This window comes from Canis lupus, chromosome 16 (genome assembly GCF_011100685.1).
Source record: "Canis lupus familiaris isolate Mischka breed German Shepherd chromosome 16, alternate assembly UU_Cfam_GSD_1.0, whole genome shotgun sequence".
Classification (NCBI taxonomy): Eukaryota; Metazoa; Chordata; class Mammalia; order Carnivora; family Canidae; genus Canis; species Canis lupus.
The window spans coordinates 53,405,340-53,549,518 of NC_049237.1; the positions used below are offsets into that span (position 1 = coordinate 53,405,340).

General features: G+C 41.6%; 1 protein-coding gene and 1 long non-coding RNA gene across 23 annotated transcripts; both read right to left on the reverse strand.

Annotated features, from left to right (window-relative positions):
* Positions 1-15,659: 15,659 nt before the first annotated feature.
* On the reverse strand, positions 15,660-100,148 carry NEIL3 (nei like DNA glycosylase 3). Of its 22 annotated transcripts, XM_038560489.1 has the most exons (14): positions 100,066-100,129; positions 96,372-96,525; positions 89,210-89,304; positions 71,579-71,654; positions 70,418-70,682; positions 55,108-55,235; positions 46,148-46,282; positions 45,525-45,738; positions 43,235-43,309; positions 41,485-41,651; positions 32,200-32,357; positions 29,904-30,327; positions 24,101-24,275; positions 21,812-22,281 (listed from the first exon to the last, which is right to left on the reverse strand). In XM_038560489.1, the coding sequence occupies exons 5-14, from the start codon at positions 70,475-70,477 to the stop codon at positions 22,099-22,101; spliced, it is 1,719 nt and encodes a 572-aa protein (XP_038416417.1). In that variant the 5' UTR covers positions 70,478-70,682; positions 71,579-71,654; positions 89,210-89,304; positions 96,372-96,525; positions 100,066-100,129; the 3' UTR covers positions 21,812-22,098. The 22 variants fall into 22 exon arrangements, 19 of the variants coding, with proteins under 19 accessions (XP_038416417.1, XP_038416414.1, XP_038416411.1 ...); XR_005371672.1 differs by lacking the exons at positions 21,812-22,281; positions 70,418-70,682; positions 71,579-71,654; ... (1 more) ...; positions 96,372-96,525; positions 100,066-100,129 and adding exons at positions 15,660-16,628; positions 17,573-17,613; positions 19,485-19,966; positions 20,226-20,367; positions 68,887-69,123; XM_038560486.1 differs by lacking the exon at positions 96,372-96,525 and having other exon boundaries at positions 100,066-100,148.
* An 8,532-nt stretch (positions 100,149-108,680) lies between these two features.
* Positions 108,681-109,656, reverse strand: LOC119869585. The gene is made up of 2 exons (XR_005371674.1): positions 109,444-109,656; positions 108,681-108,814 (listed from the first exon to the last, which is right to left on the reverse strand). It is a non-coding gene; the product is annotated as an uncharacterized LOC119869585 (long non-coding RNA).
* Between the last annotated feature and the right edge of the window lie 34,523 nt (positions 109,657-144,179).

Genomic DNA, 144,179 nt, shown 5'->3' on the forward strand with positions numbered 1-144,179 from the left:
TATTAGGGTTGACCATGCACTTCAATTGGCAAAGAAGAACAGTATGGGGACAGGTGGTGATCGAGAGTGCTGAGATAGTAGGTTCATTTCATTTTAGGTCTTGCTTGGCTAGAAATATTGTTGGGATCGAGGAACTAAAAGGACCCATCTGGACAGACACACAGTCTTAGAATTTTTCTCAATGTGCCATTGGTCTTCGCTGACTTAAGATAGACTTGGATAAAGACTAGATACGTGCTATGTGAATTGAATCCTTCTTTTTCTTTGTCTTAATTATTTATGATGATTAGAAAGATCTTTATTTCTCTATATTGGAAACCTTTGCTCCGTCTGGAATTTGATTTGGCTTGAGGAGTAAAAAAGGGGTTCAGTGTTTTTATCCAAGTGAATAATTCCTCCTCTAGTTCTCTAGCTCTCTCTCTCTTTTTCCATTCAAAGACATCCTGCTTTTACATGAGAATAGAATGGCATATATTTTGAGAAAAGGAGGAAAGTGCCTGGACCTTTTATTATATGGTCAAAAGCATCCAAAGTTAATGTGGCAAATTTTATAACAGAGTGCTTATGAATAAAACTGTAAAATGCAACTGAAGAAAAAACCCATACATTTGATCAGAGAGACATAACAAATACCAGGTTCTTTGGAAATCTCCACATTGTAAAAGTGTTAATTATTTCTAAATGAACCTAGGATGTCAATGTGACATAGTCAAAATTCTAAAGGCTTTTTGAAGAAAAAAAACTAATAAAATAATTCCATTAATTTCTGGAAGAACCAAAATGTAATAACGTTAAGAGATTTAGATTTTTCAATAGGAAATATTTAATAGACTTTCTATAAAAACAAGATATTTTTTAGAACTAAGAAATTGAATCCAAAGTTTTATTGGAAGAATAAAAATGTGTCAATGTTAAAATAATTAACATTTTTTATATCAAAGCATTGGATAAACATTGACATCATAGGAATAAGATAAAAACTCTAGAATAGGCCAGAATATATAGAAATGTATTATGTGGTAACAGTGGCATTTCCATTAGGGAAAAGAAGAATAATGAATAAATGATAACCATTAAAGATCATCATACCAATTGAGCTACATATGAATTGATTCCAAATTGATAAGCTAGTGATATAAGTAATAAAAAAATTGGTATAAATAATCTAAAAGGTCAAAGCTTTTTAAAATATGACATAAAAACAAAGGCCATAAAATTAAAAAGTGTTACATTTAAATATATTAAAGCTGAAAATTCCTGCATGTGCAAAAGTATTATATACAATGACAAAAGACACTTTAAAAATTGGACAAGTTTTTTCCAAACCTATAATAGCACCACTAACTAGAAATTTATCTTACATTTATTATCCCTTTTGCTGATGTAAAAGGTGATTAACTGCTGTCTTCATATATATTAATAAGAAATGGACTATATAAATCCATATCATGGAATATCATATAGTTGCATAAAAGTGAGGGAGCAGAATAATATATGTACGTTTACCTAAATATTTACCACAAACCTTTAAAGGATATACACATAAGACATACACGTGCCCAGTATACACTAATTGTCTTGAAGAGAAAATGATTTTCTGGAAACCAACAAGTGAAGACTTTGAACTCTACATTCTTTTGTATTCTGGAATTTTGAACGGTATGAATATATTATTTATTTCCTTATTTTTAAGGATTTATTTATTTATTGAGATAGAGCACATGAGTGGGGGGGGGGCAGAGAGAGAATCTCAGACTACCTGCTGAGCACAGAGCTCTACACGGGGCTTGATCCCATGACTCATGAGAACATGACCTGAGCCAATGTCAAGAAAGATGCTTAACCCACTGAGCCACCCAAGCACCCCTCCCTCTATTTTTAAAAATATGTATATTTGGGGCGACTGGTCATAGGAGTCGGTTAAGCATCTGACTCTTGATTTTGGCTCAGGTCATGATCTTAGGGTTGTGAGGTCAAGCCCCACATTGGGCTCTGTGCTCAGTGCAGAGTCTGCTAGAGATTCTCTCTCTCCCTCTCCTTTTGTCCCTCCCTCCCACTCCTGGCTCTCTCTCTCTCTCTCTCTCTCTCTCAATAAAAATACAAATAAAATCAGAGGAGGAGATAAGAGAAGAAATCCCTTTGATGAAGATGTGTGTTGAATACCTCTCTCAGATTTTATCTGAAAATGTCTCGAATTCTGCCCTCATTCTTGAAAGTTAATTTTATCAGGCACCCAATTGCTAATTGACAGTTACTTTCTGTCAGAACTTAGAGGAGTTATTTACACTGCCTTCTGGCTTCAGTGGGTGCTGTCGAGGGTCAGCCCTGCAAATAAGGTTCCAGGTTTTGTTGAGAGTCTGTTTTGTCTGAATACTTTCCACATCTCTTTATCTTTGATGTCATTAATTATCCAAATAACATGTGTATATATGGGTTTATTTTTATTCATTTATTCTGCTTGGAATTCCCTGTGCTTCTAAATCTAATGGCCCATATCTTTCAACCTATATTTGAAATTCTCACCATTTTTCACAATATTTCTTCTCTGCCATTCTCTCTCTCATATAATTGCTTTATTTTGCCAACTGACAAAACACTGAGTTTAACTGTTTTCTATCTAAATATTTCTAAATGGGATTGCAAATTATCATCAACATGCAGTAGTTTATATGGCAATGTCTTTCATGTTTCACCTACCTTAAATGTCTCAAACTCTACTTGTGTGGGATATGTGTGGGATAATGTATGTCTGTGCTGCACTCTGAGTGATTTCTTTTGATGCGTTTTCCAGTTTATCAGCCTCCCTCCAGCCCTATCTGTCACGCTGTTGAGTTTATACATCACATTTTACATTTTCTCATATCTTCACTTCTACAAATTCTCTCTCTTGCTCAGGCTTTGAGTCTAATTATCCAGGTTATAAAAATTCTCAAAGATTTCTCAAGGTTTTGGGATCTGCTTAATCTCTTTGCCTTCTCTACTCATTCTGAGTTTGGTGTGAAATCTCCCTGGGTTTTTGTGAACACAGCAAACTTCTAAAAAGACGTATCTTACATTATCCAGCATTCTTGGTTCCAGGGGTATATCCAGCATTTCTAGGCTGTTTCTTTTTTTTTTAATAATTTTTTAAAAAGATTTAATTTATTTATTCATGAGACACACACAGAGAGAGAGAGAGAGAGAGAGAGAGAGAGAGAGAGATTGAGGTAGAGACACAGGCAGAGGGAGAAGCAGGCTCCATGCAGGGAGCCCAACGTGGGACTCGATCCTGCGTCTCCAGGATCATGCCCTGGGCTGAAGGCTGTGCTAAACTGTTGAGCCACCCGGGCTGCCCATCTAGGCTATTTCGAGCATCTCATCTGCAAGTTTTGGCAATTAAACCAGAAAGGAGATCTCCATGACTTAGGGGGAGCGAAGGTGTCTCTGCCTCTCTCTCTCTCTCTCTCTCTCTCTCTGTGTCTCTCATGAATGAATGAATAAAATCTTAAAAAAAAAGGTCTTCATTTAAAAGGGCTTCAAAAAAACAGTGTTTCATGTTTCATTGAAGCTGTGGCTACGATGAAAGGGAAATGAAATATTTAGAGCAGAAGCTGGAGATAGAGCAGGGTTGTGAGAGTCCATATGTTCTGGGGCGGGAGGGAGGGAGCAGGGGACAAGACAGACAAGTGATGGAGGCAGCTTAGGGAACGAGAGTGGGGAGGGAATCTCCAGGTAGGAGGGTGCCTGCCTTGCCCTCTTAGAGACAACTCCTCTGTTTCAGGCACAGTGATGGTACATTTCCGAACGAAAAACGCAAGGTGTCACCAAGCTCCACAGGAGGTCATCCTTGCCATGGACCAGACAGGGAATGCAGACACCAAGTGGCAATGGGAGCTGAGGCCAGCAGCAGCCACCGGCAGATCCTACTGAGATTTGGTCCCTCTCCAGAGCGACGTGCAAGAAGAAACGCCTGTCTCATCAAAGCAGGGGCCGACCCAGCACACTGCTCCCAGCTATGTGCTTGTTTGGAGTGGTCCTGCTTGTAAAATAAATATTAGGGAAAACTCCCACAGGCGATGTGACTGCTGCTTTCATACACTTCTAGAGGGAGGCAGGGAAGCAGCTGTGTGGCCAGACCGTGGGCCATTTGTTCCAAGGACTGGGGCTGTGGTGACTCCAAGGGCACTTGTGCAGGAGCCGTGAGCCATGCTAGTGAGAGTTTGTTCTGGACTTAAGAGTCAGTGTGTGTGTGGCGGGAGAGAAGTAAGTGATAGAACAGTTAGTTGGAGAGCAATTGTCCGTGAGCGGGAGAGAGGAAGCGAAGGAGGAGAGACACAGAGAGAAGTTAAAGAAGAAGGAAGAGGAAGGAGAGAGAAAAAAGGCACAAAAGAACCAACCAACATTCAGGTTGAGCGTGCAAGCCAAAATTGCAAAGGTGAGGACAAAAATAAAGCTTGGAAAGGCAACTAGTAAGCTAAGAAAACAAATCAGGAGATTAATTCACACACAAAAAAAAGAAAGAAAGAAAGAAAGAAAGAAAGAAAGAAAGAAAGAAAGAAAGAAAGAAAGAAAGAAAGAAAGAAAGAAAGAAATGAAAATAACAGAACACTTTGAACATTACACTAAAATGAGTATGTTTAGGACACTCGATGAAGGCTAAGAAAGAACAAGAAATCATGAAATGGTGCACACGGACATTCCATGACAAATGGTTAGGGAAAAGCAACGCTTCATGTTTTGGGGAAGAAAAGCGTAGACTTTGGAACAAAATCTAAATATATGTGGTAACCCTGCATGAGCCAAATTAAAGACGGAGTGAACAAGATCAAGATCCAAGAGGAGCCCATCGCTCATGCAGAACATAGAGATATTAAATATAGGGAACACACTCACTGAGAAGCAGCTGACGCCAAGAGGTCCACCCCCGAGACACCGCAGAGGAAGGACAGACCGTGGAGGGCAGAGAAGAGTCTGAGGCCAGCCAAGCACTAGGGATGGTGTCTGGGGAGATAATGGATGAAGGGATTAGCCCTCCAGGCATTCCGGGGGGACCTCACACCCACATGTGTGGCCCTGCAGGTGAGTTAGTAGGATGTGTAAGGATAATCTGTGCTCTCAGTGTCCCAGGCGGTAGGGGTGAGGCCGGGACAAATGCAAGCAAGCACCTGACGGGGAGAGGCCGTCCACGTGGGAATGTGGATCCATCCTTATGAGATACAGTCTTAAAAGAGAAACCAGGAGTCTGGACTTTGAGGTCACAACTTCCAATTTTCAGTGTTGGCAAACCCTGTACAATACGGAGTCACCCCAAACCGGGCAGGCCACAAAGCACCTGCTTGCAGGCCCAGATTTGCACTGCTCACCTCGGGGAAAGGTGAGCGATCCGCAGAGGCTTATAGTCCTGAATAGGCTTGGTGGGACTCCACGGGGTTCTCTGACCTGTCTCCTCTTTCGTCAAAACCATGCTATTTAAATCAATATCACAACATCCGCAAAACGCACTTTGTATCATGTCCCTAAAGGGCTTCCTTCTGGCCCATGGGGAGAGGCAGGGTTTTACCTTTCCCCCGGAGTCCAGAACTGTGCCTGGTATTTTGTTAGGTTGGCCAAAATGACATCTCTACATTCCAGAATACTCAGATGATAGCTCCCCACAAAATTGTGTTTGGCTTCGTCATTTTCTTGTAACTGAGGAGAATTACTGGATCAGCCCCATCTCCCGTCGACAATAAAGACAAAATATAGATGAATTTTGAAATGGTCTGTGCTTCCTTGTGCCACAATCCTTTTCTGTAACTTCCAATGCAGTTAAATGGACACTGTAAAGATATTAATGTATTGGAAGATACTTATAATTTATGATCTTTTTGGAGGAAAAAAAGTCATATTTTATCTTAAGATTTTATTTTTAATTAATCTCTACACCCCACATGGGGCTCGAACTTACAGCCCGAGGTCAAGAGTCACGTGCTTTACCAACTGGGCCAGCCAGGCACCCAGGAAGTCATATTTTTAAGATGTTCATCTTACTACTGTAATTTGCTCATTTTTGTTTCTTAGAACAATATTCCACACAAATGCATCATCATCTAATTACAAACTTAGGCATCATAAAATATCAGAGTTATGATGATAGAATATACTACATCTATGTTGCTTGTAATGACGAGAAATAATCCAGTGAGTGAGCATTTAAGTGCTTATTTTTCCTCCTCACGCCATACACAGCATTATACCAAGTTGTGTTACTTATATAATGAAATAGAATCAAGGGTTATTTTGATGCTATTTGTGTGAGAAAGAGAAGGAGAAGGAGCTACCCTTTTCAATTGTGTCTTGATTTTATTTTGTCTAAAGACATCTTTTCTTTGAATATTTTACTTAAAAATATTTCAAGTTCTCAGTTAATAGGAATGTCTCAAGGATTATGCTGCTGCAGTAAATCACTTAAATTGCCAGGTTCTATTTTACAGCTTTCGTTGCTTGAAGATTTATCGTAAAGCACCAAGTACAATGATTTCCATTTTTATAATTAAGATCTGGAAAAATAATTCTAATTGCTAAGGCAAGAGTGATAGCGATGTCGTCTCAGAATCTTGTCAAAGTCTGTGCGTATCATTCCCTTTCATGAAGATATTTTAATTAGAAGATCAGAGGAAGGATAATTATTAGAAGCTGAGTCCCAGACACTGCAATGGGGGGTGAGCTTGGGTCCCATGATGCGTGTCCTTCTTGTTGACACACAACCATTTGTGTTGGTGCATTTTTCCAGAATTTTTTAAATAGTTCTCATTCCTAACCTACAACATACTTCCTTCCTGGGGGTGGGCAATGAAGCCTGAATTTGAATCTCCCCGTGTAATCCTGGTTGCAGTATTTAACAAGTGTCCTGGTCCCAAACCTAGTCCATCTACCTCTTGTTTTCTTTAGTTTGACTCTGTTCCCTTCTGGAGTTTTTATGTCCATCCATTCTTCATTCTTGAAAGAATGCAGTCAGTCTACCTTCTAGTTATGCTAGACAGTAATTTGAATTTGCTCTTTTCTCCTCCAAATTTTCTCATTTTGTATTGTTCCCAAGACCCCAAATAGTTAAGTCATCCTTGACGTGAACTCTCCATTTTCTCCTCTGCCTTCCTATCTGTCATCCACTCCGGAGCATTTCCAAAATACGCCCTCACCAGACACATGCCTACGTTGGGACTCTTATTTATATTTTAATCATTTTCTCTATCAAATACTACCTCTCCCTCATTGATAGCCTTCTTAAATCTTTAATCTGTGAGTTTCAGAAGATCCAGGATTCTGCTGCTACACTGCGTTACCTCTGCATTTTTCAAAGCTCTATATTCTTGACCTTTTCCTATAATCTTCAATGGCTTCTTCATCCATTTTTTTTAAACTCTGTTACCAGCTCACTTGCTTTATTCTTGATATCTTTTTAACTTTCTCATACCCTTTTGTTGAAATAGTCTCATAAAAAAAAAGTCACACTACAATGTACCTAATTTCATTGTGTTTCTGTGAAGTTTATCTCACCGCATCACCCAACGTAAAGCAACTGAACTCCTGAGTCTGTGCCAGAAAATATATTGGAAACTGCATATAAACACGGTATACTGTGTAAAGGGCATCTGCCATTAAATGTTTACTGAGTTGGCAACTCAAGGCTAATCTTATGAACAGAAATTACTATTCTATGCTGTAACAAAGGCCTGATTTTAACACCAAAGGAGGTTGGAAACCCCCTTACATTTTGAATTCTTTTTTTTAAGAATTTATTTATTTATTTATTTATTTATTTATTTATTTATTTATTTATTTATTTGAGAGAGAGCAAGAGAGCACAAGTGGCGGTGGGCAGCAGAGGGAGAGGGAGAAGCAGGCTCCCCACTGAGCAGGGAGCCCGGTTGTGGGGCTGGATCGTAGGACCCCGGGATCATGACCTGAGCCCCAAGGCGGATGCTTAACTAACTGAGCCACCTTGGTGTCCCTACATTTTGAATTCTTGATCTTTGCTTTTTGTAGTTTCTGGCATTTGTATGTGTTTTCTTGCTTTTATCAATAAGTGTGGATACCAACAAGCAACCTCCTTTCCTACCTCTCATTTCTGCTTTTGTCTCCTGAGGTCTGGAATACCAGGCAACCAATCTTATGAAAATAATGTACAAAAGTAAACTGGCTCAGAATCTGATCCTCATCTTTAGGGTGGTAGGAGTTCATCCCAAAAGTACCTTGTAGAAGCTTACTGGACTGGGGGACCTGTGTTTTACCTCCTCAAAAGCACGTTTTGTGCCCCCAGTGTTCCGTCGACTGTTAGACACATGGGTTCAGAATGCAGAGGTTACTAAATCTGTCAGCGAGGTATGGGGAGGTATGCTGAAACTTTATTCAACCTCTGAGATGCACGGCCACCGATTCTGATCAAGAGAAGAACTTGAAGCCTTTGAGGAATGACGATCCTCTATAACCAAAAAAGTCATTTTTGAAATTCCAAAAAATAGAGTTATCTGTACTTTTCGTTTTTCCCTTTCGAGTACTTTGGGCTGTGTCAAGAGATCACATTTTCTGTAGGTTAGGGATATTCAAAGAAATAAAACAAAAATGCGTTTTGTGTACATTTGACTTTGTAAACCCGCACCTCTCATCTTCTTGAAAGCAATCAGAAGTAGGCCTGAAGACAGAACATGGTGGGTGTGTGGGTGGGGGACCCTGACTGCACAAATGGAAGGCACCAGAAATCCTGGAAAACTAGGACTTCCAAGTATCAAAGTAATTCGACAGTATACAAGGACTATGGAGCCAATGCACTCATTATTCACAGTCACTGATTTTTACCATGGGATCCTTCACACTCTATTGAATCATTTGGGGGAAAAATTGCTTAGACAATGGCTGGCTACACTCTAATGTTTCTGGAGGAGCCATTGGGAAGCCTCTGATATTTGGTTTCCACGAAAACCAAGAAGTTTTTGCAATGCTCCTCCAGAGGAGAAATTTCTGTACAAATATATAAATGAGTGCAGCCTATTCCATTTTTCTGTCGCCCTTCTATGAGAACAAAGAGCCAAACAGCTCCCACCTGTGGTGCTGCTGGGCGCTGGTGTCTCGCACCTGCCCCCCCCCCACCGGCTCCCCGCCAGGAAAGCTGCAGGGCCCTGTGGCTGGGCGTTCACCTGACCCCACCGCACCTTGCAAAAACGTCTCTGCGTGTCAGTGGTGGGACATAAACCAGGCTGTGTGTTTCAAGGACATGCAACACGGAGCAATCAGAAACTTTTTATTATTATTATTTTTGACAAACTGCTCCTGCCTGGTCCGCTCCCCTAGTGTCTGGAAGACAATGAGATAGACTTCCACCCCAGGCTCCCAATGAGACACTCACGCAAAGCTCCCCAACTCTGTGTGAGGCCTTGCAGAGGAGCAAGTGTCTGTCCCCCCTCCTCGGAGACACGAGACAGACAGTAGGAAAGGAAAACGCAGCGGGGCCCCGGGGTGTCGCCTCCACAAGCCCGGGGTGTTATCAGCCAGGCACATGGTTAGTCCCCGCGACAGGACAGGGAAAGTCACCCCGGGAGTTTGCGATAAAGGTGCCCTCCAAGAGTAAAATCAGGAAGATTCGGCACATAATGGATGAGATTAGTTATCTGCAGAAATGACAGGCCCCAAGGAACAGCCAAAAAGATTATGTGGAGACATTCAGAACCACCCTGAGGAATCTGACAATAGCAGAAGCTTGATTGTAGCCCTATATTTCCAGCAACAATCTAATCACAGTAAATGGATGAAGCTGTAACACAATCAAGCAGTAACTTAATCAGTTAGAGTGAATAGATTAAGTACTCTAATCACAATCAATTGTATTGTAGCCCACCTGAAGGAAGGGCAGCTGGAAGTGGGGAGCGCGGGGAGCCCGAATCTGTCTGGGCCTCCAGCTCCCTCCAGTGTGGGAAGGGTGGCCTCAGCCACCCAAGCAAACAGGTAGGACCAGAGGCTGTTTCCATGGTAATTTGGATTCCAAGGCTTAGTCACCACCCATCAGCCTCCAAGGAGGCGGGCACCTGTCAGCACAGTGGCAGACCTTACCAGGTTCGAGGCCAAAGGAGTGCATTTTCGGAATTTACAGTAATAGCCGAAGAACAGTCCGTAAAATTAATAAGGTAATTGGATACTCTTAGCTCAACAACCCTTTATGGAACGGCTGCTGGCCTCAAGCCACTGGCCTCGAGCTGGGGAGCTGGTGTTAAGGACCTCGCTGCCCGCAAGGAACATTCATCGTAAGAAGGAAGAAAGACTATTAAACACCTAATTATTCGATAAATTATTTTGGTTATAATTGTGACTATCTAGGAAGGAAAAAAAAAAACCCTACAGAATTTACTAGAACGGAAAAGAGTTCCAGAGGCCCCAGAACTCAGGGGAGGGGTAGAGAGAGCTGCGGGAGCATCCCTCTGGTCGAGGTAGGCCCGTTTTCTAAAGGGGAAAGCGATGAAAAGCCCAGAATAAATCCAAGCCCGGGAGTCAAATTCGACTAACCCTGTGACTCAATCGGGTGACAGTAAGTAGCTCAGAAATGATCTGCGACAGATCAATCACCCAGGCAGGGACCAGGGCGACGGGTGCTCATGTTCCCTTGAGCGCAGCACCCGGAGCCCTACCTGGGAGCCCACGTTCCCAGAGAGCAGCTCTGCTCTGGGAAGGAGCTACCTGGACGTTGGGAGAGGTTGGGAGAGCTGGGAAGATGTTACACCCCTGGCGCTGACCGCGGATCCAAGTGATCTATCTTGGCTCCGAGACAAGATGAGACCGCTGGCAGGGTGTTAGGGTGTTAGGGTGGCCGCAGACGGCGAAGCACCGCACTAAGGGTGACGTTTGGGGGTGCGAGGTCCCAAGGCCCGAAGAGCAGTGATCGATCGCAAGGAGAGGCTGAAATGAGGTCCCCTGGCATTTCCTATCGGAGGCGGGGAAGGGTTAGTGGTTTCAGAGCGACCACGCACAGGCTGTGAGGGGACCTCAAGGGGACCCCACAGAGGCTGCGGCACCGGGAGGTGTGCGGAGCGGGCGCCCGACTGAAACGTGGGTGCTGACACGCTGCCCTGTGTGTGTAAGACAGAGGGAGGTGCGGGCCTGTGTTAGCTCCCCAGTCCCGGGGTGGGTGGGGGGGCAGATGAAGCAGCAGGCGGGCCAACCAAACACTGTACCTTCTTGCAAAAATGCAGGTAAAATATTCTGGAAAGAAGCTCCCTGATTGTAAAGAAAACCAACTTACAGACCGTGGCCAAGAGCATAGGGCAGCAGGGGCTGATTCTTTGTTGTATTCCCTAAGGTTTTATTGAGCGATCACTTGTTTAAGGTGTTAACACTAAATGTCAGGGAAGGTGGGTTTTTTTTTTTTTTTTTTAACCAAATCTTGCTTTTGGGAGGTTTATGGTTTAATATATGCAAGAAAAAAGAGAAAACTCTGCAGAAAAATATTTTTAAAAGTGAGAAGGTGGGAGAGTGGGAGGGGCGAGGAAGGGAGGGAGGAAGGAAGAGAGGGAAGAAGGAAGGAAGGAAGGAAGGAAGGAAGGAAGGAAGGAAGGGAGGAAGGAAGGAAGGGAGGAAGGAAGGGAGGGAAGAAGGAAGGAAGGGAGAGAAGAAGCAAGGGAAGAAGAAAGGAAGGGAAAGAGGAAGGAAGGAAGGATGGATGGAAGGGAGGAAGGAAGGAAGGGAGGGAGGGAGGATGGATGGAAGGGAGGAAGGAAGGGAGGGAAGAAGGAAGGAAGGAAGGAAGGAAGGAAGGAAGGAAGGAAGGGAGGGAGGGAGGGAGGGAGGGAGGGAGGGAGGGCGGGCAGAAGGGAACTTCTTAGGCCCTGTGCACCAACAGAACAGTTCAATTCTTTTCCCCGGGTCTCTAGCTTCTGTGATCTAATAACTTCCATGAGAATGTTCCTTTTCTTCTTCATTCCCGTCACCTGTGAAATGTCCAGTTGTCATTCCAGGAGATTCCACACCGAGACGAGTGCTATTTGTTTCGTTTTCATCTAAAAGTCTCCCGGGCGTTTGAATCAAGGAGCCTTGGCGGGGTTACCAGGCATGAAAGTAGGAGTACCTGATGTAAGTGAAGCGCCCGCCCACCGAGGAGGGAAGGCAGAAGGAAGAGCATGTCTAGGGCGATGGGGGGACAGCGGAGGGCAGGGCCCGGGGGCTTGAACAAGACACGAGAAGCAAAAACAAACAGGGCCGGGCCATCGGCAAAGAGGCCGGTGGGCTCACGTTACTTAATTATGCACACACTTGACTTGGAACCCATCCAGAGCCACAGCGTTGGAGACTTGGAAGGGGGTTTCAGGGTCCTTCCGACACAACCTCCTTGTTTTATGTCCCAAGACTCTGAGGTCCAAGAGAAGCTCCATCTCTTGGCAGGGTCGCACATTATTCAGCAGCAATTATTATTTTCACGTGGTGCAGGACCAGCTGCAGGAGCCAGGTCGCCGGACCATCCATCGCTCCTTCCTCAACCTCTCATTCCCGTTCCATTTCCAAACAAGTTATTATTACAGCACATTAAAAAAAAAAAAAGAAGCATTACATGTTGATTTTATTTTATTTTTTAAAAGATTTTATTTATTAATCTATTCTCTCTACGCAGAGACAGAGAGGCAGAGGCAGAGGCAGAGGGAGAAGCAGGCTCCCTGTAGGGAGCCCGATGCGGGACTCGATCCTGGGACCCCCGGGATTACGGCCTGAGCCGAAGGCAGACGCTCAACCGCTGAGCCACCCGGGTGCCCCTTACATATTGAGTTTACTATAGTAGATTAAAATGTTTTTTAAAACCTACGTGAATATTCCATTCCAGAACAGTGGTTCATAGACTGGAACTCGCACAAGACTTACCTGAGGGCTTCTCCCAGCAAACTCTCTGACCTTCATGCTGGGAAGTCTTCCAAGCCTTAGGGTGATGCTATGTGGTTGGCCCACATTTTTATTAGTTTTCCTAGCAGGGCTCCTGGAAATGGCCGGTATTGATAGCGGACCCACTCTGGGAAATTTGGGTGAGAGTGACCAACAATTTGCAATGAACGAATGACATGAAAATAGTGACCACAACCCAAGGTGGCTGACTTGGGCTCTAGGTATCTTCCATAGGTCAAGTACAATAAATAGCCCCCTCCATGCCTAACACCTTGTATAGACTCTTCTGTTTGTAGCAGGCAAACACCTATCCCTCCAGTGTTTCCTCCTACGGGAAGCCTTCCTGGCATCCCTCAGGTTGCCATGGGAGCTCATTTTCCTCATTTCTCCTTATCCTCTCTGTCTCTCCACGACAGCTCTTGTCACACTGGACTCAATGCCACTGTTGCTTTGAATGCTTCCTTCCCCTCAAGACTTTAAACAATTTGGTCTAGCACAGCAATAGCCCCCTAAATATTTGTTAAAATATTACAGAAATGAGGATACCCAGAGCAAACAAATATAAAATACATATAATGGAGGGAATTCTCTACGAGTGAAATTCATGGTTTTAAATTCTGTGTTTTGCCCTCTAGCTATCTATGGGTCATCTGTCTTATCCTTAGTAGCCTTATAAATTATATGAAAACTAACTTCTGTCAAGAAACAACGAGACAACATACAGAACCTCAATGCAAATATTCAGAAAGTGGCACCCAAAAGTGTAGCACCATCAATGACTCCTTTATTGCCAAACCATTTCCTTTAGAGGTTTAATTCCTAGGATTTTACAACGGGAAGGAGCCCTGATGGCACCTGAGGCCCTTTCTAGCACATCTGCCCTTGGTGGAGGTCGGTCACTGGCTTTATTTGATGACATCTGGACAGGACCTAAACATCTCACTCTGTACCCAGTTCAGTTTTAAGAAGTCTAATGTTGGGGATATCGTCCTTTCTATTAAACCCATATCCCCACATCTCTGAGTTCTGTTTTTCTGGACTGGTATGAAAAAACATAATTCTTTCTTTGTCATATCGATCCCTCAGATTTCTAAAGATAGTTATCATGTTCTGGCTTCAGCATGTTTTCTTTAGTAAAAAAAAAGAAGACAAGAAAGAATACTCATTTTTTAAGAAAGATATACTTATTCAGTTATATTTATTAATTCAAATGCAACTATTTATGATATATATTTATGAGATACATAATAGTCATATATATATATTTGAATATCCTCTCATTCAGAAGGGATATATGTGAATATGCAAATCGAAGTTGAACTAACAATACAAAAAAATACTCATTAATGAGAATTTTACTAATGGATTTCCCTATTACCTTTATTTCATAAGTGCTTTTTGGTCACTGGAAATATTCTTTGCTTCCATGTTTTGCACTTATGGAACTTTACTCATGTGAACATAAGGAGTCCTATCAAAAGAAAATTTAAAATGGCCATATGCCATCAAACGTTAGCATCCCGTCGCTAATTTTGTTTCATGGTGTCACTCCCACCCAGTTCAGGACAGAGCTGATAAACCTCCCTTCCCCTTGAAGTCTCCATGTCTGATAAAAAATGGAATACTTGAGTTTATGCAGCTGTTCATGAGCTAATTATCTGCAATCATTTCTGATTACTTAATAGGCCATGGTAGGATGTGTGTTTGCTGCTATGTTGAGTTTAGACATTAGGCTTTAATGCGCTGATATGGTTAATTGTTGTGCTCACTGCTGCCTGCTAATAGACCATTCCTGAAAATGAGACCATATCTCAATGGAATTTGCTTGTTTATTTTAAATAAGTAATAACTACAAACTCAGATCCTAGATCCAGTGTTTACCATGTCAAGAATGCACTTTTTAATGCTGTATCATTTCTAATGAATTTAAATTATTCAAGTTTGGAGAACACACGTTATTAAACTAATGAGTCAATAACCGACTCAAATAACTGAGATTTCACATTCTTCTGGCTCGGTTCCGCTCCCTAAATTGTTTTCTGCCACTGGTAGCAAAATAGATTCTTTCGAAATGCGGCCCAACACGCTGAATGTAGTAACACAGTAATGAGAAAGATATATGCGTATTAAAAGCAGACAAGTATTTATTAACGTGTGAAGCAAGGGGCCGATGCTGGAGGCCGGAGCGACGCGGAGGCTTTAACACACAAGGTGGACGAGGAGCTGTTGCGACGACACAGCTAATTTGCTCTGCAGTTCTGCATTTTATGATCGTGTTTAGTCCAAAAAGCTACTTTTAAAAATTTAGAAGGCTGTTCTTTGGTTGACTCTCCATCTATTTGCATCTCTGACTGCCAACACGGATGCAACATGTCCATACTGATGTTTTTGGCGGCTCTTCCTCTTTCCCTTGCTGTTTCACAAGCCCTATTTTTTTTTTCTTTCTATCATCACGTTTGCATTTCTTCGACTCCTTCAAATGTCCTGTCTTCTTCCTCTCTTGCTGCTCTTCCCGGAGAGGAGCCCACAGGATCCAAATAATAAGTAGAAAGTGTTCCAACCCCCAAACTCTGGGCTTTCCTTCTGCAACTTCCAAGAACAGGATCTTTCCATCCTGTCTGCTCCGTGCCTTGCTTAGCACTCGGCTGACCCCTTTCAAAGTAGATTTCAATGAACGGGACCCGGTGGGCTGTTTGGGTCCATGGCTCTGGGTGACACAGTACAATCCTATGGCCTGCTTTCCACAAACACTATGTGCGTAGTGCTTCCATGACCTTAAAGTCATGTCCTTTTTTTTTTTTTTTTCTATTTACTTCAGAGAGAGAGAGAGAGCATGAGCAGGGGGAGGGGCAGAGGAGAAGCAGTCTCCTTGCTGATCAAGGGGGACAGGACGCAGGGCTCCACCCAGAACCTGAGATCATGACCTGAGCAGAAGGCAGACACTTAACAGAGACCCACGGAGGCACCCTTAAAGCTGAGTCTCTTCTGCCGTCAAAGAAACAGGCCTAAAATTGTATTGACAGTGATTTACATTCCTTATTGGGTTTATAGGATTTCCATCTAGAATGTAATACATGCCTGGATTTCTCTGAAACCTTGGATTTCCTTCGTGAATTAACATTCTTCTTGAGCTATCACGGGAAGCATAAAACTCACCCCAGCATCTCCTTCCTAACATTTGCCCTTTTTTGAAGCTCTGGGCTCCCTGTTCCCCAGACACAGCATGTACTTCCTCTGGCCCTCACACAAGTGAAATGCAAATCCCTCTGTAAGACCACTGGCACTGCTCTTTCCTCTCTGAAACTTCCCAGAATAGTTGTGGTTGTAGTAGTATGCAGAGTACCTACTGTAGACCATAAAGATAATGAAACCAACTTGAGTTTTTTTAACCAAGTGCTGGGCTAACAAGACCTTTAGATGCTTACAGCACGTTACCCTCAAAACGGTGCTGCGGGGTGGTCTTGTGGTTTCCATGATTTCACTGACGAGTTAACTGGGACTTAGCACTCAGTGGCCAAAGCTTAATAAAATATCATGTTCAGGGTCACATGGTCAAGGTCAAGGGAAAGGAAAGGGCAGGTCTTTGAACTAGCGGTCTTAAGAACTCCATCTTATTCCAGAATATAGTAATTTGACACTATACCTACAGTTGCCCATGATGCCTGAAGAATAGCTTCCTCTTCATTTGTTCAAAAGCGTGCATCGGTCATCTAGCACAGGTCCCAGCGTGCACCGGCCAGCTCTCTGCCCACCAGCTCCTGCAGGGGAGGCAGGGACTTACTTATTTTTACATCCTTGGAACAAAGAAGTGGCCCATCTTAGAAAATCCATGTGTAGCACTGAAGTGGAAGTAAGGCTTCCTTTAGAGATTTTTCATCTTGTACATACTTTTCCTTCACAGACACTTTTCACGCCAAACAGGACTATTTGCTATTCCCCACACATTCCCTGTTCTGTTGCTTAGATATCTTTGCATATGCTGAGCCGACTGCCGGAAATGCCCTTCTGCGTGTGCGCATCTTCACCGAGGTGGAACTCCCATTGCTGTCTCTCTGCCGAAACTCTTCTAGCTCACGCGTCAGACGTGTGCGAGCTCTCCCTCACTGCACTTTCTGCCCCTTGGTTCTAGGGCTATTATCCCTCATAATTTTTCTCTCTCACAGACTGGCAAGCTCTTCTTTAAACCTAACATCCTACTGATTTTTTTTTTCACATAGTAGGTGCTGGATAGAGACTAGATGGATTCAAAGGGAAGAAGTCATTTAAACCAGTTGGTGGGGTTTCCTATAAAATGACAAGGTTCGAACTCATGGGCATTGGGAGTTGTGGTCACATTTTTTCATCTCTATGTTATTAAATACAGTGTTGCAGGAAGGCAGCATTATTTTTTATCTTTTTTCTTTCCTTTTCTAGGAATACATACCCTTTGATCTGATTAGTATGGGCCTGTCCATTTGCAAACAGATATCTACAGAATGCCACAGAGAGGGTGAGAGAGAGAGAAATTTTCATTTAAATTACTAGAAAGATTTAACAGCTTTTAGACACTGAGGAATTTCTTTCTCTTTCATAATAAACGAGCAGCACTCTGTTCAATGACATTTAAGTGCATTCATATTTGAGTAGTGGTAACAAGGTTAAATATAATCAGGAGACTGACATTATATTAAACTTTTATCTATTAAATTCAACAGATACTTACCGAGTTTCTACTGTGTGCAAGGCCCAAAGCTTGGTATGATTCTGTGAAAAACAAAGAAGGGCTATGTGACATCCCTCAAAGAGGGGAACATTAGGAAATGCAGATAGGACAAGTAACATAACATGAGACACTCTGTGGAAAGCTCCAGAAGAGGCAGCAAGTCCTGCAAAGACAGACAAAGAGACAGAGGTTATCCATCTTTTGGGAAACTCATCCGAACATTTATTCTTTCATTTCACACATCAACTTGCTAATCACGGGGCCTTGGAGCATGCAATGACAGGTGCCTTTAGAAAGTACGTGAAAATAATGGATTAAAAAATTAATGCAAATTAACTAAAAGCAATAGAAGGCAACAGAAATTTCAAACAAATTTATAGACATTTTAACATTGCCCATTTCATGGGATAAATTTTTCGGGGAAAAAATTAACATAATGATTATTTTCATATTCATACAGATTTAAGACCTACGGTTCTGAGAACAGCACTTTCCTTTAATACACAGAAAGGAGAACAGCTTATTTCAGAGCAGGGGCTTTAGTGCTATGCAAACCTCATTCAAACCACAGCCTGCGTGATGCAGACAGACACCTCTCTGACTTCACCTACACGAAGGTCTCCTAAACTGGAAAATTAGAAGTAACAATAATGATAATAAAGCCTATTTCATGGGTGGTCAAGAGGATTAAACGAAATGCTCCAGGGAAATGACAGAAGCTGTCACAAAAGAAGGGCCCAAGAAACAGTGGCTCCTAAAACCATCTTCCTCACTTTACCTCCTACCCTCATTTTCAGTGCCCCCCCCAACCCCCAGCCTTGGAAGCCTTCGTGTTCACACGATTTTGGTCTGAAATACCAAGAAACAGGCAAATAAACCCCACAGAGACGAAGAGCAGGAGACAACGAATCACATCCCGAAGGTCAGCACAGTGATAACCAGCAGGCTCCCAAAGGCCGGGACACCCTGTCCTGGTCCTGCTGCTGGGGACATGCATGTTGTTGCCATGGGGCAAGGCATGGCACCTGCTTCCTTCCACCTGGAACCATCAGGCTTCACCCGTGCGCCCCCCCCCCCCCCCCCCCGCAGAGGGTGGCTTTGAAGCCCCAGGCAGCCCAGGGAGTCTCCTCTCTGCCTGGGACGGCACCAGGAGCACTAAGCAGAAGCCACGGCAAGAGCAGGGGGGATGCAGACCAGAACCACATGGCAAGGGCTCCGTGACCTACATTATCCCTGGGACCCAAGCCCCTACACACCAGAAACTACACATTCGATCTGAGTGGAACAACAATGTGCTAAAAGAAAAGACTTAAATAGTCTCTAGAGTTTCCTAACACAATAACCAAATATCCAGGATATAATAAAAGATCACCTGTCATGCCCCAAACCAGGGAAGCCACGATCGAAAGAAGAAAAGACACTGTGCTGGTGTCAATAACGAGGCGAATCAGATGTTTGGATTATCCAACCAGGATTTTCCAAATGCTTCCAGAATCAATGATAAGTTCTCTTGACAGCAATTTAAAAAACTGGAAAATCTCAACAAACAGAAGTTATACAAAAGAACCAGGTGGAAATTACAGGACTGAATAGCTCCACGACTGAAATAATCCAGTTCGCTGGGTGGTCTCGCCTGTGAAGACAGCAGGGGACAGAGTCTGGGACTGTAGTAATCAAAGTAAGCCATATGTGTCCTGGGTTCTCAGAGGGAGAGGGGTCCGGGGGTGGGGCTGAGAAAATACTGGAATAAATAGTGGTTGGAAAGTAGTAGGTATTACATCTACATACCTGACATCTGGCAACCGAGATAAGATGGATCCATTTCTCATAAAATGTAGACAAGCTGCAATCTTAGAGCCCCTTCCACCTCCCATCCCTGCACTGTAGCATCGGAGCTACACACGTTACGCACCTCACAAGTCAATGTTGCGCTATCTTGCTTTCGACAGCCCCATGTATTGCAAAGAAACCAGGGGAAATAGAACATATCTCATAATGCTTTGGATATTTGCCTTTACGGGTTTTCTGTATTGCTTCTTCCCCGTGTGCTTTCCTGCCTGGCATCGCGGGCCGTTGGCAGCCTTCAACGGGCAGAGTCCTAATAGCTGCTTTAAAATCCGTGTTGGCTAATTCCCATTTCTCGGTCATCTTGGAGTTGGTCTCCGTTGTTGGTCTTTTCTCTGAAATCGGGTCACGTTATTCTGGTTCCTCTTATGTTGCATAATTTGGGTGGAACCCTGAATATCACATGGAGGAGGGTCTGGGTTTGGTGTTTTCCTTTAGAGCGTGTTGATGGTTTTGTCTCTACCAGCAATTAGTTTGGTTGGATTCAAACTGCGAATCCTCTCAGGCAGTGGGTCAGATCTTGGTTGGGTTCTTCTGTCTTTTGCTGCTCTGTGTTCAGGGGTCAGGCGAGGGCCAGGAAAGAGTTTAAGCACTGGACCCCGGGGTTCCCCCTCTTAGGTCTCCTCTTTCCCCTCCCCATCCCCAGTGGCTGTGGTTGCTCAGGCTGACCGAGGCCTCTTTGGGCTCCTTTTCTGTCAGACTCTGGCCAGCCTGCTTGGTTCTCACGTTGTTCTGCCCTCAGGGTGAGACTATAAACTGTAAAACATGGGAGGTTACCTCAGCTGGTCTGTCCTCCCAAACCTCTCACCTCTCCAGAATCTGCCTGCTGTGGTTGGCTCTCCAGTGTCGTCTTTGAGTGTGTGCAGAACCCAGTCATCCGGTTGCCCAGAGTCTAGAGCGGGGTTCACTTAGAGCTTGACCCACAATGGACACAGAAGCCTCCTTGAGGTCTGGAAGGGAAATACAGTCAAAACGCAGAATGAGGGTCGAACCAATGCCATGTTTCAAACATCCACTCTTTCCAAGCAAGATCCTGTTTTATCTATCCATCCCGTTCTTTGATGCTTCTCAATAGAATTTTCTTCATACAGATCCTGCATATTTCCTATCTGGTAAGTATCTAAAAGTATCATACTGAAATTGATTGCATTTCATTTGCCTATATTTCCTTGGCATTAATTTGCTCTCTGATGGAGGCCTCACTTGAGATGGGCCTTCCCCTCCTTGTGGCACCAGGAGTCTGCAGTCTCGTTCTGCACGTGCACCCTGTGTAAATTCACACCAGGTCAGCCAAGCTCACCAGTGGTCCAGCCCAGTTCCGGGCCTGCCTTGTAGTCATTGTCCTGTTGAGCTCTTGGGGTTGGGGTTACAGATCTTGGGTTGGTTCCAATTTGGTCTCTTCAAGGTAGAGTTCAAATGCAGATAGATGATCACATATGCTCTGGCCTTGCTGAGAATGTCATATGCGGATAACTCTGAGACCTCTGCATGAACAACTCAGAATGGGGGTGGGGGGGGTCAAGCCATCTTCTCTGCTGTCCTTTTCTAAATATCTTTTTAATAGACTGAACCACCTCTGAGTGGAATTTACCACAAACGTGTAGAAATGACGTAAGAGTGAGGTTTTCCTTTCCTTTGGGTGAATGATTATATAGTTACCCCTGCTAAATTTTGGAGGAGGGTACCAAAAAAAGGACTTTAAAATGATAAATTTTTTTAAAATACCACATTATCAAGCATTTTAAATGGACTTGTTTTTAAAAATTAATTTTAAATATTAAAATCAAGATCAGAAAAATTGAAATCAACTTCCCTTTTAAAGACATACAGACGACCTCTGCTCCTAAATGTTACTTTCATATTCTGGATCCCCATAGGTTTCTCTGAAAATGCAGTTGAATTCTTGAAGTGTTTGGCTTATCTCTAGCATGTAATGGGAACTGGATGTTGAATAGAATTAAAAAAAAAAAAAGCAAATGTCCTTTCCCATGAAGGAGATCTCATTTCCTTAAATTTCACTTAAGAAAATAAGTACTTTAATCATATGCTATGAAGAGGAGTGATACCTGAGAAGGTTACTCATTGTAGATAGAAGACTTGGCTATTTCACTGGACTATGCAGTCCTCCCCTTAAAAATTTTTTTTTTAATTTTTATTTATTTATGATAGTCACAGAGAGAGAGAGAGAGAGGCAGAGACACAGGCAGAGGGAGAAGCAGGCTCCATGCACCGGGAGCCCGACGTGGGATTCGATCCCGGGTCTCCGGGATCGCGCCCTGGGCCAAAGGCAGGCGCCAAACCGCTGCGCCACCCAGGGATCCCCCTCCCCTTAAAAAAATAAAAAATAAAATAAAAATAAATCATTGCTTCCCCAAAGAAGTTACGAGAGACCAATAGCGCACTAAAAATACTTTATTGTCATTACTAAATGCATTATACACGATAAACAGAATACACTGTACATCTGATGAAACACATAGAGCCTTCATCAAGGCAAAAAAATAGCCATAGAATGGAAAGATGGCACGCATTAAGAAAAAATGAACGGCTCTCAAATATTGCAATAACTATAAAATGTGCCACAGATAGTCTACAATCTTTCCATTGAACAAAACGGGGACAAAACATTATATACAGTGTGAAGAAATTAAATGTCAGATATCCCACTGAAGGAGAAAATATTAGCATCCTGGAATAATTTTTATTCCTGGTCCGTTTTCTGCCCACTGGAAAAAATTGCACTGCTTTGCCTTCTCAAGAGGACAGACAAAAAAATTCTTTCCGTTATTAGGTCCAATCTTCAACACCGTTCTCATGACGGAGCGTTTGCCATGGTCGCAGAGTGGGAAGGACAGATCTGCCCACTATAGGGTGAAAACAGAAGGATTGCAGAGTTTAGGTGCAGGTTAGGAATAGGCACAGGCCGAGCCTGGGGGCATGTGGTCAGCACACCCCATGTTCCCTGCTACTGCTAATCTGACGTTGTAAAATCGACACAAGCCATCAGTTCTTGCCCTTAGAAAAGCCTAGATCCTATAAGACGCATCTCTCCTACAAATGGGCTTGAGTCAAACAGAAAACTGCCATAATTCCGAGTTTCTCTTGGTCTCAAGGCATGCTTATTCTTTCCTCTTTATGGCAAGTATCTGGAAATGATCAGAATCTTGCTGTAAAGCAATCACCAATATTTCTGCTATCAATCTGTTTTAGTGAAAATGATGAAGATCAAAGATCTGCTATGATTTTAATACTAAACTTCCTTCATCTCTTAGGAAAGAATCCGATGCAGAATTGCATGGATGAATTTAAGCAGATTCCACTGTATTATTCTTATAAATTTTGGCCTCCAGGAGCTTTTAGAGCAGGCTGTGATATTATTAATTTGCCACCTAATCCTTTCTTCATTACACCCCCAAAAGCTCCTCGAGGAGGAAATGCATCAGTTCAGCAGGATGGAGTCACATGTTCGCAGGGGGTAAGACCCAAAGTCATCATCCCGTTCTCCCTGGAAACTTTCTTAGGAAGACAGCCCCCTGAAGACAGAGATTTTCTGTCTCAGCAAGCTCAACCCCCAAAATTTTGCTCCAGCACTAAAACAGATCAGTATTTTCTTTCTTTTTTTTTCTCAGTTATGTACCAGATGCAACAGTTAGACAAAAATGTATCTTTAAACATCAGAATTACATAATTGCATAATGAGAGGCTCACACCCTGAGAAACACAGATGGTGAGCCAGAGGAGGAAGGACTCTAGATTCTAGTGTCCCGTCCCATCTTCACTTCCAGGGACACGCTCACAGATCTGCGAGGAGGGCAGAGCCGTCCTATACTTACACTGTCAGCGTGCAAGCTTGTGCAATCGGATTCACAGAGTTTACCGTAAACCCAAGGTCTGCAAACTATTTCTCCTGTGTCCTTCTATCCAGTGCATAAACCAAACTTTTGTAGCAGAAGTTAGGAAGAGTGTTTGTATCATGGTTTAGTTGCCACCTGGGTAAATCACTCCCTATCTTTCTATCTTTATAAACCAAGGGTGACAAACCTGCACTTGTGGTTATGCATGTGACACACTAGAATCATCTAACAGCTATTATTTGATTAGTTTTTCTTTTTTGGACAAAGCTCTTTGAATTTTAAGTCCTTCAACGCTCAGGCTTTGGACTGAAGTGTCAAATGGCTATTTGAAATTTCAAGATGAAAAAGAGGGACACCTGGGTGGCTCAGTGGTTGAGCATCTGCCTTCAGCTCAGGTTGTGATCCTAGGGTCCTGGGGTTGTGTCCTGCATCGGGCTCCCCACAGGGAGCCTGCTTCTCCCTCTGCTTACGTCTCTGCCTCTCTCTCTCTCTCTCTCTCTCTGTGTATTCTCATGAATAAATAAAGTATTTAAAATAAAATAAAACAATAAATAAAGGTGAAAAGGAAAATAAAATTTAAAGGTGAAACTGGAAAAAAAGACCACTATTTATTCCTTTTTTTTTCCTCTAGAGAAGCAGGGAGGAGGGGCAGAGGGAGAAAGAGAATCTTAAGCCCCAACTTGAGGACTGAGCTCAGGACCCTGAGCCAAAATCAAGAGTCAGACCCTTAACCCCCTGAGCCACCCAAGTGGCCCCCAACTATTTATTACATTTTAATAACGGTAGTCTTCAATTGCACAAGAGTAAGCTGGAAAAATCGCATGCATACCTGGAAAAACCCACACTGTGCTTCTCTAGGTAGAGAACAAGCATAAAACCGCCTGCCCTTGTTGTCGCCATCCTTCCGCACAATTCGGAGAGCGCAGAGGCGGTTGTGTTTACTGCAGCGAGGACTGTCAGCATTTAACACACAAGCTCCATCTGTCATATTAATTCCAGGTTCACTGTAATGACAGGTTACAAAGTTACTACGGGGTAACCATGCTAAAGGGATCATTCCTAGCCGCCCCCACCCCCCACCAGAATTCCGCTTGTATGAAGACATGGTACTGAACAGTGGACCATGGTCAGCTGTACCTCATTGCACACTCTGCGACATCTTTTTAATTTGTGGTTTTCCCAGGCAATCCCAATTTACTTCCAAAGTTACCTGTGCATCCAGAGCACACAATTAAAATTTCTAAAGAACAAAAATGGCTGTAATGTCCATGTCCATCCACTTACTGACTTCTCATTGGTGACATGTGGTTCCTCCCTTATTCAGTATTACGCGGTGGCATCTTTTATCTCCACTAAAATATTCTCAAGTCCAACTGCTCTCTGCCCCCTGAAGTAACTAGAATGACAGTCTTCTCTAATTATTTTCTCATCGCTGGCAAACTCTCATCGATGGCTCTGACAAGGCCAAAGAGATCACCCTTTCTATCGTCCGTTTTAAAGGCAATTTTCTATTTGATCAAGGCTACATCTAATGGTTGCAATCATATTTCAGCAAGGCACAGGCTGCCTGGCAAAGTGTGGAAGTGTGTATTTGGGAAAGCTACTGGGGAAGCTTTCTTCTCCCCCACAATTAGGATCAAGAGTATCTGCAAGTTATTCTTCCAAACAGTGGTCAAAGGTCAGAAACCGAGCTTCTATGGTAGCTGGAGAAGCAGAATTTTCTCTTGGTAGAGGAGCTTCATGATTATTTAAAATTTTTTTCATATTTTGCATATTTTTAATAATGCCTTTATAAGAATTAGTCTTTTTAATAAACCAGTTGAAGAGAAAAAGAGCTCGCATTAATTAAAACCAAAAGCCCTTCCCCTTAATATCCCTATTTTAAAACTTTTTCACGATAAAAAGATTCATCCTTTCTCACTTTTTTTTTTTTTTTTGGTTAGAATATCATTATTAAAAAATTTCTAGGATGGAATAAAATATTGTTCTTAAATAATCTTGAAAAATACTTAAAAATCATAAATATTTCCCCTTTCTCTTGCTCCCTCCACGACATTCTTCATATACCTGTTCCTACAATGATGCCTCAAGGTATCTTATCTAATTGAAATGTTCAGAGTTTGAGGTATTTTTTCTTTCTAGGTGTATTCAGGTATAATTGACATATGAGGTCTTGTTTGTGCTGAAATTGCTTTAAAATCACTTATAAAACAGACGCTCAAATACATTGCTTTACATTAACTCGAATATTCTGAGGGTAGTTTCTGAAGCTGTTGATGCAGTAGACATTGCCAAGGAAATCCTTACAGTTAAATATTTTGCCAGCAACTCTTCTGTGGCTACCTTTTTCAGAGGGGGGGACGGTAGCTGGTATTTTAGAATCAGGCGATACCATCCAGAAATAGCAAAGCAGAAAGCACAGGCTTGTCTTTCTCACATCCCCTCCTTTTCACCAATGCTCTACCGAGACAGGCCATACTAAAACCTTCAAGAGAAGCTAAATATGTAGACGGTATAGAAAAGGCAAGACATGTCAAAAACAAAAAAACAAAACGGTTAAGAGAAAGAAAAAAAGGTCTAAAGAATATTAACAGAAAGGAGTGAAATGATGCTTTCTTACAGAAAAAAATGCATGCCTGCAAACACAGTTTTTTATATTATTTTGAAGGTGGCTGCCTTCGATAACAATTAGCTGAAGGTTTTCTAACCCATTTGCTTCAACCTAGAAATCCCCAGGGCTCTGAATACCCAAGAGAGGTTTAAATTCCCTTACTAGTAAAGCTTTCCTGGAGAGCAGTGCTGGGCAGGTAGGATTAAGGTGTGTGTGGGGGAAACCACAGTGTCCCCCTTGGGTTCCTCGTTTCTTTCATTCCATTTCTTACGTGGTATAAGGTAAAGACAAAAATGTCCACCTCCCTGGTGGTCCGCTGACCAAAAGCATGGCATTACCTGGTTGAGCCTTGGAAACACAAGGATTACCCACCCTGCCTCAGATCCTCTGCAGCATTAGAACCTGGATGTTAACAAGATTCCCGGGTGATTCATATGCACATTAACTTGTGAGGCACTAAGTTAATGTAACCAGGATATTGATGCCACCTGTGATCACATCAACTCTAAATATGCATGGCTAATCTTAATTTTATGATAGAAAACATTATCCAGGATAATTAAATGTTCTGATTAATTGGGGACATCTTGGTTCCTCTTTGTTTCCATCATTATTTAAAAACTTTCTAAAACGTAGCAGAGCATTTTCTTAGGTAAACTTAGCACGCAAAATAGTTTGACTTGGATAACTAGGACCATCACTTTGAATATTAACAGTGGATTATAAATGGCCTGTTAATAAATACAATAGGTCAGGGGTTGACAAATCTATTCAGATGGCACATATTTTTAGCTCATGGGTCTTCACAGTCTCTGCTGCAAGAACTCAGCTCTGCCGTTGTAACATGAAAAGCAGCCATAGAACATACATAAGCCAATGGGATTGGAACGTGTTCCAAAAAAAACTTTATTTATAAAAACAGGTGGTGGCCTGGGACTGGGTGGCTCAGTGGTTGAGCACCTGCCCCTGGCTCAGGGCGTGATCCCATGGTCTCAGGATCGAGTCCCACATCAGGCTCCCCTCAAGGAGCCTACTTCTCCCTCTGCCTGTGACTCTGCCTCTCTCTTTCTTTCATGAATAAATATATAAAATCTTTAAAAACAAACAAACAAACAGGTGGTGGGCTGGATTTGGCCCTGCCAATGATAAAGTAAAAGAGAAGTGAGCAATGCTTGATGCCTAATAGGTTCTAAAGAAATACTCATTAACTAATAAATAAAGATCATTGAACAGAGATCAGATAAAAACTATTATCAGGAAAGGGGACATGACCATGCACAAGTCTGTAACTTTTATATGGACGGTTTCCAATGATCAATTTATCATGGTTTAACTTATTTTACAGATAGGGTGATTCATTACATTAAAAACACTGCCTAAAATTTTTTGAACGAATCCGTCTCACTGAATGTAGATTTCGGAGCTCAGTGGTATTTCAAGAAATGAAACAGAGGTTCAGTGACCTCCTAGATGGTCCCCAGTAGTTCTAGAGTCTTTAGGGGCTGAAGACCCCACAGGTGACAGGAAGGCCCATAACGAGGGGGTCGGTGCTTCCCGGGTGTTGGAGGGAGAGTCGGCCAACCCCGACGCAGCAGACGTGAGACAACGTCATGCCTCTGTCAGTTTTATTTCCTCATCTGCTCAGCTCTGGAGAAGCCTTAAGGTAAAACCCATGTATATTCCTTGAATACATACCACTGTGTTTTGCTCTGTATTTACAGTAATTGGATCAAAGACCTAAAACTGTTTCTAGCAGTCATTCTGAACTGCTTAAGAACCGGTTCAATGATCTCATTTATAATCCAGTAGCTGGATAAAATTCAAGTGTATCCAAAGACCAATCTGAAAATAGGCCTCATCACCACAGCACGTATCATGTGGTGATGAGATCAGTAATTAAGAGAATAAAAGGCGAATTAATTACCATATAATTATTAAGGGAAAAGAAATAAACTGGCTATAAATCCTCTGAGTGGACCACCTGCTTTACTCGTATTATGTTGTGAGCTTCTGCTCGGCATCTTGTCCGCAAGATGAACACTGTAGCTGCCAGACAAGGAGAAAAATGAAATAAATGACAGTAATTTGCAATTTATTCCTTGTAAAGTAGCTGGGTGCAGAAGGGCTGCTGGGTGAATGTATTTCATCACTTGACATTTATTCTGCTAGTTGATCTTGATTGATTTTAGAGTCTCAGTCCTGGGGTTCTTATATTCAACACATACCCAGGCTGCAGTGTTTCTAAGTAATGCTGTGCGCCGTGATTAATCATATGACCCTATTACTAATGGCTTATGAAGAAATCATTTAAATTTAAGGTTACATTAATGTTTTTTTAAATCCCTAATTCATTAGTTAAATTGTCTGAGATTTTCCTACAAAGCACTTGAGGAAATAAAAATATGCCAAGATACTTCATCTAGGTCCAACGAATGCCACAACACTTTTAAAATGCTCATGTCTACTTCTTTCCACCGACGCTATGGAACAGAAAAGACTTCAACAGTGAGTTTTCTAACAGAGCCTCCCAGCTCAGACGCTCCCGACCCTAGCTCCTCGTGACCTTGGATTGGGGTTCATTAGATGTTAGTTAGGATTAAAGTGTAGAGGTAGTGTCCCTATCTGGTCAGGTAAACGCTTGGACCTCCAAGGCTTAATTCAAATGTCTAGCATTTCTGAGTATTATGGACAAAAGCTAAAGCAGTTATCATAAATGATTGGGAACAAGATTTTTTTGAGAAATCAGCCAAGTAGATAAATCATCAAGACTAAGTGCCAGCAAACTTAGAGTTGGGGTAGGAGACTCAAGACAAAGGCATCTATTGACCACACACTGACTCAGAATTACGAAACAAGCTCTAAAGGTTCCTAGAGGCTGGGCTGGGATGGTGCCCCAGCTGGTCGCCCATCTTGTTGCCTGAGGGAAGAATCTTCCCCTCAACAAAGACACAGCCCATCTGGGGAGAAGATAGTAAATAATGCAACCCGCTGCCCCGTACCCCACGATCACTGTATATCCCACTCACACCAACTCTTTTCTGCCTGTCTCCCACTGGTGAGGAAAGACCCACGAGAAGAAGACCCTCCACCTCCACTTCCTGTAGAAATGTAGAAGGCACCTGCTTTCCGAAGGAAAAGAAACAAAAAAAGCCAGGAAAAGAAAACTGTGGAATGATGTCTCTGTCTGAAGGAAGCCTAATATCAGGTTGTGAGGGTCAGGACGCCCAGAGAGAGGGTCTAAGCAAGGCAGCATGGACAGGTAGTTTCAGGCGCTGCCAGGAGTCCTAAGAGAAGGGGTGATGCTGTTTATTAACACTGCTGTATCTGTGGTGACAGCAACTGGGGGGAAGAGGGGCTTCTCCTAGATGTGAAGCTCATAGTCTCGAAACAGGAAACACATCTGGTCTGCTAGTATTTACTCATCAAAAGGACAACGTTTCAAGTTCAGATACAAAAGCAGCACACGTGTTCTCTGGGCCTTGTGGGCTGAAACCAACACCAGCCTCACCCCCAACAGGGCTACTGAGATAAAGCCACATTCTTGAGCAGCGTTGTCACTAAAGGTATCTCTGATCCCTCCCTTGAGAAGAGAAGACACTTGCTAAACTGCCATGAGTTAAGTCTCCCTTTTAGAAGAATGATCTTTCTTTGGAAGGAAATATTAAAAAAAAAAAAAAAAATGCTAACAGTGGTGATTGATATCAGGTGGGATTATGGGGGATTTAAACATTTTTCTTTACACTTTCCAATATTTTCCGAATATTCCGTATTGAACTGTAGACAGGTGCAGTCAGAATAAAATCACTTTTTACAAACAGCGGTGGAAGGTTCTGTTTTCATTCTCTTCCCCTTTCGAACATTCTAAGCTAGAGGAAGTGAGGGAAATAAGCTATCATAATCACCTTTGCAGGTCTGGTTTACCTTTCAAAATCTATGTCATTTCTTTAGCAGCGGATGACTTCCTGTCTTCTTAAAACTGAAAGCACATACTTTTCAGGATCAAGGTTAGAAGTTATCATACCTGTTAGAAAACCCAGGGTGAGCACTTTTGAGGTCTAGTGATGAGGGGTGGGTTGTTTTCAATTTTTTAGATGCTGGACTAAATAATTTAGACTGAGCGCAGACCGCAGGCGATACATTTACTTTGTCAGATGGTTGAGGGGTACGGTTTGTTCTCTCCTTGGAAGGGTGAAGTGGATCATCACTAGAACAAACGTTAGTCTGAGGAGGGTTTTGAAATTCTCCATCCAGTATCTGGTTTTGGCTTGTTTTTCTTTCCAGACCACTGGATTTATTGCTGAAATCGACCATGACGAGGGTTGTAGTTCCAAAGGCTGTTTTCCTGTTGATCTTCACTTCTGTACTTGGTTTTCCAAAGCTATTACAAGGATATTTCACTAAGTTGGTAAAGCCAATAGAATTGTCTTCATTCTTGATGGCTAAGTCTGGGAGGAGAGAGACGTAATTGAGCAGTGTTCCAATAATATATTGGCTATCTGAAATACACATTTGTAATATGTATTTGTAATATATTGACTACCTGAAACATCTTATTATTTTTTATTTTTTAAAGAATTTATTCATGAGAGACTCAGAGAGAGAGGCAGAGAGAGGCAGAGGGAGAAGCAGGCTCCATGCAGGGAGCCCGATGTGTGACTCGATCTCAAGACCCCGGGATCATGACCTGAGCCAAAGGTGGAGGCTCAACCACTGAGCCACCCAGGCGTCCTGAAACATCTTTTGATATAATTAAAACTTACTCACCCATGATAGTGAATACCTAGAAGGAATAATACACAGTTTGGACAATTTAGGGTTAGCCAACTTCTTGCTAGGAAACGAAGTATTACATAAAGAGCAAAATTTCAACAACTCAGAGAGGCTCCGAGGTGGGTTTAACAAAGATTTGTATTTGCTTCCTCCTGGGGGGTTTAACCATTTAAAGGTCATTCAGCTATCAGTTTTGTTACTATGAGGCAGCATATTAAAGCATGGCTTTAAACATTAAAGCATATTAAGACGTGCTATGCCATGAAGCTTTAGATCAGCGGTTAGAGACCCAACTCTAGATTATCAGGAATGTTTCTGTGAATGACACAGTAAAGAGAAAGGCTTAGTAAAATTAAGCAAAGTTGAATTACAAAGACTTAAGATCAATTAAAAACGTTTCAATAGGAGACCCTGGGTGGCTCCATCAGCTATGCATCTGCCTTCAGCTCAGGTCATGATCTCTGAGTCCTGGGATGGAGCCCGCGTCAGGCCCCCTGCCCAGCCCGCTTCTCCCTCTCCCTCTGTCAGCCACTTCCCCTGCTTGTGCTCGCTCGCTGTCAAATAAATAAATAGAATCTTCCAAAAAAAAAAAAAAAAAAGTTTTAACAAAGCATCCCAGGAGTTTGGAATCCGTACTGTAATATGTTCTAAATTGTAGTCTTTTGTACTTAGAAAAACAGCAAGAAAATAGTTAATGAGATGCAAAAAGGCATTTCAGTTGAAATGAAGGTGGAGACCTAAGACTGTGGTTTTTCTGAGGGCTTTCTGCCGAAAGATCCCGAAACAGGAGGCGCCATCCCTTCCAGCAAAGCTGTGAGTGGAGCCAGGCCCGCCTTTCTGGCCCAGAGAACAAAACCCAGTGTGACAGCTAGCACAATGTGGGGTCCGCAAGTCAAGAATGAACTTTCTCATCTCTAATTGAAGGAAGAAAGAACACTTTGGGAACACAATAGAAGCTGCGTCAATGAGCTGGTTCTTAATCACGGGCTCTCTCGGAGGTTTTACTTTCTCTGAACACATGAAATTGGGAGCTGTAAAGAGTTATTTTGAAGGATTTCAATGAAATCAGTACAATTGTCTGGGTAAAGATTTTAATAACAAGGGGTAGGAAGGATAAAGAAGAGAAAAAATTCAGCATTTTTCTATTCCACCTGCAACGATATTCTTATAGAAATTCTCCCTTTCAGTTTACGAAGCACTTGGACTGAATAACAAACTTAAAAGTTGCTGAAATCTGCATAAAACAAAAGCTTTATTGAATAATTCATTAGAAATAGAAGAGAACAGATGTGATCATCTCGGTTTTTTGAGATACAAAGGCACATACTCTTTTAGCACAAGCATGTCTTCCTTCCCTATTGAAAAAAAAAAGGGCTCAACAGAATATTAGCGTGGTTTACATGCAAAGGCTGGCAATTCCTTTAAACCTTTCAGAAAGAGAGCATTTTACTTACTTATGAAATATCAAGATGGAACAAGATATATACCTTTGTATAATTAGCCCTCTTTGAAGCGGAATGCACTCAGAATCAGAATTTCAGGCTTACCGGTAGGCCTGGAAGTCAGGCAAGCATCACACGTCTTCGAAGACGGCCTATTGAGCAGCGTACAGACCACGCACGCCCACTGCTCTTCAGACTTCCCAGCCACATGGTCCCCCCTGCTAGACGGCCACCTGATTGTAGTGTCTCTCCTGGGCAACCTGCTACAAAAGAGCGTTCAAAGTTCCTCATTAACACAGTTGACTGTCGTCTTGTTCTTACGCGTTCTGCGTATTTTAGAAATTCTTATAACCATTAACACCCAAATGTGTACCAGACCTAACTCTCTAGAATACGACATTTCCAACTGTGCCCTGCTGATTGCTATTAAAGACAGAAATAACAAATAAACGTTTGTATTTAGAATCAGAGTTGTGTTCTTGCTGTTGTCGTTGTTGTTTCAACTCACTAAAAATGGTTGGCATAACTGCTAGGAAGCATTTCTCAAAGAATGTTTTAAGGAAGTGGCTAAGTGGTACTCGTCCCAAAGCCGGACTCAGATATTTTTATTCAACCAAACAGGGGATGGGGGGTTGGTAGGAGAAAAGACTTAGGCAGCAAGTAGAACACGGAAAGGACAATGAGAAAAATTTTACATTTACCTCACATGCGTATCCCTCTAGAATTTCTCAACGCTCTCTACTAAAACACCGTATCGATCAGCTAATCTATCATGAAGAAAAAGAAACCTAGCTTTGTATTACTTCCCTACAGGTAAAAACTGCTTCCCATGAGATATCTAATTAATATTTAGTAAGAACACAATAAAACCAACCCTGATTTTTGGACACAACCGTAAATCATGATTTCCCACCTGGAATTCTTAATTGACTATTTATTGTTATACAAAATGCCTTTAAGAGCTCTGATAAAGTCCTACTCTTTTTTTTTTTTTAAGATTTTATTTATTCATGAGAGACAAACACAGAGAGAGAGAGAGAGAGAGAGGCAGAGGCACAGGCAGAGGGAGAAGCAGGCTCCATGCAGGAAGCCTGACGCGGGACTCGATCCCGGGTCTCCAGCATCACACCCTGGGCAGAAGGTAGGCACTAAACTGCTGAGCCACCCAGGGATCCCCTAAAGTCCTAGTCTTAAATACAGAGTTCTACAAAGCCGGTCACATGGGCAAGCAACCTGGCCATGACACGGATTCCTTTCAGGATTCCGAACACTCGTACTGAGAAAAGCTCTTTGGGTAAAGGCGATGGGCCCTCCTATTTGAGAGCACGAGTTCTCTGACCTACAGAGGTACCCGGTCTCCCCTGACAATTTGCTCCTCAGGTAGAGTCACGCCAGTTGTTAAATTCAGGCTTGTCTGGTGAGATAACAAATAGCACAAGACAATCTGGAAGGCTGACGCATCTCATTATGGTTCTTCTATCTTTACTGACTTTTAACGCTCTTCAGTGCTTCTCATCCCTATGGAACCCCAGACCTTCCATAGAATCTGCGTCCTTGACCTAACTCCTGCCCTCCGACCAACTTGCTCTGAAAGGCAGCAAGATGCATTTACTCATAATTAAATAAACACAATTTAAAGAATCTTCAGACTTTCTACACGCTTCGATTTTTCACCATTTTCACCTTCTGCGGATTTCAGTGACCACAAGCATGTATGTTGATGGTTTCCAGCAGAAGCTCTGGAAGCATTTCCGCCCCTTACTGTCCCACTTCTTAATCACCTACTGAGAAATTCTTTCCAGTCTCCACTTGGATGTGCAACAGGAATTTGAAATTTAATATGTTTGTAGCGGACTAAGCGTCTTCCAAATCTAGCGAGTCATAATGCCGGGGACCCGTAAACATTGTTTTATAAAGAAAGAGGACCTTTGCAGCCGTAATTAAACACCTCGACGTGGGGAGATTATCCTGGATCCTCTGGGTGGTCCCTGAACCCAAAGGCCGGTGTCCTGGTAGGACAGAGGCGGAGGGAGACGACACCCACGCAAGAGAAGGCGCTGAGACCGCAGAGGCAGAGGCTGCAGCCACAGAAGCCACGAAGGCCGCGGGTGCCCCTGGGCCCGGGAGGGAGCGCGGAGTCCTGGCGTCCAGGAGGGGCCGCGCCCGCTGCCCGGAAGGTTCGCGCCCCCCTCCACCCCCACCCCCCGCACGCCCCACACCTACGAGTCGCCCTTCACAGCGCTTCGCGCCCGTCGCCGCGCGTCCAGGCCCGAAAGGCGCAGGCTCCGCCCGGGGGTGAGCGCACCCTGAAGCCAGGGGCCCCGCGTGTCCCCTGCGGCCCGAGCGCGCGGAGCGGGAGCTGCACCTGCAGGGTGCCCGGGGCCCAGGCCCTGCCAGCCCAGGCGGCCCGGGGCTCCTCCGCTGCACCTGCTGCGCGCAGGCCGGGTGCCCTGGGGGAGGGGCCCGAGCAGGTCCGCCGCGCTCTGCCCCTGCCCCAGGCTGCTGGGCACCCGCGTCACCCGCGCACCATGCTGGGGACAGTGGGCGGAGGGGCGACGGGACTGGGCGGAGGGGGGACGGCAGCGGGCGGAGGGGGAACAGGAGTGGGGCGCAGGGGGAACAGGAGCGGGGCGGAGGGGGGACGGCAGCGGGCGCAGGGGAAACAGGAGCGGGGCGCAGGGGAGACGGCAGCGGGCGCAGGGGAGACGGCAGCGGGCGCAGGGGGGACGGCAGCGGGCGCAGGGGAAACAGGAGCGGGCGCAGGGGAGACGGCAGCGGGCGCAGGGGAGACGGCAGCGGGCGCAGGGGGGACGGCAACGGGCGCAGGGGAAACAGGAGCGGGGCGCAGGGGAGACGGCAGCGGGCGCAGGGGGGACGGCAGTGGGACGCAGGGGGGACGGCAACGGGCGCAGGGGAAACAGGAGCGGGGCGCAGGGGAGACGGCAGCGGGCGCAGGGGGGACGGCAGCGGGCGCAGGGGAAACAGGAGCGGGCGCAGGGGAGACGGCAGCGGGCGCAGGGGAAACAGGAGCGGGGCGCAGGGGAGACAGCAGCGGGCGCAGGGGGGGACGGCAGCGGGCGAAGGGGGAACAGGAGCGGGCGGAGGGGTACGGCAGCGGGTGCAGGGGGAACAGGAGCGGGGCACAGGGGGACGGCAGCGGGGCAGGGGGGACGGCAGTGGGACGCAGGGGGCACGACAGCCGGGCGCAGGGGGGACGGCAGCGGGTCGCAGGGGGCACGACAGCCGGGCGCAGAGGGTCGGCAGCGGGGCGCGGGGGCCGAGGGCGGGCTGCTGCTTCCAGGCGCGGGTTCCCGCAGCGCCGTCGCCAGGCCCCGCAGGAGCATCGGGGGGACACGGGGACACGCGCCCGCCTGGCCGTCCCGCCCGCCCCCCGCGGAGCTGGGCCCCCCGAGGCTGCGCCCCACCGACCTCCCGCGAGGCACTGCTCTGGGCCCGGGGCCCCGCCGGGGAGCGCGGCCTGGGCTCAGGGCTGACCCCGGGGTCCCGGGACCGAGGCCCGCAGGGCGCCTGCTCTCCCTCCGCCTGTGCCTCTGTCTCTCGGTGTCTCGGGAACAAATACACAAAACAACCCCCCAGAGCCCGCTCGCGGGGCCTCCTCCCGGGCAGGAGGCGGTGCTGGAGCAAAGCTCCCGGGAAGCGAGCCTGGGCCACCAGCGACGGCCACCTGGGAGGCTGGCGGGCGACCCGGGCGGGTCAGGAGCCGGGCCTGCGCTGTGAGGACGCGACAGGGCCCGAGGGGTCCCTCCCCGCCCCACGTCTCCCTGCTTATAAATGACCATTTGTCGTTGCTTGTTCTGAATAGTCCTGGAGGGCCAAACTCAGCATTCATGCTTTATTTATTTATTTATTTATTTATTTATTTATTTATTTATTTATTTATTTTTTTAAGAAGGTTCCCTACATTGTATAGGTTCCAGCACTCAACCCTACCTCAACTCCTGGAGGTATCCTATATTCAGTCATTTCCCCTCTCCTCCCCCGACAAGTTGCCACCATGGCCACAGGCAGTACTGTTGAGGGCGCCCGGGGTCACCCCCTCACCCTGCTCACACTACAGCCACCTCCCCACCCGCCGCCTCAGGATCCTCCTAAAACCCAAGTCAGTGTGTGGCACCCCTCTGCTCACCACCTTCCAGCACCTTCCAGCTACCTTAAAGGCAACACCACCCCCACTACCCAGAGCGACCTTTCAATATAGGTCTCCGTTTCTTCTCTCCCGGCCAAACCCCCGAGAGGCACCCCCTTCACACTTGGAATAAACCCCAGAACCTCCCATCAGGGCCGAGCAGGCCCTGCCCCACCAAGCAGGCCCTCCGCTCACCACCACACTTGCCCTCTTGCTCCCCATAAAACAGACTTCTTCATGCTTCTCCAGGCACCTCCACCTCCACCTTTTCAAGTCTCAGAGGCTTTATCCACGCAAACCATCGAAGATGAACTGCCTCGGCCCTGTGTGTCCCGTCACAGAGGGGGATGCGTCCTCAGAGCGTGACAGACACATCGTCACCGGGCACCTCATCCGCACGGGGACACACACACAGCTATGTTGTCAAGACCTCCTCCCACCAGAACGTAGACTTCCATGAATACATCACAAACACAAGTTGAGTGAGTGAGCTGTGCGCCGGCCGGGGCAGGCACCCCTCGAGCCCGCCTGCTCTAACTCCCTGGATGTCGCTCTGTCACATGCTTCCCACTGCTCTTCCACGGGCTCACTTCCGTCTTCCGCTCAGCCAAGTCAAGGGAACCCCAAGGCGGGCAGCCCGGGTGGCTTGGCGGTTGGGTGCCGCCTTGGGCCCAGGGCCTGATTCTGGAGACCCAGGATCGAGTCCCACGTCGGGCTCCCCGCATGGAGCCTGCTTCTCCCTCTGCCTGCGTCTCTGCCTCTCTCTTTCTCTGTCTCTCATGAATAAATAAATAAAATCTTTAAAAAAAAAAAAAAAGGGAACCTCAAGGCTGTCTCCTGGACTTTCCTCGCCTCTCTTGACGCGGCTACCACCACCACGGTGGACCATCGCCTCAGATGATCCCACAGTGGGCAAGGGGGTGCGGCTCTGCTCTCAGCAGCCAAGGGCCTAAAACACAGGTGGACGATGACAGTGTCTCTAAGGAACCACTTCTCAGTGGAGACCAGTTGCCACCATGGGAAGCGGTGGATTTCTCTCTGTCTACACAAAACAGAAAGAATTGTTTACAGGCAGCAACATAACTGTTAATAAAACAAAAAGAAAGGGGCACCAAAGAAAGCATTTAAAGAAGGTTTGAGTAAAACGAACGACCTGGCTGCTGCCCAGCTGCTACTTGGGCTATTTCAGTCTCATCTGAGCCCTGACCCCCGGAGCACCATGACATTCCGGAAGCCTCCAGAATGTGTTTCTTCTGCTGAAACCAGAAGGAATTCACTGTCATGGGGCTTGGGCGGGAAGCAGCTCAGATCTGCCTACGTGTTCCAGCTGCGGAGAACCCAGGCAAGGTCACCTTCCTGGGCTCCAGGTCTTGAGACTCAAGGTCTGGCAGCTTTTTCATAATAATCCTGTGAATTACACCAATACTCCTTTGGGCTGCATGACCGGCACATTCCCACTTTGGCTTGAGATCATGGGAGCTGGGTGTCTTTCACTGTACTCCAAGGAAACCCTTTTAAATTACATTTTTCAACATGACATCGGTGTAATCCAAGTCTCTTGCCAGAACAAGGCTGTCCTGTCAAGGGTTTCCTCATTCCTGTCTCCCAAGAGCTCCCAAGGGCTCTACAGTCACTCCATCCCCCTCGACACACTCCACTAGCTCAGACCTGCCTGAAGAATGGGCCTGCCAACACCAGTGACTTCCCATCCACTCGCAACCAATCCTTAATAATTTCCCAAACTAGACGGTTCTCAGAGACCTGAACACGTCGTCTTACAGGAACAAGATGCCCTCCCCTTGGTGGGGCTCTCCTAATGCACGCTCCTGCCTCATCTTCGATCAATCTCTATGTCCTTCCACACTGATCTCAAAGGCCACCTTCCTCAGAAAGCCTTCCTAGTTCTTCCCACGCAGATCTAAGGGTTTCCTCCTCTCAACTTCCATTGCTGCTAGAACAACGGTGCCCGCTGCCAAACCTAGTGGGGTTTTAATGATCCATCTCCTCATTTCCTCCCCACCTCTGAAGGGATTTCATTTTGTCTTTGTATTCCCAGTAGCTGACACAGAGCAGACACTAACAACAACAACAAAACAGTAACAAAGGAATTTTTAGGAATGTATAATATATGGACTGGTACAGAAAAAGAAATGATAGCACAGCTTCCCCTCGAGGGAAAAATACGCACCTGTATAAATTATGCTGGTTCGTATATAGAGCCAACGAGGGTACATTATCGGAAGTGTGGTGTGATCAGTAAAGACTGCAAAATTTGGGGAGGACTTCATGAAGAAGCTCAGTAAACTTTGCACAATTGAAGGAACATGGGGATTTAGATCAATCAATGCTGCTGGGCTTTTCGTACTGCTTCGATTTAATTTGAAAAGACTGTAACTTCCAATAAGAAAATGTAGTCAATATAAAAAATGTTCAAAAACTCACAGAGAAAGTGAACGGAATCTACTTCATTGTGGAAATCTCTAAGAATAGGGTAAATACTATCGGTATTCAAATATTTTCTGTACACGTTTATTTTCCAACGTATAGTTGCTTTTCCAAATGGCATCGTAGGCTGAACCGAATTCCAATATATAAATCAGGAGTAGGGGATCCCCGGGTGGCTCAGCAGTTTAGCGCCTGCCTTTGGCCCAGGGCGCGATCCTGGAGTCCCGGGATCGAATCCCACATCGGGCTCCCTGCATGGAGCCTGCTTCTCCCTCTGCCTGTGTCTCCACCTCTCTCTCTATGTGTCTATCATGAATAAATAAATAAATCTTTAAAAAATAAATAAAGGGGAGCCCTGGTGGCTCAGTGGCTTAGTGCCACCTTCAGCCAGGGTGTGATCCTGGAGACCTGGGATCGAGTCCCACGTCGGGCTCCCTGCATGGATGGAGCCTGCTTCTCCCTCTGCCTGTGTCTCTGCCTCTTCTCCTTCTGTGTCTCTCATGAATCAATAAATAAAATCTTTAAAAAAAAAAAATAAAAAAAATAAAAAATAAATAAATAAATAAATAAAATAAATAAATAAATAAATAAATAAATAAATAAATAAATAAATCAGGAGTAGCTCAGGAGGGAGGAGGGATTGAAGGGCTCAGAATATTCCCAGTGCAGTAAGGACTCCTCTAGCTCACAGGTGTCCCACACCGCTTGCAGGGAACCCCTGAGCTTTTAAAGCCTAGTTTCAAAAAACCTTTGGAATTGACAATTACCTTAATTATATGGTAAATAACATATTTCTTTGATGACTTGGAAAAATACTTTTTTTTTAAACCTCAAAAGCTATCAATTCATAGAAAAAAGTATAGGATATTAATAATTTATTCACTAGACAAAGATTTATCGAATGTCCTCTGTCTGCCAGGTAACGTGTTATACCCATTTGGTCAGAGAAATGTACACTTATAATTTTAAAAATCAGAAAGCCACAAATCTGTGCCATAAATATATTATGTAAATATATCTCAGATCCCTATGGCAGTACAGTGAGGTAAAGAAGAGGCTGAAAGAGATTAAGAGAAAAGGAGCTAAGAGCAAGAGAAGGAGAGATGAAAAGGAAATCACAAGGGCCAGGAGCACAGAAAGAAAGCCACAGACACACTGGGGAAGGTGGGGTGGGGGCCTCTCCGCAGACCACCTCCAATCCATCACCCCCAGCCTCTACCCCAGGATCCATGGCACCATCCTGCCCTGCTTGGCCACCTGTTCCCAACCACATCACTGTGTTTTCTTGGCTCACTCTTTCCCTCCTACTCCAGGTATTCCCCGAAGCTCAGACCTTGGTTCCTCCCTCTCCACTTTCCCTGTGAACTGACCTCTTTTCAATATGTCACTTCAACAACCATCAAGCCTTCACCTGCCACCTGTAATGTGGCATCTCTTCAGGCAGTCCACTGTTGCTTCACATATATGAAGTTCATCCGTTCCACTCGACCTCAACTTTCCCAGACCCATATGGTGAAAATTTCTATTATTTAGTCTGAAACTTTCTGCATTATTCTACATACCACATCTGTCACAATTGTTGTTGACTTTTTAAAGTTTTTAACTGAAGTCCCTATTTTGTTTTCCATTTCCAGGGTCTTGACCTCACGCCCAGTAAACCTCACTAGGAGGTTTAATCTCACCATGTCCCACCCACTGAAAAGTCCTACTGATTTCGGCAGGACATCAACCATTCCCAGAATGACTAATGATTCCTACTATTTGATTCCATTCTACCTATAAAACTAGCTTTTACGATCCAACAACTCGAAGCCTTTCTGTGGCTTGGCCGGTGTTACCAACATCTCTCCAACATGCCATGCTTATGAATGGTTAGGGTTTGTGGCCATGCTCTGTCTTTCCAATTCAATAATATTTGTTTTCTCATTTATTTAGCCAAAATTCTAACTATCTTTTTTAAAGTAAACTTCAAATCACACTTTTTCTAGATCTTTCCAGCTTTGTATGTATATATAATCTTCTAACATCCCTGAACTCCTGTAGCAGGGATTAATAGGCTTCACTGTCTGCACTGGTTATTTTGCCTTATAATCACATATTCCTTTATATTATTCATATTTGTCCTGGCCTTTCCCAAAGGGATGTAAGGCCTTTTATCAGGGTAACTGCGTCGGGGAAAAGGAAGTAATAAGACCTGTTAGACACTGGCTCTAAACAGATACTAATTCCAAGAAACTCAAAACATCAGTGTTCCACCATTCAGAGCAGGGCCTTATGGAGGTCAGGTGATCAATGGAGTTACAGCTCAGATCCATCTTAGGAGGTCCCTGAACCTTTCCTGTGGTTATTTCCCTAGTTCTGGAAGATGTAATTGGAACAGACTTACTCAGCAGCTGGAATAATCACCATAGACATGTGTAGTAAGCAGTCAACTATTTCCCCCCAAAAGACATGAATTCTGTAAAGAGATCTTGCTTATGTTTTATAAGATTATTTCTAAATGAAGCAAAAACTTCTGAAGATAATTGCATTTTCCAACTACTGACGTACGTGCACCTCTCACGAATCACTTTACAAATGAGATTAAAATGAAATGCTGGATATTAACATCTGAGCTGGAGATTTTCTACTGAATCCAGAAGTGGTCCATCTGTCATCTTCAGTTTATCCTGGTTTTTGGATGAGGTTATTTACTATTTCCTTCCAAGGGCTTAACTACCTTTGAATTATGTTTTTATTAATAGCCTTTGAGTTAGCGAACTAGGGCAAATCGTTTCCATTTAAATTAGATAACTCACCAAATGTCAACTTGTTGAGGATTTTCTTTTTGACATCGAGGACAGAAATATGTCATCCTGTTATTCTCTCCTAGGCGACACACAGTTATTTTGCAACAGCACTGACAACAGTTAGGACGCTTATAAACCTTATAGTGTTTCGAGATAACAGATCCCGTTTTACGGCACTAAAAATAAACAAACATTATAATATCATCTATCAGACAGTGTTGCTTTGGAGCCAAAGATACATTCCTGAAAGTCATTTCTGAAAATAATTTGTTGAAATTTACATGTTTGGACATATGACATATGTCCATATAATCTTTTCATCTGAGAAAAAGGTATTGACTAGATTCAGCAATATGTGTCACACAAGATTTATGTGAAATAATTAAGTCATTATTTTATAACTTACTAGTATTCAAACTTGTTCTTTGCATAGCATTATTTTTTTTATCTAAATGAGATGTTCTACAATATAAAATGTCCTTCATGCTTTTAAGGTTTTTTTAAAATTAAATATAATTATGTGGTTATAAGAAAAAGACTAGATTAGCTTGAAATCTAGTTATTTTTAGAACATGAAAGCTGCTCACTTTCTTTCAACAGCCAAAACCAAAAAAATTATTTCTAGACTGAAAAACTTGAGATCCTCTTTTTTGTTGACCTGACAAAAGATGCTTTTTCCATTTTTAATCTCACAAATTTGCTAACAAAGAAAATAAAAATTCAAATGGCTTCCTAGCAAAGAACATATTCCATTTGGTATACATTCTAATTCAAAGGACATTTTGATATTCTCTGTCACAGTTTTATTCTACTCATATATATTTAAAGCTTCTAAAAGGACAATGTTTTGGGTTTATGTCAGTACTGTAAAAATCTCAAGGCCCAGAAATATGACTTGCCATATATAAGTTGAAAATTACACAAACAACTTCTATTGATTTAAGCAAAGTATTAAAATACCCAACACTTAATCTGGGCCAAAAATGAGTAGTGGTTTATAATCACCTTTCCCTAGAAGAGTGAGTAAACATATAGAATATTAAAATAGCCATAATATTCAAGGCAGACACGTAAAGCAAGAGGTTCGTTAACACTCTAGGCCAATAAATGAAGACTCCTATCATACCTGCCTTTCTGAACACAGTAAAAATAAAAATGTTGAATACAGAAAACAGACTGTGTAGAAAAAAAACAGGCATTATTTATGATACTTTGTTTAAAAGAGAAAACGTATTTTTGGAAGTCTGTATGCTGATGTCTATGCATATATACAACTTGCAAAATTTACAGGTAGGTAAGTACTTACACTTCATTCTCAAAAGTCTTTGTGGTAGATAAATCTCATTATCTCATTTTACAGATGAAGAAACTGAGCCTGAATTATCTAAATAATCTAAACCACACAGATAACAAGCAGCAAAATCTGAGTTGAGGCCCGTTTTTTCCAAAGGGTTGAGTCTCTCTATGGAGTTCCTACATTTTACTTTCCTATGCCCAAAAATAGAACAAGAATCTAAATACCATGCTAATGCAACTGTTATACCCAACTTAGTATAAGGATAATTTAATATAATTACTGTCATAAGTTTGGACGGACCGGTGACTAAATCTCTAGCCGTGAATTACACCCACATGTCCTCCTCCCTTACTGCATCTCTACACACTGACCACTAGATGGTACAAAGAGCCTTGACATTGTTGGCCCCATCCAAAGGGAGACAGTTGACATATGACATAGTAGAAACATTTTTGCTCTTACCCTGTAAAAAAGAATGCTGAAGTCACGTATCATCTTCACAAGGTAATGAGTCTGTTCATCTGTCAACTGACAAACCTGAAAACAGAAAAACGAGGACAGTTTCATAATTTGTTACTGCAAAAAGAAAATGCCAGTTGCCCGCTCCAAAACTACACTGATTGAAAATATATGCATATCTTCTAGAACTCAATTTCTCACACATCTATTTAATGTCATTAGCAGTGGTTTTAAGTGACATCACTACAGATAAAAATATATATATATACCATTCTTGTTTATAAATTTTAATTCTAAATACGAGTAATTCTAAATGAGTATCTCTTCTGTATCAGACATCTTCAAAGTTCCAGCATTGTGGGATCGACCACCTTGAAAAGTCTTGCTGGACTTGAGAAAAAAAAAAAAAAAAAGAAAAAGAAAAAAGAAAAAAGAAAAAAAAAAAAAAAAAGAAAAAAAAAAAAAGGAAGAGAGGGAAAAATCGGCACAGAATGGATGACTTTCAAGGTCACCATCGAGCTTTAAAAAGATATAAATTTATATACACACATTAATATCAGAGTACTTGTTAACACCTGGAAGAACTCAGACATAGCCCTTACTGAAGAATTTTTTTTGTGGCAGAGCCTGGCATAAATCTCAGTGTCACCCTTGTAGAATTAATTATCATTTGGCAAGTGGTTCCAATGGTGATGCCAGAAAAACTCCTGTCTGATGACTTAGCCTTATTTATGTACATGAATGTACACAGGCATCTACATACAGCAGAAACTAAGTTATGAGGGACTATGAAACCTGAAGTCATCTAATCACCATAATTATTATGAAAAGATTACACATATTTTTATTTAAAATTTAAAACATAAGCACTTTTGAAATGGAGTTATTTCTTACCATATCTTATATACTCTATTCAGTCATACCCTGAGATGTTAAACTATACTTTTTCAATAATTGTGCATGGACTTCTAAGGAGCTAATAGCTAAACTTGAGAACTGTCCTTAATTTCTAAACTCCCAGACATTAGGGCAAATGATCTTCTAGATGAAAGACCTGCTGGATATACAGATAGAAAATAAATTCGCAGTTTATCACAGAGAGTAACAATACTCTGGGTTCTTTATTCCCCAACACATTTCCCATAGAGGTCTAGGTGGTTTTAAAAAGTTTGTTCTTATTAAAATTCTGTGTCATCACTCTGTTACAGAAATGTAACCATCTTGTTCCAAGGGTCAAAAAAGCAGAACCTCATCCAGGAAAATCATGAATGGGTCTCTTTTAAAACTTATTTCTTACTGATTGGGATTAACAAAAACTATCTAGGAAATAATTACACAAAATCAAAAGGTATCTTTGGACTCATGTAAAAAATGATTTAGTTTAAAGAGACTAGTAGGATATAGCTAAAAGCCTTACAGTAGATTCCTTCCTTAGGAACTGAAATACACGTGGCCTTCTACCTGGCTTTGGGTCCTAACCTCTCAGACATTCTTACAACTTTGCCCTATTAATCACCATCCTCTTTCCTACAATTTTAACCTCTCTCTCTATTATTTTTTTTCTTATATAAGTAAGTTTATGTCTCTCCAGTTGAGGGACAAGGGAAAAAACAATACTGAGTCCTTATCCTGACACCCCCCAATAGCCTCTGTTTTCCCTTTATTCCAGTAAAGCTGTTTTACAAGTATTCCACATTGTTTCCAGTTCCCTACTAGTCACTTATTTCCCAGTCCCTGCCATCCAACTTCCATGCTTATTCCCCCAAAACAGCATTTGCTGTCCAAGGAGCTATAAATAGGAATACGTGAGTGTGTATTGAGTGTGAAGTTAATATGCCAGGTACAAAAAGCAATTTCTGAGCTTACTTCCATCTGTACATCAAAAAAAATATTTCTTTTATGCCTTCCATGGGTTAGATACCACACTCTGGATGCTTGGAAACTTCGGTGAACAAAACAAACACCGTGCTCCTAAGAGACTGCATTGGAGCAGGAGGAGATAGATTTTAAATAATGAATATAACCAGTAAAGATTAGGTCATATTGGAAGGTGATCCTCGGTATAGGGAAAATACACAGCAAAGCCAGTCATGGGAGATGGAGGACATGACGTGAGAGGAGGAGATTTTAAATGGAGAGGTCAGTGTTGGCCCCATTGAGAAGTTAACACAAAGACCCTGGAAATCTCCATTTGGGGAGAATGTTTCCAACACAGACCTAAGTTTTCCCCATTGGTCCCTCAAAGGTATCTAAAAATAGAGAGGTCATTTAAAAAAAAACACTTATAACCTACTTTAACAGCTGGGTGGAGACCACTGTCGAAGAGAGCTTCGTTTTTGATGATATTCCCTACCCCAGGCAACACCCTCTGGTCCATTAACACATCACACAACATCCGTCCTTTCTGCTTTTTCACTTCACTTTCGGCTCTGGAGAAACTAAATTTAGGTGAACATACATCTAATTCTTCCATCATTCTTACTCTCTGTTGGCTTTCTGCTGAGTTTCTGTAGCAAGGAATATAAAACACATTAATCATCAGTCTAGTTATAATTTCACAAAGTGTCATTTAAAATGAGATTTGATAGAAACACTTTCTGTTAATCAGGGTATGAATTATATAGCTTAACAATGAAGACCCTAACAAACTAGATTATCTGAAGGCTCCCTCCAAATGAGGTTTTATCAGTTAGAAATCATTTTTAAAACATCTCTCTCTCTCTCTCCACATTTCAAACCAAACTGCAGATCCACCTCTATAGCTTTTCAGCTGCAGAACTATTTTATTTTATTTTATTTTATTTTATTTTATTTTATTTTATTTTATTTTATTTTATTTTATTTTATCTTATCTTATCTTATCTTATCTTATCTTATCTTATCTTATCTTATCTTATCTTATATCTTATTTTTTACCTGAATTCTACCGATGAGTCAAAGAAACAAATCAGATCTTTGGTGAGCTGTATTTCCAAACCAGGAGAAACTCCATTTTTATTTTTGTATTCAAGTGGATTAATCATGATGGAGCCTTTCATCCCAAAATGAATCCTGAAACAACATCAAACCCAGTTTTGAGTGGCAGAAAGTATATCGTGCATCTAATTTTCGTTCCTTCATTTCACTTTTTGGATTATAAGCAAGCAAATGTTAGTCAAGATAGGCACTTTCAGAGGGCAGAAAATGTAGCCAACATGGTATCTTTTTCTGTTATGGTTTTGTATCCTTATAAAACTAGAAGATGTGACAATAAGTTTTTCAAACCACAAATAAAATAAATTCCCAGAGAAATAATAGGGCCCGACAATAAGCTCAAGAACATACCCTGTTCTTCTTTTCTTGTCAGATGAAGTACTTTTATTCATGGAACAGTCTAGTGTTTCAGCTTTCTCTCAGATTCAAAGGCTTTGGATGGGATGAGTCTAAATTTAAATTGCCTACAGTTTTGTTTTTTGTTCTTTTTTTATATATATAAATTCTACAAAGCCACTAACATTCAAATTCTGTATCTCTAGCCACAATGGATGGGAAGTGTTTACCTACTCCAAAATGATCTCTACAGTTTAAGACAGTCTCTTCTTCCCCTTTGCTCTGCGATACACAATGAAACAATTTTTTTTTTCAAAATCTCATGTATCAAAAGAGAAGAGAAAAAGTCAAAATGCTATTGTTTTCAATTCTTTTAGTTTAGTTTTTTTTTTTTACCTTTATATGTATTGGGAAGAGGGGATTTATAAATATTTACGGTTAGCTTGAAAGCCACAAAGCAGTGATGAAAAATTTATAACCTTTCAGTTTTTATAGGATTGATTAGCATGTCCAGTAAAAACAAAAAAAAAAAAAAAAGAGAGAGAGAGAAAGTGATTTTGTGAGACCTCTGATGATGAAGATCAAAAATGATTCTCAAGATGAAATACTGTGTTCCGCTTTTCAAATCCATCTCCTTCTAGCTTTGTTGAGTTAATAAATATGGCTCTTTTGGCAGCAAATGTTACTGCACTGTGCTTCTAATTCCAAAGCACCATGTTATAGTATTGTACAAGGTTAACCAGTCTAACTTTAAAAATGTGGGTTTTAAACTCTGTATGCCCTACTATCAATCATAAATGCATTTTCCATGCCCCATAGTTCTTGACAGGAAAAATGTGTGCCTGTAAGTACTCCATAATTTAGCTTAGGGAGGTTCAACCCCAGTGAAAGGTGTACAACTGTCATGCCCAGAAGCCATCATATCTAAAATCTTTTCAGCTGCATGGCTCATAAAGTGGATTCTAAATCACTTTCTATAATGAAACTGCAACCACATAAAAAATCTCAAAGGTTAAGACCCAAACGAAATGCAGGAGTAGCCCCAATGAGAACCCTGAATCAAATTAAGTATGCTTTTGGGGGGGGGTCTTATTAAATCTATTCAATTTAGAAAACAATATGCATAAAAATAACCATTTTTAGTTTATTCTTATTTATTTTTATTAAGTAGCAAAATGTGGTGATCACTGAGCCCCAAGAAATGTTGTGTTTATTGTTAAGTACCCTTTATATTAAGCTAAGAAAATATTAAGTGCCCACCAGTGTCATGAACACTTTTAGGCACCATAACAACTGTACCGTTATAACAACTGCCATACGGATCTTTACAGCTCAGGACACAGGCTCATACCACATTTACATTCTAGAGTTAGATTTACTTTCCAAGAGTCCTCATTATAATCAACCTAGTTTAAGAAAATTTTATTAGATCCTTATTTCTAACTCTTGACCCTCACAGGCCCCTTCAGCCCCCAACCCAACTGGTTACCTAAGATCATTTACTCTGTAGACCATGACAGCCTGCCAACAGAGGGCCTTAGGCCATGCCTTGACATGGTTGAGTCAGAAATGGACACCTGAGTCAAGCCAGATCCATCAGTATCCAGTACCTGGATTCATCAGCATTCTCCTGATGAGTTTATGGATCTGGGATGCAGAGAAATCACTTTCCCAATGGTACTAGGAGATCTAACATGGGAACTGTCCAATGGAATGTCAGCCAGCATGGGCAGCAGAGAAGCCAAGGGAGGCCTGTCTGCAGAAGGGAAGAGTGCAGCGGATTTCAGGGAGAGAAAGAATGCAGAGTCCTCAAAGCATTTAGTCTTTGCTTCCAATTCTGCTGGACACCAGCTACATTATCTTCAGGTAAGATACTCATATTTTTCTAAGAAATAATTACTCGATCTCACTTGAGTTGGGCTTCTGTCACTTGCAACCAAAATTCTAATATAAAAATGATGTTCAAACTAACAATTGAAGTGATATTAAGAAAATTCCCCTAGTTAGAAAGAACTTCCTAAAACAAACAATAAATAAGACCTGATACTAAACATCAGCCACATGCTTCCGGGTCATCACTATCACAATGATTGGAACGTCGTAAGCAAACATCAATGGCATAAAACCACGGTGTGGTCACAGGTTCAACTTAGTGACAACTACCTATACACTGCTAACAAGGCAATTGCTTATGAGAATTATCAAGTGGACCAAAGTGACCTAAGGTTAATAATGAGTGTAAAATAGCTGAATGGAAGGAATTATTGTAAAGCTTATACTAGGAATTCAAAGAAAAAAGTTATAAAACAATACGGACTTAATCATGTTAAAAAAGAAACAGTGAGTTCTGCATCTACTTAGGGTACAAAAGCTAAAAGCAAAAGCTAGAGCTCCTGTCCTAACATGGAGAGAAAAGTCTTATTATTTACAAAAATCATAAATTCTCTCGAGCCCATGAGAGACCTGAGGTTGCAGGAAGCCGGGTGAGCTAAATTCCAAAGAGTAACCAGCCCCTCCGTGTGGACAGACAGACAGACACACAAATTATTTGGCCTGTGGCACAATAAAGGCAGAAGAGATGGCTACCAGGGAAACAGGTAGGAAGGAAGCAGCTACAATTTTCCACAAACTTCTAAATACCAAGCGTGGTTGGTGTAATGGTCTACACTTCCCGGAGTCCCAGACTCGAGTAGAGCATGGGCCCACGGGTAAAAGCTCTTTTCCACGAGTGTACATCAGCTGCGTCCTGGTAGGGGACCGAAAGAGCCACCCTTGGTGGCATGGCACCTGTCTGTAGCCGAGGGAGAGGTACAAACAAAAAGCCCTCTGTGCCCGAAGGAATAAGAGGAAACCTCCTGCACACACAGGAAGTCTTGCACCGTGCAGCGACAGGCACAGGCTGCCACCGGGGAGGGCAGGAAGTCTTTGCCCCTGGCTCAGGCCAGATGCGCTGCTGCTGAGGTTGAGCAGAGCAAGGTCCATCTGTAGTTAGCGGGGAAGCAGCGAATCAGCTTTGTCACAGAATCGTGCAGTGACACGTGGAGACAGCTGTCCCCCTGAGGAAGGGGAAGGGAATGCTCCCCCTAAAAAGGGGAGACCACCCAACCATGGAAGGAAGTTTGACTGTCTTGAGAAAGAGAGGGTCAGTAGCTCTGAGAAAAGCGCAGCCCTCAGGCCCATGTGCACAGGGCCTAAGAGGAAGGCTGGCCTAGAAGAACCATTTCCCCATTGTCAACCTGCTCCCTGAATAACAGCTGAGACGACCAGCCCAGCCACACCAGGCCACACCTGAGGCATAAGGCAGGAGGACCGGCTGAAGTTTTTGATGTCACGGGTGCCCTGAAGTCAACTACAGCAAAACAAAATCCGAACCAAGCTCGACCACTAAATCCCCCCACTAATGACCTGATAGAGGCATTACTGTTTTTGAGGTTAAACACTATTTAATTCAGCCTCTACTGTTCCTTTAAACATGACTATCTGGGGTTCAAAAAATTATGACACATAAAAAAATAATAAAATTAAAAACAACAACAACAAAGGGACTCAAGAGATAAAGCAGACAACAGAGCCAGGCCCAGAGATGTGCCGGATGTTGGAACTATGAGGAAGATAATTTAAAATCAATTTAACAATTAAAATCACAGTTATCAGCTGAGAACACCACACCAGGTCAATGTGCTATGATAAGGTCTCTAACCTTCCACAACTACAATAGTGCTGCACATGGATTTTATGCTAACATGTTTCCAGGCTTTTATAACCTTGCTCAGAGGTGTGGATAAATGCCACACAATCGGAGCCAAGGCAGGCCACGCACAGACCACGCTCTACTAGGCGACCAGGTGCAGACTCCTGGGCTTTCCACTCATGATCGATTTCTATACACCTTCAAAAAGGATATAAAAAAGCACCAACTAAGATCCGGCAAATACACATCTAGGAATTTATCCTAAGAAAATATAGAAATGGTAAAGGATACATGCTCAAGAATGTTTAACTTCAGAGTTATTTTTTAGAGCGAAAAGTGGCAGAAAATACTAAACAGTATTGATTAAAAAATGAGGATATAGTGGAATACTATTCAAAATAATAATGTACATGTTTTGACACTGACCGATACAATATGCATACTATGTAAAAAAAGTCTAACATAATTAAAATTCCCATTTATATAAAAATTATAATATACAATGTCAGTTTATGATTCATGCATATACAATATAAATTGTGTATGAATATATGTTATATACCCAATTGATATTTTCCATCTATGATATTTTTTTTTTTTTTTCCATCTATGATATTTATAAAAACTGTTAAGTGTGCCTTCTTCTGGTGGTAGTAACTATAAGTGGTATTTACTTTTGCCATTAGACTTTTTGGAACTATCTTAATGTTTTATAGTTGAATTATATTTTACTTTTAAAACAAGGGAAAAAGGGATGTCAGGTAGCTCAGCGGTCGAGCACCTGCCTTCAGCTCAGGGCGTGATACTGGGCCTCGGGATCGAGTCCCGCAAGGCTCCCCACAAGGAGCCTGATTCTCCCTCTGCCTCTCTCTCTCTCTCTCTGTCTCTCATGAATAAATAAATAAAATCTTTAAAAAATAAAATAAGGAAAAAATTGCAACTAAATGATGTGTATTATTAAATAAAAGAAGAAAAGGAAAACCAAACTATAAAACCAAACCAAATCATGTAAGCCCTCAGGTGCAGAAGGGAAAGCCAATGCAAGACATAAAGATTTCCCAAATTTATCCAGTTACATGTGAAAGCATCATGGTTACTGAAATGGAAAATAAAAATTTCAAACTCTACCATTTCAAAAACGAAACATGTTTACTTTTCTGCCCATAGATTATTTTAGTTGTTAGTCTTTTCTCTTTCTCTCCTCCTTCCTTCTTTCCTTCTTTCACTCAAATCGAGGTATCATTGACACATAACATTAAATCAGTGTCACCTGTACAACATAACGATTCAATATTTGTATATATTGAGAAATGATCACCACAGTAACTCTAGTTTACATGTGTCACCAAATATACTTACCAAAATTTTTTTCTTGTTTTTCTTTTTTTTATTATTTTTAGGTTTTTTTTTTTAAGTTTTTTTTGTTGTTGTTTTTTGTTTTTTAGTTTTTTTCTTGTGGTGAGAACTTTTAAGACCTACTCTCTTTGCAACTGGCAACCCTGCGGTAGAGCACTGTGAAAGACCGTGGTCCCCGTGCTATACGTTACATCCACAGGACTCATTTATTTCCTAACTGGAAGTGTGTGCCTTTTGATAATGGTCAGTTTTCTTCAACTGCAGGTGATAAAAACCCAACCCAAAAAGGTTTAGGCTCTAAGGAATACCTAGGAGCTCACAGAATCTGAAGGAAGGTTGAAGAATCAAGCTGCAGGACAGGTAGGAGAGAGCTGGATCTCAGGAAAGGACAGAAGGAAGCGCTAAAAGGCCTTTTGGAGTCTCTGCTTTGTGCAGCTGGTTTTATCTTCCACCACCTTCCAAGCTGAGTGACGCGGCCACCTACAAGTGTGAAGGCCTTACTCCCTAGCTTCTCTATGTGACAGAGCCTGACCCTCTTCTGCTCCAGATGAGACAGTCTCATGGAAATATCCACACTGACCCAATCGACTCCGTATGAGAGACAAGGTTCAGCAAGATTGTGCTAGAGTCAACTTGACGTCTGTGGTCATTGTGGCCAGATGGTCAGCTTCCAGAAGGAACGCTGTCCCTAAAAGACAAGTGATCACATTGGGCGGACAGATGGCAGGACTGGCCACTCTTACAGTATATGATTTCATATAGAACCTTTATCACACTTCAGTTTTTCTAACACATTAATGTGACAGATCAGAAAAACTACGTCTAAGCTGTAAAACCATCTTTTGAGGAGCCGAGGAGAGATTCCTTACAGACTGTTTAGCAAACTACAAAGAACCATCACAGTGTCTCATGCATATCTGTTTAGAGGATCACATCCCTTGAACGTCAATAAATTACAAAATTGTTAACGTCTAAAGCTTCTCTAAAATATTGCAGATACACTTTCGGAATAGGATCATTGCAAACCATCGGAGTCATATAAATCACAAACTGGACATAGCAAAGTGTCTTGGAAAGGGAGATTCATTAAAAAAAATATATCTTTTAAATGTTAGTCCAAGACATAACGGCTGGCTTCATTTTGATGGAAAACCAGCCACTTACCGGGTGGGTGTGTCTGGGTGAACAGACTTGTAGACACGTGCCCGCACAGCCCTGGCATATATACCTCCGCGGTTAACAGAGGTTATGTTTGGGAGTGAGATTGTGAATGGACAGATTTATTGTTGCTTGTTCCTTATGTCTCAGTTGTCTCTAATGAGTATTTGTTCCATACACCACCAAAAAATTAAAGATGATTTCCATTTTATTACAGATGACGAGCTTCTTCTAAAGCGTTTAGAAGGAGTACAGGTATTAATCACACGTGACATCGCAACTGTGCTCCAAAAATAAATGCGTATCCAATAATTTTTCGTATTCAATGGCACTGTTAGGAGCACTTGAGCACTCTGATAAATCTTTTAGTGACAGAAATAGTTACTCTAATCTGTACCTCTCTGAAGTGTGGGTTTTTGCATGGCAGATTCTCTTGCAGAGGGTTAGGTCTGTATTATTTCCATTACAAATGAATCCCAGGAAGATTCATGGCTTGCCCTGTAAGATGCATTACGATCCAGGGCAATTTTACCTATAAAAAGCTGGGCATTAAGGGATAGATATAAGCGAGCATTAAGTGTGGTTCCTGCTATGTACGTGCTCTCTAAAATGCAGAGCAGCCTGGTGGGTAGCAAAAAGAGGTCAGGAATGAAGACAACATTTCTATCTCCTGCTCACACACTTGCAACCTCACACAATGATCACATTTCTTTGACAGAGTCATCCATTCTCTTAAGAATCGTAGGTTGGGAATATAAATAAATAAATATATATATATATATATATATATATATTTTTAACTTCTATTAAATTGTGTAAGGGGATGCAGTTGATTTTAGGTTGCTCAGTTTGTATTCAAACAGCTCATCTGCTGCCGACCTTGAATTATTATATCAAATAGTCGTTCAGGCCGTAGGAAATAGAAAGGAAGCAAGCCACCGCACTTTTCCCCATCCATACACAGAGGTGTACTCCCCGGGGATGGCACTAGTTTAGTTAGTTTAAAGAAGTGATTGGCCTCGTTTAGAACTTCAGGAAACACTTCCTGACAGCTCCGAGAACTGCACTGAGAAATGACACCCCCTTTATCCGTCTGGTGGAGAACGCTTGATAAAAACCTCCCTCTCATCCTTCAGGAATAAATCTGCAACTCCAGAAAATCAATAACATATCAGTGTTTTCAACTCCCTTCACGTGGATCCTGTTGTGTCTGACTCAGTTCAGAGGGGAGAGTTCTCAATCACATCCATCTCCCACCACAGCAGTGCAACCTGCAGTAAGTAGATCATTCCTGCCCGAACCAGGAAGCGTGTGTGACGTTATCGTCTCCTGACTGAGAAAACAAAACAAAACAAAACAAAAAAAAACCCACCAAGTGACACTGTTGGCCAAAGACAGCAGCTGCTGACAACAAAGAGAGATCATGTCAAAGGAAAAGCAATGATAATAAACTCTGAAGCTCTCTAAACGTGCGGTAGATGAGGGGCAGCAAGTCACCATCAAGCAGTCCTATTATCTCTGTGACCATTAGTCACCTTCGGTGAGAAGCACAGGGCCCACTAACAGGGCTTTTCTTTTAAGGTGAAATTGTTCAATACTTTCAAGAAACATTAGGAGAGATTCAAGGCAGCACTGCCATGCTCCACGGTTTGCCGTACCTTAGGCTAAAGTCAGGGAAGACAGAGGTTTGGTAGACATATTAATTTTTTCAAAATTTATTCATTTTGCTGCAAAAAATCGAATAGGTGACCATGCTCTGGCAAGGACCCACACCTCAACACTCTTATCATTAAGTCAGCCAACGTAGGAGATTGGTTGGCCTTCATCACCAACACATTAGCGATGACTTTCCATAAGCTCTGTGGAAGAATGAAGAATTGGGGCCTCTGGTAAAGAGTCCTGGAATCCTGTAAGTTTCCAATCCTGTACAAGGCTTCAGGAAAAGAAGGAAGACCCAAAAGTACAAAAATCTAGAGCTACGTTGAAACCAAACTAGGAGCAGTTATAAAGAAACTAATGTCGCGAATACAGTCAACACTCGGGGGAAGACGCAAGGGAAGAGCCAAGTGGGGAAGAGCCAAGCTGAGCTGTGCTGCTCTAACATCTCCTGGAAGCCCGTCTTGCCAGTGGGTTTTTCTTAAAAGAAATAAATTGACTAGTCCTCCAAGTAACGATGACATCACAACTCAATCATCTTCTGCTTATTGCTTTCCACGATAGAATCTCAACCTCTTGTATTAGAGCTCTCTTAAAAACGGAGTACTTTCTACATGATTAAATGTGACACCCAGTGAACCCCAAGAAAAGCCTTCTCCGCATCTTTACACAGAGAGATAAGCCGCATTGTGCAGGTTTATCTTACCGTAAAGCTTTTGGCCCAAAGTACATAAGGAGCTCCTTCCCCAAAGTCTGTACACCGCAGTAAACGCAGCCATTCAACAGTCTCGAGAAATTCTGGCTGGAATCTTTATTATCATTCAGTGCAGCAGCCTAGGAGAAAACACACACACATACACACGTAAACACGCAAACTCTAAACAAAATTATAATTTCATTCTTAAATGTATTTCTATTTCTTCGTGCCCAGGTGCATCCCAGTGAGAAGAATACTCCCCAGCAAGTCAAGTAATGTAATCAGCTGTTTACATACATTTTGTCAAATTACTGTGTAGTCATTTCAAGAGAGAGGCCAAAAAAATTAAGTGGAAAAGGAAGTAATTGGCTCACAATCAAAATGAGTTTCTTCCAGGACCATATAGCTGTGCACATATGAAAAGAAAGCAGAGAAAAATGATGTGGAGCTTTTAAAATTAAAAAAAAAGTAGCATGGTCTTCTGTTTCCAGAAGCACAGCCAAGGTCCCTGAAAGAGCATTCAGACCGAAACAGCTAAAAAAAAAAAAAAAAAAAAAAAAAAAAAAGTGGATAGAACATGAAAACAAAGTGTTTATAACTGTAACGAAGAACTCAAAAGCCAGGAAGGAACACTACGAGGTGGAAATCCAGGTAAACGGGGGAGAGCACCCCAAAGATAAGCAGGTCTCTGAAGCAGGCTTATGTCAGAAAGGAAAGAAGAGTGTCAGTGCTCACGGTCTTGGGGGGTGTAAGGGCATCAGTGGTGAAGACCAGGCTCCCCGGCGTTCCGGCGTCTAATGCAAGACCTGCTCTTCTCTCCCTCATCAGCCATGATGTCAGGAATAAAGGAAGAAGAAACCCACGACTTCTTCCTCCCCTCACTGTGCAAAACCAAACAATACACTGTGAGGATCACAATATGTGCACTGAGCACTGTAAAGATCAAGGACCTTGATGGGCCCTTCTGTGGGCCGGGGAAAGGAATGAGAGTGGGTTTAGATCCTGCTAAGGCTCCTTTGCTCCACGGACAGCAGGTGAACCAGTGACCTTTGTAACATCATTTTTCATTCTTGAGAAATGTTTCCAAACATTATTAAATTTGCAATCAAAATATAGTAAAAAAAAAAAACAAACAACACAATACCACCATTAATGCCTAGCTGGTCTCTAAGATACGATAGGCATCTATAATTACATTTACACATTAACTCTTAGTCTAATATCCTCACCTACTTCTAACCTTTCTTTTCTTATTCTGGACTCAAGCTAAGCATTCTCAGAAGATCCAGGATAAAATCTCGCCTGCAGAGGGGGGTGAGGTAGTGATGATGGGGGTCACAAGGAGATAATTATAAGACAGCTTCCGACAGAGTCTGGGAGCACATCCCAACCCCCCACACACACTTAGGGTGGAATGACATTGCTAGGGATGCTCAAAACTTCTGGTTTACAGACACCTGTCATTCTAAATATGCAAGGTGATATGTCCACTCTATTCTCCCGTTTCCTAAATTGGCCCTTGATTAAAAAGACATGTTATAGTATTTAGTTCAAAGGAACAGAGGGAAATAAGAGATCTAAAAAAAAAACAAAAACAAAACAAAAAAAAAAACAAAGATTGAAAACGCGAGGGACTGGATTTTGCACCTCCAACATTCATACGTTGAAGCTCTGACCTCCAAGGCGACTGTGTCTGAAAACAGGGCCTTTATGAGGTAAGGAGGCTTAATGAGGTCCTGGGAGGGGCCCTGATCCCGCAGGAGCAGACCCCGTGGAGAGCTCGCCCTGCGGCCTGCGAGCTCTGGGCAGGCCTCACTCGGCCAGGGAGTGGGGTCTGCAAGCCAGGAAGCCACAGGGGCCTCGACCTTGAGCTTGGGCTTCTGGCCTCCAGAACCCTGGGGAAAGACATCTCTGTATGCTCCGGGCCGCGGCGTTTGTCACCGCAGCCCCAGCCGACCCTTCTTCCCCCAAGTCCACGGATGGTCCTCACGACCACAGCCGCTGCGACAATCTGCGACAATCTGCCAACTGCTCGAAGTTCAGGGGAACCGGCTCTCAACCCTTCCTCCCATAATGGGAAGTGGGAGTCAGTCGTGAGCTTAGGGTGACCAACGAACCAAGGCACGGGAGGACTTACAAGAGGCTGCCTTCCAGTTCTTTTTATTTTTTTGAAAGATTTCATTTATTTACTTGAGAGAGAGGGGTAAGAGAGAGAGAGGGAGGGAGAGAGAGAGAGAGCGCGCGCAAGCAAGGGAGCCCCCCACCCTGAGATGGTGACCTGAGCCCAAGGCACAGCTTCTCCAACAGGGCCGCCTGGGGCCCCGCGGCCTTGCAGGTGTGCCCATGCCACCAAAAGAGCCCGTGACAGGTCCCAGCAGAAGGCACAATGCACACACGTGTCACCATGTGCCCAGAAGGGTGGGCCCGGATCCCACCTCCGTGTGGGTTGAACCCGGGGCCCCTCAGCCACCTTCAGGTGCGGCCCCGGCAGGCCCGAGGGCCCAGGGACGCAGAGGCACACTTGCCACGTAAATCCACCCGGAGCCCAGTGTAGACTACACGGCAGGTTTCCAGGACAACCAATTAGTAGCTGAAGTGTTCTGAGACAGCAGCTGGCCTCCGGAGATGCGCTGGGCGCAGCCTCCACCTCACGCGGGGGGCGGTTCACAGACTCTGGGATTTTGGACTGAAGGTCCCAGTGACATTTCAAAGACCCCCCTTCCTGAGTGCAGGGTCTTCTCCAGCGCCCCCAGCTCAGCAGCCTCCTGGCCTCTCCCCACATGGCCTCCTGGCAGGCGGCTTCGGCCGGGCCCGCCTCTCTCTCTGGGTCTCTCATGATGAGTAAATCAAATATTAAAAAATAAACAAATAACTAGAGCTCGACCTCTGTCCTGCCCGTTGGGAAGGCACACGCACACTCGCGCCCACCTCCACCTCGTGGCCGTCCCGGGGGGGCCCTTGGGCCCGAACACCTGCTGTCTGGAGATAAAGCCGTTACAGCCCATGGCCTGGGTGGGCGATCACTCCCCGCCAGGCTTCCCATAGCTCCCTGTACACCCCCAGGGGGCCAGTGGTGCTCAGGTGTCACCCCGGGGCGGGGGGGCATGTCCCTCCACCTTGGCACACGAGAGGCTGGGACGTGGAAGGGAGAGGGAGGCCCCCGGAGGCCCGGGCCTGAGTGCAGGGCCCACTGCTGGGTCCACCTGCTGGGTACGTTGCCCTTTGTCCGCAGCCTGGAACCAGGCTCCAGTTTCTCCCGGTGGCCCTCAGCGGCCTCAGACCCGGCCACACTCCTGGGAGGCTGGCCGTCCGCGGCCTGACCCCCGGGGCCGGTGACCCCCGGCTGGCCAGGGCCAGGGACCTCGCCTCTCCCTTCCCGCGCCCCATGGGGCTGCTCCCCACGCAGGCCTCCTGACCCCTGTAAGTCGCACCTCCCCGTGTGTCATCACGGCCCCTGGCAGAGGCAGACCAGGCGTCCCTGAAGCAGACAGGTTGGCACAACACCCGCTAAGCAGTAAACACGCCCCAGCTGCCTCACGGGGAGTCGGCTCACGCTGCAAAACTGGCAGCTTTGGCAAGAACTTACAGGACTTGGGGCGACAGTCCCAGCCAGCGGCCCCCACGGTTCAGGCACTCGCCCGGCTGCGTCTGTGGCCCGACACCCTCTGATGACAAACGTGGGCAGGGACACCTGTGAAGCCGTCCGTCACCATTCAAAGTGCACCATTTGTGACTATTCACTGGATTGGTTCTTTTTTTTTTTTTTTTTTTTCGGATTGGTTCATTTTGAAAAAAGTTTACTCACTTTCCCCTGTGGGTCAGGCCTTGTTCTAATGCCGGGGATGTGTCAGTGAGAACAAAAAATTAACAACTAAAAATAACTAAAAACCTCCTGCCTGGGACACTTGGGTGGCTCAGCGGTTGAGCATCTGCCTTCAGCCCAGGGTGTGATCCTGGGGCCCCGGGATCGAGCCCCACATCGGGTTCCCTGCATGGAGCCTGCTTCTCCCTCTGCCTGTGTCTCTGCCTCTCTCTGTGTGTCTCTCATGAATAAATAAAAAATGTTTAAAAATCTTCAAACAAAAACCTCCTGCCTTCACAGAGCTCATCGTCTTCCAGGCAGCGGGGAGTAAGCAATAAATATACCAACAGGGTCTTAAAACATTTGGAGAAGACATCAAGATGAGAAAGACAGATCAAGACGGGGGCGGGGGGGGGGGGTAGCAGGTATAATTCTGCGTGAAGCAGCCCTAGCTCAGGAAGAAATTGGCACCTGAGCAGGTGTCTAAGGGGGTTCGGGTGGGCCATGATCCAGGTGGAGGAATGGTGAGGCGACACGCTGACACAGCAGGCACACCGCGCCGGCCGGGGAGAGAGCAGGGGCAGGTGTGGACACAGCAGTCCTGCCACGGGTGGAGGGTGTCACACCAAGTGGCCCCCAGGGGCCACTCTGTGGACTGGCTGCTTCTCTGACATGGAGGAAGAAGCAGCCTAATATGATCTACATCACTTCCTCTTATTTTCTTTTTTTTAAGATTTTATTTATTTATTCATGACAGACACAGAGAGAGAGGTAGAGACACAGGCAGAGGGAGGAGCAGGCCACGCAGGGAGCCTGATGCAGGACTGGATCCCAGGATCGCTGGGCCCCCCGGGCTGCCCTGATCTACATCACTTCCTAAAATGCTCTCCCTGCCTGGGTAGGATTCCAGCTCCGGGGTTCCTGGCACGAGCAGGCAAAGAACCACCACCCAGGCGAGAGGGGAGGAGAGCTGGGCCAGCTCGTAGTGGCAGAGGGGTGAGAGGGGGCCAGGCTGTCGGATGGATTTCGAGGTGAAGCCCAGAGGATCCGCTGGCACATCTATATGGGAGATCTTGGGGCTGAGCCCCTGGAAAGACAGTGCCAGCAGCAGCGATGAAGATCTGGGTAGAACAAGGTGGTAGAGAAAGGTCAGGCGAGGCTCCAGGTAAGTTAAGGGGGGGACGTCTCACAGGCAGCTGGGTATGAGTCTGGGGGTCGGCAAAGAGGTCCAGGCTGCAGAATTTTTTTTTTTTTTTTTTTTTTTTTTTTTTTATTTATGATAGTCACAGAGAGAGACAGAGAGGCAGAGACACAGGCAGAGGGAGAAGCAGGCTCCATGCACCGGGAGCCTGATGTGGGATTCGATCCCGGGTCTCCAGGATCGCGCCCTGGGCCAAAGGCAGGCGCCAAACCGCTGCGCCACCCAGGGATCCCCCAGGCTGCAGAATTTACCTAGTCGTCGGCATTCAAAAGGCCTCCAAAGCTTTGAGGTCGGATCAAGAAGAGAAGAGGCCCAGGAAGGGAGGGCCAGGGCACTCCTGTGTCATGGTGGGGGGATGGGAGGACACGCGATCCGTCAGGGGAAGGGGGGGCAGCACAGGAGAGAAGGCAGCCACGGGGGGGTAGGAAGCCCAAGCAAGGGGGGCTGCTGTCCCCCAGCCAAAGAAGGGAGGCTGCAAGCACGGCCGTGTCCAGCACCGCCGACGCACCAAGTAAGGGGAAGGCCAGCACCCGACGGCTGGGTTTAGCAACGCGGAGGTGATGAGTCGCCAGGGCTCAGAAGAGAGGAAAACCATCGTGCAGGAGGGGGACCCCTAGTAAGACGAGTCAATCTTGCCAGATTCTGACCCGATTCTGAATCATCATCCACAGGTGGAGGCCAACGGCTTCACACACATGGTGTCCCTTGTTCCATCCTACACACATCCATGAGAAGCTGCCGTTAAACTCCCCTATTGAGGTCCACACCGGGGACCCTTCATACTCCCATCCACCTCATGCTCATCAGTTGACAGTGTTGATCTTATTAAAAGGAAGTACCCATTTGTATTTGTCTACGCAATCTTGGGCTTCTTAGGATCATCATTTTCCCTGATTTTTTTTTTAATTTTATTTTATTCTGTGCCTTCTAAAAACCCAGATTATTTTCTGAGAAGCTTTCTACTCCAGAAGGCCTACTGCTCACTGTTCGGGGACGAGACTGCTCCATTATCTAAACATCGGGATTTAATTCAGCGGTAATACATCATTGGGTTTTGTTGCGATTTCCCTCTCGGGGAATATCCCACAATGTGCTAACGGGGTCTGTCAGGACCCCCACTGTGGGAAACCTGGCTCCGCAGGCAGCTGATGGACAGCACAGCTGAAGCATCCTTTATAACAAGGCTAAGCAGTAGGTTAAAAAAAAAAAAAGTTTTCATATCCAGGATTAATTCCTCAAGGCATCAGAGGCTGTCCTGGTGCAGACATCTGTATGCTCCCCAAATTATTGTCAACTCTCAGAGATTTTAGGAAGTCTAAGAGGTCCGGCCATGGGAAATTTGGCTATTTTGCAAAACGGGAGTGTCAGTGGATGGCCCTCCAAAACTGTATAGTTACCGGACCACTTAACTTAAAAGACAAAGGGGAGCACATGCCCTTGTAAATAAATTCTGTTGCGCACTGGAGGATGAATCCCAGAATATAAAGGTCGATATACTTAAAATGCATGAGACCATTAAATCTCTTTGCACAGCTGTCAATGAAAAGTAAAATACGTCGTCCTGGCTGAGAGGGCCTCAAAGAGAACCCCACACCAAATCCTGGAAGGTGTAATCTATGTCTTCTTTTACTGCTTTACCCTCTTCTCCATGATTAAAAATAACACACAATATGACATCCAGAAAGAAAAAAAGGAAATGTTGAAAAAGTCATGAAACTTACAGTTCTACAAATACTGAAAAAAAAAAAAAAAAGATGTTTATGGCCTGATGACGGTGCACATTACAACCCAGATGTCAGCAGAAGGGCAAGTGGAGGAAGGCTCGCAGGTAGGGAGGCGGTCGCTGTGGAAACGGACTCGGCAACTGTCAAGTGACTTCCTTGCAGCAGACACTGCTCCAGCTACAGATGCTGCGTGACCTTGGCTTGAATACATTTCAGAATTAGTTTTTTAATACTTGATGAGGTGTTTGGGAATTAAAATGAAATGTTAGCATAACCTCTTCCTTGCTCACATATATAGATCGCCTTCCGCTCTGGCACTAGAGTTTCCCCACCTGGGGGGCAGAATAATCTGAGGCTTTCTACCTACCAAACCCAGCAACCACTCTCAGGTCCTTACCACCCCGAGCGAGTATTTAACTGTGACCTGGGTTTCTCCTCTGATTGCCTCGAAGCTCCTCGGGGATGGCGATGATGGTGTTTAACTAATATTCTTGAGAGCTTCACGCAATACCTGGAGTTAAGTAAACATGCGTGGGATTAATCAGATCCCTCTTCCTTCCCCTCCGAAGGTTATATGCAGCTTTAAAATACAGGCTCACTCACAGCAGAACGTATAGACGTGTCCCATCACCACGTTGTACACCTACAACTAATGTGACCCTGTGTATCAACTATACTTCAAGGATTAAAAAAAAAAAAAATCCAGGCTCACCGTCTCCCCACCTGCCATTTTAGTCCTTGCTTAACCTTTCCCAAGGTTTCTAGGCAAAAACTTCTACTCCGCCATCTGCTTCATCTCCTTTGAAAATTATTAACACTCCAGTCTCTTGTCCTCTTTTTTTAAGATTTATTTATTTGAGAGAGAGAGAATGCAAGTGCACACCCATAGCAGGGAGAGGGGCAGAAGGAGAGAGAATCCTAAGCAGACTCTGGGAGCCCAACGTGGAGCCTGATGTGGGGTTTGACCTCATGACCCTCAAGACCGTGACCTGAGCTGAAATCAGGAGTCAAGATGCTCAACTGACGGAGCCACCTGGGTGCCCCCCAGTCTCTTGTTTTCTAATTATCTGCAGTGGGGTAAGGTTTACATATTAGAGGACCATATTCTCATGAGGACCAAAAGCTAGATGGGACTAAAATACTCTATTTACCAGAATGTCCCATAAAGCAAGCTTTGTCAGAAAGTTTAGGAATTCCGTTGATGAATTCTTCACCGGGAGGGATTTAGGAGGGGACTGATGTGTTTCCAGCAAGCAGTGCTAGCGTGCCCTGGTTTCTGTTTGAGATGTTTACTCAGCACTGAAACGGTTGCTTTAAAACCTCGATTCTAAACGCTTCATTTGGGTTTTGAGGGTAATGATACACGAAGATCTTTTAATCCAGTTGTCTATCATGTGGGTACTAGACCCAAGTTACCTGATTCCCGGCACACTATCATTTATAAAATAATCAGCTTTGGGGATGATCCCTGGGTGGCTCAGCGGTTTAGAGCCTGCCTTCGGCTCAGGGCGTGATCCTGGAGACCTGGGATCGAGTCCCACATCGGGCTCCCTGCATGGGGCCTGCTTCTCCCTCTGCCTGTGTCTCTGCCTCTCTCTCTCCCTCTCTGTGTCTCTCTCATGGATAAATAAATAGAATCTTTAAAAATCATCATCATCATCATCTTTGGATAATACACTCGGAACACAATAAAAATCTCAATACTGACTGACCATCTCAAGCACCTGCATATATTTTTAAGTTGCTGGGGGTTTTTTTGGTTTTTTTATTTAATTTCATTTTAGGAGGAAATTCTGGTATACTAGTGATGATTTGCTCCCCTTTTTTTGAGAGCTATTGTGTGCGAACTGGCCAAGGCTTTTGCAATAAACCTAAGATCTGCAAGATATTCACTTGTCCTTCTGCAGAATCTGGGGTTATCACCTCTTTGTGTAAGCTCCAGCTGCCCAGACAAATTCAAGAATTAATTTCCACAAGCCTATTAGCTCTGCTATAACTATACACAAATGCCCAACGTATGCTTGACTTTCTCACACTGACCCTTATAATCCTGTTACTGTGTTATTTGAACATTTCATCCTTTTTTCCCCCTGAAATAGAGACGAAAATCTCCCATGCCACAATTTTAAGTATGATTGAGAAGGGTTCACCTTTCCATTTTCAAGTGGCTTAATAATATGAAATTGTCAAAACAACATATATCTTCAGAGACAGCACATGATTTATTGAGCTGATTACCATTTATCCTGTCTATCCATGGCTGAACAGGAAGATGAACTTTTCAGAACAGAGCAAGACTTTTCCATAGATAAATGTTTCAGCCCTAGTGCAACTATTTATTTTCCCCACAGAGAAGAGAAAATACCATATTTACTTTCATAGTCTCTCCTTTTTTTTTTTTTCTCACCACATGCCTTTTTCTCCCCTAATACAACAACACTTTTCTTAATCAGAGGTCACTCACCTACCAATTTAAACCATCAAAGAACCTAATTTTAAAATGGTCTTTAAGCACCAGAAGAGAGGTCTTTAGGTTCATACATCAAAACATATACTACAGTTTTTTTTTTTTTAAGAGCAGAGCCTTCAAGCATTTACCCAGAGGCTAAATGCTTTGTCTGCAATTTGAGGGCACCAAATGATCGCAAACCCTTCATTAGGGAACAGAACGTTCCTCCAATATATGGGTCTGGCAAGAAAGCCCTGATCTGAGAGAAAAAGGAGCAAACAATTAGCAGGACGTTTACTTTGCTAGACACTAGGCTAAGAGTTTCACGCATCCTCTAATGGAATCCTGACCAAATAAGCAAAGATGTGAGTGTAGGCATCTCTCCAGGAGGAAGTAACAAAAGAGCTAGAATTCAAAATCAAGATGGTCAGATGTTCTTTTCCCTGTATCAAACCAAATACTTCACTGTTAGATTAAAAGCTACAGTGGCCATGAAGATCCCCTCCCTTAGTCTCCTCATCTGTAAGATCGTTACCCTTTGTTCCAGAATTCCATGTAATGCTGAATGCTGATAATAATGATCCTCAGCCATTAAGGTAAAACCATTACCAGTATCCATCTAAACAGGTAAGGAATTATATAATGCATGTTTTTCATCACCGTATGTCTCCTGCCAGGTAAGTATCATACTGCATGTTCTAGAAAAAACTTAAAACCCCTTTGGATTGAAAGGAATAAGCTTCCTCCAGCTAGAAAATGAATCTCTGGGGATTAGCTCATCCCTTCATACAATGGCACTGAAATGAGCTATGATTTCTTTTTTTCCCCCACTAGGAACAAGAGGAAGGAAGGAGGAAATCTTACTTTGTGGCTTCATTATTTTCTTGTGGCAGGAATTTCCACAGAACATACATAATAAAATACACATACTCACAACGAAAGATTCGGACTGATTTTAGTTTTAAATCCTCAATCATTTTGGACTATTCAAAACCTTTGTTCTCCATCCATTTAAAATGTTCATCAAATGCCTACCCATTCATGACACTGTGGCGGACATAAAAAGATGAATAAGAGTAGCTATCATACCGAATACATGCATCAAATCTTAAGGAGTGACAGAATGGCCAGGGGATTGTATTTCCAATGAAAGGAATGCTTATAAATAAACTCTGTTTTATATCTAGTTTGGTGAAGGGAGATTGAAAACATATGCAGATTACACACCGATTTCACTAAAATATTGTATCCACCCAACAATTAAAATCGGAGGATTGACTCTTCACAGCTCATCAACCATAGATGTTCATTGATATTCCGATATTGTTTCTTACCATAAGGCTCCACAAGCTCCAGCAGAGTTTTATGCAATGTGCTTACACAGTTGCATAATTTTATGCTGACAGGACAGTGGATCAAAATTCAGAGAAATAATATAATGCATACACCACTAGCAGATGCTGGGATCTGGTATGGCTAGGCTCTCTTCTTCAAAACAAGGATCAGTTGTCACAAGGAGACACACACTGAAGAGTGTTCTCTATGAACTCCAAACTGAGGCCAAAAGGAGGGAACGCTCTGTGGCACACTAACTGGTTCATGATGGGAGTAGCTACATAGGTCGGGGGTGCTTGGGGTTCGGTTTTCAGTATGTTGATTCTCTGAGTTATTTTAAACGCCCAGTTAATAATATTTCTTTAACTCTCTTTTGTATTTTTTCATGTTCAGTGCAAGTATGCAGTTGCTGACTTATTTTTAAACTCCACCCTGTGAAAACTAGTGAGTTCAAGCCGGTAGCAAAAACATTTAAACAGCTTTGACTCCCTGCCATACGTCTGGGAAATGCGGAATCATCTGTTACAGTCATCACCATGCTGGAAATCGGTGACAATCTACGTTTCGATTATATTTGCTATGGATCCACCAACCCTCTAAAATGCAAGAGACCCCTTCTGTTTATAAAGATGATTATTATTTGATCAAAGGCCCAGTGAGTGAAACCATGGCAAAATATTCACAACTTCCCCAATAACCACAAAGAGACTATTATTAAATCCATATTGATTTTCAAATCCAGTTTCCATAAAACCAGATTCCTGATCCCAATCAGACGTATTCCAGTTTTTAATACTCCTTTACGTCAAGGTATTAAACATAACAGCTTTCAGGGCAGGCCTTTTTATTTAAGGGGTATAGCTATTTAGTATCGCTGCTGAGAGATGTTAACAATTGCCCAACAGTTAGCAAGCATTCCCCTCATGTTACCAGGTTGCTCTCTTGTGCAATCTAAACATAGGACTGGAAGTCCTTGGAAGAGAATTACCGGTGCAGGGAAATTGATAATTGAACAAAACTAAAAACGATGGGTGGATACAACCAAAAACTCAAGGTCTCACTTCCCTAGTTAATAATCACTACTACCTATTAAGCAATATGGTGTTTCGGCCTCTGAATTAGCCACTTTCCCACTGAATCTTTTATAACTGAGAAAAGCTACGTTTAAGAGAATAGGCTCTGGATTCCAAAAGAGGGAAGCCCCCCTCTCTCCCTTCACTCCTGCTTCAACCCCATACAATCATGTGATCTTGGGGGGCTTAATTAAACTCCCTCTGAACTTCCCATTCCTCAACTGTAGAATCAGAGGGTTATTATTTCTCCTGACTGCATGAAATGTAAACCTCCTTCAAAGGCACTTTGTGCCTTGCCACTAGAGATACTCACAGCAAACCTAAAGGAAACGTTCCTGCGATTTGGGCCTAAATACTTGTATGGTGATATCTATTTAAAACATTAAGTTGGATTCTCACCGCAGGAAATTTATCTTACTCATCTTTGCATCCCCCGGAGCCAGCATAAAACCTAACACGACATACACGACTGCTGATGACGTGGATCACGGGACCCACAACCACGTTCATGTCATAGCCATTTCTGAGCCTTACTGCCTTTTCTTCGGAAGTAGCAACCCTGTCCCCTCTTCATCTCCACCACAGGCCCTCTCCCCTGGATTCCTGCAGCCCTCTCCTAAGTGAGGGTGCAGTATCTAGGTTGGCTTTTCTCCAGTCTTATTTTTCTTTTTCCAGGTAGAGTGATCCTTCCCAAGTATGACTGGACCTCACCATACCTTGAAGACCTCCCTAACCACAAAGTCCCTAACCAGGTCTACAAAGATCTCCACGGTCTGGCTCCTGCCCAGCAACCCCAACGCTGTTTTATTTCAAAGGGCCTACCTTCTAGCTCATTCTCCGTCTGCCAGTCACACTGCTTTTCTTTCAATCCTTCAAATATCGGAAGCTCTCTCCCTTTGCCATCGCTCTGCCTGACGTGTTCTGTCTGCCAACCTTCTGCCCCGGTGCTGCTTATTCTCTCACCCTTCGTACCTCACTTTAATTGTCAGCCAAGCCTCTCCTGACCTTCCTGCGTCCTTACAGAACCATGCAGGAGAGCCTTCAGAGAATTTATCAATTTATAGTTATGTGCTTGATGACTGCCCGTGCATCTTCCCAACTACACTGTAGGCCCCGCAAGGGGAAGCCTTTGTTTTCGCTCCCCAGGTGACTTGAGTATTCAAAATTTTGTGGAGTGTGTGATTTTTGGAAACATTAAAATTCCAAGAGAACACTCAAGGTCCAGCCCTGTGGTGCCCCGACCTGATTTGGAGAAACACCACCCTCGAAGAATAGGCGCAGAGCACTGAATGACGTATAAAGTCAAAATAAATAACGAGGACAGCTGGAAGAAGATGCAAAATTTATTCTTCTTCCAAGTTTGAAAAATATTTTCTCCCAGACTTAGAGCCTCATTTCTTTCCAGTTGTAAGCATATGCTAATTTCATCCTAAGCCACTTTCTCTTCCTGGACCAAAGGCTAGGAGGGAGCTTTGCAGGAGAAATTGAAGGACGGCACAACATCGCATGCGTCCATGAAATACAATCATCCACACATCTAAAGGGCTTTTAAGGCATGATGGCTTAATCAGAATATTTTTAGTACAAGTTCTAAATTCTTAACAAATGAATATCACACCATCTGCAGTGAATGCCTTGAGTGGCCAGAAGCTGTGCTACCATTTATTTTAAGAAGAAACAAATTGACTTAAGGGAACCAGAGCTGGTTCCACAGCCCCTTCATTAGATGGCTAATATTAAGTTGAGTGGGAAGGTCAGTGCTAACTTTTCTATGTGCAGTTTTGGAATTACAGGTTAGCTGTGCTCCTGCAGAATAGTAGGCAGGCGAGAGGCTGGAACTTCATGCTAAAAATGTGAAGGAAAAAACGTGGAGAGATCTGATAATATTAACAGCAGAAAATGCACCTAGACACGCAAGGAGACCATCTATGGCTGGGTTGCAGGAAGTTAAGCAGGGTGGTTGGTAGTAAAACACCTTGGATGGATCCCCGCCTGGGCAGCTCCCGCTGCAGCCCGGGCTCAGCCAGTCCCGCAGGCGCGCGAGCACCGGCTTCTCCCTGCTGCAGAGCCAAGTTAGGGAAACGCGGAGCCCCAGAGAGCCTGGTGCAGAGCAAAGAGATGACACTTTGGGCCCTGGAAACCTCGCGGGGTCTTTAGTCCATCGTCCCCTGTCGGCCCCGTAGCAAATTATATTAACCGCTCACCTGGGAAGAGACCACAGCCAGCGAGGCTGCGCGAGGCAAGGCCGGGCCTCCCAGGCTCTGCAGGGCGCTTCCCCGCACGTCCAGCACCGCCTGGCCCGGGCGCACCTTCGCCCGAATTTTCTCTCCATTTAGAGCACAACCTGGTCCTTCCACCATCTCCCGACCCCCACTGCGGGCCGCTAGGCGCAGGAGGAGGCAGCTCCGCAACCGAATCCCCGCGCAGGTACTGGGCGCCGAGAGGACGTTCAAATCTCCCGCGCATCCGGCCCCGCCTCGGCTGCCTGGCCCCGCCCCGCCCCCGCCCAGGCCCCGCCCCCGCCCCGCCCAGGCCCCGCCCACTGAGGTCCGCCTGGCCCTTCCCAGTTCAGGCCCGTCGGGCCCCGCCCAATGAGGTCCGTCGGGCCCTGGCCCGACCCCGCCCACTGAGGTCGGCCTGGCCCCGCCCCACCTCAGGTCCCGTGTGGCCCCGCCCAGGCCCCGCCCACTCGGTCGGCCTGGCCCCGCCCCTCCCAGGCCCCGCCCACTCGGTCGGCCTGGCCCCGCCCGCCCCACCCAGAGTGCGTGGAGCCCACCCAGCCCGGGTTTGGGTAAACCGTAAGAGCCCAAGCAACTGGGACCTCAGAAACTCCAACCTTTCTGTTTGGAGGGTTCGCTCTTGCCCTTGAACTACTCAGTAAACGTCCATTTTGCGATCTTTTCCTCTTACTGGGCCCTAAAATTCAAGGTCGCAGTAGCTGTCTTGCAGGCTTCGGGTTCTGTCTGCACCGTTCAGGTGTGGGTCAGGAGGAGAGGGGCTCAGAGGGGGTTTTCAGAACGAGCAGCTTATATATTTGCTCCTACAGAGTTAGCATATTTTCGAAAATGTGGCTTTATATGCCAGACACCCTTGTGTCTATATTAAAAACGCTTCCATTTTTCAGATAGCTGAGCTCAGTGAGCTCTCCCCGAATTGGTCAGGCCTTCTCTCTTGGGATGCCCCAGATGGAGGCTATTTGAACCTGCTCTGTAAAAGACAGGGCTCCACACAAATAGGGAGGCGATGCATAGCTTTTCAAACTTACACAGAGCTGCATACATATAAATACAAGAAGCTAATGACTCCATACAATTGTGTAGATAATAAAAAAAATCTAATCTTTTTGGAAGATTAAAATATAGCACATGAAAACAGAATGTTCATTTCTCTGTGATTTAATCAGCCTGTCACGGTGCTGTCGTTAAACCAGAAGAATATACATGCGAGAGCCTTGGATTCAAACGTTTAAGGAGCATTAAATCTTTCTTTGTGGGGAGCGATTAGTGATCAGGTGAGCTGGATCATGTTCAGGGTTCTTTGTACTTTACCGCCTTATTTAATTGTTGTTCACCCTTCTCAGCCAAATTACTAACTATGCAATGAAGAATCCTGTTCGTTGCAGCCCAAATTCCGTCACCATCTCGGCCCTTTGATGGAGGGAAGTGCTATCCACCTGATTTGCTTCTACCTTTGTTATTAATTACTTATTGCCACCTAGTCAGTTATCCCACTTATTATTTCGGAGTTTTTGCAGGTCAGAAATTTGACAGCTGTCTGGCCTGGGTGCGTCAGCATTTCTCAAGCAGTTGCAGCGAGGATGTTGGCCAGAGCTGCAGCGATGCAAAGGCTAGATTTTAGCTGGAAGATCCACTTCTGAGGCAGCTCACTTGCACAGCTGTTGACAGGAGGTCTTGGTTTCCCATCCTTTGGATCTCTCTGCAGGGTCAGGGTCACTTGCCTGCTCCCCTGACGGGGCAGCTGAGTTCTCCAGAGGTGTGATCTAAAAGCGAAGCAAGGATAGAGCTATACCGATCTTCATTCCCTAGTCTCTGAGGTGACACATCCACACCGTCGCTACTTCCATTGTTAGAATCCAGTCTATCAGTAGAGCCCATGGGGGATGGGTTAGGAGGTGGGAAATTGAAGCTTTATCTCTTGAAAGTTAGAGTATGAAATAATGTGTGAACCTATTTTAAAGCCTTCACAATCTTCATGAATCTGAATGATTCAGCACGGACTCCTCCTTTCTCTGCAGGTTGCCCTGTGTGCACATTAGGATCAAATATACTCTTTAATTAGAATCGGGCTTAGCGTTGCCCACAGAGCTCAGGACGAGTGAGTGGGGAGTGACGTGAAGATACTAAGATACTTCCCTGGCGTGCCCGGGAGAGCTAAGCCGGAGTTTGTCCATATGGGATTGCCTTTGAGTCTTGATACTTCTCGTTGTTACCCTTCCTTGCACCCAATCAAGAGTCAAATTGCATGCACCGAGCGTCTGCAGTGCCTTTAAAGAGTCGCCTCACCATTGTGGGCAAGCCTGCCTGGGTGCAGACTCTTGGAGCTCTTCTCTCAGACTATTTCGGAAACCTCTGAACTGCTTTCGGCCCTCACTCTGGCTTTCACACTCATCAGAGTCATCTTCTCAAGCATGATGGATTCACTGATGACTTTAGACAAGTCACTTGTTTTCTCTAAAACTCCCTTTCTTCGTATGTAAAATAAAACATATTTTTCCTGCAAACCTCCACATGATTATTCTAATTCCCAGATAACACATGTGAAAGCCCGTTGAGAATTATAAAATGCCCTACGAATTCAAGAAATCAAGCTAAATTCTGTTTGCTGCACTTAGAATATCTTCTGTATTTGTTTCTTGGCTCAGGCTGTCATCCTTACCTTTTTTCTTCTTAATTCCTCTTCAACTGTGCTTACTGAAATTCTCCCACCTTTAAATTCTCGTTGAATGCATAGCCTCGAATAAAAATAAATAAATAAAATAAAATAAAAAAGCCTCCCAGGTACAGTCAGAAGGAATCTCTTTTCTTCTGAAGTTGGTTTTACAAAACCTACCTTGTGTTCGACTTAATTGGGTGCAGACCAGTCTCCTACTAGATTCATTCCTTGCACACATTCGAGTGAGTGTCCTGTTTACAATTCCCATAGCACCCAGGATGCTCTTTTGCACATAACAAACATTCAACGAATATTTGTTGAATTCACCTGTGATTACTAACTTACAAATGAAAATACTGGAACATTCTGACCCCCAAAACCTTTTCTTTTATCTTTAGTGTCATTCTTATGAATTGAGATTTTATGTTCTCAGAAGTCCTTGCTAAAATAAACATTAACAAAAACAGGTAATACATTAAGTTACCCTATGGTATACTTTCTTTATTAGGTCAACAAGCCAAGAATCTTGATGTATCCTTGAGGAAATCAGATCAACCACACGTACAGTCATTTGTGTACATTCACGGATATGTATTTATCTTCACAATAACCCTGTGTGATAGTCAGGATAGATAATATTAGGGGCTTATAGATAGAAAAATTGAGTTTCACGATCACATGTAGGGACCAAGAAAGCTACAGATATGAAACCCAAATTTTCCAACTCTGAGACCAGTATTCTTTTCACTAACACCACAGGTAAGTGTAGATGAAATAACAATGTCTAAAACATTGGAAAAGATAGCTTTCTCCAGGACCTCAGGTCCCTAATATATGGCACCTAGGTACGTCGTGGCACTAGCGGAAAACAGGTTGGAAAGGGTACAAAATCACTCAACGGAGTTGGATGGGAGTTAAAAAATAAACATGAATTTTACTTCCAAAGATTTTCATTAATAAAAATGTACTTAGTGCTTGCTCCGTGTGAGGCCCCGAATCAGGCTGTAGGGTCCGAAGGGCTGTAAGGAAGCCTTTACACACACAAAATTACAGTGTAGTTAGAGACGCTGACATTAGAAGATATAAAAGGAAAAGAGAGCTCATGTTATGTACAAAACAGAATTGAGAGACTAAGAGAATTCGTTGAAGGGACACATCCCTCAGAAGCCATATGTCTGGGAGATGCTCAGAGAAAAGATGGAGTCAGGGCCAGTCCTTTAAGACAGAGGGCCGTAGGCAAGTGGAAAGGCAACTAGGAGAAATCGAAGAGGAATACAGACGAGTGTGTGATGTACTCAAGACACAGTGATTAAAGCAGAAGTTGTCAGGCAGGGCAGTAGTGGTAGAAAACACTGGAAGAACTCCTAGGGACAGCTGTGTGCAGGGCCCAGGATAAGGAAGATCAAAATGCCTTTTCCTGGGGGTAGGGACAGTCATGAAGCATTTGAGCAGATGTAGGGACCCCAAGCCCACAACGTCACAAGAACCATTTACTAAGAGTGAAATCCAGAGCTCCATTCAAACTATGGAGGAAGACCCGCTCTGCAATTTGGGTCTTTTATTTGCTTAAAATAAATTTAAGCAAATAAATTTTATTTCTTCATTAAGAACTACATGGGGGCAGCCTGGGAGGCTCAGCGGTTTAGTGCCACCTTCGGCCCAGGGCGTGATCCTGGAGTCCCAGGGTCGAGTCCCATGTCGGGCTCCCTGCATGGAGCCTGCTTCTCCCTTTGCCTGTGTCTCTGCCTCTCTCTCTCTGTCTCTCATGAATAAATAAAAATCTTTTAAAAAGAAAAAGACCTACATGGGTCCCAATGGCTCATAGTAGGTGGGCACAGTTGCTTACATAATGCTGAGCTCATCACACTTCAGGGAGGCCTTAGTTCAAAATTCCTCAGTTTTCACGAACAAGAATCCCAGATACTAAAAAAAAAAAAAAAAAAAAAAGAATCCCAGATACCCATGCAGTCCGGGTGCCAGGCGACGTTCGAAGTGTCCTGCAAACACAGACTCTTGAACCTCACAATAATCCTCTGAGGTCAGCACTGTTCTTATCTTCATTTTCACAAACAAAAGAATTGGCCCAGAGACCTGAGGTCATTTGCTCAAGGCCACAAAGTTGGGATTCAACCAGGCAAGCCATGGCCTTAGCCAAATGTTTTCAGCAGCATCGATTACACTACACTCACCTTCAATCAAATATATTTAGCAATGACTTAAGAGATGGTGGTGTCGAGGCAAGGCAACCCTTTACTCAGCCTTACGGAGGAAGTGAAGGCAATTTGAAAACCTTGCCCCAGTGTATGAAGTTTTGACATATTTTGGATCATGCAACTTTGTTTTCAGCCCTCTCTTGACAATGTCTGTGGGCAGAGTTTTCGGCGGAATGATAAAGATGTAGCAAGGGGGAAATTTCTTTAACTTCTGTGTTTTACATAAATTACCTGAATATATTTAACAAGTAGAGGGATCCCATCCATCCTCTCTCAACATCCTCTTAATTTGAGCTCTGACTAGAGGAAGGAGTCATTAGCGAACATTACGTGCAGGTGTTTTTGGTGGTATTTACCAAAGAGTCTCCAGTTTCTGCCCATTAAGAGAAACTTTTAACATTAGACTGCCAGAAGAATAATAACACGCACAGCAACAGAAACCATTTGGACGGTTTTATCGTTTGAAGCATATACTGAATGTTGAGACCTTGCAGGGCCCTGGCTTTTGTTCTGCTGAGAAAGCTGGAAGCGCGGGGGCAGTTTTCCGCCGGCAGAGTCACAATCTAAATTGCAGAACCAGCCGTGGCCTCCTAGGTGATGCTCAAAACCACCCCGACATCCCTGTCTCTTCAGAGAGCCGAGGAACCCGGGATGGTGGTGCTGTAATTCCAGCTTTGTTTTGCACAGTTCTGCATAGAAGGGATTTTTCTCATTTATTTTGTAATTTAAGCATGTTAAGTAAGTAAAGGTAGCTTCCGAGCATGAACTTGATTTGGGGGAAATTAATCTCTAAATCGTTATTAGGCACTCACAGAAGAGCCAAAAATTATCCTTTTGTGAGGGTTTCCCTCCATGAGAGAGGATAGGAGGATTGATTCCCTTCCCATTTTGAAATAGAATAGTGAGTTACTTTTTTGTTAGTATCTTTGTTAATAATGGTGAGTTTGTTGGGTTTTGTTAATATCTTTGTGAATATCTTCATCAGTCTGGGCCCACCGAGAAGGTAATCAGGTTGAGGCATGAAATGCACCATTGACTCATTCATCGGCACCTCGGTTGTCGCAGGAAGGGTGCTAGATCCAAGGACACAGAGAAAAGTCAGAGATCAAGGTAGCTCCCAGACTAGTGCAGGGAAGAGGAAGCGAATGCAGGTTCTCTGACAGGTGAGCTCTGAGTGCCACAAGCAGATGTGGTGAGGAGACCTGGGATTCCAGACATCTCCGCTACATTTTGAGGGGGAATAATAGGTAGAAGTGCATCTCATGAAGAGCCGGAGAAGGGGATTTTCAGGCAGATGGGGAAGAAACCATGCCTGAAGCCAGGGGATGTGAGGGAACTTCATATTAGGGGAACTGTAAGAATACCCATAGGACAAAGAGATCAGGAAGCGAGTGCTGAGGGCGTCCAGAGAAGTCAACAAACCAAGACTATGGAAGTTCTAAGATGATACGCAGAGAAGTATGGATATTATTTTGAGAGTAATGGGAGCCAATAAAGAATCCTATGCAGGAGAGTGACATGACGACATAAGCTTTACTTAATGGTCACCAGGACAGTGTGAAGCAGTGATCCTCAACCGGGGTGATTTTGCCCACTTGGGGACAGTTGGTCACACCCAGCGGAAAGGGAGTGCTATTGGCATCTCATGGGCAGAGGGCAGGGATGCTGCAAAATAGCCTGCAAGGCACATGACATGCCACCAAAATAAAGAAGTAGCAGTCCCCAAATGTCCATAGTGCCAACATTGAGAAGCCCTGGTGTGGTGTGCCAATTCATGCCCGCTCCCCACGTTCACATGCTAATCCTTGGAACTTGGGACTCTGTTTCCTCACAGGGCCAAAGGGCCCCTGCAGATGTGACTAAGGATTGTGGGATGAGGTGACTAGCCTGGATTCTCCAGGTGGGCTCAGTGTAATCACATGCGCTGAGAAGAGGGAAGCAGGAGAGTGAAGGACAGAGAAGGTAATGTGAGCACAGAACTTGTCAATGAAGGAGACGTGATGACACCACGTGATGCCTTTGAAGGTGGAGGAAGGAGCCAGGAGCCGAGGAACGTGGGTGGCCTCTAGCAGCCAGAAGGGGCAAGGGCAGGGTCTCCCTGAAGCCTCCAAAAGGAGCCAGCCAGCCCAGCTACCACCGTGATGTCAGGCCAGTAAGGCTGATTTGGGACTTGTGACTTCCAGAGTAATTAGAGAATAAATTTGTGTCATGCTAAGCCACTTAACTTGTAATTTGTTTTAGCGGCAATAGAAATTTAATATATCTGTTTTGGAGGACGGGATAGATGGGCAGCAAATCCTGAGGCAAAATAAACAGTAGGGAGAGGTCAGTATTGCCAGGCACTTATCTGAGCACTGAGGATACAATACTGATCAAGGCAGGACATGAACAAAATTCCTGCTCTCTTGAAGTTTATAAATTAGTGATTTATGTGAGTTTTTATTATACTCCAGAATATAATCCCTTGTGTAATGCTAATTTCCCTTTCCATTCCATGATAGACCAGCTAACTTCTATTTTGAATGGAAAGTTTTATTTTTGATATATTCAAATTTGTCAGTATTTCACATTATGATTCATGCTCCTCCCCCATCCAAGGTCACCTCAGTGTCATAAAATATCTCTATTTTTTCTATTAACTTTATTTATACTTTTCTTGTGATCAATTAATTATCGTTCCCAATTATCCACTCACTTCTTCAAAGCAGCATCATTAACCCTACTCTTGCCTTGGGTTCCTAATGGAGGAATAGATGTGGCACCATTGTCAGGACCAGCCATTTAACTACCTTTGCTCAATGGAGTGTGAGTTCTCTTACCTGGTCATAAACTTGTGAATGAGAAATAAAATGTTTCTTGTTGGAATCCACTGAGACTTTGGGATGGTTCATTATGCAGCACAACCTAGGGAAATCTGATTAAAACACTTCTGTATATTCAAGTCTTTTAGCTATGATGCCATCATTGTCATATGCAAAGTCATCCTTAATATATAAATATATTTGGTCTCTCTATTGTGTTTCATTGATCTATCTGTTCCTGTACCAATTCTATACTATTTTTTATGATTGTGATATTATACTGTCTTAATGTCTTATGAGCTCCTACTTTTCAGTCTTCTTTCCCATAATTATACTAGCTTTGTATGAATGTTTAAGCTTTTGAGTTATATTTAGACAATGTTTCCTGTTCTCCCCAAAATTCCACTGAAATATTGATTACAAATGTATTAAATATGTAGATAAACTTGGGAAACCATTCATAGTTTTACAATGTTAACACGTCTACTTTTATTAACGTCTTATTTAACTTCAGAAATTGTATAAGTTTCTATGTAAAGATATTGTGTTTTCTTCCTCGGTTTAATTCCTAGTTGTTTCATTGTTTGGGTTGATATTTTAAGCGGCATATTCTTTCCTTTTATAGTTTTAGTTGTTGGTTTTCTACATAAGGTACTAGACTCCAATGTGAAATGTATATATCCAATTGGAAAATGTTAGCACTTCTCTGTATGCTTATTTTTAAAATTTTACTTTAACATGTTTATGTTTAGGCAAATCATATCTAATGTATTAATACATTAGTTCTATGATTAAAAGAATAGCTAATTTTTAGGAGGCACTAACTTTATGCTAGGTACTATAAATTCTTTCCAAGTATGGGTTTACTTAATCCTCATAACATCCTAAGTGGTAAGTGTTGCTATTGCTATTATTTTTACTATTCTCGTTTTACAGACAAGAAGAGTGAGGCAGAGAGGTTATGTAACTTGCCTAAGTTCACACAAGCAGTAACAGAACCAAGATTTGAATCCAAGGTAATCTTGCTCATGGTATATACACTACTTTGTATATAAACTACATAATCATGATTCATAAATAAATATTGGGGTCATGCTAGGCTCATTAGGATGAGTTGGCTTGCTTTTTAAAGATTAAATTATTTTTTGTTAAGTTTTATTCATCAACTTTCAGGGGAACCAATATTTTGAGACAAGTAGAAAAATGCTATTAATCTTTGAAGTTGGTTTTGTATGTGGCAATTCACCTAACTCTCTTATTAGATATCCTAATTTGTCCATTCTGTTGGGTTTTCTATGTAGATAATCTTATCATTTCCAAATAATGACAGTTTTATCTCTTCCTTTCCAATTCTTATCATTCCTAATTATTTTCCTTGTCTTATTATGTTGGCTGGAGCCTTCAGTGTTATATTGAATACTAGTAGTGATAAGAGATATCTTTGCTTTGGTGAATTCCAAATTTCTTCAGTAAGTACTATCTAGCTGAGCCTTTTAAGTAAATACTTTTATCAAGTTAAAGACATCATATTTGTTCTCAGTTTTCTTAGCCTTTCTTCTGTTTTATCAGTACATAGCTGTGAAACTTATTAAATGCTTTCTGTATCTACTGAGATCATTCATTTTTCTCATTTAGTCCATTATTATGATGAACTACATTGATAGAATTTTGATCAGTAAACCATTGTACCATCCCTAAGATAATCCCTACCAATTCATGCTGTGTCATTCTTAACCGATTATGAATTTATTTAGCTACTGTTTTATTTCATATTTTTCTCATCTGGGTTCAGAAGTGAACTAAAACTATTTACTCCCCTTTCTCCTTTATATTATTACCCTTACCAATTTTTATGCCAAGATATTAAGCTTATGATGTGACTCATGCCATCTTTGTTTTTTCTGGAAGAGCTTTCATAAGATAAAATCATCTGCCTTTTAAACTTCTACTTACCAATCTTTAAAAGACCCTATTTCAAATAACTCTGAGATGTTTAGTTAGCAAGGAAAGAAAGGAGGGATACCAAAGCTGTGTTATGGCCATTTTCCTGAGGAAGCTAATTTACTTGGTTAAATATTTTCTGCAATTCATCACGATAAGTGAGCTTTAAAGCTTCACAGAAGAATTTTGAAATTCGTAGTATTTGGCAGTTTTGGAAAGAATTAGGAACATTAACACTGATGTATATTTGTTTCATGTGGCATTGTCATTTTGGCCACCAACCATTCCTTGAAGATCATTTCCCTCACAATTCCTGTCAGATTATTCATGCAAAGAATTGAAATAACTATGTCAACATAAACTGTTTTATTCGTCAAACTGAAAGACAAAAAGGGTTCAGGTCCCAGAAGGCAGTTACTATAAACATTAGAATTCTGGTGGGAACCATTTTTGTTCCAGTGAGAAGATGCATCAAGGTAATCCTTTAAACATGCAGGATTCCCACTAAAGGGAAGGTAAAGGGGCGATTATTATCTGCCTTGACTGGGTCAGAATGTGGGGGATGAGGTTTGTGAGGAGCTCCCCTTAAGAAACAAGAGCTGACAAACAGAAATCTTACTGGCTTTTAAATATTTTTTTCAATTAAATTTATTTATTTATTTGGGAAAGAGAGAGCAAGAGAACATGAGCAGGGGGAAGGGCAGAGGGAGAAGTAGACTCTCCTCAGAGCAGGGAGACTGACAGAGGTCTCAATCCCAGGACTCCAGGATTATGACTTAAACTGGAGGCAGACACTTGACTGACTGAGCCACCCCCAGGTACCCCCAAATCTTACTAGCTTTTAGGGTTGGGCATGGTTTCAGTCATTGTAGACCAAGGACCAAGATTATATAAGAGGCTTGAAATCTTTTTTATTTGCAGATTCATTATTATTTTTAATGGTTGCTCGTTTTACATAATGAGGAACTGGAAACTCTGAAGACATTAATGACCTGTGGCCGTGTTTGTACAGCCAGCAAGACATTTGGAGAAGTGGAAGCAAAGGCCAGAGTAGGAGATGGCAGCTGACAAGAAGAGCAGATATGAAGCTAAATCCTTCTGGCCACTACAGAGAGACAAATGGGACAGCCTTAAGCCTGAGAATGAACCTGGAGTTTAAAACAGAAATGCTGCCATTATGCCATTACGCCTTGTCATCTACTCTGCGGATGTCCCAAACTTGCCTGGGTTGTGTCGAGGCATGATGTGAAGTTTGGGCAATGCTGAAATTGAGAGCTGTAGAATGACAGCAACAGATGGACCTCGCTAGCATGAAGCAATCAAAGATGTGCAAAGTCTGAGCAAAAATTCTCAATCCTGCAATCCTGAGTTTGACAGACCATATAGAAGCAGGTTATATCATTAGCTAAAGGTCAGATATAAATATAGGGCACTGCTAAAGACAGTTGGGTATGCTCTATCCTCCTCAATCACATTTATTTCTATACCTGGGAGATAACTTGTCAGCCGTGTGCATATCCATCTCCACCTATGTGATAAAACAAGTAGAAATCTCAGGAGGTGCCTGAGTCCAATCCACTGTATTTGGTGTCTTAATGAGAACACAGTAGTTAGAATACAGTAAAATGGATTCATATTCCTAACAGAACAGAGGGGTCCATTTCAGCAGCCAAATACAGGACCACTTCTTGCCCTAACTTTTAGCACATAATTTTAATCAGCTACCAAAGTCAACAGAAAAACTCGGCTTATTTGTAGATGTCTCAAAACCCGTTAAGAAAAACCAAGTACAATATTTTGATATTGTTCACTTTGCGCAGATGGGGTTCAGAGTTTATCTGTTAAGCCTGAAGAAGGATTCTTCGGCATTTCTCATCTAATTATTGTTGGCTTAGACCCAATCTGAGCTAGTGATTAAGTCACAACAGGCTCTATTTTCCATTATTAATCTCTTGGACTTGAAAGGTTTATCAGACTCAAAGCAATTAGACATTTAAAAATCTGGAATTTGCTTACTTGCTAAATACTGACACCTGAGATTTTTCTGTCCCTCTGTTTTCACTTATGAAGCAACTGGAAAATGCTAAGGTAGGTAGGTATGTGTGTGTGTGTGTGTGTGTGTGTGTGTGTATACACCTGCCCGTGCACTTACACATTTGCATGTGCATGCACATGTACATGTTTCATAATCTTTTAGGGATAAGTATCCACCTTTACAAAATATTCTATTTTAGATTAGCCAAGTTGAGAAACTCTGCATTCTCTTCATGTGTTAACTAAGGCATCCAGAGCCATCTCCTAAATGCCGACTGGAATTATGGTCTACTTTCGATGTGGAGGTTTGCTTCAGCAGACATTTATGTGACAGCTTGATTATCAATGGTGTGATTAATTCCTCAGCACACGCATGTCAGGACTTGCTTCAGAGTTTGAGTGCTAACGTGAAAGGGATGGATTAGCACTGCACGTCAGGAATTCAAAAGTCCCCAGAAGGGAAGGAGTAAGCATGACATCAACTCAGAAAAGACCAAGCAAGGTACAGAAATATTTGTAAGAATTCCAGATAAGAAAATACCTTTGTACAAATTTCACCTTAGAGTGTTCTTTCAAACTGTGTATGAAGTTGAATTGTTTTATAGAAGGGTATTCAATAATCTTCCTCAGTGTTGCTTGGACTTACTGCTTCATTTTAGAAAAAAAAGAGTGATATTTCAAAGAGAGAGAAACACTACTTGGAGGATTTCTGATTATGAAAAGGATGCATAATGGGGGAAAGCCTGTACAGAGTTCTTGCATGATACTATAGAAAGTTTTAGGATTTTTCTTTATAGAAATTTTTCTAGAAGAGTAAAAAATGTAAAAGTATAACTCTCCAGCAGAAGTGTGAATTTGGCCTCTGATAGATGCATGGGTTTCTTAAGACTTTCTCTTTTGGTATTAGAAAAGGGAAACACAGTAATGGTAGCTTCATTAAATAGGGGTTTCTTTTTCTCATATATTAAGTCTGGACATAGGTAGGTGAGGTTGGTGTTGTGGCATCATATTATTAACATCCTGGCTTTTGTCTTTCTGCTCCTTCAAACTCCTGGTTACCTCATAGTTCCAAGATGGCATTCTCTATAGAATCTCCCTCTGTACTCCAGGCAGGAAGAATAAGAAAGCTATGAGGAGGAAGGGCTGACTTGTATGGCAGGAAAGCAAAACTACATAGAAATTCCTGGTAGGTTTCAGCTTATTTCATTGACTAAACCATGTCACATGATCAGTCTTTGCCATAATACAGTCTGAAAAATGCTGTGGATACTTTTTCTTTTCTTTTTTTTTTTTTATACTTTACTCTCTTCCCCTTCCCTTCCCTTCCCTTCCCTTCCCTTCCCTTCCCTTCCCTTCCCTTCCCTTCCCTTCCCTTCCCTTCCCTTCTCTTCTCTTTTTTTTGGCTGTATTGCCAATAAAAAGTAAGTGAGGGACCCTTTTGGTAAAAATGAAGGAGAGGATGGATATTGGGTAGGCAAGCAGCATGTTCTGGCACATGTTCCTTCAAGATATTTACCAGTATCCATTCTGGTTTCGTGATGCCTATGACATTCTGATTGTTATTTTGTATGCCATGCCTTCCCATCCTTATTTGGCTTGATTAGAAGTGGATTTTGTTCAATATAGCTTTAGTACATGGAACTGATGTTCTCAAAGACTAATGACATCCTGAGAGCTTGTTGCTCAAGTTCATTCCCCCACAGTACTCCAAAACAACACCACCAACCACCCAATTACTCATACACGCAGAAAGGCTAGGGAGGTGTGCTAGGTTGGCAATACTGGACATAAAGTCAAAAGCAAAGCCATCATCATTCTTCATATAGTGGCCCTGAGAGTTGAAACCTGAAGGATAAGTTATGTTGGTACTAAAAACCCAAAGCAAACACTGATAGAACTAACAGGATTAAGTAGACAAGCCCAATGGAGATTTTATCATCCCTTATCAAGAGCAGATAGTAAAATCGCCAAAATAAACCATATGTTGGGAAATGAAACATTTTTTAAAAGATTTTATTTATTTATTTGACACAGAGAGAAAAAGAGCAAAAGCAGGGGGAGCAATAGGCAGAGGGAGAGGGAGAAGCAGGCTCCCCGCTGAGCAGGGAGCCTGACTCAGAGCTCAATCTCAGGACCCCAGGATCATGACCTGAGCTGAAAACAGATGTTTGACTGAGCCACCCAGCTGCCCCTGGGAAATGAAACTTATTAAATAAATTTAAAGGCTTGATTTTAAAAGTGTATTAATGGATAATGATAGACTTTAAATTAGACATCAATAGCATAAAATATCTCGATAAGCCCAACATTTGAAAATTAAAGAGCTCCCTCCTAAATGTCAAAGAGATCAAAGATTTAAAAAATCACAAAGGAAATGAAAACTTAATTTGACTAAAGTTATAATGAAAATATAGCCTCTGAGCATTTGTAGGATGCTGCTAAAGTAGTACTTACAAGAAGATTCTTAAATTAGAAAAGGAACAAGTTTTTGAAGATTAAAAAAAAAAAGATTTAAGGTCTAACTTCCCACTTTAAGAAGCTAAAAAAAGACAAGCAATTTAAGCCCAAGTATGCAAAAGGACAAAAATAATAAATATGAGTATAAATCAAGAAATAAAAAATGAACAATGTAGAAAATTATCAAAACCAAAAGCATCTGAAAAGATGAATAAAATCCATCAATCCATCCTTCTAGCTAGATTGATAAGGACAAAAAAAAAAAAAAGTTAAAAGAAAACCAAATCTGCTATTCTCAGGAATAAACGAGAGGTGTTTGTTTGTTTGTTTTTTAATACCATAGATATTAGAGGAATAAGAAGGGAAAATTTGGGACAATTTTATGACAATGTGTATGACAATTTAGCTGAAATGGACAAATTCCTTGAAAATCACGTTTCAAAACTGACATGATAGAAAATCTGAGTAGCCTCATAATAATGGAGTTGAATTTATCATCAAAATCTCCCCACAACTAAAACTTGGGTGTCAGAGGGCGCTCATGGTGAATTTTAGCACACATTTAAGAAAGAAAGGAAGAAAGAATGCAAATCCTACAGATGGTTTCACTTAGAATAGAAGAGGAGGTAATAATTCCCAGCATTGACTAGAGGGCTGATAGCAGGCCTGGCATTTAATTTTTCCCCTACTTACAAGCTAATAAATTAACCTATTACTATTTCATAGACTCTGGCAGAAGATGTGAGACTCCTGGATCAGAGACAAATGACTTTATTACAGACAGCAAGCAGCATGAGCATCATTCTGTCTGTGTCTGTCCCTTTTCTTGAGGCCCCCAGAGGTGACACGAGGGGCCCAAGTGGAAGCCCGGACACGCAGTGAACTGCATTTGCAGAGGAGGGATTCTGAGCTTGGAGAATCTACTGACTGGTTGTCTGTCTGGTGACCAGGCCTTGACATAAAATGAGGAAAAATGGTTTTGGTTTTAGCTCAGCTATCAGTGTATTCCTAGTACGGGACAAATCACCGTGCTTTGGGATCCTGGCTTCACCATCTACACAATCAGAGCATTGGGACGAGGAGATTTCTCAGGACCCTTCCAACTCGATAACTATAACTGATTGTGTCCGCGAATTAAGGAAGGTTGAAAAATGGAGCCTTAAAATATTTTCTGTAATAGAATTAAGAGCACAAACTTAAAGCCGTAGTAAACTCCTTTCGTCCACTTCTGGCCTGAAAACATCAATGCCCCCACGCTATGATTCCTGCATTACCTGAGGGATCTCTAACTTCCTAACATTTCTACTCAAGGCTTTCAAATCTGTGCTGCTCATGATATTCTTTTTACATCCATTTAAAAATATCTCTTGACCCTTGAACAATACGGGTTTGAACGTGCAGGTCTTACTTATACGCAGATTATTTTTTTTTGATAAAAGTACTAGAAAGGTATTTTCTCTTCCTTATGATTTTCTTTATAATAGTTTCTTTAACCTACCTTAGGAATATGGCATATAATACATAGAATGTATAAAATATGTGTTAATCAACTATTTATGGTATTGGTAAGGTTTTTGCTCAACAGTAGACTATCAGTAGTTAAGTTGTGGGGGAGTCAGAAGATGTGCACAGATTTTCAACTGCGTAGGGGGTGTGGGTGCCCCTAACCCCCAAGTTGTGCAAAGGTCAACTGTACTGTCAAGTCATCTTGACTCTTGCATGCAATCAATGGACATTCTCCCCCTTAGTTATTTTAAAAGTTTAACTTCACTTGTTAGGTTAGCAGTTCTCAAACTCTGTCCCACATGATGTTATTTGAAAAAAGTATACCTAGCAAAATGAAGGTTTTGGAAACCTTAGGTTAAACAAAGAAAGGTAAAAGTAGTTTTTTTTGTGAGGACTTCCAAGAGTCTCAATTACTCGCCATGGAATGCTGATTCCCAAATCGATCTGACCGCTGCAAAGTGTTCTAAGAAATACACTTTGGAAATGCTATTTTGGATTCTTCAGCATTAAGCCTTGTGATTATTTTATAGTTTGCAGAAAGTCTGCCTAATTAAAAGGAAGAAGAAGAAGAAGAAGAAGAAGAAGAAGAAGAAGAAGAAGAAGAAGAAGAAAGAAGAAAGAAAGAAAGAAAGAAAGAAAGAAAGAAAGAAAGAAAGAAAGAAAGAAAGACAAAACACAAAGCTCTTAATTTGCCCTTTTATCATATTTTCCAGCTAGGAGATGTGTGTTGCCTTGGCCCAACTGTGCTTCTCATCCAGCTGAATAAGACAGAGGGAAATTAAGGATACGGGTACAAGGACAGTGGACCTACTTAATGAGGAAGCGAACAGAAAGATAAACCATCGTGACACAGGACGGTGAGGAGACCAAGCAGCCAAGTGGGGCACGAAACTGACAGAATTGAAACTAGTTGGAAATGCAGGCAGTCAACGCAGACTCTTCTAGAAACAAAGTCCAGGCAAGATGAGTAGATGAGGCAGGATTCAGGCTTGGTCAAATAGGGTTGGAATTGCAGAAAATGTAGTCTCTTGGAAGGCTTGGGTCTCAGTACCCCTAGGGACTTAGTACCCTAGGGAGGAACTGAGTCTCAGCACTGCCCAGCCCCTGAGACAAATGCCTCTTCATTTGCCACCCCTGGTGTCTCAGATCACCAGGCAAACTCCTTTCGGCTTTAAAAGCCAAGGCAAACTGCACGAGAGGGCAACCCCTAATGCTTTAGGCGGATTTGGGACTCTGAGAGCGTCACCTGGGGGAGGAATAAGGGCTGATTCCTGGAGTCCTTGAGCTTCATCTTTTTCCACCTAGGAAGTCTGCTGTTACCAGAGTCGCGACAAAAAGCCCCCATTAGAGCTTATCCACGACAATTAGGCTCCAAGCCTTGTGTGTTTTAGACTTTAAACCAATTCCAGCAATCAGGCATGCTCTGCATGATACCTTGTTTGGCTCTGAGCTGCTGAAAACCTGGAAACGAGTGGCTGACACACAGAAAGGGCTCCTTTGCCTGATGTACCCGATGGTACAGAGACAGGTAGTCCCAGGACTGCAAAAGCCGGAGCTCTGCAAGGTCATCAAGGACTCGGTTTTTTCTTCTCCGCCTTCTTCAGTGTGTGGCCTTTGCATTCATGTTTGCAAGATGCTGCTCCTCCAGGCGTCACACCTGTACTCCACACAAGAAGAAAGGGAAAGATCCAGAAGCCTTTCCCATAAAGCTTTGTCCTCTGTTGAGAAGGAGTGTGCTTTCTCCAGGTAAATCTGCCTCCAGTATCTTACCGGCCAGAACTGGGTAACACAGCTTTCCCCAGCTGCACATTCCTTGGAGAAGGGAAGATATTTATAAAGTAAACGGAGAACCTTGATCATCAGCTCCAACCAAGCTGGAGTCCCATTTCTGGTTGGGGGAAGGGGAGACTAGGTAGTGGCGAATGCTGAGCAGCTTCTGCCTGTTGTACAGAAATTTGACGAGACACAGAGAAGCATTTCTCCATTCTGCTCATCCAAGACTTACCTAGCCCTCCTCCCTCTTTCTCCTGATCGATACCTTATTTGAAATTAAAGAGGCTCTTGGCCTTACCTCGGTAGTTAGGTAAAGCAACTTCTAAGCTATATTCCTGAACTCTGGGGCTTCCTGAGGCAAATAACCCCCAAAACCATGCCCCCCTCCTTGGGGACACTTAGTATCCCTAAGAAAGAACATTTACGAGAAAGAAAAAAAATGCAAATAAGTTTTGAGGGCAGAAATTGAAAATGAGGTCTCGTGACAGACTGTGGGCATTTTATTTGGGTCACAAAGCAGGCCCTTCCTGTCCTCCCGAAGCCCCAGCCTTCAGCCATCAGTGCCCTGTGACCTGGTGCGTGCCCTGGGGGCAGCAGGCTCCCGGGTCTAGGGACCACGGCTCTTGGCCAAGGGCTCCGGGCACGGATTGCGGGGCCCAGTCCCCTTTGTCAAGGTCATGATCACCATCATGTGTTTCTGAGTGTCCCCGGGGGGCCTGGCACTGGCCAGTGCTTAATGTGTGCTGGGGGCTTCGCTCCCACTCAGCTTCTGTCTGATGACCAGCGGTAGCGGCCACTGCCATCAGCCCCCCAGAGCTAGAGCTTTCTGAGCTGTGCATGTTCCCCGAAGGCACCTGATGGGAAAGGGACCCCACCACTCCTTAGCTCCGTTGCTGCATCATGAACCGATTTGCTTCACATGCTCATTGGTGGGGTCCCATTTCCTTGATCATGGAACCCCATGAGGACATCGCTGAGTTCAAGGTTTGCCGGAAACTTCAGGACTTGCAGGAAAAAGACAGGGCTAAGACTTAGCAGTTCTGGGGACGGCAGGAAGGGGCGGTCTAGTGCCTTCCTAGGGCAGCCCGCTGAAGGAATGATGAGTGCACAGATGTCATATGGGAAGCGGAGATGGTGAAAAAGTTTAGATTTAGTTGTCCAAAGTCCTATACGCTGGTGAAAGAGCAAAACTGAACATCAATGGGGGGTTCATACTTAGCTATCTTTCAACTACGGTCTATTGTCCTTTGAGAAGTGTCATGACACTTCACTGAGAGGTCACAAAACCCAACGCACATTGGTGACTTCAGTTTAACCTAAAGGACCGCACCTGTCAGTGACATGCGTGGCTGCCGTGCACGAGCAAGAACAGATGCTTTCCCAAGGCCAGAGAAGCTACTTATAAAGCATCAGGATGTGGGCACCTGGTGGCTCAGCGGTTGAGTGTCTGCCTTGGCTCAGGGCGCGATCCCGGGGTCCTAGGATCGAATCCCGCATCGGGCTCCCTGCATGGAGCCTGCTTGTGTCTCTGCCTCTCTCTCTGTGTCTCTCATGAAAAGATAAATAAAATCTTAAAAAAAGAAAAAGAAAAAAAGAAAAAAAAAGAAAAAGAAAAGCATCAGGATTCGGGATGAAGGTATATTATTTCCTTCCAGGTGTATCGTATACTATGTTCTTTAGTGGAACTAAAATTGCACTGTATTCCGGTTTAATGTGGTTTATTTCCTCATACATATTTACATCTGTATTCTGCTCGCTTCCTCTACAAGCAAGTTCTCCATCATAACAATAGATCTTCTAATGGTCTATCCTTGCTCATAATGCTTCTTTTTTTTCTAGTAGCAATTTCCACTGTGACGCGCTATTTGACGTGTGCTTTTTTTCCTGTTGTTCAAGGGCTTTTGAGATTTCCATACTCCTTCACATCAGCCTCATCATCTGGCATTATTTCTGGAGGACCACGGGCTGCCCATTTATTTCCCAAGTATGTTTCAGAATCCTTCATCTCCCCTCGGTATTTCATGATTGCAGATGGCTTTTCTGTAGCGTGTTTGTTTTTCTCAAAGTCTATACTTGTTCAAGCTTGATGCTCCAGCTCGACTCAATAATGATTCCGTAAGAACCTGAACGTTTGCAGATTGTGACCGCTACTGAGTCTAATTGTGCCTTCTGGTTCACAGGTGCCATGGCTTTCTTTACTTCTAATAATCTGTAATGATTTTAAACTTCATTGTAACTTCAAGGCATCTTGAAGATCTTTTCTGTATGTGTCCTTTACAGAATTTAGTTCTAGGGGTGCTCTTCCTTCTAACTGTTCTTAGCAATGGAAAGGACTTCTATTAAACACTAAAGATTACTCCTCTCCAGTTTCTTATCTGACACACTCTGGCTTTTAACCCACATTTCCCACCTGGCAACTTGAGATACACAACATGTTCATAGTTTTGCAAAGCATTTTCCAACAGTCTCCTACTGTCTTGATATTCAGGCACTGATGACAAGGACAGTTATTTAATAGTGCACTATTTTGCCATCCATCCTTTCCTACAATTACACATTTAGTAGGAAAAAAATGATCAGCTATGCAATATAACCGAACAGAGACTAAAATAAAATCTAAAAGCAGATCTAACTGTACTTTTGAAATAAATGGACCATGTGGAGGAAAAGAGTCTTGCATGAGAGAAAAAGAAAAAAGAAAACAAGAGTAAATGTAAAGGAAAAGTAAAGTAGCAACAGCTGTCTGTAATATACATGGAAATTAAACTTCATGTTCTTTGCATATTTTAAAATCATATGATCATGAAACAATTTTTACCCATTTGAAAGAAAACCAGCAAGCATTAGAATTATCCACAAGAAGAACTGAGTATATCCTGAACAAGGTAGCCTGAGATGTTGCAACTCACCCATGTCAAAATGATAGGTCAGAGAAGGATCCAGAAGAGCACACCTGACTTGGATGCAGGAGGCAGTGCTGGAGACCCAGGTTGGGTGAAGAAACCTGTTGATATCAAAAAAGGACAAGAAAGAAGGGACTTAAGTTGGGTATATATATATATGTCTGATGACCATGGGTTTTTAAGATATTTTGTGGTAAAGCAGGACTGTTCCATTTACCATGGATTCTGGTCGCGGGAATGCAATTAATAAAGCATATCATTGGAAATTACATTATATCACATGCTTTATTATCACTCAACACATATGTAATTCATATACTGGTGGGGGGGTGCAGAGAAGATAGTCTATGAAACAAAAGAGGCAGGAAAAGCCGGGGTGCCTGGGTGGCTCAGTCAATTTAAGCAGCAATTCTTGATTTTGGCTCAGATTGTGATCTCAATGTGAGATCAAGCCCAGTGTCAGGCTCCACACTCAGTGGGGAGTCTGCTTGAGAGCCTCTCCTTCTCCCTCTGCCCCTTCCCACTACCCACTGTGACATGTGCACACTCATGCATGTGCACTCTCTTTCATAAATAAATAAATAAATAAATAAATAAATAAATAAATAAATCTTAAAAAAAAACAACAGGCAAGTAAAGACAATCCATTACTTCACAATTTTGGAAATTCTTGCACTGACATTGGGAAGGTTTATTTTTCTATTTTACATCAATTTCTTTTGTGATTTAAGCTTATTTGTTTTTGCATTATTTTTCCATCAATATAAACACATTTACTTCCTTTCATTCTACTACCTTTAAACACTTAACGTCAATTACATTTCCCTTTCCCTTCACATTTTGATTCTTTGAGCCTCCTTTTAATATCTCCTAAAAAAATAAAGCCTCCCAGCTAGTTGTTCACAGCTCGCCCACTCATGAAGAGCTATTTCTCAGGTCTGGAAGAAAATATGGTAGGACACTGATGGGTTCACTCACACAGCCTGAGAGCTTCCTTTGGACAGCATAGCAGTTAGGGAAAGCCAGGACTCTACCTCTCTGGGGATCCCAAACCCTGCCCACACAGAATGGTACAGACTTGAGGATTAGGCACCCAAAAGTAGGTTGTGTCATGGAGTCAGGAAAAGAGAAGGGAAATGTGAGAGTCCAAGAAAGGCTCTGGTGGCGATGAGGACAATGAACAATGAGTGGCTAATGTGAACGTACCAAGAATCTCTAGAGGTGATGCATGGCAGAGGATGCGAACATCTTGGTCAACAACAACAAAAGGGTCTTAGAAAGACAGTTCATAAAGAAAAAAAATTTTATACCCTGCAATTTTTACCTAAAGCTTTTGGAGACAATTGAAATGAGACTGGAAATTACCATCTAAGGTAAAAATATTTAGCACACAACCTTGGAAGAGAAATTGTACGAAATAAACATTTATTGACATTCAAATGGGTGTTAGTGATCTTTCTCTGTAAAGGTTCAGATAGTAAATATTTTAGATTTTGCAGGACATGAAGCAAAATTGAGGACAGTACGTAGGTATATTTATATGACGAGAGAAAACAAATGTCCACCAATTCTTGTATTGATAAAATTCAAAATGTAATAATGATAATTAAGTTTGTTTTTTTAAAAACATAGGTCTACTAATGAGAAGAATGGAATCCTCTTTTGGGGGAGATAACATTTTGTTTAATTGAGGTTCAAACTTAGTTTTTGCTATCATCAAAATCAATTGCAGATTCATCCTTAAACTTGATCCATAATTAAACTTGAAGTATTTCATCTTCGAAGCTATCTTTTCTCTTTTCACACAGATAGGTATTGCCAAACACCAATGTCAATTTAGGAGCATATGATTTTAATTGAGCATATTTATCAGCTGGGAGGCATATAGAATTCTATTATATTTTCCTCTTGATATTTGATTTTAGCATGTCATTATATGGCATATTAGTAACTTTCAAGGGAAGATGAGGTGGAAGCTCCTCAACTGCACAGTTAATTGAATTTTGAAATATGAAGAGTTTTTTTTGCCCCTTGCATTTTGATTAAGGTCTGAAAAGCGCTGCTGGAAATAACATGGTTCGAACTTGGAAAATAGAGCTACTGCAAATTTGTGTGGGAATGGAGATCTTGTTTTTTTGTTTTAACTTTAAATAGTACATGACATGTATAAAGGAACTTTACACTACTGTGTTTCAAACAACATTAGTTGTCATAGAAATGCCTTTACCGTAGTATAAGTTTTGCACATAAGCCCTCTTTTACCTTGTAATTTTGTGTTGAATTCATTAAGAAACGTTATTAAGTCGGCACTAAAAGCTAATTTCCAACTAGCGTTTGAGAGCAGTTAAGGGTAGTACTTCCAACCACTTGAAAATATAAAAGCCATTCTCAGCTTGTGGGCTGTACAGAAACAGGCAGTTGATGGGATTTGGTCTCTGGGCCTTGGTTCGCAACCTCTGAATTATACCGATAGACCCTCTGGAGTCCGACTCCCTAGGTTTGAAATCTGGCCATACTCACCAAGGAGCCTCGTGACTTCAGGCTAATTATTTAATGTCTCTAAAGCCTCTAGGAGAGGAGAAAAATTCTCCACTTCATAGAGTTGAAAGGATTCAATGAAGGGAGCGCATGGGATAATATAAACACAATTAATAGTTTTCGATAGTAAAATAAAAACCCACCATAATGCTGCAAATAGATTTTAAAAAATTCAACCATGTAAAATGAGGGGGACAGAGTGAGGGGCAAGGAATGGAGTAGCTCTTGTCTTGGTAAAGCTAATGAGATGAACTCGGGTCAGCCCCCCGGGGAGGATATGTACCAATCACTCACCACCTTTCATCTGCATTCAAGTTGCTGAGGGACTTTGCTGTCCTACCTAGACATGCCCAACAAATCCAGCTTCACCAGTTCTGTGTGGTTCCCCAGCTCATCCCATTCTGGCCTTTTTCCAGAAGAAAGCAGAGCATGATTCATGGGTTTTGCTTCTTTTCAGACTTCAAATCTGCCTTTAACGGTATTGAAAGTCCTTATATATGGCCTGATTGTGGGCCTGTCTCCTTCCACACTGGATGATCCTAAAAAGGTAGAGGTGTGCCTTCTTTATCTCTGTACATATGGAGATGACTACTGAGTAGTTCTTTGGAAAAAAGTGCTGAATCACTCAGCAAATGAACGAAGGAAGATTGTTATGAAAACAAAGTAGTGTTTCATTGTTATTCCTCATGAACGACAACACTCTTCAGTCATTTCTTTCATTGTGTTTGCTATCATTATATTCTTTTCTATATTATGATACTTATTTATAAACTAAAGGACAATCTTTTGGAGAAAGAGCACATAGATTAACACGTGTTCATGTTCAGATCCCAAATTCGTCATGCAAAAGCTGTGTGAACTTACACAAAAATTTCACTTCTCTGTTCTTTCCTGATCTAAGAGCTATCTTTAAGGTCAAATTTGATTCTGGGATGCTCGGGTGCCTCAGGGGTTGAGCGCCTGCCTTCAGCTCAGGCCGTGATCCTCGGGGGCCTGGGATCGAGTCCCACATCAGGCTCCCTGCGTGGAGCCTGCTTCTCCCTCTGCCTGTGTCTCTGCCTCTCTCTGTATCTCTCATGAATAAATAAATAATATCTTTAAAATGAAGAAAAGATCAAATTTAATTCTGAAATTCTATAGCAGTTTTTACAACCTAAAGTTTAGCGTTGATTTTAGATTCTGTATTATACACTTATTTTTTTAAAAAAAATTTCTGAGATTTAAATGAGGACTTAAAAATGTCTCGACTCCACACTGCCTTAGGAGTTGAATAGCACCCTTTTATTTTTGGTAGAAATACTTAGAAAAAGACATATATGGTATATGATTATTACATTTTGTTAAATCTCCCTGAGGTATTTTTTTTTTTAATATACCCAACAGCGGTCTCCCTTGATGTATAGCTGAAATTCTTCATCTGGCTTTTTAAATCATATTCAAACATCACTGCCAATAAGACCAGTGTCTTAGCTGTGGCTTTCCACTGCTGTCAGCAGCCCAAACCGAAAAGGACTCATCAGACCTGGCGGGAGGAGCCAAGCTAACTTCTCTCCCACCTCCTAGAGATGTGCTTTATCCGAGGGACCTCAGATATTAAAGAAAAACTCTCATCCGGTGTGTATATGCGCTTTTCTCTTCATCAGCTCAATGTTGAGTACTGGTTTTTGATATTTATTACTGGAAACAGAATCGGTCATTGCTATACACCTGCGACAGCACACATCCTTCTTCTTACGACAGTAAGGAGCATGCTTTAGGTTTCCAGGCGTTTCTGCTTTCCCAAGGCAGGACCATGGCTCCCTGGCTCCTTCCTGCAGTGTTCCCAGCCCCTAGCTCAGAGCCTGACACATAACGCGTGACTCCAACAAATATGCACCACATGAGAGCATGGATGAAAGCAGTATCACGTCTGATGCTCATGGCATTATCCCCATTAGACAGATGGGGAAAGGAAGGATCAGACAGGTTAATTAAGGAATATTCGACAAGGTCATGGGGATGATAAAGTGGCAGTGCTGAGACTGAGATCCTCCCCTTGGGCTGGAGAGCCATGATCTTTTCAATCCCTGTAGGCTGCTTCTACCTGGGAATCATTAAAGCTGGGCAGGGTTTTAGAGCTGACCTACCAAGTCACGGGACTTGCAGAAGATTGTATTAGGAATACTTCATATACTGTCTCTAGCAGTTTTATGATGTTGAGACTCACAAAACTGCCATGAACCTCCTCAGCACAAAAGCACCAGGAAGGCCAATTGAGAAACTTGCCACAAACTTTTAATGTGTGTCTGTAGAGGATTAGGGCGCCCGTAAACATTCTGGGTCCTCCCCCCCAGGGAGTTTTGGCAGGATCCGATTTCCCACAACTGTTCAGAAGTTCCATGAAGTTAGGAACATTTCTGTGCTGCTTAGGCAAGTGTGTTATCTACAGGCTCGAATTTCTAAGGTCCAAGGAAAGGAAATGGTGATGGAAACTTTCTCTGGGGGCTTTGTCTGGTAGAAAGCAAGCTCACTCATCCCAAACAAACCATTTCGAAGAGAGCAACAATTTTGTTGACTGCATTTAAAGATAGAACACGCAGTTCCCAGATGCAATTGCCGTTTTCCAAAGGACAGTTTTATTCTTTTCAGAAATGCCTTGGTGATTTTTTTGTTGTTGTTGTTTTGTTTTGTTTTGCTTAGAAGCACTGCTTAGTGTGCCTCTTTCCTCTTTAGTCAACACGAAAAAGAAAGAAAAGAACAAGAAGCAATGGAATGATCCTCTGATGGCCTCAAGGCAGTGGATTGAGGAAGTCTCTTAAATACAAACAGGTACTCTAGGGTGACACTGGCAAAGACTTCTCCAATCAGGCTGAAATGCTCTTCAAACACTGACCCCGTCAGTCTGACTCAGATTAAGTGTTTTCTTTTTTTTTTCTTTTTTCTAGAAGATGTTTATTTTCCATAGTGTCTTTAAGAAATCCCTCTGAAAGTACTGAAATCTCAGTAATAAGATGTTAATATCTTACATTAAGAATTGGATTACATTTACTTACAGTGGCCAATCTTGGGTTCTATTACATTCAGCATATGAATTTTTTTTCTTTTGATGACCACTGTTCTTAAAATTACCTATTAATTAAAATTACCTATTCCATGCTTTCTAAATCTGAGCTATCAGCCCTTAGTGTGTGTGTGTGTGTATACACACACTATATATATGTGTGTGTGTGTGTATTTTTAGAGGAAAATGTGTGTGTGTGTGTGTGTGTGTGTATTTTTTTAGAGAGGAAATTCGTAGGAATTTAGCACCAGGACCAGCAACTGAATCAGTATTTTTGGACATTTGTATACTGTTTGGGCTGTGGAGGGGAGGAAAAATAATTTTCCCTCTACCCTTCGGAGTTCTTAGCTGAGATCCCTGTGATAAAAGGCAGATTAACAAGAGTAGAACAAATACCTGATTAACAGGTATACCTCAGGTATGCATGAGAGGTGCCCAGGGATGATGAGGAACCCTCTGAGATGGTCTAGAATTCAGGCTTCAATATCATTCTAAGAGAGAAAGGGAAGGGGAGGCAGGTCTCTTGGGGGAGAAGTGGTTTTTGGGAAAGATAAACGGGCCGTTGGAGAACAGATGGGAGGTGTGATAGTTTGTGACAAAGTGACTTCTAGGCCACTCTCCTGTGACAAGAATAAGTCTTTGCTGGTTGATGATGCGTCGAGGAGGGGGATTTATGACAATTGGTTCCTTTTGGAGGATCTGTATTAAGGCAGATAAAGGAGTTCAGAGAGAGCCTCTCCCTGCATTTGCTGCTTCTCGAGTGCTTTCAGTTCAAAATAATCAGTATGCCATAGTGGCATATTTTGGGGTGGTGTATTACGCCACTCATCGCCTACTTTGCATCTTTCATATATTCCTTGTAGGTTGGACATAAATGCTTCAAATATGGGTAATTGCTTAGGAAGTGTGATTTTCCCAGTTTAATTAATCAGTTCACAACTAACTTTGTGATGATGTTTATCGATGTAAAATTTATATTCTAAAGGATCTTCACTTTGGGAAAATTAAGATGGGTTTAAATTTGAGGTTTGTTTATTTTGGGCATCTTACTAGATTAGGAACTTTATTAATAGCTATTCTCTATCATTCATGGCTGTCTCCTCAGAACTTCATTGATGACTGACCATATTAAACACTCAGTAAAGTTTTGTCAAATAACTGAATGAAAGGCAATTAAACCATACACATCACATGTCCATCCCGGGGTCAGCACACTAAAGTCAAATCTGGTCCATGGCCTGTTCTTATATGCCCTGCAAGCCAAGAATGCTTTTTTTTACATTTTTAAAGGCTTATAAAAATAATGATGGAACATATGTGGCAGAGACTATATGACCCACAAAGCCTAAAATATTTACTATCTGTCCCTTTACAGAAAAATGCTTGCAGACCCATCTCTACTCTTAAGTATAGATCTTCTCTTTTTTTTGTTTTTTTTTCTTTTTTGGCATATTCTTTAGTCAGAATTCAGACGAATTTGTAGAGCAAGGCTATCCAGGAAGGTAGACCCTGGAAACTGCCTATTCAAAGTCATTCTCCCTCACTCCTGTTAACAGAACTCTTATTTTGTTTGGCTTATGTTGTACCTACCTCTAGGGATGAAATGTGGTAGGTCAAAGCCTGTCTCAGCCATTCCATCTCGCTTTACTAGTGATTTGTCTGGGTAAATATGTGACTGAGTCCCAGAAGATGAAACTGAAGGGGGGAACGTCCAGAGAGACATCTGGGGGAGATTTTCCTCCTCCTTTAAAAGAAAACATATAGGAAGGAATATACATGTCTGCTCCCACTTTGTTCCTTGGGAACCTGGTTATGTGTAGATGTGTTTTGGATCTTTGACAGTCATCTTCTGACCATGAAGGAAAAACCAAACAACTGATAGTTCTGCTGACCTAAAATTTGATCACTGATGGGTTGCTGGACTCACCTCCAAACCACGTACCTCCAGGCTTCCCACGTGGTGACGCTTCACAGCTTTATGGTTTAGCCTTTGTTAACTGTGTGCTCTGATACTTGCTGCCAAATATCCTAACTGATTCCTTCAGGTTTTCAGTCTAATAATGAACTAGATTAAATTATTAAGTTTGTTTGGAATGAGGAGCTTTTTCAAATGATTTGGAGTCACAAATGAAATTTCAATATTATCCAGACAAGGACTGCTGATACCCAGTATTGCATAATCTTGGAAGTAACCACTTGGTCTTAGGTTTGTATGAGAAAGGTAGCCACTTGGAGAGCAGAGTGGATTTCACCATGGAGAATTAATTTAATTTTCCCATCTGATTAAGAAGCAACGGTGTGGGGCACCTGAGTGGCTCAGTCGGTGAAGCATCTGCCTTCGCCTCAGGGTCCTGGGACCAAGACCTGCATCGGACCCTTTGCTCAGTGGGGAGCCTGCGCCTCCCTCTCCCTCTGCCTGCTTCTCCCCCTGCATGTGTTCTGTCTCTCAAATAAATAAATAAAATCTTCTTTTTAAAAAAAGGAAGTAACTGTGTGTAAAGAAGCGTGTGTGTTTATGTGTTTATGTGCTCGTTCTGTGTGAACATAGGATGCACGCACCAACTCTATCAGCTGTTGGTCAGAGTACAACAGACTAGGAATTCAGAGGGGAAAAGCCACTGACCTCTCACTAAAGATGTTACAAATCCACGCTCCAGATTTAATGTTCTTGAATTTCATTAAGAACCCGCAAGTTCTCCCCTAACGCTTGTTTCAGAATGGATAAAAATGCAGCATTACCGTGATATTATCTTACCCTATTTCTTTATTTTGACATCCCAACTTGGTAACTGTATTTCGCACCCACATAGGAAACTTTGCAGGGCTCACAAGCACAGAATAACACTTTTCAGACTTCTAGTGACTCTACATTAGCTTTGTTAACTATGGCAATCCTGCTACAAACTAACATTCATTTAGTTTGCATGTTTTTTCAAACTTTTCAAGTAACTCATCATTGAGATGATATTTTTCTCAGTTTTGTGCATATCTTATCCTTCTATGTATATATCTCTATGTATCTATGAATAACACTTTGGATGGACATTCCATATGCCCACCCATCTCTGACTTGAATTACCTCCTAGTATTAATTGGAGAACCTATAAAATTTCATGCATTCTTCTATTTCTGTCCATTGTTGCAAAATTCTAACTACCTGGTAGGGGTCCAGAGTTCCTGAATTTGTAAAGAGACAGCTCCCTGGTCCCCACTAAGCTGCTTTCATAAAACAAATTAAGAATGGAACACTTATTTATCTAAAGGAAGAAAGGGGTACATTTCCCATAATGAAATCCTAACATGTACCTAGTACTTTATGGTATAAAGTGCATTCATATTTCTTACATTATCCTCATAAAAACTCCATAAAGTCACAAAGTACTGCTTTTTGTGTCCATTTCATATTTTTAAAACAGAGGCTCATAAAATTTAAAAGATTTGCTCAAGTCACTGTCCTGCAAAGAAACACATTCTGACTCTCCACGCGGAACTCCTAATTCTACTGTCTCCCAGAAGTGGGCCATTTGAACCATTTTTTGTTTGTTTGTTTGTTCAGTTTTGGTATCACCACCAGCTTTTTGAATGACTTTTGGAAGTAATTAATTTTGAAATAGAAATTTTGTCAAAGTTTGCCAATTAATTAGGCTGGCTGACACCTGACATTTCCACTGAACTCGGTGAGCCTATTTAAAAATATGTCCATCAATTTCTTTTTTTATAAACCTACAGAAAAAGTAGTTCACCACATATTAGAAATGCACAGAAATAGTCTGGAAATGTTTGAATACTGTGCATAAAATCAGTGTAGTACATACAACTACAAATTCTATTGGTATAATATGTCAAATGCCAACATCAGTTGAAGATTATAACAGAAAGTCTAAACATGAAGTTCCCCAGTGAATTTATGTTGCTATCTTCGTTGGCTTATATTTTCACCATATGTCAGAATTCTGTTTACCTGACCCCAGGCTTTACTGGTGGTCCACATATGTGCAGTGTTCATTCCATTTTAATTAACCTCAAGACTCTAGTTTACGTGGCAAAGCTGGGCTCCCTAATTATTTTCACGAAACTAGTGATCTGCCCAGAAATGAAGGGAGAGAGAAGATATAAAGTGTTAGAGATGTTGCTAAATCTCATAGACCGGCATGGGGACTAGGAAATATAACAAATTACTGGGTTTTTTTTTAAAAGACTTGTCCATATTATTTAATTTTTGTTGCAGGTGTTACAGTTAACTCTAGAAATGACTCAGGGGCTAATTCTTTTTGTACACTGGTCTCTAAATATATATGCTTTAGAGTGCATTAAAAAATATGCCCTAAGGTAATATTTTTCATCTTCATAATATATGTGAAAAATTCTTTTTATTTTTTATCCTTTGAGGATAGCTAAGACCGGGAACTGAATTCACTATTACTCACATGCTGGCCTTGGCAGAGAAAGGCCAGGATTATCTTAGAATTGCGGCTTCATTATTGAGATAAAATGGAGGAGACTTTACTGCTCTTTATGTAATTAAATGCAATCATTATTATGAAAAATTTTCTGCACAGCTGTTAGGTTGAAACAAAATTTGCATTATCAGTAATCCCTTTATATCTTTGACATGATTCATAGCTTCTCACATATTCCCTGGTCTGAAAATGAAATAGAATTTGAAACCTTCCATAGGTAAACATTGTGTATTTGTCTTAATATCGATCCTATAGCTTGTTTTTTAATTCAGTGAACATTCAAATGGTTAAATTGTCAAATCTGGACAATATATCCTTCCAGGGACTCACAGATGAATGGTCAAGATATCAGGCAGGCCATAAAATAGTTCGGTTTAGTCTCAAACTTTAAGGTAAGAGTCTCCAAAGAGGGTGTTGATTAGGCCACCCTGACGTCATAAGGTGTATGTTAGAGCAGAGGTTATGTCGTGCTCCAAAATAGGGACCTGACTACATCCATGGTTAGAGATCTGGTGATTGACATATTACCTGATCTACTTGACCAAATCTGACAAAAATTCTCCAATATGTTTACTAGTATTACAAACATATTTAATTTCCTGTGATTGTCTAAATCTCCAATGATTCTCAATGCAGGCAGGGAAGATAGAGGTACACTGCACTGGGGACCTTGCAACCCCATGTATCAATACAAGCTCAGGAATGGGTCCATGCTCAGACCTGAGAGGTCTGTGAATGTCCTTTTCCAATCCCATGGGAAGTGGCCCTATACCTTTTGGGGAAAGACTGAGCAATCCCAAAGTCCTTCTTTCAGGGAATCTTACTCTTTATCTGAGGGACTCTTGGTCTTGAGAAGTGATGTATGTCAAAGAGTTGGATGGAGTGGCCTTCTACTGGCTTGATGATGTCACAATCAGGCTTTTGCTGGCAACACCAGAGTGTGTGTGTTTGCTCAGATCAAGTTGGACTGTAGTAGTCGACCAGGAGATACCATGGTTAATTAACAACTACTAAAAATACCTATGGGGCAGATTGTTCTAATGACCTTTCTGTTCCCACTGCCTGTTTTGTAATCATGAGCACTTTGTTTCCAGCAGTCTTTCCCACTGTGGGACCCAACCATCCACACTGAAACCAGAGAGCCTACTTCCATGGCAGGATTCTCTACCTTCTCTGGCTTCCTACTAGAAACAGCCATTATACCATCTTGCAAGGTACTGGGAATACCTTTGATAAAAATGCATATTTAAAGATGTTTCATTTAGAAATTATTTCCAACTTCCAAAAAAGGTGCAAAAATAAGCATATACAACAATATTTCCTTCCTTGGGTATCTTTGTTGTTAACAGTTTCCCCCCTTTGCTTTATCATTTGGATTTGCTTTCTCTTAAATATTTGGGAGTACCTTGCATACCCCTTGGTCCTTTACCACTAAATAACTTATTTCCTAAGAAGAAAGATATACTCTCATGTCACAACTGGACAGTTCCTCTCTTTGGTAAATCTAACAGTAATTCAATACTTTAGTTTCATCCTTATTCCAGTTTTGTCACACCGACCCAGTAACACTCTTTATTCAATTTGTCTGTCCTCAGTATAAATACTCTAGGATCTGGTATTGCACTCAGTGGTCGTGTCCTTTTAGACTCATTTAATTTGGAACATTTCTAAGGCTTTTCTTTGCGTTTTATTACATTAGCATTTAAGCAAAATTCAACCCTCCCCCACCATTTAAAAAAAATGAACACAATATTCCTCTTTTTGAGTACATTTGATGTTTCCTCATAATTAGATTTAGGTTATTTATTCCCAGCCAGAGTATGACACAGAGGATATTGTGGCTGAGATGTCCCTCTCAGGGTATCAAATAAAGAGGCACACAATGTCTGTCTACATCTTTTTCACCCAGGTCAAGGTGTTACCTCATTTCTCCATTGAATTACTACTCTTTGCCTTGCAATTAAGAAATGATCGGTCGAAGGATAATTAAAGATGATACTAATACTTTGCTCCTTATCAGAATCTATTCCTCTAGTTTTAGCATCAATTGATGATTTTGCCTGTACCAATATTTGTAAGTACAATTGCAAAATGTTATTTTTTCCAACTGCAGCATTCCCCTTGCGTTGACCAGTCCATATGTGTCATTCTTCTATAGCAAAGAGCCCCTGTCTTCTTATTTCTTTATTTATATATTTTGTACATAAAAGTATGTATGTTGTAAGTATATGTATTTTGTGTGAGTCCATACTAAAATAGGGAATATTTTAGAAGTGTAATATGCATGTACTTATATATGTTATATTAATACTTATTTATATTTATGTATTTTGGTATAGGCTCATAGTTTTCCACATTTATTTATTTATTTATTTATTTATTTATTTATTTATTTATTTATTTTAGAGAGAGAGAGAGAGAGAGAGGGAGCACACACAAGTGGGGCAGAGGGAGAGGGAGACAGAGAATCTTACACAGGTTCCACACTCAGTGTGGAGCCCCTTGTAGGCTCAATCTCAAGACCCTGAGATCATGACCTGAGCTGAACTCAAGAGTCAGACACTTAGCAGGCTGTGCCACCCAGGTGCCCCATAGCTTCCCATCTTTTCCCCCAGTGGTTTATAACATATTTCTGTCTTTAATTATTTTGTTTACCAATTTGTATTTTAAATGGTTAGATAAAGGGAGGATCTTCTAAGCCTCCTCAGGAGAAGTTCTTATAGATAGAGTGATTTAGGGGCACAGCAAATAAATCCATTCCATTCTTGTCTTTCTAAGTTTTCAAATTCTTTCTTGCATAATGCAAGAATGATTTTAGGTACCTCACCTTATTCAGTACAGTCCACCTACTGAGTCCAGGTCCAGGAAACTAAGCAAGCCAGCATTTCAAGCCAAACTGGAAAGCTTGAGTTGGCATTAGAGTGCATCTCTGGAAGGTATGCCTGTATTGATATACTTGGCCCAATCTATAGTTATATTTCTCTTTCCCTTGTTTAGGTCTCTTAGAACCCATCCTCATACATATTCCTTAGCTTTCTGATACTACATATTAGCCAAATCCTGGATCTATTTTGATATGTAATGTAATGCCTTCCATGTTAGCTTCTGTGTTTTTCTCCCTGGGACAAGCTGAGAGCCAACTCTTGTCATATGGGTAGTGTCTATGAGGGGCAGCAGGGGCAGGGTTGGGGGAAGGGTATCGTCATCCTTTCAAAGGGGAAGGTATCACAGGGTCTCCAAGCAACTCCAGTTTGTGTCATCAGAGGGGAGGAAGAACTGTTTCTGCTGCCAAAGAGATTTTCTCTGGTCTTTAGGGATACAGAGTAGTCGGGTTCATCTGAATTCACTAAAATGTCTTCAGTCAGAATTTTACTCTTAATAAACGCTCAGGCTTTGACTTAAGAGGCACGATGAAGCTTTGCATTCAATTTATGTTTGATTTAGAAAATTAAAGGAACTGACTCTGTCTGATTTCTGGCTTGACATGTCAGTGTCGTGGCTGCAAGAGATCATGATAGATGTTCCTTAATTTTCTAACCATGTCTCGAGCTGAGAATTTAAAACCCAGAGGTCTTTTCTTTTTTTCTGTTCTTTACACTCTCCAGTGTCATGAGAAATAGCTAGAGGTCTGTATTCTTGCTTTCCTCCACCATCAGCCATCACAGAGATCACTTGGTGTGCCCACACCCTCCCTTCGTAGGCGCTTGATTGCAAGAGGCTAACTGTGATCATAGAAGTCACTGTGCTATGGGCAGGCAGTTTCTAGTTCCTCGTGGTTTGGGGAACTATCCCTGTTTCATTCCCAGATAGGTCTCGCTACTTCTAGTACTAGACTCTGTGTCACTGGGGACTCAGTATAAAAACAGGATTTAGTCTAATTTTTTTAGAAGTGGAAAAGATGAAACACAGAGAATCACAGGCTTACGTTAAGGAAAACTGGAAGGTTAGTGTCTAGACGAACCACCGCAAATGAGGTCTATGATCAGGAACAGATCCATAGGGTGCGATCATGAAGACAGGAATCAGAGGTCCAGTATCAAGGGGTGAATATCACTGCTGCCTCTCATACGACTCCCTATCCAAACAAAACAAACAAGAAGGACAATTAACAAGGCAGAAAATCTTCAAATTTCCATGACCTCATTAGCCAGGAAAACATCAAAAGGAACAAGAAAATGGTTTCAGCGTTATCACTTACTAAATCTCACTCGAGAGCATTTTTTTTTTAAATAATTCATTTATTTATTCATGAGAGACACAGAGACAGACAGAGACACAGGCAGAAGGAGAAGCAGGCTCCTCTCCCTGCAGGGATCCTGATGTGGAACTCGATCCTAGGACCCTGGGATCATGACCTGAGCCAAAGGCAGATGCTCAACCACTGAGCCACCCAGAGGTCCCTCACTCAAGAGCATTTAATCCGAGGAACCTATTCTGCATCCAGAACGTGAGCTGCAGTGGGTAAATGCTGCTTTCAGCTTTTCCAAATCTCAATAAGAATTGGGGTGAAATCTACTTGGAACGAGGCGACGCGATGTTCAGCGTGGCTCACCAGTGAGAGCTGCCACACTTAGACTCAGGTGCAATCAAACCCATTTATCTATTTTTAATGAGAGTTGTAAGCAGTAAATACTTGACTCAAATCTCACACTGCGTACTTCTGAATCATACAAAACTCATAACATGGATGATTCGAACTTCCTTAGACTGAAGTCTATGACACTTATCTCCCCCTTTTGTTTAATATTCTTAAATCATGAAAATAAATGGCACCTAGCTGACAACTGAAGTGATTTTGATATTTAGTCTTATACTTAATGGTGATGCATTTTTCTTTTCTAATAAAGCCTTGATGTAGTCAAGTCAATTACACAGTAATTGCATATGACTCATTAACATATTTGCAGCTTGGGCATCGCAAAAACAGCTGATTTTTTAACAAAATGGCAAGTCAGATCCAGTCCACCCCAGAGGATGGGAGAGTCTTACCTTCTCACCGAGGTGATTGGGCCAAACTGCGTGTGCTGACCCCATGTCACAGTCTCAGCTGCTAACTAAAGGAATGGCTAATTAACTGTATTTGTTGATAAAATTGTAAGCATACCTTTTACATTGTTGTTGTTGTTGTTAACCGGGACTGTATTTTTTTAACGGAGGTAGAAAATCATAGGGAAAAAAAAATGAAGACTGTAACTGTAGGCTAATTGGCTTTGAAGCTTTGGGGGATTCATTTTATTGTGGAAGATTCCACTGAAAGGCAAATGCTCATCCACAGCATGAAAAGTATCGACCACGGAAACCACAGGAGGAAGCTCAACTGGCTTGCAACGCAATCAGATTCAGAGGTGCATTTACATAAACCAACTTTCACTGTCTTTGTTTTATTTATACTTGTTTATCTCTTCTAGGCAAGGACTTACTCATGACTTGAAAAAAGAACTCAGGGGTGCCTGGGTGGCTCAGTGGTGGAGCAGCTGCCTTCAGCCCAGGGCATGATCCCGGGGTCCTGGGATCGAGTCCCACGTCAGGCTCCTCATGGGGAGCCTGCTTCTCCCTCCGCCTGTGTCTCTGCCTCTCTCTCTGTGTCTCTCATGAATAAATAAATAAAATCTTAAAAAAAATACTCAGTGAGAGGGGGAAAAAGAGACAAAGAGAAGAGGAAAGAACTTTTTTAAAAGTATCTTTCCTTTTATTTGAGCGCTTGTTTGAGGGTTTCCATTTTGTGGTACATTATTTTGCTGTATTTTGCCTTTTAATTTATGCTTGCAAACTTATATTAGTTAATATATTAACCTTTGTAATTCTGGACAAAGTGTATTTATCCTCCAAGCTTTGATACGAGAAGAATCCTCTCCATCAGGGAATAAAGAAAATAAGGTAATAAGGTGACATGTTAGAGTCAAGTTTTCAATTATCACCTGGCCTTTCGTGTAGGAGAAGCTGACACTTGAGAACATCTTTCCGAGGCAAAATCCTCTCTGGGGCAGTCAGCCGTGTTGGGGCTGTGAGTACCATTGGTGTCATGGGGACCCAGACATCTTCTCTTCTGATCAAGTAAATCTAGAAGATTCCCTCCATTCTCCACGTTTCTCTGGGTGATGCAGATGAATCTCTGGAAGGGATAACCTTAAGAGATACATAGCACAAAACTTTAGACATTAATTCACATGGTACTTTTCTAATTGAAAATACGTAGTTGTGGTGATGTCACCACAATCAGACTATGACCCAACTATAGAGACACAGAATAGGACACACGCAAAACTATCACTGTAGCAAAGCAGAAGAGGGATCTGACTTTCACTGCACTGGACTGTGCATCTACAGAGCACATAACTATGCATTGTGCTTCTCCTGTGATCGAGCTACAGGATCAAGAGAATGAAACATGATATTTGACTCTCGAAATCAGCAGTGAAAAGCAATGCTTCTGATAAGTGAGTGCAAAGACTCTGTGGGGTTGCATATTTGAAAGGAGGACAAGTCTCCAGAGGATACACTCCCACAAGGCTTTACTAGACAGAAAGGGTGTGGAAGAGCAGGAGAAAGAAATCCACAGGCAATCACGGATCATAATGAAGTTCACACATCTCCAGGCCCAGTCCATCAATGTCCTTCCTCAGCCACAGAAGATGAACCTCATCTGTGGATACAAAGCACCTAGATACATACGAGGTATCTTGGTGTCCAGGGAGTCCAAGCTCCAGTTTACCAGAGGACGTTGAAAGCCCCGCATCATACCAGCAAGGTAGGTTGGATAATCGGGTCAGCCAGATGCAACTATCAACCTGAGCCTGCTTTGCAAACCCTACGAACACACATAACCAAGCCCCCAGCACTACTAATTTTGAATGTTTACTTTGTTGTCTTGATTTGAAATATGTCTGTGTTTCTGGATTCCTGACTTTTATCCTCATCTGACTTTTATTCTCAAAATCCTTTATTCCCCTGACCCTTTTCTCCTCTTGGCTCTTGTCCTAGTGTAATGATTTGGAAGAGAAAATAAGAAGATTACAGACATAAAACTACATCTTTTCTGTCTGCAAGCTTTTTGTTTTTTTTTTTTTTTAATCAACACGTTTGGTGATACATTGTTTAAGCTGATAGATGAGAATTTGGGGATAAAGAATATAAAATGACTTATTTGAGATGGAGGCAAGAGCGTAATTGCTTTATATGATATTTAGATGTAGGCCATTCATTGTAAATCTATCAATCATACGTGGAGAAGAGCTTTTGGTCACATGGCATTCATGGTGGCAAGTTTCTATCTGCATTACTGATATTTCCATTCCCCTTTTCTTTTCTTTTCTTTTCTTTTCTCTTCTTTTCTTTTCTTTTCTTCTTTTCTTTTCTTTCTTTCTTTCTTTCTTTCTTTCTTTCTTTCTTTCTTTCTTTTTTTTTTTTTTTTAGAAAACCTAAGAGATCTTATTGGTAATATTAGAGCTTTTAACTTTGAATATAGCTAGTCTGCACCACCATGTGCCACAGAGAACATGCGTGATTACATGCCATTGTAATGTCACTGAGGTCACCTGGGTTGGAACAAGATTTCCTTGTCACTGCAATGGCCCTCAACACTCCCTGCAGCATGGATGGCTGATTCTCATTTACTTGTCTGTCTTACAAAAGCTGATTTGACTGTGCCTGTTGACCCAGGGTATTTCTCAAAGTTGCCAGAAAGAACATAATTGGCATTTTCAGCTTGCTTAATGTCCTGACGAAGTTCAGTATCTCCCAAGTGTTTTCTACAGAAACCAACTCTTGGAATAAAGACTTTCTTGGTTCACAAGGAGGCATATGACAAGAACAAGAACAAAATTAAAATTAGTTGAGTACTCGCCATGCATCAAGCTCTCAATTATACAAATTACATCATTTAATCTTTAACAATTTTACAGGACAATACCTATTATTATCACCATGTTACAGATGTGGAAACTAAAGCATAGAAAGGCCTCGTAATTTTCCCAGTTGCGCACAGTAGGGGACACGTGAGCTGGTGTTTAGACAGATATATCGATGAGAAGGTCCCAGAGTCCATGCAAGATGAAACAAAGCAAGAAAAACCTTAGCAGCAATAATTTTAAAAGTTCTTAAACCATGGTTCTTTATATATAGTTGTCCATGGAATGTGCCTTATGAGTAACACCCATTACTACGGAGTACACTTTGGGAAATGATTCATTTGAGTTAGGGAGGCTGTCTATGCTGTCCCTGCAGACCCCACATAGGTTCTGAGGTTGCAGTGTTGCTTAGGGAGCCTTGACCAAATGGGTCTGGAACTTTCCAGGGTAAAGTGGAAGGTTCAAGATAGCTCATCACATTTACTCTAGAAATCCATAAAGAATTCAGGATAAGCCCTCAGATTTCCCACTCTGACTGTGAGCACGTTCCATAAAGGCAGGAAGGTTTGTCCGTGTTTACCCCTGAGCATTAGCGTAATGCCTAGAACATGGCAGGTACCCAAAAGACGATGAATAAATGAATTCAATAGCTACCACAGATCCTAACTTTACTATGTACCAGATTTGTTCCAAACTCTGGAGTGTGGAGGAGATTGCCAAGTAGAATGGGAAGGGATATCAAACGTGTGTCACACGCATCCCCTGTCCCTGTTACTTCTCATCCTCATTGTTATTCCACAACATTCAGGAAAATTAAGGCCCATGTTCCACCCAACTAGAACAGTTCCTTAGGAGGGCAAGGAGAAGATTTTCGTTCACTAATTTAGATAGTGAATATTTGTTTAAAGATTGATTTATTTACTTGAGAGAGAGAGAATGTGCATGTGTGTGTGCGTGTAGGCACAAGTGGGAGGAGGGGCAGAGGGAGAGAGAGAGAATCTCAAGCAGACTCCCTGCTGAGCACAGAACCCCACACTGGGTTCCATCTCATGACCCTGAGATCATGACCCGAGTCAAAACCAAGAGATGGAGGCTTAACCGACTGAGCCACCCAGGCACCCAAACTGTGAGTATTTTTTGAGGGCTTATATACGGTAGCCATTGGATACACACTAACAAAGAAAATACCATGTAACACTTAATATGGTACTTACTATGAGCTTTTGATAAGTGATATATGCACACACATATCTTACTGAGTCTTCTACATGTTTACATATGAGAAAATGAAGGCAGCAAAGCCGGTAATTGGCACAGCTGTTGGGGAACACAAAAGGCATTGTGCTGTGTGCTCTTGGGAGCTGGGAGCAGGGCAGGGAAAAGGAGGGTAGGCCCTTCCAGTAGGAGGTGGGAGAGGGAGATGCCACAACCCGTTGGGTCTTGTAGCCTATGCGAACATTTGCTACCACTTTTATTGCACCAGGACGTCCATGGGTCCAGCAATGATGTGACGTGGTCCCATCCATGGTTTACACAAATCACAGTGCATTCTGCTTGTTACACTTTTACAGCAATAATCAGCCACGATGATCAATAGCACACTTTTTGACCGGATTATTTATTCCTTTGAACAGATGTTTTCTTCATTATTGCAGCTAGTTTTCACTTGTATCACAGATGCCATGTGGAAAACGCTTCTGAACGCAGAAACCTATTGACAGCTATCCTGGAATTAAGACATATTTTGACAAAAATAAATACAGTAGGCATAAAAAGCAAATTTACGAGCTCTTTACATGTTATTATATGTAAATAAAGGAGAAGATCGTGTGGCAGAGATACTGTTCACGGCTTCACTGTATCATTGATAAAAGTCCTCTTTAGTAATTTTTCCAAAGCCATCCAATGCTCCTCGGGGGTTATGCTCAGGCTAAATGCTAAATGACATTAGCATACTTAGATATTTAGACAATGTCTGCTATAAGGAGTCAGGATATGGAGATAGACAAAATGTAAGCTATTATTATTATTGATGCAGAATTAAAAGGGTTCAGGTCTACTATCTCAGCCATATTTTAAATATAATGACTTAGGGCCTCCTGGGCGGCCCAGCGGTTGAGCACCTGCCTTGGGCTCAGGTCGTGACCCCAGGGGCCTGGGATCGAGTCCTTCACCGAGCTCCCTGCATGCAGGGAGCCTGCTTCTCCCTCTGCCTGTGTCTCTGCCTCTCTCTCTTTCTCTCTCTGTGTGTCTCTCGAGAATAAAAAAAATAATAAAAAAGACGTTAAATATAATGAATGAAAAGGCAAAAATGCCAGCATTTCGGTGGCATTCATTACAAAGAATACACCTGACCTGCAGGAGAAGAACCGCTAAGCAGGGTGGCCGCGATGATGCATGCTCTGGGCAAAGCCCCGCCGCCGCGAAAGAGCACACAGCTGCCTTGGGGTTGCTCAGCTTGGGGTTGCTCAGCGCTGGCGTCTCATTCACATAAACAAGTTGCCTTTTTCAGGAGTAAAAACCAGGGCCTGCAACGCCCGGTAGAGCAGGCGCCGCGGCTCCTCCCGGCGGAGCATCCCGGCCGGGCTCGCGGTCCGGCAGCGCCCCCTGGAGGCCGGCGCTCAGATAGCAGCCCCTCCGGCCGCAGGAGCCAGAGGTCCCCCGGGTCATCATCCTGGGGATGAGCTGCAAAGACTATTGGGGCGACCGGCTAGACAGCAAGAGCAATGGCACGAGGCAGACTCCCTTAACGATTCCCGCAGCTTCCAAGCGCTGAGAATGCTCCCATCGGTAAAGGAGGGTGGCACCTGGGAATTCCCTCCCCCTAAGTCAGGGAAATCCTTCAAAGATTGGAATGTCTTCCCTATGGGGCCATGCAAAGATATTTAGATGGTGGGAAAAAAAAACAAAGCAAACCAAACATGCATGCCAGCTTTTAAAAGGCAGTATTAAAAAATAGATAAAATAAATAAAAAATAAATAAAAGGCGGTATTATTGCCTCTGCCACCTGCCAGATTTGAGGATGCAAATGACAAGCACCCCACGAGCACAGCCTAGGATATGTGCTAGTGATCCTATTTGTTATGGCGAAAGGCTGTCCTGTTTGTTGGTTCATTTACCATTGATACATTTTTGATGGAGCCAAATTATCCCTGGACTCTGATCAAATTACACAGGACATTGTTCATTCATATTTTAAGGTGACCCCAAAATACATAATAGTCCAAAGATAAGTGGGAAATATTATCAGCTGGCTACCTGTTCTTTTTAACTGTGCACAGATGCAATTATTCTTTTAAATGGAGTTGGGGTGGGAGGGGGATTCCCTGGGTGGCTCCGTGGTTTGGCGCCTGCCTTTGGCTCAGGGCATGATCCTGGAGTCTTGGGATCGAGTCCTGGGATCGAGTCCCACATCAGGCTCTCTGCATGGAGCCTGCTTCTTCCTCTGCCTGTGTCTCTGCTTCTGTCTCTGTGTGTGTGTCTCTCTGTATCTGAATGAATAGATAAAATCTTTAAAAAAAATAAATAAATGGAGTTGGGTAAGAGATGCCTCCTCAAGTGCTGGAAATTCTGCAAGGGTAAATTAAGAGTGGTGGGAACAAGTGCATGAGAGGCATTAAATGCAATTAATATTTTCAGGCCATGGCAAGGGGGTGTAGAGGCATACTGAGCTCTTCCTTGTCTCAGGATTTCTGCAGGTTTTTGGTTCCCTGCCATTCACTGTGTCTGGGCAGCTTGTTTAGTGCACCTTGACAGCAACAAGTCTCCTGGTGTTAGCTTAAAATCTTTTGTTGAAAGTGTGAGTTAATACTAGGGCTTTTTTTTTTTAAGATTTATTTTTTTGTATTTATTTGTGAAAGAGAGAGAGCACACAGGGGGAGAGGGAGAAGCAGGATCCCTGCTGAGCAGTGAGCCCAACACGGGACTCGATCCTAGGACCCTGGGTCATGACCTAAGCCGAAGGCAGACTCTTAACCGACTGAGCCACCCGGGTGTCCCAAAACTAGTTTTAATAACAGATCCACGCAAAAGCTGTTAAAATAAAATAATATCAGGAACAAGTTTGTCTTCTTCACTTACCAACCACAGCAGAAATCAAATTCACAGCTTCACAAGTATTTTCACTCAAGTAGCTATGTAACTGCACATAATATCATAACGATTTAATAGCTCTAAAGACCAATATTTTGTGAACCGCATACGTCCACACCAGGCATGAGGCACTATGTTAATAAAACAGATATGGACTTTCCCCGTCGTGGAGCCTGGAGGATAATTTGTAGTCATAGATTTGGTTAATCTGTCACTGGTGTTTGAATAAAAAAGAGTTTAGGGTGCTTAAAAAGGATTGGTTTGGAGTAGAAAGTTAGATGCCCATGGTTTGTTTCAGGCAATGGCAGAGTAAGGGAGCCCATGGTAATAACTAAGATGGAGCCATACGGGGGTAAGGGCGGGGATGGTGCGATCGTCGCGCACCAGGCACGAGTTGAACGCCCGCATGGATTATCCAACTGGATCCTCACACGGTCTGCTGAGGTTTTCATGTGAAGACATGCACATCTAAGGATACTCAACAGGTTTAAAATTGAGGGGCTTGCCCAGGTCACACAACTTGTAAGTGTGGATTTTGATGTTTCTCACTCAAACTCAAGAAAAACTAGCAAATGGGAGATTTTTTTTTAAAAAGAGTTAAAATAATGAGGGCCTTGATAGACACAAATAGATATTATTAAAAGCACAGAGATGCCAGTGAAAGGCATTGTCATGGGACTCAAGGATTGCGACCCCCATTACTCTCTGTGTGCTTTGTTTTACTGCTATTACAAACCAACTTCTCCTGCTAATGCTCATTCCAGAAAGATGCCTCCAGAATGTTAAAATGAGTAGACATGAACCTGAAAGGTTGAACTGTCAGGAAGCAATCTCCTGGTTTTCAAAAACAACAACAACAACAACAAAAAAAAAAAAACCCCAAACCTCTTCCACTGTTTGTTCACAAATCATTCAGTCAAGAGCAAGGCATCAGAAATTCCTAGCAGGAGGCAAACCGGAGGTCAGAGATGACAAGGGTCCCCCCCCCGCCCCCCGCCCTCACGTCCACGCTCCTGCTTCCTATGCTTTCAGTTGCCTGCGGCCAACCACGGTCCAGAAGCAGATGATCCTCCTGACTTTGGGTCAGAAGGTCAAAAGGAACCTAATGCCAAGTCACAAGGCCTCCGTCATTCACCTCACTGCATCTCATCACATAGGCATTTTATCATCTCACGTCAGGACAGGAAGGGTGAGTATCATATAAGATATTTGGAGAGAGAGAGAGAGACCACATTCACTGAGCTTTTATCATACTATATTGTCATAATTGTTCTATTCTAATTATTAATTATTGCTGTTAACCTCTTGCTGTGCCTCATTTATAAGAGCTTTGTCACAAGTATGCACGTCTAGGAGAAAACATAGTGTGTACAGGTTTGGGTGGGTCCCGTCTGCCATTTTGGGCATCCACTGGGGGTCTTGGCACAGATCCTCGGTGGATAAGGGAGGGCCGCTGTACGCAGCCAGTGGGCACTCAGCTAAAAGAAGCTTAGAGAAGGAAAACAAAACACAACACAACAAAACAAAAAGCCTTTGCCTCCTTTCCCTCATAATAAAATGCCGACACAGCCTTAATTATAGTGTTATAAACAGTGCTGTTGGACCACTGCTTCGCCATATGGGACTGAGGACCATAAATAGGTTATGTATTGGTTCTTAGGAAAAAAAAAAATTAGAATATAATCTTTGCGAAAATCATATTTTTATGAGCCTGCTGAAGAGTAGCTGAATGTTGAATCAAATCACGAATTCTCAAGACCATCATAATCAGAGTAGGCAAAGTATATATTTGCTCAGGGAAACATCTGTTAAGGAATTTCTCCTGAGTCTCATCAGTAGTTGGCAAGCTTTACGGCTTTAACTATGTTTTCATTATTGGCCTGTCTGCAGAATAGTTTACACGGGTTGTCCTTCTATCATTAATTCACTGGTAGAGAAATAACCTTTCTCATGGCCTGCCATGGTTGATAATGCTCACGCCAACATTTAAATCTTAAAAAATCACTCACTGATTTGTATTTTACTCAATTGTAGTCTCAAATTTTATGTCCAGGCAAAGAGGTTTGAAAAGGATATAAATAGTAAGTTATGAAATGAGCGTGAATCAACCATGGTGTTTCCATTTACAGCTCAGCTACTTCCGGACTGTTGCAGAAACTGTATCTTTACTTTATAACGCTTTGTTCACGGCGATCCGGCCAGCATTTCTAACACGACACGGTGAAATTACTGAAATTGGCTAAATTGTATACATAGAAAAATCTTTTTTTAGTCCAAATGGAGACACTTTCCAGCAACATATATTTTCTTCGAATTGTCAAATCAGCTACAAGAGAGGAAAAAAAAAAAAAACCAACAGAGGAAAACCAGCAAACCGCCTTCTTTGACACATTTATCTCATAGATGTGTATCACTGGTGGCCCAAATTGCAGAAACAACGGACTCCTGAGGATATATTTGACATTAAATACATCTATGACCAGGATCATCTTATTTTCTTTCTAGATTTCCATTTGGGGTTTCCCATGTGTAATATAGTCAGTAAAGCACTATCTCAATATACCCACACATTTTCCGCCTTTTACAGTTGATTTGCAGGTAAATTAATTTTGGAAATTGTGATAAGAATACTTAACATGATTTGTCCTCTCAACAAATTTCGATGTATACAATACAGTCTGGTTAACTGTCGGCACCGTGTTGTATATCAGATCTCTAGAACTTATCTATCTTGTACAGACGAAATGTTATAGTTGTCGAACAACTCCACGTTTCCCCTCACCCTCAGGCTGCTAGCAACTGGCATTCTCGCCTCTGTTTCTATGAATCTGAGTATTTTAGTTATCTCTTCTAAGTTGAATTGTGCAGTATTTATCTTTTTGTAACTGGCTTCTTCCATGTAGCTTCCTGTCCTCTAGGTTCATCTATACTCTTGCATCTTGCAGGATTTCCTTCTTTAAGACTAAATGATACTCCACTGTGCGTATATATCACATTTTATTTATCCATTCATCTGTCAAGGGCCATTCAGGTTATTTCCCTATTTTGGCTATTGTGAATAACACTCCAACGGACACGGCGGTGCAGATCTCTTTGAGAAGCTCACTTCAATTTGACGATGTGGAGAAATTGGAACCTTGCACCATATTGGCGGGAATGTAAAATAGCGCAGCTGCTTTGGAAAACAGTATGGAAGTTTCCCAAAGTATTAAAAATAGAACTACTATTTTTACTGTATGACCCAGCAATTCTCCCTCTTGGTATACATGCAAGTGAATTATTTTTGCAATGGTTCTTGCTAATACCATATTGCAATACCATTGAATATTGCTAATATGGGATATGATTGCAGCTCTAACATTTTTCTCTGGTCAAAATATTGATATAACTTGGTCAAAAGATAAGCATGAGCAAGAACGAAAGTAGTGTTTCTCTTGTGTGCAATATCAACCTGCGGTTGTTGATGCTATTATTAAGTTTCAGTAATTGTTTAGGTCATCAATCTCTGGCAAGAACCTTTCAGGGTGCTTGATGGTAGTGCACGCATCAAGCTGTGCTACATTAAAAAATGATGAATCTCTGTCCAGGTAAAGCTCTGCCCTTTGGCTATCATAATGTATCACCATTTTGTTTACAAATAGGTATTTGCTATGCTAAGTAGCAAAAGGGTACATGAGATTTTAGAAACAAATGAGATGTTGGCACCAGCTAATATAGGAACTTATGTAGTTGAAAGTGCGACGGAAAGTCTAGAGAAAATGATCATGGTTACCTGTGAAATAAATGGTAAATTAAGATCATTGTGATGGGCTATTTAAATGACCAAAGATTATTTATTTAAAATCATGCTTTTCACAGAATAACTCAATTTTAACTTTCAATTTCTACTCTTAATTTTTTTTAAGATTTTATTTATTTATTTGAGAGAGAGAGAGAGCACAGAGAAAGAGGGAGAGGGAGAAGCAGACCCCACGCTGAGCAGGGAGCCCAACACAAAGCTTGACCCCAGGACCCTGAGACCATGACCTGAACCCAAGGCAGACACTTAACCGACTGCACCACCCAGGTGCCTCTCAACAGCTACTCTTAAAAAATGAAGTCTCTGTGTCTTACCGAAATACAACTAAACTACATCATCATACATACTTTTGGTAACTTGTAAAATTCAGAGGGCTCTCTTTCTAATCCTTTCTGATAGGTTCATTAAGCTGTTAGCCACATTGTGGTCTTGTTATTTTAATTTTGGACAGGAGACTTTTATTTTTAATAGGAAACTTTTTTTCCTAAACATACAACGGAAATGACTTTATCTCCTCTCTGCTGATTGGTTCATAAGGCAGCTAGCTGTATGTCACACCTAGGGATCCTTCCTTATTAATCCAAGGTGGCATTTTAAGCTTATTTTGAAGGAAATTTGTGCAGCACTTGCTACAATTCCTTTTATCTTTTTCTTTCAATTCCTTTTATCTTATTTTATTTTATTTTTTGTCTTACATATTTTTTCCTGCATCTATTTTTTCTATTACAGCTATATTAGTTCTGGCTCAATTATCATTTTTTTTGTTTAAGGAACATGGTACAACCTCTATTTTTATTAGCAAATCTTTTGAGATATATAGAAGAGTATGGAAACAAGAAAACCATCATCTAAGAAAATACCATGTAGCTTTATCAAGTCTTTAAGAATTTAATAGATTCAGATTTTTCAAAAAAACAAATGATTAAGGGAAGAGCTATAGCGTTTTGGCTACTTTTTACAGGCAGCCTTTTCCCTCCATTCCTATCCTGCCCATTAGAATGTTTGTGAATTTCGTGTACACACTTAAACTATTACTGCATAAGGATTTATGGATACGGACCATGTGATGTTTTGTATATTTTCAGTTTATACAAATAGTCTAAGACTGTGAATATCATTATTTAGCTTGCCTTTATTTTTCAGTATTCTATTTTTTTTAATTTCACCATGTTAATACATATATCCCTGGTTCATTCATTTTTAAGGACTACATGTTATTCTTCTGATGAAGTAGATCACATTTTATGTAATGAGCAATTAAGCCTGGGTCCAATTTTTTTTATAAACATGAATGTCCCACAATATTTCCACTTGCCACACATGCTAGGGTTTCTCTAGAAGAATATATACCTAACCATTCAATTATTGTGCATATCTACAACTTGACTAGGATACCATCACGTTACCCTCCTGGATGTTTGTATTACTACACTTTGGGCAGTGCATAAAAGTTCCCCATTTTCCCACAAGTTTATCAATGGTTAATATCAAATATTTTTAACCTGTCATTCTGATGAACATGAAGTAATATTTTACTATGGTTTTGTTTTCCATTCCCTTACTTAAAAATGAGCTAGAGTATCTTTTCATATATTTGTTGGACATTAGTCTATCACTAGATTACATATTCACATCCTTTTCTCACTTTTTTGGTTGTTTGACTATTTTCTGATTAATTAGTAGAAGCTCCATACATATTCTTACAACTAATCATTGTCAGTTACATGAATTGCAAACACTCTTTCCCAATGGATAACTGATCTTTCTCATTTGTGTATAGTCTCTATTGTTGAAGGGTTAAAGATTTAATGTATTCAAATTCATCAGTTTTCCCTTTTATCTTTTGAGCTTTTGAATCATTTAAATTTTTTTTTTCATCTTATTTTTTTTTAGAGAGAGAGAACCATGTGGGGGAGAGAGGCAGAAGGAGAATCTTAAGCAGGTGCCATGTCCAGCGCAGAGCCTGTCAAGGGGCTCAATCTCCCAACCCTGAGATCACCACCTAAGTTGAAATCAATAATCTGATGCTTAACCAACTGAGCCATGCAAGCACCCTATGCTTTTGGATTTTTTTTTTTAAGATTTTATTTATTTATTCATCAGAGACACAAAAAGAGAGAGAGGCAGGGACACAAGCAGAGGGAGAAGCAGGCTCCATGCAGAAGCCCGACGTGGGACTCCATCCTGGGTCTCCAGGATCAGGCCCTGGGCTAAAGGCAGGTGCTAAACCACTGAGCCACCCTGACCGCACCCTATGCTTTTGAATCATGTTTAAGAAATCTTTTCCTACCTTGTTGCCATAAAGATATTCTATTATGTTTTCTTTCAAAAGCTTTTCAGATTAGGTCTTTCATCATTTAGAATGGATTATAAGGTATATCTCCTATTTTAATTATGTATGACAAAAACTGTTTTCACAGTAAATTTTATTGGAGAGACATGCTTCTCTTATTTTTAATACACCTTCTGAAGCCCTCCATCAAGTTTCTAAACATACATCAGTCTGTTTTGTCCTCTCAATTGTTCTTTTTTTTTTTTTAATTTAATTTTGTTTCATTACTCTTCTATGTGAATTTCAGGATAAGATTGTCAAGTTTTATGAAAAAAAATTGGAATTTTACTTGGAATTGAGTTGAAATTACTAATTGGTTTGAAAGGAATTATATTTTTATAATATTGTAACTCTCAACCATGAGCATGATTTATTTCCATTTACACAACTCCTTATTTATATTACTCAACATGGTATTATAATTTCTGTTAGACTTATTCCTAGCTATTAGAGTTGTATGGAGATTTTGTTTGGCTTTGATATTTGGCCCAAACCAGATATTTCATGTGGCTTCAACCTTGGTCTGTAGAACATTAAGTAGCTGCAAGCCAACTTCAGTGTTATTTCTGGTATCCCTGAACTTGAGTATGATCAGTAATTTTGTGATCTCAAGGTTTCTTTCATATTTAAACAGAGTTACAACATCAGTAATACAAATAAGACATGTTATTTGGATTTACTGTGAATATCTGAATGTTCATTTACAAATATGTGTAAATATTCTAAATGTTATTCAGAGCAAAAATTCTCCTTATGTTGTTTTTGTGGTGAAAATCTGTTATTTTGAAATGAAAATGTTTATTATTGCAGGAGTACAATGTTGTAGCAGCTAATAATAACTTAAATGTTAATATCATGAAAAAAACTGTTATAAACTTTCAAATAGTTAAATATGCAAAATAATAAACTTGAAGATTAAATTAGAATCCAAGAATGAAATTCAAATATTGACAGAGTATGTTAGCTCCATAAGAAAAAGTATTCAATACTTTTTGAACTGACAGTGGTTTGTACAATTTAAATAATATAATGAGGAATGTTAGTGATTATATGATAATTCTAATCAATTGTTCAGTGCACAGTATTGAAAAATTGAAATGAAGGAAACAAAGAACTCTAAATTTTAGATATTTAACTCCCTTTATGAGTTTTTCTTCTTAAGCAACTGAAATTGAATAGTGGCTGTGCAAACACCCTAGCAGATGAAATTATGGAGAAATAATATTTCCTACACCATGAAATTTAAAAAATGATTTTGGAAACAAGCCTTTCAAATACTAAAACTGTAAGAACATTTATATTTTTTAAATCAAGTTTGAGGTTTATTTTTGTATTCTAGAAATTCATCTTTGGTCATCATATTTGGCTTTGTCTCCACTGTAGTTATATATTGATTTTAACAATAAGGCACTTGATCTTTTTAAGATGTTGAGGAATGTTCCCTCTATCCCTACACTCTGAAGAGTTTTGGTCAGGAAAGGATGCTGTATTTTGTCAAATGCTTTCTCTGCATCTAATGAGAGGATCATATGGTTCTTGGTTTTTCTCTTGCCGATATGATGAATCACATTGATTGTTTTATGAGTGTTGAACCAGCCTTGTGTCCCGGGGATAAATCCTACTTGGTCATGGTGAATAATTCCTTAATGTACTGTTGGATCCTATTGGCTAGTATCTTGTTGAGAATTTTTGCATCCATGTTCATCAGGGATATTGATCTGTAATTCTCCTTTTTGGTGGGGTCTTTGTCTGGTTTCGGAATTAAGGTGATGCTGGCCTCATAGAACGAATTTGGAAGTACTCCATCTCTTTCTCTTTTCAAACAGCTTGAGTAGAATAGGTATGGCTTCTTCTTTAAACGTTTGATAGAATTCCCCTGGGAAGCCATCTGGCCCTGGACTCTTGTGTCTTGGGAGGTTTTTGATGACTGCTTCAATTTTCTCCCTGGTTATTGGCCTCTTCAGGTTTTCTATTTCTTCCTGTTCCAGTTTTGGTAGTTTGTGGCTTTCCAGGAATGTGTCCACTTCTTCTAGATTGCCTAGTTTATTGGCGTATAGCTGTTCATAATATGTTTTTAAAATCGTTTGTATTTCCTTGGTGTTGGTAGTGATCTCTCCTTTCTCATTCATGATTTTATTGAGTCTTTTCTCTCTTCTTTTTAATAAGGCTGGCTAATGGTTTATCTATCTTATTAATTCTTTCAAAGAACCAACTCCTGATTCTGTTGATCTGTTCCACAGTTCTTCTGGTCTTTTTTTTATTATTATTTAAATTCAATTTGCCAACATACAGTATAACACCCAGAGGCACTTGATCTTTAACTAAAATATACACTTGATGCACCTTTATAAGATACTAGAAATAGCATGTAATAGTATGTAGATGCTAGATGTATTGATGTCATGGTTAATATAATCTTACTTCTTTTAATTCTAATAGCTAGTTATTAGGGTATTATTAAGTCATATCCTGATCTTTTATCTAGGAAAGTTGATGAGCTCATTAATTCAAGTAGTATGTAGATTCTTGATTGTTTAGTGTGAAAAATAATATTGCCTGTAACTTAAGACAGAATTGCCTCTTTTTTTTAAGTTTTATATACATGGTTTATTTTCCATATCCAATTGGAGTAATGGCAGTAGAGGACATCTTGCCTCATTCCTATCCCTATGGAAACTTACAATTTTGCCCGTATTTATCATGATTTTTTATTGTCTTAGGTAGAGAACTCTTCTACTCCTAGTTTATTAAATTTTTGTTTGTTTTTGTCATGAATGAGTATTGATTTTAGTGAATGCTGTTTTAGTATCTACTGAAGTAAAAAGATCTCTCCTTTAATCCATCAATATGGTTTATTTGATTAACTTATTTTTTATGTTGAAACATCCTTAAATGTTTTGGAAATGGCCTACTAGCCTACTAGTTGTCACATATTTAAAAATATATATACACTGGGGCAGATGACTTGAATAAATAGATATTAAAGAAAAAATATATATGTACTGTACTTGGAAAAAGCTATAAAAGTGTCTAACTTTTTTCTTTCATTATGTTTTTTTATGGGGGATAAAACATTATTTATGATTGCCTTCAGTGATGCTAATAGTTATTGCTCATTCGCCTTTTCAATTTCAAACAGAAAAAATGGTGATTTATCTATTTACTAGAAAGTTATCACTACTATTTATGTTTTTTAATACAATTCCATAAAGTTGTTCCTAGCATTGCCTTAGAATTTAAAAAAAATCCTAATGTATCTATAGTTATATTCCCTTTATTCCCAATAATAATTTGGTCTCTCTCTCCTTCTGTAATAAGTATTACTGGGGAAAAAAACAACAAATTTGTTTTGTCAAAATCCTGATACTGGCTTTGTTGATTGTTGTCAGAGAACATGTTCTCTTTGATGCTGATTCTTTGAAATTTGTTGAGACTTTTTGTGATATTATGAGATGGAACATCACATGGATACTTGAAAGGAATTTTTATAAAACCATTCTCAGAGTTCCTTGGAAAAGTGGTTGGTCCCATGGCCAGGGCAGGGAAAATGAAAGATAAGTCTGCGGCATCCTTGGGTGTGAGAAAGTAAGAAAGTTCTCAAAAAAAGATTGGGCTAAGGAGCCAACCTTTAGAGGTCTCAATGACTCATGGTGTAACAATTTAGCCAAAACATAAATAACTGTAACTAGATTTTAACCTGTAGAATAAAGAGCTATCCATAAGCCCACGGTAACACCAACAAATAAATAAATAGGTGGAAAGAAGGAATGACTCTCTCTTACAAAAAATTCCAATAATAAATGTGCAAGAGAAGGAAATGGCTCGCCTTTAGAATACCACAGTAAACACGATTGCCGGCAAGATTCACCAATGTGTGCTCACAATACCAGGTAATACTGAGGAGAAACAGGATACTTGCCTAGTCACAAAATATCTCCCTCAAGATATTTAATTACAAAGGAGGAAATTATAACTTTATAGTGAAGAATCCTGACAGACACCAGCTTAAGCAAATGATGGAAGTTAACACCCACAGTAATAAGACATATGGGCGTTATGCACTCCGGATGGGAGGTATTGAAAGGGGCACAACATGAGTATGATAGTCTTGCCAAAAATGCATAAACTCTAGCTAATCGTGAGTAAACATCAGACAAACCCAAACTGAGAGAGATTCTATAAAATAACTAACTGGAGCTCTCCCAAAGTGTAATGTTCGTGAAAGACAAGGAAAGGCTGCAAAACTGCTGCAGGCTGAAGCCCAAGGAGCAATGAGTAAGTGTGGTTTCCTGTCTCGGATGCTGCACACAAGGACGTTAGTGGGAAAACTGGTCAAATGAAAGAATACGTGGCTTGTGTTTCTTGTATGCAGGATTTCTATATTTACTAGAACAGACTTCTGTTTGAACATAGTAAGTCTTTTTTGTTTAATCACTTTCTGTTACAATTGTATGAAAATTATCCACTATTACTATGGGATTATCACTTCTGTTAATAACTCTTTGTTTTTCTTTTTTTTTAAAATATATTTTTTATTTATTTATGATAGTCATACAGAGAGAGAGAGAGGCAGAGACACAGGCAGAGGGAGAAGCAGGCTCCATGCACCGGGAGCCCGACGTGGGATTCGATCCCGGGTCTCCAGGATCGCACCCTGGGCCAAAGGCAGGCACCAAACCGCTGCGCCACCCAGGGATCCCTGTTTTTCTTTATGGATTTTGAGGCTGTGTGCTTAGGGGCAGACAAGCCCATAGTTTTTCTATTTCATGGAGGATTCTCTGTTCCTTTGATCCCCATTAATGTCTTTTGCATTTAATGTTATTTTGTCTGATTTTTTAAAAAAGATTTTATTTATTTATTCATGAGAGACAGAGACAGAGGCAGAGGGAGAAGCAGGCTCTCTGTGGGGAGCCTGATGAGGGACTCAATCCCAGGACCCCCAGGATCATGCCCTGAGCCAAAGGCAGACACTCAACCACTGAGCCACCCACATGGCCCAATTTTATCTAATTTTAATATTACTAGAATGTATTTCTTTTAATCATTATTTTCAAAGTATTGTTTTCCCATTCTTTCATTTTCACATTTTCTATATGTTTTTGTTCAATGTGTATTTCTTGCAAGGAGCTTATAGCTAGATTAGAAAATATAGTCACAATTTGTATCTTTTCATATAAAAGTTTAATCCATTACTATTTATTATAATTACTGATATATATTAGCCTTTAAAAAAACATGTTTTGTGTGTTTAGTATCCATGCCAGTGTTCAATATCTCTTCTCCCTTTCTTCAGAGTGAATAGGCTTTTTGGGTGAGCACATGGCTGGCTGCAATAAATATTACATGTCCTAGCCATTCTGGAGTTAAGTGTGAGTATGTGACTAAATTTGGCCAGTAGGATATAATGTGAATCAGTCTCCCACAGTCTTCCTTAGAAGTCAGCGGGGGATGACCTTTCCTCTTCTTTATCCTTCTGTCATCATTGTGCCTGATAAATGGATGCTTCCTTAGACCATGAGGATGAAGTCCATACCTTAGGGATGGCTGAATGGTGAGACAGATTATCTCACAGGATAGCACTGAATTGAGTAACCACACCAGCTCTGGACATTTTTGGACATTTATGCGATTAACATGAGTACATAATAAACACCTTCCATATCTAAATCAATATGTGTAGTGTGTGTGTGTGTGTGTGTGTGCACATTTCCTGTAGATGAATCCAATCTTAACATATATATTATTTCTCCCATAATTTTTCTCCTTCTGTGACTTTTATTTGGGTTGATAATTTTCCACACTCCCTCCTTTTTTTCTCAGCACGCATGGAGAAGAATATATATGTTATTCTTCTTCAGCAAACATATTTCATTATATATTTTAAAATAAAGTCAAAAGTTATTTCTATCTTCTCTTAACCAAGATGTAGTCGATATTACAGGCAAACAGGCATTGAATTTCACTGTCCCTGTGTTTATCATTATCCAGACTCACTGGTGACCAACAGAACTTTCTGTTATGGTAGAAATGTTCTGTATCTGAACTGTCTAAAGTGGTAGCCACATATGGCTATTGAGCATTTGAAATGCATTTAATGTGACTGAGGAGATGAATTTTAAATTTTATCTAATTTAAATCTATTTAAAATTAAATTTTAATAGCCACATTTAGCTAGTAGTTAAAATATAGGACTATGCATGTAGAGTTTTAATTTTCATTTTATCTCTATCATTTAAACAAAAGATGAGTCAGGACATATCTAAGCTGTGTTTCCTATCTCTCTCTTCACCTATGACACTTTCAGGGTCTTCCTTCAATTCCATTATCATTCATTCATTACCCTCCTTTCCTCATGGAGTCAAAAATATTCTATCTCAAATCATCTAACCTAAGCCCTTTATTTGACAGGTAGGGAAAAAAGTAAAAGAAAAAATAAATTTTATTTATTTTATGTGACATTTCATATTCTGTTCTAGTTACTGACTTTTACATTTTTTTTTAAGATTTTGTTTATTTATTCATGAGAAACACACACACAGAGAAAGAGAGAGAGGCAGAGACACAGGCAGAGGGAGAAGCAGGCTCCATGTAGGGAACCCGACATGGGACTCGATCCCAGGACCCTCGGGATCACACCCTGGGCTAAAGGCAGGAGCTCAACCGCTGAGCCACCCAGGGATCTCCCTGGTTACAGACTTTTAAAACCTTAATTTCAACATACTTGTCTAATATGACCACAGTAAACATTGCTTGTAGTAACTGTCTATTGATTAAGATTAGAAATATTCTTTTTTTGTATTGAGAATTTTTTTATAGTATGTTATTCCATAAATCTAACAGGAAATGCTGAAATGTGCCATATATTAACAGTACTAGTATGTCAATCTTCACTGGAGAATCTTAAAATGGTAAAGTGAATGAACATCACTCTCAATATAAGTTTAAATTGCTCTTATAAATACAAGACGTTAGTAGATTTCCTATAACTACAGTTGTATTGTTTGAGTTTGATATGATAATCTGGCATAAAATACTGTAACATCCAATTTAAGAGGGAAAAAAACAGGCAAAATACATTCCAACTCTAAAGATTTTGTTTATATTGTTCAATACTAGTCTCACTAAAATAATGGATAATATGGCATAGACTTTAGGAAGACTAGAAGCAGTGAAATGACTGCAAAATTGCCAGTTTTTTTGTGGTAGAGGCCATAAAGGTTTATGTCTAAGCATCCTGAAATGCTGACAAAGAAACTTCTTTTTGGCAACAGAAAGCGCTGCCTGGTAATTTTACATTTTTTAAAAAGTCAGAAGTAAGGCCTTTAAATATTTAAATCTCATTAGACTAGAATAGAAATTTAGAGCTCTTGGAGACCTTAGAAATGATCAAATCCAATCCTTTCACAAGTAATGACACTGAATTTTAAGGAAGTTAACTAACTTCCCTTAGAAAACACAGCAAATTAGCCAGAATCAGAAGTATTACTGCAGCCCACTGTTGCTTGTCAAGTATGTTGTCCACTGACCAGGCTGTGTCTCTAGACATCGTGTCCATTGAGAATGTATTTTAAAGAATATGAGACAGTGCTTCTACCACGGGATTTATTCTACAGGAAAGCACGTGTATCTTTTGCTTAATTTGTAGGACAGGATAGAGGGTACAGCATCTCTGCATCATCATTCCTATGGGCTGAATAAAATTTTTGCTGCCACTCGTTAAAGATAAAAGGAGCATTGTTGTTAACTAGATTTTCCTGCCTCAACATGTCTGCCACTTTCTCTGTGAATGTTATTAACCCATTTCTCTCTGCCATTTGACTGTCATCATCAGCCAACAGAGAATTTTTCTTCAGGAGAGGGGTTATTTCTTCAATGAGACAACTGATCAAAACCCAAGTAAAATAAAATGGAGAGATCCGTGACCTCCCTGTGGTAAAAGTAATCCTGACATTCTTCATGGATGCAGCCAACAGGATGTCTAGATATATAGCGTAATCCACCAAATTAGTAGGGTCAAAAGACAGGAAGATCTTACATGAGAAGAGTATTGATTGGCTGAGCCCAAGAAGGCCATCAATAACTTCTATGATTAAAGACTGAGGTAACATGAGGGATGGCTTTTCTGTTTTTGTTTTTGTTTTTTTTAGATAGATTTATTTTATGAGAGAGAGAACATGAGCAGAGGAACAGAGGGAGACAGAATCTGGACCAGGCTCAGCACTGAGCTCAGAGCCCAACAGGGGGCTTGATCTCATGACCCTGAGATCATGACCTGAGCTGAAACCAATAGTGGGAAACTCAGCCAACTGCTACACCCAGGCGCCCCTACACAAGGGAAGGAAGTTACAAAGGTGGCATCAGGTGCTCAGCTGAGAGTCAAAACTGAAGCTAGTAGGGGTGCGATGATTCGTAAGAATAGAGTGGCCTGAGGATTGGAAGTCTCCCTGCAGCTGAGGGACGGCTGAAATGGCAATGAGCCGTCAGTGACCCAAAAGCAGGATTTGGTCAGAGAGAACCATTTGGAGGTTAGATTCCAGGGATGAGAAGATGCTTCACTGGTTTTCTCCAGAGAAACAGAACCAATATAGTATGAATCTGTAGACAAATAGATGATACATAGATAGAGAAACACTATGGGCTGAATTGCGTCCCTCCTAAATTCATATGATGAAGCCCTAACCCCCAGTGTGATGATATTTACACATTGGGGAGCTAACTGGGTCTAAATGAGGTCATGAGGGCCCTCAAGATGGAATTAGTGCCCTTAAAAGAGGAGACCCCCGAGAGTTTACTCTCCCTTCCTCTCTGCATGTGAGGGTACAGGGCATACACATCGTCTGAAAGCCAGAAAAGTCTTCACCAGGAAGACCCTTCCAGAACCTCAATCTTGGACTTTCCAGCCCCAAGAACTGTGAGACATAAATTTCTGTTGTTTAAGCCACCCCACCTAAGACATTTTATTATGACAGTGAGAGCAGATCGAGTGTGTGAGAGATTGATTGATGATTGACTGAGATCTCGAGGAATTGGCTTATGTGATACTGTGAGGTCCTGCAAGTCAGGCTTATGTGGAGGAGGCCAAACAGGCTGGAAACTAAGGCAATGGTTGGTGTCCCAGTCTTGAGTTTGAAATCCATAGAGCAAGGAGGCGGGCTAGAAGCTCCAACAGGACTGGATGCTACAGTGCTGAGGCAGGGATGGATTGTAGAAATGAAAACAAGAATCTGCCTTTGGAGTTGATGGTGAGTGCATGGAGAGCTACACCATTGGGTGTGTCATTCAGAGAAGTCACCCATTTGGTTGGGACACTAGGTGGGTGATGTAATGAAGGTACTGTTCTCACTCTCACAATACATTCAGAATCTTCTTGCATTTTCTCTCCTTAATGGCCCAAAATGTAGCACAAACAATGTGTAGCTCATTACATGTTCAGTGTATTTTAAGTTTAGTCACTTTGCTGTATTTTTTTCATTTGCAATCACAATATTTAATACTCTCATATAACTTTTTCCTTGTGGCCTACCCGTAGACTGTTTTCTTAAAACTACATTCACTACGGCCAATACTACCATCATCAAATTTACTGAGTGGTCAGGAAATATCATGGTATTACATGTTAGTAGCCTCATGTTCCAAGGATCTATCTTTGATTTTAAAAAGCAGTTGGCTTTGTTATCTGTATTATAAAATCTAAAAAACAAAAGCAATGCACAGATGATTATGCAGAGGGAGCCCCTGCTTTGTATTTGCAAATCCGTAGATCCGATATACGCATTTATCTGCAGCTTCAGCACAATTAAATTGGGAAGAAGCCATTTGCACCATAGTAATACTGATCTACATTTAAACACAGAAAGACTCTTGGCTCTGATTCCAAGTTGACAATAGCCTTACTCGAGAAAAATATAAACGTTTATCCAAGAGAACTATTGACACAAAAAATTAAATGTGCAAATCTTATCTACAACAAAAATATAAAATTAAATTGTCTTCGGAGCAGCTGAAGAAACACAGTGCTACTATTAAAATGCTACCTCTTTTATACTGTATATATGTTGTAATAAAATATAGCAATCCAACCCATACACAGTACCTTCCCATCAGCTCTTTGCTTGAAACAATCCAGTCAAGCTTCATACAGCAGGTGCATTTTTACTTTACGTATTAGAAGTACTGGCTTAAAAGTTCACGAAACCAGAGGATTTTTAGGAACATGCCTCCTGGATGTTACACCATAGACTAATGTTTGTACTCAAAGAGAAGTAGGGTTAGTCTATTTTAGGAAACTCCGGTCTGTAAAGGGAAAAAAACAACTGCTCACGGATTGGTTGATGGTAGATGGCTGTCGCAGGGCATTAGCACGGAATTCCTTACACCACGTCTTCTCCCTCTCTGCCTGTTTAACTTTCGGGGCTCCGATACATGGAGTCAAAGAAATGCAGACGCAGCCCAGCAGAAGCACATTGGGATGTTTCAGTCTTTCCCCCGTACTACAGCTCCTTGGATTACACTAAATATATGGCTCCCGTCTAGACGTAGTGCTTGAAAGACATTACACTCGTCTCCCTCTTGCCACATTTTTATGAGGCTATAATGAATTAGTCTTCTGATGCCTCAAATGTCTTTAGAAAGTTTTATATGCTGTATTTATTGCAAATCTTCCCCAGTACACTGAAAAGGTATATCCAAGTAACTTTAAAGCCTTCCTTCGAAATTCTCTTATATCTATCAACTAAATGGCTAAATTAACAGCTAGATACATTGCTTACATTACTGGCTCTGGGCCTGTACTGGGCAGAGGCCAAGGGGCGTGAATGAGTAATTCGTGCCCTTGGGCTTCTTATGGGCCAACAGTAGAGATCAGACATCATGTGACTCTACAGTCACCACAGTTGCCTCAACTGCTTTCCGGTAGCATATTTTTCCTTTTATATTTATAAAACCTGTTTGTGATGGATAAACCACATTGATGAGGATGTATCTGGAAGCATTCGAAAGCTGGCTTCATCTTCTTTTCGGGGACGACTTAGCATTTTGAAATCATTGGCCTCCTTTACCTCTGTGTCTCCTGTCAACATTTGGAGACAGCCAGTGTGCACTGTCATTTCTTTTACTTAATAAGTGTACTTCTGAGTATTTCGGCATTTTCTCATCAAGCAAGTGTAAATGTTAACAGCAGCTTGGCTGCTGCAAATCACTGCTCAGTGGCGATGAGCTGCAGGATTTATCTGGATGAAAATACCAAAGAGTGTGTAAACGCTGTTGATATTTCCCCTAATGTTTTCCTTAAGAAAATATTAAAAGTTAGAGACACAAGTTCTACCGTTTGATTTCCTTATGTTTCAAAGTTATTCATTGAGCAATAATCATCACATTTATTTGCACTTCACTTTTACAGCATGTCCTTCTTCTTTATTAACAGAAACTACCAACTGCTTGCTCTGAGTTTAAAAATTAATTTCTAATTTCATATTATTGAGATGAGAGTTCTTTAAAAGGTTTTGTAATATTTATTCAAATTATAAATAGATTGAGATAGAATGACTCTGAATTGACCCAATCAATATCTGTCTTCTAAAATAGACTTGCTCCATGGTAATAATTACCCCTCATTTCTTTTTCATTGTGTTCTTATTTTTGCGCACGTGGCCATCAGAGATCGCTTACTGTAGAGTAGTAGAAATGCTGATCCATCTTGTATAACAATAACATTGCATGAAGAGTTAGTCACTGAGGTGACTTCGAAGGAGACCCATAATTTTGGTCATGAAGGAAGAAATTGCAAAATTCTGTAATATGACCAGAGGTAACTTAGCAGAAATGGTCCTTACCAAAGTCATTCAGCACAGCTGACAGGCATCATTCAATATAGGTCATGTATCAGTCAGGACTATTAAAAATGTTAAGTGACAAAATTCAACTCAAATTGCCTTAATCATAAAATGGAAAAGGATGTTTCACATGCTGAGAAGGCCCAGAGGAAGGGAGGCATCAGGCATGGCCGGATCCAGATGAGGAGAGGTCGGAAGACTATCTATTGCCATTTCTAGGCCCTTCTTTGTCTCCGTTGGCTTGATTATCGGGCTCTGCATCATGGCCCCTGAAAGCATCAGGCTCTCATCATTCTTACTGCTCCAGGCTGCATTGGAAAACAGCACATTCCTTTCCTCCCCATTCAAAAATCTTTAGCTCGAGCTGGGCAATAAAGTCAATCCTGAATTAATCCCTGTGGACAGGGCCATGGTAAACTCAAACCCAGGGCAGACACCCTTAACTGGTGCTAGGGGTTGGATAAGACTTACCTAAACCACACGCACTGAGTAGAGGTAAGAGAGGGTGTGGTGTAAAGTCTAAGGGAGCACCTGATATCATGAGCTGCCTGACGTCTGAAACCAGGTGGCCTGGGATTGCTGAACCCACAAGACCCCTCCCTGCCACTGCTCTGCAGGGAAGGTCCCTAGCCAAACAACACCTCTTTGCAAGTGGACCGGGTACAGTTCCTGCTTATCCCCGGGTAGTGGATTTTAGCTTCCTACCAGGCTGTGGAATTTCAAAAGAGCTAATCCCATCCTCCTGCAAAAAATGAAAAGGCACTTTACCCTCTGGACACTGGCCTCAACCGCTGCATGGCCCTGTGTGACCTGCCGTGTCCTCCTCAGATGACTGCGAGGATCTGTGACCAAGAAATGCCAAGCTCCTCTGTCCAGTGTTGTGTGTCATGTCTTTGGCCATCCCCGTAACCCAAGGGTGGGAATCCTCCCTCACCACTGGGGTGAATAAGAGGTGATTAAAGCAGAAGCAGTACCTCTAAAAATCATGAGTTAAATCCATATAAAGATGAATGAATGCTGAGTAAGTCAACAAATCACTGAAGTTAATTTCAGTTTAAATCCATGATTCAATTCAATCTTCTCTGCAGCTAGGACCCTTGGTAGGAGGAGAGAAGAAAACTAACAGATTTTCCTAGAGATTTGGGGTATGCTTGGGAATAACATCATTTCAACTTAGAACCCCTTACCTGATGCAGGAGGTCAGGATTATAGGATGAAGAGAACCAGGACTGATTTTCCTAGCTGAGGAGGCACTGCATGCTACATCTTTCCTTTTTTATTTTTTATTTTTGGAAATTTACTATATTCATTAACATTTTTAAAGCTCTGATAAGTCCTGTAGTGAAGATATCTAAAGGGTATTTTATATCAAGAATTTCTCAAGCATATTGGATACATGTAAGGCTTTTAGGGAATGCTGAAATGTTCTTTATCTATGAAATGTTATAATTTTTACGGTTTGTTTAGAACACCACGGGCATATCTTAAATCTTAATAATATTACTGAATATAGTCATTATAAATTGGTATCATAAAACATCTGAGACCTATTTATATGGTCCTACCCTTAAGACAAGGAAGATCACGTGTATATATTTCAAATTATTATATCACCTACTTGAGTTTCAATTTTTTCATTTATTTCTCTACATTTAAAGGTCCATTTCTTTCTTAACATAATTTTGGAATATAAATCCATTTCTTGTAAAACCAGAAAAAGTATCAAGATAGTTATCTCTTGTATTTTTATCATAAACCCTTGGGGAAAAATAAGATTAACCTCAGACTTCCTGACCTAAAATACCAACATATTTTAAAAGATGAATATTTTCAACACTAATCTCTTTTTTGAGAAAACTATGGATAAAAAAAGCCCCATTTCTAATATTTGTCTTCTGTGGTCTTCACCACATATCCTCCTAGAAGAGCATATTAAAAAATAACACTTGAAGGAAGCTATGATAAATGGTTCATACGAATTTTCTGCACATTTCTTGTTATGCAACAAAGAATCAGTTGTGCCAGGAAAAGCAACAACAATCCACAACCTATGATTAAGTAGTGCAGATTGGTTGTGATTTTAAGTATATTTCAATTTTTTTTTTTGGAGTATGCCAACTGACGACAATGTCAATATTCATTATCTTTGTTATCTTTAATATGCACTATGTAATTAGCAGAATTTGGAAGTAATCTTTTTTCTGGGAGACTATGACTGGTTGACAGTGAGGGGGGTGGTTTTATTTCTGACAATAAAAGCAATCATGATGATTTAGATATAATGGGGAAATACTTAACCAATGTAATTATTGTTGTTTTTGAAACAGCTACTTTGAAATGAGTAAAGGAGGGGAAAGAGTCTATTGTTCAGTCTTGTAAAAGACATAATTCCAAATATTTTGACTACTTGAAAGTAAAATATCTTGGATGGAAAAGAGATTAATTGTATTCATTAGCATAGAATTCTAACATGAGGGCAATACATGGAGGTTCGGGGGGAGGTTTCATCTTTGAGACTGAAATATCCCAAATTGCTAAAATCTTGTAAGATTTTACTAGGTCTGGAAAATTTATTTTTGACATCTCTATCATTATTTTGTTTGTTTTTGTAAAACATGCTTGAATCCTCTCCACTTCTACATCGAGAATATAGATGTAAGTAAGCTACAGTGAGAGATCAAATGACATGTTTAAAAACTCCCACAATTTTACTTCTCTTCTGGACAGTTATTGTTTAAATTTATGTACACAACACAAAATCAAATCCTCTTGAAATACAGGCAGATGACCAGGTCGTCGGTATTGATAATTTTGGACCTCTGGGAAAAGTGTGTGTGTGCGTGTGTGTGAAGTAAAATCCTTGACAAGGAAATCATGGGTGCTTAGGTGTAGGGTGCCATATTTCACCTAACACCCCATAGTTGTAAAGATGTGATCTGTGTATGGTTCATTATTGAGTGTCTCTTCTTTTAGACTCTTTTTTAAAAAAGATTTTCTTGACTTATTTGAGAGAGGGAGAGAGAGAATGCACATGAGCAGAGGGAAGCAGAGAGGAAGAGGGAGAAGCAGACCCTCTGCTGAGCAGGGAGCCTGACATGACGCAGCACTCGATCTCAGGACCCAGGGATCATGACCGGAACTGAAGGAAGACACTTAACCAACTGAGCCACCCGAGGGCCTCCTTCCTTTAGACTCTTAAGCAAGGTGAAAGGAGTGCTGGCAAATACTTGCAATGTATACACAAATAAATATCATTTACACACACATTTCTTATTGCTGCTGTAACAAATTACCACAAATTTACCTGCTTAAAACAACACACACTTATAGTCCTATTAGTCGTAAGTCTCACTGGGCTAAAACTTAGTGTTAGCAAGGCTGTGTTCTTTCTGGAGGTTCTCGGAGAAAATTCATTCTAGAAGCCACTTGCCTTTCTTTGCTCCAGACTCTTTCCTCCATCGTCAAAGCAGCACTGCACCTTCAAATCTCCGACTCTAACACTCTTGCCTCCCCTTCATGAGAACCCTCGTGCTTATGCTAGGCCCGCCCAGATATCCAGGATAATCTCCCCATCTCAGGAGCCTCACCCTAATTACATTTGTAAAGTCCCTTCTACTGTATCTAGTAATATATTCGCTGGAGATTTGGGCCTGGATGTCTTTGGAGGACCATGATCCTGCCACACACACACACACACACACACACACACGTGTATCTATCCAATGGCTAGAATTCTTAGTGCACAAATTTAGGATTAAGAGAAATATAATGTCATTGATTTTTTTTTTTTCTACAACTCAAGCTAGGGTTGTGTCCATAAATTGTCAAAGCCCAGGGTGGAAATGCGTGAGGGGTGCCTAAGCTGGTCCTCGCTGTTGAGTCCACGCAGGTTTGCCACTGAGCTGCTTCTCATTTGTGTTAAAGAAGGTACACTGCTGGGAAACAGGCGGTCATCTAATTCCTATTTCACATGGAATCATCCATCTAGTCACTCAATAAGTATTCATCGAGTGCCAACGTGTATGGGCCCCCGAACCCATGGAATATAAAACATGCATAAGGCGTCATCCCTCATTTCAAAGAAACTACTGTCTAAGACCGTAACACGTTCCCAGGAAGCACAGTGACAGAAATGCATACTCGGTACTGTGTGGTACTGAGAACAGGGATCTGATGTAGGTCGGGGTGGTGTACAGTCTGATTAGCAAAGGCGCCGGAAGTTGCTGACAGGTGAGCTGAGGACTTGGAGAAGGAGGACAAGTGAGCTGGGGGTCTATAGGTACCGCCAGAGCCCAGCCGCAGGGTTCCTTGAGGACCAGAGATATATTTTCAATTCAACTCAACAAATAATTATCGAACGGTGTTGCATGCTAAGGAGAAGTGCGCTGACCTAAGAGAATGTTGAATACCGACACTTCCACTTGTTAAGGGGATTAGGGAGAGCTTCTCCGAGGAAGTTACAGACGCGAGACAAGTAATTACAAGTGTGATGCGTGCTGTGGAGCAATGCTATGGTCATGCAGGGGAAAATAATTTAACCCAGTCAAGAGGGTCAGGGACTGCCAGGCTGAGAAACTGATGTCGAAATTGAGACCTGAGGGATAAGGAGCATTTGACAAAGGGGAGGAGGAAGGGGCCAGTTGAGCAATCGAATATTCTGGATGGTAGGGGGTGCAGGGTGGTCAGGACGGGGAGAAGGGGAGAGAAGAATGCATGCAGGGTCTCCAGAACCAGGTGAACAGTTTTACCTTTATTCTGGATTTGTTGAAGAGCTTCTGCTAAATTTTCAATTTGGAAATGACATGATCAGATTTGTATTTTTTTAAAAAAGATTTTTATTTATTTATTCCTGAGAGACACAGAAAGAGAGGCAGAGACACAGGCAGAGGGAGAAGCAGGCTCCATGCAGGGAGCCCGATGTGGGACTCAATCCCGGGCCCCTGGGATCACAACCTGGGCCAAAGGCAGATGCTCAGCCACTGAGCCACCCAGGAGCCCAGATCAGGTTTGTATTTTTAAAAGATCCTTTTGGCCTTAGAAGGGGGAGATTAGGTGAAAGGTGAGTAATGGAAGAAGAGTAAAGAAGCAGTTGCAGGATCCAGACAAGATTCTGACGCGGGCAGCATGGTGTCAGTGGGCGTAAAGTAAGGGCAGTTTGTTCAAGAAATATTTAGGAGGTAAAATATTGATGAGGTTCTCCTCTTGTCGAAGGCGCCATGCTAAGTTTCGGAGCTATTATAACACATGGCACAACGCCTGGCACATAGGTGCTAAGTATTCTTAAATTTGGTCGACGTTTGGGACACAGAGTAGCAAGAGACAAAGACAGAGGCCAGATCATGTGTCATCAAGCAAAGGTCTTAAGCGAGGATACCCTGGCATTGTGGCATTTGCCTGTTATTTGTCAGCCAGTGCCTGTTTGGAAGATGAATTTGAAGGAGACAACATTCTAGATGGAAGGAGGAGTAACAAGACCCTTGCAGCAGTTCAGTTACGTGATGATGTGTCCTGGAACCAGTATAGCGCTCGGAAATCCAGGCAAAGAGCTACCACAAGCAAGAAATAGTTGGAGGGCAAAATTGGAACCGGTGATGGAGAGGTAGAGAGAGAAAGGAACAAGACTCAAAGATGATTCTCCTGCTTCTAATATCAAGGACGGAGAAGGACAAATGTGAACCCAGGCACAAAGCAAGCACTCCCCACTACTTCCCGATGACCTCCTGGGTCATCCTGCCAATTCGAATCCAAGTATAAACCTGCTCTACCTTTTACCTGATTTTTCCCACATGATGAACCCAAGTTTTTACTTTTAGTTCAACCATTGGTGACAATTGACTCACTGTCATTTGTTTTGTTTTGTGCTTTTTTTTTTTTTCTTTTTTTTTTTTTTCTGATGCTCCAATATAAAGGGAGGTGTGGGTAAATCTCAGAAAGACCATTTCTCGGGAGAACATTTGCTATTAGTCCATGCATTTGTTTTTTGATTGTCAATATACCGTTACCTCTCTGAGCAGTGGTGGCACAGCTACTAAGTAGTTTGTTTTTATATGAACCACTTTCAGACAAACTGCTTACTGACACTCATCAAATTCCAATGAAAACCGCCCAAACCCCCCTTCCCACAGGACCATCGTTTTCACCACCCGGGCAAAAATGATATTCTGGGTAAAAAGGAAGGAATACATGAAATATATGCTCTGGAGACCAACAACAAATAATTACACAATAACTTCCAAAGCCCAGACACCCGGCCATGCAATACAACTCCCGTCCTATGGGGTTTCTAGCACTTTGGTTATTGCTGAATGCATTTTGTCACACATCTTGTGACATATCAAACTTCAAGGTCGCAAGGTTTGACTTTATTTTATATTTTATAGGAGACATAACTTTAATTCCATAATCATATAATAGGTATTGTCAGTATCCACATGGAGAAAGAACTGCAGAGACAAGCCTCAGAAATGAAAACGAAGCGAGTGCCCTGTGTAGGAGCTTGCTATGTTCTAGTTTGCCAGCCATCCCCTCCGAACCCTATGCCCACCCTATGCCCCTATCCTAGCTCTAGTTCCCTCCCGTCGGACCTTGTGCAAAGCATGACTCTCTGTACCCCCCACATAGAATGTGGGCTTCAATCTCGTATGTGGCTAATTTGTAGGATAAATCATTTACATAATTTTTTAAAAGAATCAAAAACATAAAAATGTTTATCATGACTGGATAGGAGAGAAACTAGGACCAAAAGATATTTTACGTAGATTTCTTTTAAAGCTCATAAAGAGGAGGAACATTTTTGGCCTGACAACTCGGCCAGCCAAGTTAATTGCTCTCCATGACCTCCAGCTCCTGCAGACTAATTAGGCTAGTCTCTGAGTGTGGTTCAACAACAGCAACACAGCTCCACAGCTCAGCAAAAGTTTGAAGGAAGCTGGCTTGCTCTCTTTGACCCAGGATTTAAAAGTGATGTCTAAGAAACGATTATGCTAATCAGAAGTCATTTGTCCAAGTAAACTGCTGGGAATATCTTGTTTCTTCAGAGCTTGCAAAGACCATGAGGGTGTCTAACTCTTCTTGGTCAAGTAGATGTTAAAAAAAAAAAAAAAAAAAAAAAAAAGAAAGAAAAAGTCTGATTTATTATCTGGTAATGATTTTATTTAAAAAAAAAAAAAAAATCAGAGCCACAGATTCAAGTCCCTTCCTTCCAGACCAAACCTTTCAGGCCATTGTTGTTAGTTTGTCATATGTAAGGAGAGAATCAAGTCCTCTGAATTGATAAACATTAGATCCAATCACATGTTTGTGTTTTCTTAGCCAATTAGGATAGAGGATTATAGAAAAAAAATGGACAAAGATAGGGAGGAAGGGCAAAGACTTTCATATTCAGACTAGTTTGATGAAATGTGAGGAGCCAAACGATTTTAGAAGGCATATCTAATGAATAACGCTTTGTGGTTCAATCATAAATAAAATACTTTCTCCATCTCTTTTTTTTTTCTTGTTAGTCTCAGGACAAGGCTTCATTAATCATGAGTTTAGTGCTTCGAGAAAGGACCCTGAGGAAAAGATCTTTTTATTCATACAGAATGGTACAAAACTGGGCTGCCAGAGACAAATAAAACAGTCAATATGACCTAGAGCTTCCAAATTCCAGCTTGACATTCAAACTTATTTTTCTTTCAGCAATTATTGATGTGGGTAAACTGATTAACACCAGTCTCAAGTTATCTGTAGAATTCTTTTTTAACCACTTGAGATAAAAGAGAAACAGAGCTGTAGTTCAAAACTTAGGAAACATTCTGAGAGAATACATTCCTATAAACTCTAAAATGTCAGTATCTGTTTTCTGTAAATATGAAATTTAAATTTAGAACCTTGTTTTTTTTTTCCAAAACTGAACTCTCTATGAGAATTGATCTACTCACACACACTCATTTCGCAGATAACAAACCAGAGAGGCCAAAGATGTTAAATGACTTGCCCAGAGACACTGAGCTAATTAGCACTGAGTCTCAGAGATTCTGGAGTCAAGGGGGTGGGGGTAGGGGGTGCTGGGGATCTTTACAACCCATCAAAGAAAAGCAGAAGAAAATATATGCTTGTCCAATTAACTCAGACTCTCTGTTCTTCAAATATCATACTTTTTTTCATAAAAGCAAATGAAACAGTGAAGAGGATAGTGTATTTCCACAGAAAACTCTTAAGGGTCTGTGGAAATACACTCCACTGGTCGTTAAATTAAAATTAATTGAAAATTAAAATTTCCTATTTAAAGTCACTTTTGGTTAGATCACCGAACTGAAGTGAACTTGCAACGTTTTTTTTTGAGGTTCACAGAAGTTCATTATGTTAACCAGAAACCATGTGACTCTTATTTCAATCTTTGGCAGAAACTGCTAGAAAGAAAGTCCCTCAATAGTCAGAAGTGACCCTTCCCACTCCCTCCACCGGAGATTTAAACGGTGGGAATATTAGGGAATTAACATTTGGCTTAGTATTCTTATGACTTCTCCAAGCCGGCTGTCACCACTAGGTACTGCATGTCTTAGAGACTAGCTCTTTTAAGATCTTCTAGTTCAGTGGGTTAGGAATGCTCGGATCACTTTTGGCTAAGTGTTCATGTTCATTTCCTCCTTCCCCCACTTTTGTGGACTGGAAACCCCCCTCTTACTTTTCATTTTGTGAATTTGAAACAAATGTCAGAACTTTAGATTTAAAAAGATACTCCTATCCCACATGGTTAGGCACAGTCAGCAAAGTTTGCCCACACCAGAAAGCCAATGCTGCCGATCACAGCGGAACAAGGTAGCGTTATTTCATGGGACACTTTGCACCTTTGGGGCTTTTAGATGCTCTTTTTTCTGTAGTGACGAGAACCAGGTATTTCTTTGCCTCAGATTTCTCACAAATGAATGGTGTGTTTGTGTTGAAACACAAGACTGAAGTTATAGGCTGCATTTCTGGAAGCCTCCCCATACTCTTAGAAATTTCGGGGACCAGAAGTTAGGACTGTTGAGGTTTTTATATGGTACACAGAACAAAGCTCCAAATAATGCAATTATGAAACGCAAACCCACGTCTGCTGAGCGGCCTCTGAGGGCGTCTGGGACCTCTGAGCGTGCCCTTGTCTGCTGTATGAATGTGGTTCAGACCTTCTACTACTGGACTGGATCTGGGTCTCCCGGGAGGGGCCCCATTGCTCAGATGGGTTGAGTTGCTGTCACAGCCTACCTGTGACATCAGAGTGTTCTCCCCAGTTTAGCCGAGGGGGTTAGTGTCCGGTGACCCTGAGCTCCAGGCTGTGATCACTCCTTGCTTCTCCAAGACATAAACTGGAGGCCTTGCTGCAGTCTTGGACGCCGGCCGGTCTTCACTAAGTCATCACAGCAACATGTAAAATGCAAGCCTAGCGTTTCTGCCCCAGAATAGACTCAGAGCTCAGAGATTCAAGGTGTATCACGTAGCCTCATGGTCAAGGGTGCTGGGTTAGAGCTTCATCAGTTCATGTTAAAATCACAGCCCAGCTTCTTGTTAGCTGTGTAACCTTGTGGAAGTGATTGGGCTGTTTGAAGAGGTCAGAGTGGGTGTTTAACTCATCAGCTTGCTAGGAGACTTAATGTGCCTGGCAAATAAGATTCAATAAACATCAGCTATCTTTATTAATTATTTCACTTTTGTATACACATGGATGGTTTCCTGTCTACTGCTCGAGGAAAATGGTCAACATTCATTCTTCTATTGAGATTGTTCTAGAAGCGCTTCGGCTGTTAGCTTCCGTATACAATTTGCATTGTTCAAGGCATTGCTAAATCACTTTTGAAATGCTCTTCATTTATCGATTCTCTCCACAGGACTTAATAAAATTGCTTTTCATCATGATAAATTCTCTTTATATAGATTGGCTATAAATGCCAAAACAAGGGACGAGCACCCTTTAAAAAACAACTTTTTGTTCTGAAATAATCTTTAAGAATTGCAAATTGTGCAGAGTTCTCACATCACCCCTCACTCAGCTTCCCCTGAGGTTTGCAACGTTAGTCATAGCAAAATGATTGATCAAAACCCAAGGCATTAACAGTGAACCAAAGTTAAACTACACATCTTATTAGAACTTTACCAGTTTTCCTCCAATGTTCCTTTTCTGCTCTAGCATTTAATCCGGGGTCCTACATTGCATTTACTTGTGTTGTCTCCTATTCTCCCATCTGAGACAGTTCTTTGTTCTTTAGAGTTAAGAGTCGGTTTCTTGGTGAGACGTCAGTTATTTTGTGGGATGTCTCTCTCAGTTTGGATTTATCTGATGTTTTCTCATGACCACATTTTTGTTATATATTTTTATCAAAAACAACACAGAAGTGATTGGGGGTCCTTCTCAGGGAGTACGTGGTCCTGCCATGTCTCATGGCTGGTGAAATTAACTAGGACTACTGGGTAGGACCCTGTCTACTGGGTTTCTCCATTATAGAACTACTATTTTCCCTCCATACTTGCTGGATATTTGGGAGAAGATTCTTTGAGATGATGGTAATATTCTGCATTTCCTACCATTTTTACTCACTAATTTTTAGCATGCATTAGTGGATTTTCATCTCCAATAATCATTACTAATATATTTGCCTAATGGTGATTTTTTACTTTTTTTTTTTTTTTTTTTTTTAAAGTAAGCACTATGGCCAACGTGAGGCTTGAACTCATGGCCCTGAGGTCGAGTCACATGCTCCATCAACTGACCCAGTCAGGTATCCCTGCCTAGTGGTGATTTTGTACTTCCCTCATTCCTTCTACATTTATTAGTTGAATTTTTCTTCATAGAATTTTCTTCTATGTCCCTTCTCACTTATTTATTTACTCAACTATGTACTACATAGACATAGACACATGGATGTATATTTTATTCTGCAAGAAACAATCCAAGATTATTATCTGTTTGTTACTCAAACTGTTCCTTCCTTAGCCATTGGGAGCTCCTTCCTTTCGACAGACCTCCACACTTTTTAAATACTTCCTTATTTCTGACACCGGAAGATGGACCAGGTTCACCTTGAATTTTTCCTTCTCCAGCCACGGAATTTGCCATTTCTCCAAACAGCTCTGGTTCTTTTTATATGAGAATGGTACTTAGAAGCCAAGAAGTGGGTGCTAGATATTGAACAACTTTTTAAAAAAATGACGCTGAATCAGGAAAAACAAAAAATTATAGAACACATTTCTCTTCTCAAAATAAAAAATAGCTTTATGCAGTATGTTACCTATATAATAAACTAGAATTATGTTGGTAAGAAAATTCACACTGGTTTTAATGAAAAATTAAAGGTTAATGTTTGTGCACCATTGTGAAGCAACAGGAATCTAATCTTTTATTCTGAATTAGTTTTTGTGTTTTGTGCAGAAGATCAATAGGCTGCTATTTCCTCATCACTATTCTAGACTCTTGCTGTTGGGGGTAGACTAGAATCATTTAGTGAATTGATGAAATCTCTTCAGTAATTCAATTCCATGGTCACCATGATATCTCCCTCCTCCCCTTTCTCCTTCCCTTTTCCTCAGCCTCTTGGGGTGTGAATCTAGCTCTGCTGGAAAAGTGGTCGGGGAGACAGACTCCATGGTTTCTCCAGCTCAACTGCCACTGCTGCTACTTGCTCTTCCTTATGCTTCCTACAGATTGGGGTGGGAGTAGCCATTCCCTTTCTCTGTCTTTCCTGGATATCACCTCGTTTGCCTCAGCTGCACAAGGGTTAAACATTTATTTCAAGAAAAGTTTTGACTAATCTTTTCCATAAAGCATTTTAAATACATGTAGGAAAAAAGTGGATGTGGAAGGGAGAAAACCAGGTGATGTGCCCCTTTGACTATCTTGCTCCCAAAGCCTCTTGAAGTGTCTTCCGGCTGGGGTGGTAGGCAGAGGTGTGTAGATACTCCGTGGACTCTTGCTTTCCTTCTCCGGATAATTTGACACAACTGTCTTCCCAAGATTACTGCTTTTTTCTGGTGCTTCTGTGAAAGAATCCCTATTTAACGGCATGCCCAGACCATTTTGCTGTTTCCATATTTTCATATATGGGCACGGAGCTCTGCAGGCTTTTTCCCCTCCAACTTGTATTCTCACTCTGCCAAGAGGCAGAAACGATCTATCTCAGTGTCAGTTAATTCCCTCTTCAAGGAGGATATCTCATCACATAGATTGAGAAGTGGAATACTAATAATAAGAAAGCCAAGGTCCCTATCTAGGTAGTTGCTGGTTCTGTCTCCTCTCTGTTCTAAATTATACCTTAAAGCATCCCACATTGACTTGATAATGTGACAATTACAGGCATGGCACAAAAACAGTTTCCTGCTGATTTGGGCTGGGGGGGTTAGAAGGATTGGTGGGTAGTTACAGAGCCTCTACCCCCAGTCTCTCTTGAAATCTCAGGCAGGACGCACGATCACACAACATAGGACATGCTGATTTGGAATTGATATTTCAAATTTTTTGATTCCTCACCCTTATCAGTACCACTTTTCAACAAGCACTACCAATATATAGCTGGTTATTTATAAAAAATGATGTACATGTAGTAATATAACATATTACATATTTTTAAAAAATGTTCATAAACTCAGAAATGTTAAAAAGATAAAATAAATAATATAAAATTGAGTTTTTTATTAATAGTACAAACACTTCCTTCCTCTCACTAGCACAATTAATGCATTGTTTTTAGTGAGAATAACATGATTGAATATATTTTATTACGTTGAAAATTTTATTTCTTAATTTGGTTTATTTTAATATTTGAGTTTAATGACTATCACAGCTAAGAGAATATTTGAGAATATAAAGATTTAAATAAAATGATTTAGGAAAAATGACTCTTGATTTTCAATGTTTCAATTATGTAAAATTTTTCAATAAATTGAACTTATTAATTTCTCTTTTGCTGATATCAATTAATGTTTTTGAAAAACTAATCCAAAGTCATGGAATTTTTATACTCTTAAGCCTAGATTCAAAGTAACACTCGGAAACCACAATCTGGGTTGTAGGTGTGAAGAGATCTTGGAAAATCTTTTAAAAAACTAAGAAATTCTGTTTCCAACTTTCAAATAGAGAGTTTTAAAGTAATGACACATTATATTCAGCAAAAAGGAATACTTAATGATAGAAGCTTTATTTTTTTTAATACAAACTTATTCTAAAAATAATAGGTTACATTCTTACTGCGAAATATCACTTTTCCTAGAGAAATTCAATTAAACATGATTATGTTTTTCAAATGACTCTGCTTAGCATCTTACTCTTGATAGTCATTATTGTCCAAATCGTTATAATTTGGGGACATTAACTTTCTGTAAATGCAAAATATGCAACTTATTTTAAGCCCTTCAAATGTTAAGAATTCAGTAAATATATGCTTTAAAATGAATGATCCAGTTACTGAATGATGGAGAGAATCAATGAGATTCTGTGTAACACAAAAGAGTTTTCTGGTTCTTCTCCATAATATCACAGTTTTGTCATTCATCTATAAATCAGCAAACAAACAAACAAAAACTGCAACTAGCCACATGGATGACATTCTGAAAATTCTGGGTTTTAAAGAATTGGTTGTAATGACTTTCTTTTGAATTGGGCCATGAGTGAATTTCAGCTGTGACATTTTTTCTGTACACTTACTCTGGAATCTTGTTACATTACCAGGTAAAGAAACCAAGTCATTAGTGGTCACCCATTATCCCCCCGAACACATTAGTTTACAAAAGAGTGGCTACCAATGAAACCTATTCTTTCTGGTGTATCTTTTCTTTATAATTCCCCCCCCCCAAAGTATTTCTTTATGCACTTCAAGATTAATATACATTATATATTAGCCTAGAAATATTAGAAACATCAGCATTTTTATCCAACTTCTACATTATAAAAAATGTTCTAAAATTTGTGTAAAATTCCTGACACACTTTCTATATGACTTCCAACAGTGTTTGGACTGCATTTTAGTTTACTGCTCTATTTGTCTGTGAATCATTGCAGCTGTGATATGTAATAGGAAGAACATGTCCCCCCAACTCTGATAATAACAAGATGGAGACTGAGCAATATAAGAATGAAAAATACATTTCAGTTCCAGTGCTAACTGACCAAATAGTGCCAAGTAGACTTTCTTTGCTACAGAGAGTTTGAAAGCCAGGATTAGTAGGATGGTGCTTTGTGGGCATGGTGTAATGTCATGAAGTTTAATTAGAAATCACTAATCAGTAATTAGTATTTTAATAAATGATCAGAGTTAAAATCTACTAATGCTGGGTAGGGGGTTAGAATGACAAACAATTCATTTTCTTAGCATAATGACTCAATTTTATCATAAAACAAACCAGTTGACCATGTTTGGGTTGTAATCTAGTCATTATTTCACATTTTATTGTTCATATCAACAAAGGAGTAACTCCTGCAGCATGTCCAGCCCCACTTATTTTGTACGCATGTGTGTGATAGTGGCAGAGAGTGACCACTGGTGGGGAGGAAGTTTGGGGAAAGCACTATGAAATTGCCATACGGCTGTGCAGTATCACAAAATAATAAGCTCACATTCTCTGTCTCCTCATACTTTTTCTTTCTTGGCATATCCCAGAGGTACTGGAAGGCTAATGGACTGGTTTCACAACAGACCCATGAGAAACATGTCTGACAAACATCTGCTCCTGGTGACTGTTCATTCAAAAGGTACTAACGGGACCCTAGTCTGTGTCAGCTACTGGAGGCATTATATGAGGCTTAACGGTGAGTAAAATCAGTGTAATCTCATGGAGCTAATAGTCAAAAGAAAGACAAACAACGACTACAGAAACATAAGTAAGTGTAAGTTGTGGAATGTGTTATAAATAAAACATAAAGAAAGGCACAGGACTCGATAAAGCAATCAACATTTTAACAATTTCACGTGGGCATTATATTTCACTAGCATGTTGTATGTGCTTCATGTCACCAGTGACAAGTATCTCTTAAGAATAAACAGTGAGATGATGTCCTTCAACACATGAATGGATAAAGATGTGGTATAT

What these genes read in the sequence shown, in the direction of transcription:
- NEIL3 (XM_038560476.1), bottom strand. Translation starts at nt 69,042, where the DNA reads ATGGTGGAAGGACCAGGTTGTGCTCTAAATGGAGAGAAAATTCGGGCG. An exon ending in GACTCATCGGTAGAATTCAG is followed by an intron (nt 45,739 to 46,147) that starts GTAAAAAATAAG and finishes TCCTTGCTACAG; the next exon opens with AAACTCAGCAGAAAGCCAAC. An exon ending in CCTCAACAAGTTGACATTTG is followed by an intron (nt 32,358 to 41,484) that starts GTGAGTTATCTA and finishes GCTCTTTTGTAG; the next exon opens with CAGGTTGCCCAGGAGAGACA.